The 135,036-nt window shown below is 36.6% G+C and overlaps 22 protein-coding genes, 1 long non-coding RNA gene, 1 other non-coding gene and 2 pseudogenes across 40 annotated transcripts; 14 read left to right on the top strand and 12 right to left on the bottom strand.

The window, feature by feature from the left end:
* The first annotated feature begins 305 nt into the window (after positions 1-305).
* Positions 306-1,442, top strand: LOC125205731 (uncharacterized). The gene is made up of 2 exons (XR_007173830.2): positions 306-530; positions 1,205-1,442. It is a non-coding gene; the product is annotated as an uncharacterized LOC125205731 (long non-coding RNA).
* A 2,402-nt stretch (positions 1,443-3,844) lies between these two features.
* Positions 3,845-6,288, top strand: LOC125205728 (lysine histidine transporter 1-like). Its single transcript, XM_048104817.2, has 7 exons — positions 3,845-4,155; positions 4,524-4,907; positions 4,980-5,373; positions 5,464-5,569; positions 5,646-5,737; positions 5,826-5,894; positions 5,973-6,288. The coding sequence occupies exons 1-7, from the start codon at positions 3,983-3,985 to the stop codon at positions 6,069-6,071; spliced, it is 1,317 nt and encodes a 438-aa protein (XP_047960774.1). The 5' UTR covers positions 3,845-3,982; the 3' UTR covers positions 6,072-6,288.
* Positions 6,289-6,368: 80 nt separating this feature from the next.
* LOC125205729 (3-oxoacyl-[acyl-carrier-protein] reductase 4-like) lies at positions 6,369-9,608 on the bottom strand. Of its 3 annotated transcripts, none has more exons than XM_048104819.2 (12): positions 9,262-9,608; positions 8,737-8,879; positions 8,244-8,297; positions 7,783-7,863; positions 7,654-7,699; positions 7,499-7,593; positions 7,382-7,414; positions 7,135-7,269; positions 6,959-7,052; positions 6,781-6,863; positions 6,562-6,621; positions 6,369-6,431 (listed from the first exon to the last, which is right to left on the bottom strand). In XM_048104819.2, the coding sequence occupies exons 1-11, from the start codon at positions 9,422-9,424 to the stop codon at positions 6,589-6,591; spliced, it is 960 nt and encodes a 319-aa protein (XP_047960776.1). In that variant the 5' UTR covers positions 9,425-9,608; the 3' UTR covers positions 6,369-6,431; positions 6,562-6,588. The 3 variants fall into 3 exon arrangements, with proteins under 3 accessions (XP_047960776.1, XP_047960775.1, XP_088918105.1); XM_048104818.2 differs by having other exon boundaries at positions 6,369-6,440; XM_089061979.1 differs by having other exon boundaries at positions 6,369-6,621.
* Positions 9,609-10,791: 1,183 nt separating this feature from the next.
* LOC125207351 (uncharacterized) lies at positions 10,792-16,480 on the top strand. Of its 2 annotated transcripts, XM_048106647.2 has the most exons (7): positions 10,792-11,747; positions 11,878-11,986; positions 12,248-12,368; positions 12,459-13,103; positions 13,536-14,940; positions 15,034-15,243; positions 15,786-16,480. In XM_048106647.2, exons 1-7 carry the CDS (start codon positions 11,552-11,554, stop codon positions 16,208-16,210), a joined length of 3,111 nt encoding a protein of 1,036 aa, XP_047962604.1. In that variant the 5' UTR covers positions 10,792-11,551; the 3' UTR covers positions 16,211-16,480. The 2 variants fall into 2 exon arrangements, with proteins under 2 accessions (XP_047962604.1, XP_047962603.1); XM_048106646.2 differs by having other exon boundaries at positions 13,536-15,243.
* A 2,351-nt stretch (positions 16,481-18,831) lies between these two features.
* On the top strand, positions 18,832-20,725 carry LOC125207488 (uncharacterized). The gene is made up of 5 exons (XM_048106858.2): positions 18,832-19,068; positions 19,485-19,641; positions 19,885-19,935; positions 20,028-20,120; positions 20,332-20,725. The coding sequence occupies exons 1-5, from the start codon at positions 18,917-18,919 to the stop codon at positions 20,407-20,409; spliced, it is 531 nt and encodes a 176-aa protein (XP_047962815.1). The 5' UTR covers positions 18,832-18,916; the 3' UTR covers positions 20,410-20,725.
* Positions 20,726-21,503: 778 nt separating this feature from the next.
* Positions 21,504-23,593, top strand: LOC125204844 (uncharacterized). Its single transcript, XM_048103589.2, has 3 exons — positions 21,504-23,028; positions 23,108-23,189; positions 23,292-23,593. The coding sequence occupies exons 1-3, from the start codon at positions 22,298-22,300 to the stop codon at positions 23,499-23,501; spliced, it is 1,023 nt and encodes a 340-aa protein (XP_047959546.1). The 5' UTR covers positions 21,504-22,297; the 3' UTR covers positions 23,502-23,593.
* A 626-nt stretch (positions 23,594-24,219) lies between these two features.
* On the top strand, positions 24,220-27,794 carry LOC125206002 (cyclin-dependent kinase G-2-like). 5 transcript variants are annotated; one of them, XM_048105253.2, is made up of 7 exons: positions 24,220-24,349; positions 24,830-26,515; positions 26,692-26,827; positions 26,924-27,012; positions 27,194-27,305; positions 27,390-27,496; positions 27,586-27,794. In XM_048105253.2, exons 2-7 carry the CDS (start codon positions 24,867-24,869, stop codon positions 27,686-27,688), a joined length of 2,196 nt encoding a protein of 731 aa, XP_047961210.1. In that variant the 5' UTR covers positions 24,220-24,349; positions 24,830-24,866; the 3' UTR covers positions 27,689-27,794. The 5 variants fall into 5 exon arrangements, 4 of the variants coding, with proteins under 4 accessions (XP_047961210.1, XP_088916037.1, XP_088916036.1 ...); XM_089059910.1 differs by having other exon boundaries at positions 24,238-24,563; XR_016132264.1 differs by lacking the exon at positions 27,586-27,794 and adding an exon at positions 27,099-27,121 and having other exon boundaries at positions 24,236-26,515; positions 27,390-27,422.
* Positions 27,795-27,982: 188 nt separating this feature from the next.
* LOC125206004 (calcium-binding protein CML38-like) lies at positions 27,983-29,367 on the bottom strand. The gene has a single exon (XM_048105257.2). It carries the CDS (start codon positions 28,504-28,506, stop codon positions 28,084-28,086), a length of 423 nt encoding a protein of 140 aa, XP_047961214.1. The 5' UTR covers positions 28,507-29,367; the 3' UTR covers positions 27,983-28,083.
* Positions 29,368-29,500: 133 nt separating this feature from the next.
* LOC125206003 (zinc finger CONSTANS-like protein (DUF3537)) lies at positions 29,501-33,123 on the bottom strand. The gene is made up of 5 exons (XM_048105256.2): positions 33,020-33,123; positions 31,981-32,495; positions 30,989-31,420; positions 30,478-30,787; positions 29,501-30,065 (listed from the first exon to the last, which is right to left on the bottom strand). The coding sequence occupies exons 2-5, from the start codon at positions 32,452-32,454 to the stop codon at positions 29,929-29,931; spliced, it is 1,353 nt and encodes a 450-aa protein (XP_047961213.1). The 5' UTR covers positions 32,455-32,495; positions 33,020-33,123; the 3' UTR covers positions 29,501-29,928.
* Positions 33,124-36,823: 3,700 nt separating this feature from the next.
* On the bottom strand, positions 36,824-42,523 carry LOC125203577 (RNA helicase family protein). The gene is made up of 15 exons (XM_048101957.2): positions 42,220-42,523; positions 41,910-42,002; positions 41,719-41,823; positions 41,327-41,544; positions 41,005-41,057; positions 40,808-40,924; positions 40,386-40,477; positions 39,712-39,798; positions 39,125-39,339; positions 38,937-39,029; positions 38,671-38,794; positions 38,294-38,441; positions 38,062-38,131; positions 37,436-37,769; positions 36,824-37,324 (listed from the first exon to the last, which is right to left on the bottom strand). The coding sequence occupies exons 1-15, from the start codon at positions 42,432-42,434 to the stop codon at positions 37,153-37,155; spliced, it is 2,136 nt and encodes a 711-aa protein (XP_047957914.1). The 5' UTR covers positions 42,435-42,523; the 3' UTR covers positions 36,824-37,152.
* A 409-nt stretch (positions 42,524-42,932) lies between these two features.
* LOC125204994 (uncharacterized) lies at positions 42,933-46,235 on the bottom strand. The gene is made up of 4 exons (XM_048103772.2): positions 45,786-46,235; positions 44,828-45,103; positions 44,603-44,740; positions 42,933-44,520 (listed from the first exon to the last, which is right to left on the bottom strand). Exons 1-4 carry the CDS (start codon positions 46,131-46,133, stop codon positions 43,006-43,008), a joined length of 2,277 nt encoding a protein of 758 aa, XP_047959729.1. The 5' UTR covers positions 46,134-46,235; the 3' UTR covers positions 42,933-43,005.
* Positions 46,236-48,355: 2,120 nt separating this feature from the next.
* LOC125205821 (NADH dehydrogenase [ubiquinone] flavoprotein 1, mitochondrial) lies at positions 48,356-51,978 on the top strand. 2 transcript variants are annotated; one of them, XM_089061762.1, is made up of 3 exons: positions 48,356-48,504; positions 49,588-51,059; positions 51,591-51,978. In XM_089061762.1, the coding sequence occupies exons 1-2, from the start codon at positions 48,502-48,504 to the stop codon at positions 51,046-51,048; spliced, it is 1,464 nt and encodes a 487-aa protein (XP_088917888.1). In that variant the 5' UTR covers positions 48,356-48,501; the 3' UTR covers positions 51,049-51,059; positions 51,591-51,978. The 2 variants fall into 2 exon arrangements, with proteins under 2 accessions (XP_088917888.1, XP_088917889.1); XM_089061763.1 differs by having other exon boundaries at positions 51,600-51,978.
* A 1,138-nt stretch (positions 51,979-53,116) lies between these two features.
* On the bottom strand, positions 53,117-54,757 carry LOC148923762 (uncharacterized; annotated as a pseudogene).
* Positions 54,758-54,809: 52 nt separating this feature from the next.
* LOC125205716 (uncharacterized) lies at positions 54,810-59,534 on the top strand. 2 transcript variants are annotated; one of them, XM_048104788.2, is made up of 9 exons: positions 54,810-54,979; positions 55,340-56,039; positions 56,288-57,378; positions 57,491-57,758; positions 57,860-58,084; positions 58,286-58,459; positions 58,595-58,771; positions 58,871-58,984; positions 59,065-59,534. In XM_048104788.2, exons 2-9 carry the CDS (start codon positions 55,392-55,394, stop codon positions 59,386-59,388), a joined length of 3,021 nt encoding a protein of 1,006 aa, XP_047960745.1. In that variant the 5' UTR covers positions 54,810-54,979; positions 55,340-55,391; the 3' UTR covers positions 59,389-59,534. The 2 variants fall into 2 exon arrangements, with proteins under 2 accessions (XP_047960745.1, XP_088916992.1); XM_089060866.1 differs by lacking the exon at positions 54,810-54,979 and adding an exon at positions 55,003-55,109.
* On the bottom strand, positions 59,502-61,287 carry LOC125205717 (OVARIAN TUMOR DOMAIN-containing deubiquitinating enzyme 4-like). Of its 4 annotated transcripts, none has more exons than XM_048104790.2 (6): positions 61,164-61,287; positions 60,429-60,550; positions 60,285-60,325; positions 60,113-60,211; positions 59,790-59,954; positions 59,502-59,700 (listed from the first exon to the last, which is right to left on the bottom strand). In XM_048104790.2, exons 1-6 carry the CDS (start codon positions 61,219-61,221, stop codon positions 59,685-59,687), a joined length of 501 nt encoding a protein of 166 aa, XP_047960747.1. In that variant the 5' UTR covers positions 61,222-61,287; the 3' UTR covers positions 59,502-59,684. The 4 variants fall into 4 exon arrangements, with proteins under 4 accessions (XP_047960747.1, XP_047960746.1, XP_047960748.1 ...); XM_048104789.2 differs by having other exon boundaries at positions 61,143-61,287; XM_048104791.2 differs by lacking the exon at positions 61,164-61,287 and adding an exon at positions 60,872-61,079.
* Positions 61,288-65,133: 3,846 nt separating this feature from the next.
* On the top strand, positions 65,134-68,485 carry LOC125205329 (receptor protein kinase-like protein ZAR1). The gene is made up of 2 exons (XM_048104195.2): positions 65,134-67,100; positions 67,646-68,485. The coding sequence occupies exons 1-2, from the start codon at positions 65,573-65,575 to the stop codon at positions 68,284-68,286; spliced, it is 2,169 nt and encodes a 722-aa protein (XP_047960152.1). The 5' UTR covers positions 65,134-65,572; the 3' UTR covers positions 68,287-68,485.
* Positions 68,486-71,868: 3,383 nt separating this feature from the next.
* On the top strand, positions 71,869-80,372 carry LOC125206805 (pre-mRNA-splicing factor ATP-dependent RNA helicase DEAH7-like). Of its 2 annotated transcripts, XM_089061066.1 has the most exons (18): positions 71,869-72,019; positions 72,508-72,593; positions 73,653-73,706; positions 73,797-73,932; positions 74,028-74,252; positions 74,342-74,412; positions 74,674-75,004; positions 75,664-75,837; positions 75,931-76,046; positions 76,180-76,277; positions 76,369-76,477; positions 76,805-76,982; positions 77,087-77,316; positions 77,420-77,596; positions 77,719-77,790; positions 77,887-78,063; positions 78,356-78,417; positions 78,503-80,372. In XM_089061066.1, the coding sequence occupies exons 3-18, from the start codon at positions 73,701-73,703 to the stop codon at positions 80,247-80,249; spliced, it is 3,909 nt and encodes a 1,302-aa protein (XP_088917192.1). In that variant the 5' UTR covers positions 71,869-72,019; positions 72,508-72,593; positions 73,653-73,700; the 3' UTR covers positions 80,250-80,372. The 2 variants fall into 2 exon arrangements, with proteins under 2 accessions (XP_088917192.1, XP_088917193.1); XM_089061067.1 differs by lacking the exons at positions 71,869-72,019; positions 72,508-72,593; positions 73,653-73,706; ... (2 more) ...; positions 74,342-74,412; positions 74,674-75,004 and adding an exon at positions 75,544-75,572 and having other exon boundaries at positions 75,668-75,837.
* A 1,227-nt stretch (positions 80,373-81,599) lies between these two features.
* Positions 81,600-85,309, top strand: LOC125203689 (uncharacterized). Its single transcript, XM_048102095.2, has 7 exons — positions 81,600-81,827; positions 81,917-82,123; positions 82,410-82,468; positions 82,730-84,143; positions 84,226-84,362; positions 84,436-84,562; positions 84,634-85,309. Exons 2-7 carry the CDS (start codon positions 82,003-82,005, stop codon positions 85,203-85,205), a joined length of 2,430 nt encoding a protein of 809 aa, XP_047958052.1. The 5' UTR covers positions 81,600-81,827; positions 81,917-82,002; the 3' UTR covers positions 85,206-85,309.
* Positions 85,310-89,208: 3,899 nt separating this feature from the next.
* Positions 89,209-90,889, bottom strand: LOC125204378 (Microsomal signal peptidase 12 kDa subunit (SPC12)). 3 transcript variants are annotated; one of them, XM_048103032.2, is made up of 3 exons: positions 90,756-90,772; positions 89,940-90,062; positions 89,209-89,672 (listed from the first exon to the last, which is right to left on the bottom strand). In XM_048103032.2, exon 3 carries the CDS (start codon positions 89,670-89,672, stop codon positions 89,394-89,396), a length of 279 nt encoding a protein of 92 aa, XP_047958989.1. In that variant the 5' UTR covers positions 89,940-90,062; positions 90,756-90,772; the 3' UTR covers positions 89,209-89,393. The 3 variants fall into 3 exon arrangements, with proteins under 3 accessions (XP_047958989.1, XP_047958988.1, XP_047958990.1); XM_048103031.1 differs by lacking the exon at positions 89,940-90,062 and having other exon boundaries at positions 90,756-90,889; XM_048103033.2 differs by lacking the exon at positions 90,756-90,772 and having other exon boundaries at positions 89,910-90,062.
* Positions 90,890-92,320: 1,431 nt separating this feature from the next.
* LOC125203200 (large ribosomal subunit protein uL22y) lies at positions 92,321-94,416 on the bottom strand. Its single transcript, XM_048101509.2, has 7 exons — positions 94,326-94,416; positions 94,187-94,223; positions 94,049-94,089; positions 93,035-93,265; positions 92,849-92,951; positions 92,699-92,766; positions 92,321-92,589 (listed from the first exon to the last, which is right to left on the bottom strand). Exons 1-7 carry the CDS (start codon positions 94,326-94,328, stop codon positions 92,548-92,550), a joined length of 525 nt encoding a protein of 174 aa, XP_047957466.1. The 5' UTR covers positions 94,329-94,416; the 3' UTR covers positions 92,321-92,547.
* LOC125208696 (small nucleolar RNA snoR74) lies at positions 93,648-93,780 on the bottom strand. Its single transcript, XR_007174178.1, has one exon. It is a non-coding gene; the product is annotated as a small nucleolar RNA snoR74 (small nucleolar RNA).
* A 1,844-nt stretch (positions 94,417-96,260) lies between the features above and the next one.
* Positions 96,261-97,686, top strand: LOC125206806 (putative F-box protein At3g16210; annotated as a pseudogene).
* Positions 97,687-99,716: 2,030 nt separating this feature from the next.
* Positions 99,717-102,953, top strand: LOC125207604 (ELMO/CED-12 family protein). Its single transcript, XM_048107013.2, has 9 exons — positions 99,717-99,959; positions 101,298-101,407; positions 101,496-101,564; positions 101,681-101,796; positions 101,885-101,939; positions 102,100-102,220; positions 102,297-102,344; positions 102,445-102,539; positions 102,612-102,953. Exons 1-9 carry the CDS (start codon positions 99,860-99,862, stop codon positions 102,708-102,710), a joined length of 813 nt encoding a protein of 270 aa, XP_047962970.1. The 5' UTR covers positions 99,717-99,859; the 3' UTR covers positions 102,711-102,953.
* A 730-nt stretch (positions 102,954-103,683) lies between these two features.
* On the top strand, positions 103,684-105,115 carry LOC125205050 (REF/SRPP-like protein At1g67360). The gene is made up of 3 exons (XM_048103847.2): positions 103,684-103,858; positions 103,947-104,177; positions 104,491-105,115. Exons 1-3 carry the CDS (start codon positions 103,844-103,846, stop codon positions 104,941-104,943), a joined length of 699 nt encoding a protein of 232 aa, XP_047959804.1. The 5' UTR covers positions 103,684-103,843; the 3' UTR covers positions 104,944-105,115.
* Positions 105,116-105,543: 428 nt separating this feature from the next.
* On the bottom strand, positions 105,544-107,421 carry LOC125205051 (NADH-ubiquinone oxidoreductase). Of its 2 annotated transcripts, none has more exons than XM_048103848.1 (3): positions 107,281-107,421; positions 106,635-106,904; positions 105,544-105,830 (listed from the first exon to the last, which is right to left on the bottom strand). In XM_048103848.1, exon 2 carries the CDS (start codon positions 106,902-106,904, stop codon positions 106,638-106,640), a length of 267 nt encoding a protein of 88 aa, XP_047959805.1. In that variant the 5' UTR covers positions 107,281-107,421; the 3' UTR covers positions 105,544-105,830; positions 106,635-106,637. The 2 variants fall into 2 exon arrangements, with proteins under 2 accessions (XP_047959805.1, XP_047959806.1); XM_048103849.2 differs by lacking the exon at positions 105,544-105,830 and adding an exon at positions 105,856-106,292.
* A 5,169-nt stretch (positions 107,422-112,590) lies between these two features.
* LOC125207705 (F-box protein At1g67340-like) lies at positions 112,591-114,490 on the bottom strand. Its single transcript, XM_048107162.2, has 3 exons — positions 114,197-114,490; positions 113,778-113,940; positions 112,591-113,616 (listed from the first exon to the last, which is right to left on the bottom strand). The coding sequence occupies exons 1-3, from the start codon at positions 114,430-114,432 to the stop codon at positions 112,849-112,851; spliced, it is 1,167 nt and encodes a 388-aa protein (XP_047963119.1). The 5' UTR covers positions 114,433-114,490; the 3' UTR covers positions 112,591-112,848.
* Positions 114,491-135,036: the final 20,546 nt, after the last annotated feature.

Below are 135,036 nucleotides of genomic sequence, written 5' to 3' on the forward strand. Positions count from 1 at the left end.
TGGAATAAGATATATGTACACGTATAGTGATTCAAGTAGATATAAAATATAAATAGATTTAATAAGTATTAAATATAAAAATAGTCATGATATAATTTAGTGGTATTAGAAAGAAATTAAATAAAAGAATGAGAATAGTCGATACTTTCATAAGCTATTATTTATACAAATATGTATATTAAGTTACTTTCTTTCTCACAAAGACACATGTAGGCCACGTGTATAATTTTTGAAGTGCTACTTGCGTAAGTCGGTTTATCTAATGCTAGTATGTATAAGTGTTACAATTGTTAATGAAAAAAAAAAGAGAGGAAGGGGGAGGAATATAGAAAGAAAAGAAATGAGAGGAAAGAAAATGGAATTTCTGATATAAAATAGTCTTAGTCTCCTCCTTATACATGCGCACATAAGTAGAATGGAAAAAAGAAACAAGTACTTGGGTAAGTTACAGGATCAATGTTAAACAAGATCAAGTGTTATAGATCGAAAAACAGGAATAAGTGCTCTACCAGATTATCTATTTTAATCAGGTGTGTATAAATCACACTTTTAATTTTACATGTTTTATGTGCTTCTTTGCTAGGTGTTATATAAAGTGAATAATTTGATTATATGATGTGACTCTGATATAATTATGTGTTATTTGATATAAATGGTGGAATATGGTATGGATATGTGAAATGAATTATATGATAGAAATATGTGATTAGTGCAATTGATATGTTTGCACATGATTTTGGAATTATTTGAATCATTGCATTAAAGAGGATCTGTGACAGTCATGTCCTGGGTCTGATGTTAATGGCAATGGACCTACGGGTCATATACAATGACAATGGACCTACGGGTCATATATACAATGGCAATGGACCTTCGGGTCATATATATGTATACAATGGCAATGAGACCTACGGGTCATATATACAATGGCAATGAGACCTACGGGTCATATATATGTACAATGACAATGAGACCTTCGGGTCATGATACAATGGAATTCCGGGCAGATGTCAGGCTTGACTTGTCACAGAATAATAAACTGAACAAAGTGGTATATGCATATGTACATGAAATTGATTCTAACATTTGTTGGTTATTCTTACATATATTAGTTAAAGAATATATTGATATCTGGGGTGCGGAATTAAGGGTAAGATTTATATACACTGAGATGTGGCTCATATAAACCACTAAAATTTTTCAGGAATAAGATATCAGTGAAATTATTCGTTGACATGGGTCGTAAGAACTCCACATGTTATCAAGGTCAGCGGCTGACGCATTTTGGCAACCTTTTCCTGCTCATCATTTTTTGCATGTAGATAAATGTATAATATATAGAGTGGTGAAAGGGTCCCACCATGATTTAGAATGTTTTGAAATATGTATTTGATAAATGTTGGTTTTTGAGCTTATATAATATGTGTGTTTTATTTACTTGACATGTGGATTGTTTATTTTAAATTTTAAATTTATTTTTGGTAAGTCCATAAGTCACGGGGTGTTACATTTTAATAATCTAATATTTATAATGTATGGAGTGTACAAAATATAACCTTCTAATTCATATACACGTGTGCTAGATTTTTATTGAAGTCAAAACATGTTGAATTCTAAAATGCCCTATAAAATTTGTCAAATATGTTTATATGTATTATTATTTTAAAAATCTTATAAAGATATTATTCAATTTCAACATCATGATCTGTCATGACCTATTTTTCTAAATCAATAAACAACAAAACTTATGAAAAGTTATTTTTATTCTAGGTCATATTTTCATTAATAACGTTTGAGTTTAAATTATATTCCAGAAACTCTTATGGTTACGAATTATGAATTTGACGGTTACAAATTTGACCAATTTTTTTATTGTGCATTGAATTGACCAATTAATTTTAACAACTCGATTAATCCGTTGGGCTTGCACGAAACCCGAACGTTTATGATTAGTTTGCAACTTTTGCAACCTGATAAAGTTACATGCTGATTAACCTACAACTCTAATAAGCAGGGACGGATCCAATGCATTGGCAGGTGAGGTATATGCCCCACCTCAAATTTTTCTACATACATATACATATCTATACTTTTTGCTAATTTACTTCATTTATTCAGTAAATGCCGCTTCTTAAATTTTTCAAAATTTTCTCTATATATATTTTTGCCCCTCTTGAGATTATTTTCTGGCTCCGTCCCTGCTAATAAGGTTGATCTGAAATTCGTTGGTTTGACCTTATTGAACTCTCTAAGGGCATGCGCAATAAGGGCACCAATCGATTGCGATTGGCGGCCCTATTGGCGCCTATTGCGTGTATACTGCCGATTGGCGGCCTCCTCCACCCACCCATTTCCCATCCGCGCCCAAAAGTGATCGGCGCCGATAATGCCTTTTTCATTTTTTTTTTATTTTTAATTTTAAATCTTAATTCGTCCTCTATATTAGCCCTTTTTCCCATGTTTATTTCCTACACCCACTTCTCTCTTTTCTCGCACATAATTTTTCTCTCTTCTATCAATTCTCTCTCTCAATTTTGTAATAGGTTCCAATGATAAAGACCCAATCTTGGAATATTTGGATCGAACCATGTTAGAATACGCAATGCGAGTAGAAGAACGTCGTCGGTGAGAGCGGGAGGAGAAGGAGACGGTCCCTAGGCCAATCCGGCGTCCTTGGTCAACCGTGACCATGTCGAGGCTACCCAACGGCTGTACACGGACTACTTCGATATATAAATAAATAAACTTGACTTTTGCAAAGGAAATATTTAGATATTATATAATACAAATATCTTGATATTATGTAGTAATAGAATTATCAAGAATTAGGTATGAAAACATTAGATACTTTAGTAGAATTAACTAGAAATGCTTTAGTAGAGAATTCTAGAATAATTAACGAATGACTATAAATATGGGTGAGTTGTTATTATTTTGCACATTTGAAAAATAAAGTGTTCCTTATATCTACACATATAAATCATATTGTGAGATGAGTTAGTGAAAATAGGACCCTATTACCATTTATAGTTCTTATGTTCGCGGATGGATTAAAATGAAAAATTGAGACTCCTATTCGGATGGGAGGAGTATACTTTATATTTTAACAAATACTATATTCATATGATAAGTTATTCGCACAGTGAGAAATCAAATTATACAAATCAACATTAATTAAATATTCTAATCTAATCTATCAATTTACAGATATTAGATTTACAAATTAACTTTTCATATTTTTTCTATTTTTTTTATAATTTTTTAAAGTACCAAATTTTATTTGAAGGTATCCATATCTTTCGTAGATATGTCGTCGTCTATAAATATATAAAATCTTTTATCATACAGTATATATGTAGAGTAATTAGAGCCGAGTTTGAATAATTTGTGTAGGTAACTAAACTTCTAATAAAATTTTTAAAATTGCCGAATTATGTTTGAACTTAATCTAAAAATATGGATACAATATATGTATATAGATTAATTATAGCCGAGTTTGAATAATTTGGGTAGGTAACTAAACTTCTAATAAATTTTTTAAAATTACCGAATTTTGTTTGAACTTAATCTAAAAAGATATTCACTCCCCTCTATATCTTTCATAGATATCTTTTTGTTGTCGTCTATAAATATATTAAATCAATATATATGTAGACTAATTAGAGCCCAGTTTGAATAATTTGTGTAGGTAAACTTCTAATAAATTTTTTAAAATTTGAACTTAATCTAAAAAGATATTCACTCCCCCTCCATATCTTTCATAGATATCTTTTTGTTGTCTATAAATATATTAAATTCACTCCCCCTCCATATCTTTCATAGATATCTTTTTGTTGTCTATAAATATATTAAATCTTTGATCATAACTATAATATAAATACGCAGAGGTAGCTAGTTCGAAAATCCTAGATTTCCTAGATTGTTTGTTGGTTACGTAGAAAAGAAAAAAATCCTAGATTTTGTTGGTGGTTACGTAGAAAATATGGAGGGTCCGGGAGTGGAAAGAGAGATGACGGAGGAGGAGAAGATCGATGCGTGGCTTCCGATCACCTCTAGCCGGACGGCCAAGTGGTGGTACTCCACCTTCCACAACGTCACCGCCATGGTCGGTGCCGGCGTCCTTAGCCTGCCCTATGCCATGTCCAACATGGGATGGTACTTTTTCACTTTCACATTACTTTTGTTTAATTTTTGTAACTCTTTCTTCTTAAATCTAGTTCATCGTGTTTCAATTTAACTTTGTTGTCAATTTTTGGGTGTATAATTATTTTTAACATTTAGTTTGTGAAATTTTGTTTATTGTTCCAGTTGAATGTTTCATATATCGGAATATAACGCTTTTAAGGTTCAAATTTTGATAAAAAAAATTCTAATAACAATTCATCACACTATAATAACTTTTTCATAGTTATGATTTTTACACGCACCAACTTAGTTTCGCTTCATCGTTTTTCTAAACTTGTCCGTTTTCTAGGGTTTTGTTAGTTAAGGGTCGAGTTTCACGTTCGGTTTTATTTATATAGGGGACCGGGTAGTGTGATCATGGTGCTATCGTGGATCATCACTTTGTACACGCTATGGCAAATGGTGCAGATGCACGAGATGGTTCCGGGCAAACGATTCGACCGGTACCATGAGTTAGGGCAACACGCCTTCGGCGAGAAGCTGGGGCTCTACATCGTGCTACCTCAACAAATAGTAGTGGAAGTTAGCACGTGCATCATCTACATGGTCACCGGCGGCAAGTCTCTGCAGAAATTCCACAACACCGTTTGTCCGAACTGCCACGACATCAAACTCACCTACTTCATCATGATGTTCGCCTCCGTCCAGTTTGTCCTCTCCTTTCTCCCCAACTTCAACTCCATCTCCGCAGTCTCCCTAGCTGCCGCTGTCATGTCCCTTGTGTAAGTTAACTTGTCTGCAAAACACTTTCTCCGTCTTCCATAAATTGTCTCATTTCACTTTTATCATCTCAGTTATTCCACAATCGCTTGGACCACGTCTCTGGCGAAGGGGGCGCCACAGCATGTGTCGTACGCGTTGAGGGGGAAGAACCCAATGGAGAATACTTTTAACTTCTTCAATGCGCTAGGTGACATCGCCTTCGCCTTTGCTGGCCACAACGTGGTGCTAGAGATTCAGGCGACCATCCCATCCACGCCGGAGAAACCGTCCAAGAAGCCAATGTGGAAGGGGGTGATCCTGGCCTATTTCGTGGTGTTCTTATGCTATTTCCCGGTTGCATTTTTAGGGTATTACGTATTTGGAGACACAGTCGATGACAACATTTTGATAACACTCGAGAAGCCTGCGTGGCTCATTGCATCTGCCAACATGTTTGTTTTCATCCATGTTGTCGGAGGCTACCAGGTTACATCTCCTTAAAAATTACCAACTATTGTATTTATTTATACTCCTTAATGGGACTCTTGAAATTTGATTGATGTTTTATATGTGTAGATATATGCAATGCCTGTTTTTGATATGATGGAGACTTTGTTGGTGAAGCAATTGAAGTTTAAGCCTTCGGGGGTACTACGTTTCACCACTCGTATGCTATATGTTGGTAAGGCTTCAATCTAAGAGATTTTTGTATTTGTATTTTTATTTGTTTGTATTTTAATATTGGTGAATTTTTGCAGGCATAACCATGTTCATAGGCATGACGTTCCCCTTCTTTGGTGGTTTGCTTGGATTCTTTGGTGGATTTGCTTTGGCCCCAACAACATACTTTGTGAGTATAAGACACCATACATTTTGAGAAAATAAAATTGAAATACAAGGCATTCAAGTTCACACCATACTGTTTTTTCTGTTTGCAGCTTCCTTGCATCATCTGGCTCATTTTGAAGAAGCCCACGAGGTTTAGCTTCTCTTGGTTGATCAATTGGGTAAGTTTTAAATTGAATATTATGATGATTTCTCACTTATTGATGGTTAATTGGTCTCACTTTTGTTGACTGTTTCAGATATTCATTGTGATTGGAGTTACACTGATGATTTTGGCACCAATTGGAGGGCTGAGGAACATAATTCTCTCTGCCAAAACTTACAAATTCTACCAATGATTTTTCAAGATCGAAAATAGTTTCTTGAACTTAAGAATTTTTCAGATACTTTATTTAGTTTTGCTCATAGTTAGGTTGAGCTTCCAGCCCTAGCATTTTATTGACTAGAACAGCATTTGTTAAGCTTAACTTATCATTTTTTGCATTTCTTTGGTATAGCTTTGTTGTTGATGATGAATATTTCAAATTATTCTTAATGATTTCCCAAGTTATTTTTCGTTTGAGTTGCATTATATTCGACGAATAGTATAATAAGACGTTATTTCGACTACTAACTTCAATAGCAAAAATCAAACATGACGATTCGAAACTTTGCCTATATCTTTCAAATCGGTTTAGTTCAAAAGCAGTGAGCTTCTCCTGCATAAGCTAAAAAGACGTGTTCATAATCATCATCAATTTGTTTAAAAAGGGAGGAGAATGAAGAGCGTATTAGCAACCAATAATTTATTAATAGAACTACTCAGAGCACAACAAACAGTATCCAAACCTGCTGTGGGAGAAATGAAGTTCAACATCACATGGCCACTCCTCCATTAATGGATAGTACCTGTAAGATATAATTGAAAGTTAAAAGAGAGAGTGCTCGAATTCAAATCATATGTATAAAGCTTCGTTCAATAATAAAGTTGTCAAACTCGCGGCCTGGGGCAAAGGGCTGAAAATTTGTATGTTTAATAGAGATTAGTAAGCAGACATGTTAAGTTACCTGTCCGGTGATGTAAGCTGCTGCGGGGTTAAGTGCCAAGAACTCCACTAGCCCAGCAACTTCTTCTGGTTGGCCGTAGCGTCCTAGATTCAGGAGCATGGTGAGCTTTCATTTCTGTGCCAAAATATGGCCAGAGAGATGAATGATCTCAATTATGATCAGAAGAGTGCTCGCTTACCCAATGGGATGGCCTCTTGTATCTTCTTCTCGAAATCTTCTGCAAGCTTAGAAGTCATGTCGGAGGCTATGAATCCGGGAGCAACTGCATTTACCTGAAGTGGGAAGCATCTATAAAATTTTTGAAAGTTTAGGAATTCGGAAAGTTGGCTATGTAAGTAAGTCCTGCAAACTCACAGTGATGTTTCTGCTAGAGTACTCTTTGGCGACTGTCTTTGTGAATCCAATTACTCCTGCTTTAGCCGCGCTATAATTGGCTTGCCCAACATTTCCAACAAGACCAACAACAGACGAGATATTAATAATTCTTCCCTGCAGAGTAGGAAAGTAAGGAGAAGGTCTAACGCTCCACATGTTTAGTGAACTATGGCCAGGGCTGATTAGCAAACAAAGTGAGAGGAACAAGGAGAAGAAATATGCTTACTTTTCTCTTCCTCATCATTACTTTAGCAGCAGCCTGCATAAAATTAAAATCCTAGGAATTAATTGCATGGATTTTGGAGTTAATCCTTGTGGTATACGGAGTATTTAAGAAGCCAACCTGCGTGCAGAGGAAAACTCCAGTGAGATTTAGATCAATGACCTCCTGCCACTGAGATTTCTTCATTCTCATCAATAATGTGTCTCTCGTTATACCTGAAACCTTGAAAATAAATCTAATGGTAGATTTGAAGACATAATAAGTATTTTTTCTACCTGCATTATTGATCATAACATCTATTGTTCCCCATGTATCAATTGCCTGCAAATTGCCAATATCACATAACTGAGGCAATGCTATATGCTCATAAGAAAACAACCAGCGCGACTAGACAAATCTCTCACAGTTTTAATCATAGACTCCACATCTGCTTCTTTTGAAACATCTCCACCAAAAGTAAGAGCCTGCCCACCAGATGCTTCTATCTGCAAGAAATAAACTAATATAAAATTCTAGTATTACGCAGACCAAAGGATATCAGCAGGTTTCAAAGCATGTGAACAAAAGGGGTGGAAATAAAGTTCTTATGGTATATCAACAACCCAAACTCGATCTAAAAAGTTGAGATGATAGTAAAAAGCAATAAATATATCATACATGGAAATAGTTTTAAATCATGGTAATGTCTTAGTTCTTTCCAGCAATAGCTCAAACAAAATACAGAGTCCAAATAAGCTAATATCAATTTCTCGGAGATTTAAGGGTTTCAGGAAGGAGATAATCATAATCCTGACAGTTTACATCTGAACATTGTTCACAGGTTTTCATCATTTAAATATACAGAATGCCTTATTTTTACCATTACCTCTTTGCAAACTTCTTCTGCCTCCTTGGATGACCTCGCATAATTAACCAGAACCTGCAGCAATTAATCGACAGTCAATTTGAGGGCACCGGTGACTCAACAGTCAACACACATGACTTTGTTTTGTTCTAGTTACCATCAACAATTAGTGTTTTAGCATTGGTTAAGCAGGTTTGATCCTCTAGTCATTACAACGTGTGATTAATACTACAAGCATCATTCCAGCAACCATTTGATGGACATTAAAAACAGATATCAATCACACCCCACGTCTTTCAACCAAAGTTTAAGCTAGCATACAGCATTGTCATTTGAAAGATGACATCCCAACTTTCGTGCTTGATAATCAATATCATTTATCATTATGATTAAGTTTGCCTTAATTCCAGTTTATTTAATTTCACTTGCAACATACAGTTTGCGAATTCATTAACCATTAATCCAATAATAAAAACAGCCAACCTAAACCAAAAAATAACTCAAAGAAAGCAACCTTGCAACCAGATTTCCCCAAAGCCAGAGCAATTGCCTTGCCAATGCCTCTGGATGCTCCCGTGACAACTACAACAGGAGATTCCACATTCTGTGCTGCTTCAGTTCCAATATTTTCAATTGTTGAAGCTGCTGCCCTTATGCCTGCAACACGCAGTCCATTAAAATGATACCTCCTCTTTACGCTGTTGTCTAGTGATGCATTAAATTACATACTGTGAAGTCGCTATCCGTAAACACATAGGTTTGAAAATCCAATTAGTCTGTCTACAACAAAATGAATAGTGCTCCCTGAACGATACAACATACAAACAAAATCCATGGTTACGAACTTACATACATACACAGAAGAAACAGAGTTCTGTCAATGTTACTACGAGTTAAGTTAAGTCTACATCTCCGAAATCGAGAGCATATTATAATAGTAACACGTCGATATATGTGCAATAGACATCGGATCATGTGCCTCGTAAGATTGATTAGCATAACAAAGCCTGAAAAAAAGCTATTCGACATTTCATAATACCCGACGAGAAGGATCTAGCGGATCGGTGCTGAAATTTGAGAGAATCGGGGAACTTCACTGGAGACGGCGACGATACATCCCGGAAATTGGCTAGTTTCTTCAGTGAAACTCCGGCGGACTTGAAAACGGCGACGGCCGATCCAGCCACGGCAGCAGCATCCATCTCCGGAGAGCTCCGAGGAAGCTGGAAATGGAGAAGACGGAGAGATATTCGCCACCGGCGAAATGAGACGTCGGAGTGATTTTGCGGTGGCAGTGTCAGTTTCAGAGACTCAGAGTCGAGTGGCCGCTGAATTCAACGCTTCTTTGTTAGGTGGAATAATTGTTCCGGTTTGGATAATTGTGAATTTGTGATTTATTAGTAAAATAATTATCCTTTCCTCCTGAACCTGTCCTTGAACATTAATATTCTAAATAAAGTTAAAAATAATTCTGATTATTTACCAAAAAATGAAAGTTGCGTAACTTTTTTAACACCTTTTATTAATTTTAATAATATTTTTAATACTATAATTCTAAATTTACGTCACACTTCACACAGATTTAACGAGTTCATCATTTGAGCATGAATGACAAACATGAGCTTAGTTGATGATTTTAAATTTTTTGGAGTTTGGTATTAAGACAACTTGATTAAATAATTTATAGAGAAAACTGAAATATAAAACCTATATTGATTTCATTAAGCAAATCAAACTGAAATATAAAACCTATATTCGAGATAGTTTATTTCTGAACAAGTAATTTATTTAATTATTTCATGTGTGGTGTGTCAAATACTACTATCTCCATAAACTAATGAATTGTGGAGGTAGTTATTCTTCAATTAATAGTGATCATCAATCTTTTAGTTTGTTCATTTATCACCAAATTAAACTTGAGTGGAACACTTAGCTAATTAAACTTTATTTTGCTGATAGCAAAATCCCATCAAAAAGCAATAATTACCATTTACCACTTATGAAGGAGAAAGTCTACTGGTTTATCCATTACGATCGGATATTAATTTACATTTATGCATCTCATTACCTACCAATTATGACATGGCTATGCATCTCCTGTAATTATTTTATGATGTGTTAAATCACTATTACATCCATTTTTTTTTAATTTTTAACAAACTCAATTAAAACTTTATGATTAAAATTGAGTGTTTAGAAGCAAAATGGAAAGAAAAAAAGAGAGGAGAAAATAGAAGAAAGTAAGGATAGCAAAAGAATAAAATACGAGTAGTAAATTTTTTACTAAAAATGAAATACTACTAGTAATTACTACTTAATTAATTATGATGGGACGAAGAATTAAAATTTTCATTTTAAACGTGCAATTGGTGCACTATGTGTTCTATTAAAATATTACTAGTACAATCTAAAATTTATAGGTATATCAACATAATTTCTTGAGTAGGACAAGAGATAAGAAAAACAAAACAAAGTAAAGAAGAGTGAAAAAATAAGAAAATGAGTTTTTACAGTAAGAAAGAAACAAAAAGAAGAGAAGCTAGCACAGTGGTGCAGTAAACGAAGCTAAAGAGCATCGCCATTGTAATCTATAAATGTGGTTTCCAGTTAATAATAACGGAAAGTAAAATAATTTCGTCTTCCTTCTTCGCATTCTACTCTTCCACCTTGCTGCTGCGGTGAAGTTGGCGGCGGCGGCGGCGGTGTTGCTGCTCCATATTTCACTTTTCTCTTCACGTGAAAATTAGTTGCACCTATTTTTTCCCTTAGTTTTAACTTTTAGCTGAAGGTTCTAGGGTTCTGCTTTTGGGTTGCACTTTAATCGCAACTGATTTTGGAAGTATTTTGATCCAGACAGTTCTCCGCAGATCTAGTTCATTTTGCTGAGCGTAATTTTGAGAGGTTCGAGGGTTTTGGGGGTTTTGAGGTAGATAATTGTGAATGACATTTGTTTACGTGTAAATGAGTTTGTTTACACTTAGGAGTTGCTCGAATTTTGTGCAGGAGTTGAAGGTTACGTAATTGTTTTAGGTGCTGTTTGAGAGCTGTGGATATTTGAGTACATTGTTTTGAACTAAGGTGATAGTTCGGAGTTAGGGATTTAGCATTGTCACAGAATTTTGGGTGGTTTGTGTGAAGAGTGAATTTGATTCATTTCCTTGGCTGCAATGCAAAAGTGGAGAGGTTTTCGGTTGTTTATTGAGTAAGGGAGGGAGATTGTGTAATATGCATAAGAAATCAGGATCATCTGGTGTAATTTTTTCATGATTTTCAGCTCGGGTGGTTTAGTGGAGGTGTTTGATTGAATTTATTGGTTGAGGTTTTAAAAAATGCCTCCTTCTCCGGTGATGAGAGTTTCACCTGGGAGGGGGCTGAAGGCTGAGAATCACAGGAGAGGGCGTAGCCTCGAGAGTGGGATTGTTTATCGACACAAGGAAGATGATCTTGCTCTGTTCAATGATGTGCGGAACAAAGAAAGAGACTGTTTCTTGCTTCAGTCGAATGACAACTTTGACGACTTCTTTAGTAAATTCTTGACACCCCCATTATGTGCTAGTAGATTTACTTGAGATACATTAGTTATGCTTTTGGCATGTCTCCTTTAAGTTTTTATGCTGTTTCACTTACAGTTTGCGTTTGTTTATGGAATTGGCAGCAACAAAGTTGAGAGACATATCAGTTCATAAGCTTGAAGGATCCACTCCTGCTCGAGGAGAGAGTAGTGACCTGCTCAGTGCAGAGCGAGATAAAAATGACTATGATTGGTCAGTCGTTTTGCTATCCTTAGGAAGTAGTCCTTTATGACTTATGTTCAGTTTCTTTAATGTATTTTTGGAACTGGTTATAGTTTTGGTGATATCAGGAATGAATAGATGTGCAACCATAGCTATATTTTCTCATTAATCCAGCATCTGAAACAAAACTTTTTCTTCCTGTGTGACTGTGGAGGTTGATTGTGATTTAATAACTTGCTGGATTTAGTATATTGGACTTATTTGTTCTTAATATGCTGTCATTGATAATAGGTTGATAACCCCTCCAGAAACACCTCTCTTTCGTTCTCTGAATGATGAGGTGCAACCAGTTAAACCTGCACCTAGGGGCAGGCCAAGGAGTCAACCTGTTTCAGTCTCACGATCACCTACGGTAACTTTACAACCAGTCTCATGATTCATGTTCTCCTAGTCCTAATCTGTATTTGTCTTAAAATGATTTTAAATTGTCTTTGATGTTTAGATGGAAAAAGATTACAGAAGTGGTAGAGGCAAAGCAAGTCCTCATCGCCTCAGCCCATCACCACGGTCTGGAAATAGTACATTGCAATCTCGAGGCAGGCCATTTTCTGCCTCTTGTTCAAGCCCACCTCCTACCATGCAGCATCCTTCACCAGCTAGGAGATCATCTCCTTCACCAACTAAACAAACATCTGGTCCAAGGTCTAGTTCGCCAACACCTAGGAGAATAAGTACTGGTTCTACTGGTGCTTCTTCCCCATCAAGAGTGAGAGGTTCCTCCCCAATCAAGACGAGTCAGGGGAACTCTGTTTCACCAAAAATAAAGGCGTGGCAGGCTAACATTCCTGGATTTTCCTCAGAGGTGCCTCCTAATCTTTGTACCTCACTGGCAGATAGGCCAGCTTCTCATGTCAGAAGTTCCTCGCCAGCATCTAGAAATAGCTCCAGGTATGGCAGGCAATCAATGTCTCCGGTTGCCTCCAGGAGTGTTGCTTCATCGCACAGCCATGACCAGGATCAATTTAGTCGCTACAGCAAAGATTCAGTTGCATCGTCTGGTGACAATGCCACCAACTTTTCCAGAAAACCGTCACAAAATTTAGCAAGTTCTGCTCCTAAAAGATCCTTTGATTTGGTCAGCCAACTGGTAGGCACCTTTCTCATTTTAGTTCTATTAAGTTATTTCTTTATATGTGGAAACTATTTCTGCACTTCTATCATTGGTCTTGCATGTGTTCATGCTTTGATTATTTTTTAAATGGTTTATCTTGAGCATCTATTATTTTCTACAAGTTGGTATTTGATTTCCCACTTTCTATGTGACGCCACTCAAATTTTTAGTAACCCTGTCACTTTTAGTTGAACCAATAAAATCTCGACTTAGCTTTTGATAATACTCTGGAGTAGATATATGAGAAAACAGTGTGCCTTTGAGTTTGATAATTGGGGTTAAGCAAATGGAAGAATAACTAGTTCTGTTCTGGCCACTGCAGTATTATCTGTTAGGTTCCAGAAAGTGCTGCTGAAACTGCATTAGTAGTGTTTTGATGTATCCTTGCTTATCCATTACCATGTGCAGGATCGCAAGGGCCCTCACAATATGTTCAGGCCTCTGTTGTCCAGTGTTCCCAGTTCGACATTCCATGCAGGAAAAGTAATTGCACATCAACGTTGTCTGATGTCCAGAAATTCTTCCATGACAACTAGCAGCAGTGCTAGTTATGATCAAGCTGCAAGTGGTGCCCATGACCCTGAAGGTATTGAGCTAAATCGGGACGATGTAACGAGTGACTGTGTGAGGGGAAACCACCCAGTTATGGATGATGAATTATTTGTCATGGAGCATGCTGATGATATAAATGAAGATATTGAGAATAGAATCATGGATGACTCACCTAGAAGTCAGCATCGTGAAAATGATGCCCCACCTTTAGGCGTTTCTACATTGAATGTTGGAAGCAGCAATGAATTTGATTGTTTGGATGCTAACAGCGCCCCAGATACTGTAAGATGCTCAAAGTGTGGTCACGTGTTCCGCTCAGCTGAAGTGAAGGAAGAAGATCGGCAACTTTGTCTGGAGTGCAAATGTTTGGAAGTGCGTTCAACTATTATGGATCTGGATCCATCAAACATGGTGATGGTTGGTCAGAACAATACTTGGGAAGATGTTCAAATTATAGAACATGGATCACAAGAGGTTTTAGACCAACTTATGTGCAATGGTCTGACAAAGAAATATAATCTTGACACTCAAATTTCGTACAGTGGCTCAAGTCAGAGTTTTTGTGTAGAGCTGTTTGAGGAAGGGGAGCCTACTTTAGCTAGCGAGAAAGTGATAGAGCAGCTGATAAGTGGCCACAAGGGTTATGAGGTTAACTCAAGCTCAAGGCTTAATGTTTCAGATGGTGCAGGAATATCTTTGTTGCTGAAGAGATCAAGCAGTGCTGAAAGGCATGTTGTCCAAAGCAGGAGCTTCACTGCAAGTACCATCAGCTGCGATGATTTCTCCTATGTACCAGAGAGTTTAAATAGCATGAGGAGCTCCACTGGGGTCACCAGTGTTTCAGTATCATCGTCAATTGATCTGGGGTCCTCTAGGCAGGCAGAATTTCGTAATTCTTGGCAATCAAGTGGTCATAAATCAGATACTGAAAATTTTCGATATGAGTTGCCTTCCAAGTTCAAAAGGTCTGTCTCATCCGCATCAAGTGCTTCGGGCCATATATCTCAGGTCCGAAGTTCAACACCAGGTTGTCATCAAGATAATTTTGAGGAAACACGCTTAGATCCCCGTGAACAGTCAGTGGCTTCTGAATTCACAGAAGCAGAAAGCACTTGCAGTAATATTGAAAGCAACATTGTCTTAGAAGCCGCCACAGAACTGCCAAGCTGTTTGATGGATGACCATTCAGGAGAAACTTCAGTCAATTCAGCATTAACTTCTCAAGAGCCAAGGCCACATGAGAACAGGGACAACTCTATGGGTAATTCCCATTACCTGTCAATTACGGAAACTTCATCCGCACAGTTGCGGACCTCTAATCAAGTGGATGATGCCTCACCAATTTCATGTGCAGATATGGTGGGTGCTGCAGAATTTCTCAATCCAAATTCTTTTAACGCAATATCGGAAAATGAAATAGGGAACGGTGATTCTGCATATTACGGTTCACATTCCAATGTTGATTCCCCTAAATCAAAAGGCTGCACTGGTGTCCAAGATGCTAGTGCTGTAAAAGTATCTTCCAAGGAATTTGAAATTTCACATCAAGCACACATTGCTCTGGGTACGTACTTACCAGCTGGTTCCTTTATTTTTTATGTGTTCGTTCCTCTTTATTCAATCACTGTGGCGAACGTAGAACCGTAATGTGCAAATTTTATTGATTCTCAGCTGCTTTCCTGATAAAATTGAGCAGGTGGAATTTTTCCATGTGGATATGTCTGCTTTCTTACATGTTTGTGCATCCAAAGTGAAAAACATGCAGTTGATGCATTATGTATTCAAATTTATAATTTTATGTGGTTAGGTGGTAAATATTTTGTTTCGGTCGATCCATCCCTAATTATCTAGGATCGACTGATTCCTCTCAAGCATTTAATAGAGATTTCTTGGAAATGAACAAATAATCAGATTCATATTCCTCAATGCTTCTTATTATTCGTTTAATCAGGAACACTTTATGATCTTAGCTTCACATGTATCTCGCTTTCTTCATTTCCTCATCCCATTAGAACGTTGTCAAGTCGTTCTTAAGTAGTATGAATCGACCTGACTTCTTTCTGTACACTCATGGTTTTGACCTATAAACTTCGTTTGTAATCGCAGAAGAATCACATTCTATCTTGGAAGACACAAGTCAGGCAAAGGCTAAAACCCTGACTCTGGAAGAAGCAGCAGACGCTATCCTCTTTTGCAGTTCCATAATCCACAATCTGGCTTACGAAGCTGCAAATATCGCAATAGATAGAGAGGCTTTATCTGGGGAAGCTCCGCGACCAGCAGTAATGCTGCTTGGAAAATCCAACTTTGAAAGAAGGGATGCACGTCCTATAAAACGTGGTTTCAGGTCTCAGAAAGCTCGAAAACAGAGCCTGGAGGCGGAAACGGCACCTTCATCCTGCAACGCTGAATCTGACGAGAAGTCTAGTCCATGCACCGTTGGCGTTTCTGACGATGGAGCTCCTTATAATGGCGACAGCATGAAGCCTCCTCCGAAGCTAGAATCCAAGTGCAATTGCTTGATCATGTAAGTTTTCTCGGGCACTTACGATGATCGACTTGCGTGGGTAGTTCTGTGTAGCAATTTGAGTTCTCGCAGGAAAATATATGATTGTGCTTGCATAGTATTTTGTTGGTAACCATTTGTTTTGTAGTACAGTAAGAAATACATGATGTTATAGAATCCTTGTAAAGTTGTAATTCTTCTTTGAGTTAATTGCTGTTGAAGCAATTTGTGCTCATTGACTGTTAATACTGCTGCCATTACCATAGTTTTGTAAGGTCTATTGGTTTCTTTGCTATTTCTTTGATTTGAAAGCAAGTACTTAAATTGTATGAATCTCCCAGTTTCTGTTAGAAATAAATTGCCATTGTTACAGTCTCATATTTTTTAAGACGGTTTTCATATGATGAAATTGTAGGAGTATAGTTTATTGTCAAAATTTTGAAGCATTTTCTTAAAACTCGATGGTCGTTCTATAGTTTTCAAAAACTTCAATCTTTGCAGCAAGTTTCAATTGTCACATAATTCAGAATTCGGCATTGGAATGGAAAGTTACAGTTATTTAAATAACACTAGATTCGATTTATAAAATTTTAAAAAATTAAAAAAAAAAAAAAATAGTAGCATTTCCTTGGAAAAATTGGACCATAAAATATGTTTTTTTTACCTGAGATTTAAGAAAATAATATTTAAAAAGTTAAATGGACAAAAAATAAAATAGAGAAATAAGAAAAGATAAATATATTATTTTTGTTTTGGAAAATAGCTCAATTCAGGTGCGATGTCCTAAAACGAAAAGGATCACTTATAAAGGATCATAGGAAAGATTTGCTTTTTGATCCTTCGATGTCGGCTCTTCCTATCATTGTGAAGCAGAATTCACCAAGTGTTGGATTGTTCACCCACCAATAGGGAACGTGAGCTGAGTTTAGACTGTCAAACTTATTCAATAATAGGAAGTACTATAACTCATTCGAATAGCATACTATTTCTTTTTTAAAAAAAAAATACTCCCCCGTCCCACAATAATTGTCACACTTTTTCATTTCAATCTTCATTCTCATTTTATTAAAAGATCAATATAAAAAAATAGGTCTCACGTTTTTTTAACTTTTCCAACTTTTTTACATTTTTTTAAATTCATATTCACGATAAGATAAGAGTGACGGTAGGACAGAGAAGTAAAAATTTACTCTCTTGTTTTTTAAAAATGCATCTCTTTTATAGGACTAGTAAAAATGTAAAATAGTACTCCTACATCGGTCATGAAAAATAATCATAGTTTTCTATTTTAGTGTATCTACATAAATTAGTCTATGGAGTATCTAATTATTGCAAGTTCATCTCTATAAGAAAAGTATGGAAAAGAAATTGTTTAGTTGACCGTTTCACATGTTAGCACTCCCAATGGAGTTCCCTTATTTCTCCCTTATTTCTCCCTAACTCCTGCCACATCAGCGCCACATCAGCATCACATTTTATCCCCAGTTTTTAGCCAACCCCTACAATGGTTTCTCCCTTATTTCTCCCTTATTTCTCCCTAACTCAACATTTCATTTTTACATCATCACTAATTTAATTGTTTTATTTTTATATATAATAAAGCTAGCTTATTTAATTTATAAAGATAAATCAAATAAATAGTAATAAAGTTCGTTGTATTAAACACGGGTACACATTACAACGAAGAAAATTAAAAAAAAAAAAAGTACACGAATGGAAATAAAAAATCAAAAAAAAAATTCAAAGAAAAAAAAATTCAAGGGCGGTGGGCGCGGTTTCTATTTGCCCACAATTCTTCGATGATATCGTGTTGTAGTGCTTGATGGGCCTCCTTCTGGTGTATGTCCATGAACGCCTGGAACCGTTCATGTTCGTTGTGCGGTACACCCTGGCGGGCGGACTCGGTTGAGACACCGTGACTCGATGATGCAACACTTGGGTCGTTGGTGACGTCGAGGACGCCTTCGTGTTCATCTTCGATGATCATGTTATGCATGATGATGCACGCATACATGATATCGGCAATATCCCCCTGGTAGAAAAAGCGCGTCGGACCCTTTACCAGTGCAAATCGCGATTGGAGCACCCCAAATGCCCTCTCCACATCCTTGCGCGCAGACTCTTGCGCTCGGGCAAAATACCTTCTTCTATCTCCGAGTGGGCATCTGATCGTCTTCAGAAACACGGGCCATTGGCGAAACCCGCTACATCCCATCCGGTGGGAGCGGGAGGTACCTCTTCTTCGGAAGAAGAATGTGATATTTCCTCGTCGGACTGAGCACGAGACGATGAATCAGAACTCATTTAATAAAGATGGAGAGAAAAAAGATTGAAAATTTGTGTGAATGAAGTTTGTGGGTGATGAATGGAGGAAGAGGATGAAATATTTATAGGGGTGGGATAAAATAGCCGTTCGGCCAAAAAAAAAAAAAAAAATTTTAAAAATCGCCGATTATCGCCGAGCGTCGCCCACAGTGGCCGGCGATCGCTCGGCGATAATCCGGCGATAAATCGCCACTCGGCGAAGCAACGGTAACATTATCGCCGAATTATCGCCGACTTCGCCACAATGGCCGGCGATAATTCGGCGATAATCGGCGATTTATCGCCGAGAATTCGCCACCTCCATTGGGAGTGCTCTTAGCGACATAACGCTGACGCTCCGACCTTTTCTTCACTTAGTGAGCTTCCCTCTCCAAACATCGAAAGCAGAAGAAACGGAGATTTTAGTATGGACGAAGGAGGGGGATCAGTTAATTCAACTGCGACGCCCACAGGAACGGAGCCGTCGTATCCTTCGAATTCCATTTTTTCCAACTATCCATTGTTATCAGCTCTTTTCGCCTTCGCGATTGCGCAGTCATTGAAGCTTTTCTCCACATGGTATACTAACTTCCCCATTCCCCAATTTTACTGCTGTTCTTACCGTTTTCCGATCAAACCTCCGATTCTATTTTTCATAAATTGTTGAATTTATGTTAAATGAAATGATTAGGAATTTGGTGCTAATGGAAATGATATGGGGGAAAATGTTAATTCAAATAAAAATTGACAGAATTCGTTGAAATTGTTTGTTTAATTACCAGAATTTAGGGGGGAATACATACTAGTGCTCAACTGTTAGAGCATTCAGTGATCATATTTGCTGAATAAGATTGTGCCCTAATTTCACTTGTATTATTGGGTGATTATATGCATGAATGTGTATGAATAAGATGCTAGAACTAGGAAGGATCGGGCACATAGCCTACGAGACACGTTCTAGCTATAATAGTCTTACGACCGTAGTAGTCCTCCAGGTACAAGGAAAACAATTGGGATCTCAAGCAACTTGTTGGCTCTGGGGGCATGCCCTCGTCTCATTCAGCCACCGTTGCTGCTCTTGCAGTGGCCGTCGGTTTTCAACAGGGTTATGGAGGATCACAATTTGGCCTTGCACTTATCTTGGCACTTGTGGTATGAGTTTGATCCCTACTTTTCTTTAATCTCATAAACACCATTATCCTGTTCTGTTAATCAGTACAAAAGATGCTGTATGATTTAGGATCCATTATTGTGCTTTTGTCATCTTTTTTCCTTCTACAAATATATATTCAGCATAAATTAAGATCACGAATCTTAGTACTTGTCATACCTTACACTTTGCATCAATTTACTTATTGTTTTATACGTATTCTCACGTGGTGAGGCCTGTGGTAGGTGATGTACGACGCCACTGGAGTAAGATTGCACGCTGGGCGCCAAGCAGAGGTTTGTTCCTAGCTTCGTCTCCACTGTCTTCGCATCTTTCCTAAAATTAAACGTATATGATTTAATGCCTTTGTATTTTTGGGAAACATTAGGTTTTGAATCAAATTATATACGAGCTTCCATCTGAACACCCTCTTGCTGAGAGCAGGCCCTTACGCGAGCTTCTTGGCCACACTCCTCCTCAAGTTCGACTCTACTCCTTCCTCATTAATTTTGAGCAATGCAAGACACCACATTGTTCCTATCCATTCATCATAGTTACATTTCACAAACTACCATGAAAAAAAATTCCAACCTTTGCTGGCAAATGTGCATAGTTGATACTTAGTTACTACAAAACATTAAATACAAATATTCCATCCAATAATCGCTTTAGTTTTTATTTTTTTGCTGCAGGTTGTTGCTGGTGCGGCGCTGGGATTGGTGACAGCAGCTACAGGCCATTTCCTCTTCAACTATGGCACCCGAGCTTGATGATTCTTGAATGCAATCTCATCTGGTCAAGCCCTAGGGGCTAGGAACCCTTTCAAGACGACGACACTGCCTCAACCAACGAAGGCGTGGTGCATCAGACTCATCTGCTATTTCTCTGAACGACGATTATAGTACTATTAGGTTTTAAAAGTGCATTTTCTTGATTTCCAATTTATGAAGAAATGTGAATATCAGAGTTGGCTGTAGGGAGAAAGCTACCATTGTTACAGAACATGCCATAATCCAGTGATTGAAAATAGCACATTGTGGATCATATTTTTTATACTAAAAAACAGGTCATTCTTGAGTACTATCATTTTCCCTCTCTCTCAAATAAAACAACACAACCTATCATGTTTTGTATCCTCAACTTTCAACATTTTTCTAAACAAAATTTGAGCTTTTTTCTTTGAAAACATGACTTTGCAAAACTCCAATTCATGTTCCCGTTGACATAATCCGGCGACATGTGAACATCTAGGTGGTCGATCACTTTAGCTTAGCCCATTATCCAACTAAGAATCCTACCATTTTTTGAAAAACATTGATAATTAGGTAGACACAATAATAGGATTAACCAAAAACAAAACAAACACAAAATTCTTGCAAGATTTGGAGGCATTCACAGAATGCACATGGTCCCCCCATAAGTCACAAGTTTCTTGAAGATTTTTAGCCAAAAAGATGCGTCCAACCTTTTGCTACACATGATTTTCTTTTTTTCCCACTGCATTAATCACAATAATAATACATTTCATTATTGGACTGCAATTTGGGGCGACAAGTCAGATTTTAGTGAACATTCATTTGTTGGTCGATTTTGGCTGCCATTTCTAGCATATCTAAAGGGCCCCTTTTTCATGTTTGATGCTAAGACTCAAATTCGACAAAAAAAAATTAAACTTTTCTGATTGGTTCATTATTGGGAAAATAAGATAATTATTCCTATCATATGCCAGATCATGGATTGGGCTGCAAAAATTAGTAGCCAGACGATGCCATTTTAACTTTTAAGTATGCATTTGATGTAGACATTGTAATTTTTTGCAAAGATGAAACATTATTTATCTAGGAGGTTAATATTACAGTAGAAGGAACATCACAGTTTCTTGCCCATCCATGCCATGTGCAAAAAACAGTAAAATAACATCACTTTCAACCAAATTTTGATTATAATTTATACATAAATTTAGTTTTCCATATTCCTCTCACATGTCTCTCCATTGGATGCTCTGTTTAGTGGTAATTTAGTGTAATTTTTCAATAAAATAATCTTGCTCTTTTGACTTATTACACCATATAATATGTACACAGATTGGTATGTGTTCGAAACAGATTAATCTCTGAATTATTTAGTCGATAATTTGAGCCCTTTATATCACTCTTTTAGTAGCAAAGGTTGGAAAATTGTTTTTTCACATTTTTGCTTGTTGACAAAGATAATCTATTTTTTTCAATACAAGGTTTGATGGCTTTTGGCTCTAATCACAGAGTAATTTTTTTCTGTTTTAGGTGACAAAATGCTGCAGTGTCTATATGTTTAGACACTATTTTATAGGCTGCAATTATTTGTATTTTACTGCAGCTGTGAGCTGCCCATATTCTTATGCTGCTTCTGCACACACACACATACACTAATTTTTATGGCATGCATGTTATAAGTAGTGCACTTCTTTGTAGATCTGAATTTCACTCACTCTGACACTGCCATTTTCAAGAGTTTGTTGGTTTTAAGGTCTCTCTCTCTCACACACACACTTGGTCTTGATTGGCTTTTTTCTTGGTTTTATGTTTGTGAGATTTTGTTGAGTTGATTGATGTGAAATAGCTTAATTGGTGCTTACATTCTCAAATCTGAAGTTGTGTTTGTCAAGAATTGAGAAAAAAAATGAGATCCATAGAGGAAAAAGGGTGTGTGAACAGCTGCCCCATAGAAGATAATGCAGGTGGCAGCAGTTGTATGATCTTTGATTTCAAGAAGGGCGGCGGCGCGGTGAGCCGGCCATCGCCGCACCACCGCTCTTCATTGGGGAAGCCGACGCCTTCGAAATGGGACGATGCTCAAAAATGGCTTGTCAATCTGTCTAGAGGTGAGAGGAATCAAGCCAAGGCCTCGCCCCGCGACTCGAATGCCGATGACCGGCATTTGATCGCCTCCGCGTCTCGGAAGGAGTGGGCGGCCGAGGCCGAAGACGGGGCCGGGGATGGAGGGGATAAGTATAAGAATGTTGAGTGTGATGAGTCAGTGTGGAGAGAAGGGGGTAAGGGAGAGAGTAGCCCTAAATCAGTGGTGAGAGCTATATGTTTGAGGGATATGGGGACTGAGATGACCCCAATTGGGAGTAAAGAGCCCTCTCGGGCGGCTACTCCTATTAGGGCTAGTAGTCCAACTGTGTCGGGCTCATCTAGCCCTGTGATTCGTAACACTGGTCGAGATACTGGTCCCAGCCCGGCTCCGAGGATAGAGGAACCGGTCAGGGACAGTGGCTCGACCGGTCATTTGAGTAATGGTGTGAAGGTAGATGAGATTAAGGTCGATGACAATTCTAGGGCGTTGAATCCCTTGGAAGCTCGGGCTGCGGCTTGGGAGGAGGCCGAACGGGCCAAGTACACGGCAAGGTGATTGATTACTCTACCTTTACTTCAATTGATTACTGATAATCATTTTTAATAGTTATAGAAGATGAGACATGTATAGGTACAAACGTGAAGAGATGAGGATTGAAGCATGGGAAAATCATCAGAAAAAGAAGGCTGAGGTGGAGAATCGGAAAGCAGAGGTAGTACTAGAATTGTGTTGATAATTTTAATACACAAAATTGAAAGTTATTAGTTATTACTGTAAATTAGTTAGTACACTAACGCAACTCTTAATTACATAGGTTAAAGCGGAGCAGCTGAAAAGCCGTGCAAAAGAAAAGTTGAATCAGAAAATAGCAAGTACGCGAAGAGTAGCCGAGGAGAGACGCGCAGCCGCAGAAGCTAAACTCAATGAGAATGCGATGAAGACTTCGGAGAGAGGAGATTATATAAGAAGAAATGGCCATCTTCCCTCTTCTTTCTCATTTTACTTCTCCTCTTGTGGTTGGTAGCAACCAATTTTCACTTGTAATTATACTTGTTTATATATTTAATATCAGTAATGCACTCAATTCGATTTATTCAAAGTATGATCATTGTCACACTTTTGATTTTACAATTGTTCATTTTTTTCACTAATTGTTAGTTGATATTGCAACTGAACTAAGAAAAAAGAAAAAGTTGATTAAATTATGAAATAATACAGCTAAAAAACCTTTTAAATTAGAATTCATTAATATAAGAATTAAGCGAAACAAAACGCATTAGTATACGAATTTAATGAAACAATAATTTGTATAAGGACCTGATGTAAAAGCATGATCATTGTCACACTTTTGTCAAAGTATATACTAAATTCATGCAATGTACCATATTTTTTCTATTTTAACAAAATGAACTTGATTATCCCTAGTCCCTACATTAGTATTTACCCAATCTCTCTCTCTCTCTCTGTGTATGTTGGGATTTATAAATATGCAATCTTAAAATTGCCATAACAAATTAAATTTTTGTAAGGAGGCAAAGATACACTTTCATGTCTTTATTAGTAAAAATACTAGTAGTAGTAGTAGTAAAATTTAAATATGGTAATTAGAGTATAATTTAGGTTTTTAACACAAGAAATTGCGCGGGCTGTATGAACGGTGTAGATTTGAAAGCGAAAGCCGAAGCCCAGTCGATCCACCGCTCACAAAAAAACATTAATTAATTACCAAAATAAAAGCAATAATTAGAACTATTTCACTCTTTCCTTCTACATTGGCTGTTTCCCTGCCGCCCCCAGAGCTCATCGCAAGAGAATTCACCGACCGCCGCCCTGACCTTCGCCTTGCTGTTCTTCTCTCCGATTATTTGATCGGTAAGTCTCTGATTTTGGACGTGGAGAGTGGACGGACTGACGAGGATTCTTAGCGTTTCTATTTCTAGGGCTTTCTGTTTCGTTCGGCAATTCTCGCTACACGCCTGGGGTTTTTATCTTTATTTTTATTTTATTTGGTTTGGTTTGGTTAAGGAAAGAAATAAAAGAGGGGAAATTTGAAGATTATTGATTCGTCAGACGCTGGGTGTATGTGGTATGGTTTTTCATGTTTTTTCAGATCTGTGTTGAGTTTTGGGTTTATAAAAGGAGATATAGTTGCTTTGCTTGATTTTGTTTTTCAATTTTCTGTATTTGTTTGCTGGTGTATTGAATATGGGGATTTAGGTCTTGTTCTTGTTGTTGAGAAAACTATAATATTGGGGGAGTTTGTTTGGGTGGTTAGGGTTTGGGTACTTGCTATTTGTCCACGAATTCAAATAATTATACATTTATGGCTGCTGGAAAACGTGGTGGTTACAGAGAAAATGAATATAGGGGCCGCGAGAGTGAAGTTGAGATGTCGAAGATGGAAAATGGGTATAGAAGAGGGGATTTTGAACGGGTTAGGAATGGAGCTCGGGACTATGAAAGAGGTCAGCTACGGGCTCGGGGTCGAGCTGGCTGGGAAGCCAGGGGCAAGCTCAGACAAAAGGATGCCAAAGAAATGAATGGTGGATGCCACTCCACTTCCAGTCGAAGTGATTCTGGAAATAGTGGTGGTGAACCAAGGAAATGTGAGGCTGCAGTATTAGCTGTGGATCGAGAGCCTGGGGAGCTTTATAGCGATGGGTCTGATGAGGCAGTTGATTCAGGAGCTCAAGCTAGTAGAGAAACTGATTCTAAAACTATGGAGACTTCTAGCCATTTATCTACTCTCCAGACCAGGAAGCGGAAGTTCTCGCCTATTATTTGGGATAGAGATGATAGGGAGACAAGTAGAGCTATCAAAAGTAGGAGTACTTTGGATACTGATCCTATCAATGAATCGCCAGAATTGGTTAAGTCTAATCACGACTCGCCTCAGCTTAAACCTAGTGCAAATGAGAAGGCTTCAGCCACAGATGATGATGAGATTAATGATGGTGGGGTTAATTTAGAAGAATCACCTTCTATTGTTGACTTGAGATCTGGAACAGCTGAAGTCCCTTCGGAAACATATTCACAGCAATCTGAAGGAGATCAGCGGGTTAATAGCGTGGAAACGGGGACAGTTGATGAAGATGATTATCCACCCACACGAACCATAGTATCTTCTCGTTGGGCTAGTGATGCTGAGTCTCCAGCTGATGAAGGTGAGATTTCTGACTATGAAAAGATGCCTAAACTGAGGAGCAAGTCCAGTTCAGAGTTAGGTGATACAAGGGAACATAGTAAATCAATAAGTCCAGAAATCAGGCAGGTCAGAAGAGAAGGTTCTGAAACGACTAGAGGGAGGTCCTCAGGGTCGGTGGAACACATTAGGTCTTCCAGTAGAGATAGTTACCAAGAAAACGATGACATCAATGACTACATGGAGACTGATGATAATCACAATCATGATGGTGCTAGCATCAATGAGTCTGAAACTGAGTCTGAGGACTATCCTGATTCTCCTATTACACCGGATCCAGCACAACCCCCGCAAAGGAGTGTGAATATGCTTCAAGGATGCAGAAGTGTTGATGAGTTTGAGAGACTCAACAAGATAGACGAAGGTACTTATGGGGTCGTGTTTAGGGCCAGGGATAAGAAGACTGGAGAAATTGTTGCTTTGAAGAAGGTGAAGATGGAGAAAGAGAGAGAAGGGTTTCCCTTAACGTCACTCCGGGAAATAAACATTCTTCTATCTTTTGATTACCCCTCGATTGTGGATGTGAAAGAAGTGGTTGTGGGCAGCAACCTTGACAGCATATTTATGGTAATGGAGTACATGGAACATGATCTTAAGGCATTGATGGAGACTATGAAGCAACCTTTTAGTCAAAGTGAAGTTAAATGTCTGATGATTCAGCTTTTAGAAGGTGTCAAGTATCTCCACGATAACTGGGTGCTTCACCGGGATCTAAAGACATCCAATTTGCTCTTAAACAATCGTGGTGAGTTGAAGATTTGTGACTTTGGTCTAGCTCGTCAGTATGGCAGTCCATTGAAACCATATACCCATTTGGTAGTCACCCTTTGGTACAGGTTAGACTCATCTCATGCAATTGATTTATGTCACATTTGAACATGGAGGTGGGGGGGTGGGGAGGAGGGGCTGTTTACCCTACTATGTTTTGTTGCTCTGTTTTTTGTTAGCATTCCATGTCTCTATCTTGTAGGTCTGATTCGATAAGAAAACTAAATCATATCTTCATTTTCAGGGCGCCAGAACTTCTTTTGGGAGCCAAACTATATTCCACGGCAATAGATATGTGGTCTCTGGGGTGTATTATGGCTGAGCTATTATCAAAGGAACCACTATTCAATGGGAAGACAGAGGTTGAGCAACTGGACAAGGTAATCTATCTTCATGTTTCATGGTTGCCTTTTCTTAACTGCTGGATAATCAATCCAATCAGGTCTAACTGTATTGTTTTTGGGGTGAAACTGCAGATATTCAGGATCCTTGGCACTCCAAATGAGACAATCTGGCCTGGGTTTTCAAAACTTCCGGGAGTCAAGGTGAACTTCGTCAAGCATCAGTAAGTGTCAATATCTTGTTTATTCAATTCTTACGTAGTTGATCTCAAAAATTTATGTGTTTTTTTCTTTTGCCACTGTTTCCCAGGCTTCCAGCTTTGGGTGATTCTGGTTTGGCCTTCATACCTCCATCGTTCTTGATTTAGATTTGCTGTTGCTTCTAACCACTAACATTTATTTCAGGTATAACCTATTAAGGAGGAAGTTCCCAGCAACTTCTTTCACCGGGTCACCTGTTCTCTCTGATGCTGGATTCGACCTCTTGAACAGGCTTCTGACATACGATCCTGATAAGGTATTTCCTATATTATATTAATTTTTGGATTTGTTCCCCAGAAGATTGAATAGGTATATTAACATGAATTTGAAAACTGTGCAGCGTATCAGTGCTGAAGAAGCTCTCAATCATGAATGGTTCCGCGAAGTTCCTCTTCCAAAGTCAAAGGAGTTTATGCCTACTTTTCCTGCTCACCATGCACAAGACAGGTATTTGCATCCTCATCATGTAAGTACTTGCTTGGAAGTTTGAATTTTTTGCATTTTACTCAGTTCCATGTTTTGGAATGTGATTTTAGGCGTATGCGAAGAGTAATGAAGAGCCCCGACCCATTGGAAGAGCAACGGAGAAAAGAGTTGCAACAAGGAGAACTGGGCACTGCTGGTCTCTTTGGTCAATAGGCATCATTTTCATGTTGTATTAATACACAGTTGTGAAGTTCAAATTCCCAGCCTGAAATTGGAATTTAGATTCTTAATTTAACCTTTCTCTCATATTAAAAGTCCATCTCATATCTCAATCTCAATCTCAATCTCAATCTCAATCTATAGAGCATGTTCTGTTTCTCTATACTTGTATTCGTTCAAAATTTAGTCATTAGTTAATCTGTTTATATAACCATTTTTATGGGTTTGTTTTCGGATTTGATGTTGTTACCTTATAAAGACCTATACACAATCAAATAAACTACTCAATTATAAATCACTCGAATTCATATATATAAGAAAAAAAGTAAAACTCAGTTGGTAATAAGTTTCCCTAGTAATTAAAAGAATAAGTTAAAATTTACAAATTGCTAGTTGATCATCATCATCAATTGAAATTCTTGGAAACAAAGCACCCCATCTCCATTAACATCAAATTTGTTGATCATCACAACACACTCATCTACACTCCAATCTCCCAATCTCCCCAACATATTTTTCAAGCTTCTTGGGGTGATGCATTCTTCCCCTTCATTCTTATACATCTCAAACGCCTTTCTCAAGTCTTCCCTCTTCTCCTCTTCGTCGTCGGCCTCCACTAAGCTGGCAAACTCGGCCAGCCCTACCAGCCCGGCCGAGAGGAGAGGCTGAGCTACCATCTCTGCTTCCTCGGCCGACAGCCCGCCGCCCATCATCGCTAGGCAGCTCTGCAGCTGCAAGGGAGTTATCTTGCCATCCTTGTCCTCGTCGAATGAGTTGAAAACTCTCTTGCAATATGTTGTGCATGTTTTCATCGTAATGAAATAGAAACAAATGTGATTATTATGTAGATCAAAGAATTTTGAGATTTTTTATGTTATAGTATGGTGTTTGTGAGGTGGTTTTTATAGGTATTTGTTGAATGATTTATTTGACGCGGGATGGATTATTTAATTATTTAAACCAGAATTTTGGGAATAAATCAATAATTTGTCCGAAAATAGTAGTGTGGGAAATTTCCAAGAATTTAGCAAGAATGGCACGAGAAGCGACTATATTGTCTAGATTTAAAATGAAAAAAAAAAAAAAAATTAAAGAGAGGGGAAGTGAAATTTCGTGGTCATTTCTGAGCTTGCCTATTTCGCAACATTTTCAATGTCTTTTTTCCTTATTTCATTAAATATTTCAAACTTTTTGGGAATATTTCAACCTATACAAAGTCTTGCTGATCGTGTAGTTTGGTGGACATTTTGATACGTCTAAGTTTCAATGTTTGGAAATTCTAATTTGGATTATTGTCGACGCTATTAACAAATGCAATTCAACGAGGGAGCAAATTGCAAATAAAAAACAGCTTGTTGTAATATAAGAAAGATTATTATACACATCATAAAAAATTCAAAGCAATATAATATTTGGTATGTGGCTAAAACACCCAACTTAGAGGTAGCTTGCAGCTTGAGCTTTAAATAGTTAAAAAAAGCTTAAGCAACAAAAGAAAACCATAAAAATGATTGATCAGCTCATCCTACTTCACTTGTCTTCGTCAATATTATTTACTTAATTGATTATTAAAGAAATTCAAGTGCTATTTTAAAAATTAGTCACATAGTGCCAAATTGAACGGTAACAAGTGGGTTTTAACCAGTTAATTTATAGTGCTAGTTGCATTTTCTACTCTGTCTAAAATAAGACATCAATCAATTACTACTGTATTATATATGTATCAAAAATTCCAAACTTTAAATCCGTATACTGTGATATAAAATACGAGGAATATGAAGCCTGTCATCCATATTGAAAAAAAAATGAAAAAATAGAAAGATTATATAGACCTTTTAGTAATGACAATGAGCAATCTAAATGAGTGGAGATGTAAGCAAACCTTTTTCTGTAATTCTTCTCTGCAAAAATGAAACAATTTGTACAAACAAGGAATAGCTTCTGATGAATTTCAGGTCTCTTTTGGCCTCAATTTCTCCCAGCTGCAAAGGAGTGCACAAACTGGCCAAAAAACTCGAAGAAAATCGAGGGCGAGAAGCGCATGAGACTCACCAGGGCTATATATAGGAATTTTTCTGTAATGTTGGAAAAAGAAGCAAGTCTGGAAACGAACGCTTGGTCGTTGCTTGCCTGCTCACAGCCTAAAATAGGCTGGAGATGAGGTGAGAACTGCAAACTGTGGAATCGGGCGACACTGCTGCTGCAAAAAGACAATTACCGTGCCCTAGCTACTCTCATGTGATGACTATGGTCTTGCCTAACACAAATGTGACTAGTGATAGCTCGATGAAGAAGATCGTGTTGATCATGCCACGATCAACTGTCCATCCGAAAATTGTGATTCCTCCGGGGTTGGACTGCAAATACATCACTGCATAGAAAGATTTTTCTTCAAAATGCTTAGTTTTTGCATAAATCGGGAAATGTATACAGAGATAGACAAAGTGGAAAAATGAAAGCTTTTCCACATAAAAGAGACTGCTAGTTGCTTTTTCACATAAAGAGATTTTCTTCTTCATTATCTTGTGTTAGCTTACTTCCTTTACTTTCTGGCAATCATTCGGTATTCTTATACTTTATTTCGATTCTCAGCAAGCTAGAAACTTGGAATATTTAACTGTTGCCAAGACACAAGAAGAAAACCATACAAGGACAAAAATTCCACCATCAGAAATAAAAAAAGAGTTCAAATTAAGCAGGTGATTATGACAGCATTTTGTGAAAAAGTATGTTTAAGTCTGCTTATATGAAAAACGCCACACTGATGAAGATGGTAACTGTACCTAGTGCCAGTCGCTTGTGGTAAGAAGACATATACGAAGCCAGCTGTATATTAGTTGGTGTTGACATAAAATCCAGTGATTCCAAATCACTTTCTGAGTAGTCTACATGGAGTGAAACCAACTTCTCTGCAGTAGCCTCATAATTTCCCGAGTAATTTGAATTACGGAACTGAGATGAATCATCAACACTGCAAGTTACTAAAGCATGCCATCTACTTGCGAGTCCCCCGATGCCTTGGGCTCTGTGGGATATTTTTGCAGCAGCATTCAAGCAAAGAATTATCACAGCCACCTGAACGATTGATGTCACCTAGATGATTCAAGAAACGAGAAAGATTAATATGAAATGGAATGGAATATGGAAGAATATGAGGCACAAAATTAAGACGAGAAACGAGAAACAAAGACGTGAGTGAGAAATTTAGCCATTCTAAACTATCCAAAAAATAATTTCTGCAGAAAATATGAAATGGAATATGGAAGAATATGTGGCACAAAATTAAGAACTTACTGCAAAATCACCCCCATTGATGAAAGTGATTATCCCACTGTATCCAGTGGTCTGGAATAGAAACATAAAGTGGCTTGCAGTTACAATCACAAATTGCAGGAGAAGATATATTCTAAATCTATGGCTTATTTTGGATAGATAATAGCGTAGGCGAGCATGCTCTTGCAGTAAGGCTACTACGTCAGATTCTCTTTCCAAAAGTTTCCCATAATCTTCAAAATGTATAATTTGCAAGTTGCACACCAGGTGGAACAAGACACAGGCTGAAAGAATGATAATGGTCACGTATGTCCATGACAATACGAAAGCAATTAAAATCGCAACAGACTGCCACTGCGACTCATGATGAACATACATAATTCTGATGATTTCACGTGCAGTTTTCAAGAGGCAACACGGGATCACCCATACTACTAGCAAGCGTAGAGAACCCTGCACAGAATAATAATATCTATCAAGCTTCCCCCAAACAACCAACAACTGTATATTACTCATCCACCAAATAATCAACGCTCAACAACATTTAGGGGCTGTTTTCATGTGATTGAGTATTCGAAGAATTAGATGATCTATCTATCATATCACGCACTGTAAGCACACACTTAGGGAAGAAAGATGCAAAATAATGTTATAACACATAATGGAGAACCCGGGCATCACATGAATTCCTTCATTAGAGCACCTCCATGTACTCCTAAATTCATCTTTAAACTCAAGAAAAGGAAAAGAGTAACTAACAATACCAACAATACACAGATCTCAAATCAATGAGATAAAACCATGGCTACTTCAAACTTGAAAACACAGAGATAATTTCTGCAACTACGGGCGGATATTCCACAAATCATTCATCATTCTTCGAAGCAACAAACTAATTCAAAGAAGAATAGAAACAATCATAAAAAGAATCATTACTCTCTCAGTTCTCCTTCACATGAAAATTAAAAAACACATGTATTCAATAAGAACAAGTCAGTTGAAGCATTACTCACTGAGATCTTCTGCACATACTGCGCACTGAACCTCTCCACATACCCGCTGTATCGATCAACAAACAGAAATTTCCTAACACCATATTTCCGCAAATTATGCGAAAAGCACAACATAGATGAAGCAGCCAAAGAAGCCTGAGAAACCACTATACCAATCTCAAAGCTCTTGATCTGACCCTTCTCACACCCGGGGCAATTCGAGAGCTCAAGCATCACCACCGGAAGCACAACCCCAAATACCAAGAATACCCCCCATGAAACCAGAAACCTCCCCACAGAAGACTGATTATACCCCAAAAGAGTGATAAAAAGATCCAATCTTTGAAGGGTCTTGTCCAGAAGAGTCTCTTTGTCATTTTCTCGAACACCTGACGGCTCTGATTGCTGGTTTTCATCAGAATTTTTCAGCAAAGGGGCGTTTTCATGTGAAATTCTCGAATCTTCCACTTCTATTTGAATATGAGCCTCAGCCATCGACGGAGAAAATTTAAAAAAGGGGGGACAATTCAGATAATCTGGGAAAGGAAAAGGGAGAAAAAGAGGCTCAGCTTTGTAGAAGTTTAAAAAGGGGGGAAATGAAGATCCAACACAAATGACAGATCACAATCATTGATCAGCTCGTCTTCGCACGCACGTTTCACAACAATAAACTTATAAACAAGCAAGATTTGCATGTGGGAACTGAACAAACGAATTTAATATTGAAGACCGCTGTTTGATTCTCCAAATCAAATAAAATGTGGACAATCGCAACTACGAATTAGCCGCCGAGATTCTTTCCCAGCGGAGCTGAGGGCTTTTGAGTTAGGATTTGGGAGTTTATGTCAGCTGTAACTACTGCTAATCAATTTATAGAAAGTAAATATATTAATTTTTTTTAGTGAATTAGGTTAGGTTTGAAAGAGGGGTTTTTTCCCAGTGGCGGTGGTCCACGATTCCACATCATAACATAAGCTTCACGGAATTAATGAAGCAGCCATGGAAAGTTGGAAAAGCAGATAATTAAGAAATGAAAACGAGAGAGGTGAGGCTGCTCAACTGCGTCCATGTGTTGGATTTCCATGGATGCCTAGTGTTGTTTGCGCTTTGAATCATACACGTGATGCCAATCTTCCCGCGAGGCTTTGGGATTCCTATATTTTGCCTCGGAAAATCAAATTATTATTGTCCTAAATTTAGATGCCAATCTTCATTTTATTGTCCTAAAAGACTCAAAGTCTTGTGTATTAGTAGAAAACTATGTCATTGTAGTTTTTTCGATAAAATCATGATGCTTATAATATTATGACTTACATTATTGTGTCACATTTCTTTTATTATTGAGATTCATCGTTCAAAGTTCATTAAATTTTAATCTTTTACTTTTGTTCATTAAATTTTAATCTTTTACTTATGTGACCTTGGACGCTTTGATTTGCCATTGCAATCTCTGATGAGGCTCCATGCCTTTATTACGTAGGTTGAAAGATGGATTGATCTTTTAAGGTCTAATTCATTCATTATGCACACATTACACTTTCTCGATCTTTCTTTCTCTCGAATAGGATTTTCTTATTTTTCCTTGAGCTTTTTCTATGTAAGGACATCCAAAATAGGGCGGACTATAGTCCGCCCTATGCACCGCCACATCAGCATTTTATCCTCTGTCCCTTCCACCTGCAATGGAGCGGACTATAGCCTGCTCTAAGCCCCACCCTAAGCATTTTTTTTTAATATTTAAATACTTCAAAAATTGGAGAAAACAACTTCGTTCTATTGAATATTCAAAATTTTCATTACGAAATTAAAAAACTACAAATTCTCAATGGTCGTGGCGCGACCAAACTTCTTCAATCATGTCGTTCATCAGCGCCGCATGGTCTTGTTGGCTGCGCATTAAGGTCTGTCTCTTTATAACCTCACTGAAGCCCATCGGTAATCCTCGAGCGACAGACGGGGTCGCCGTGCTAGAGCTAGATCCACCTTCATCATCGACCCAATCGAATATATGTCCAGCTTTTTGTTCGACTATCATGTTATGCATGATGATGCACACATACATGACATCGGCGATGACCTCCTTGAACCAGAAACGCGTCGGACCTTTCACTATTGTCCACCGCGATTGGAGCCACCAAAAGCCCGCTCCACATCCTTCCACGCAGACTCCTGCTTTGCCGCAAACAAGACTCTCTTGTCACCCATTGGGCAGCTGATCGTCTTCACAAAAACAGACCACCTTAGGTATATGTCATCGGCCAAGTAGTACCCCATATGATATCTACGGCCGTTGGCAGTGAACTCGATGGTCGGGCCGCGACCCCTGCATTGATCAGCGAAGAAGGTGGACAAGTTGAGGACGTTGATGTCGTTGTTCGACCCGGCTACACCGAAGTATGCATGCCAAATCCAGAGGCGGTGGTCACGTCGCTTCGAGGATCATCGCCGGGTGGCTGCCCTTGTAGCCATTAGTAAATTGGCCTCTCCACGCCGTCGGGCAATTCTTCCACTGTCAGTGCATACGGTCGATGCTTCCTAACATTCCAGGGAAGTCGTGCACCGTCTCGTGCATCCACATCACGCTCTGATAATCATCAGCAGTCGGGCGTCGCAAATATATGTCGCCAAAAGCCTCCACAACTCCCCTTCAAAAATTCTTCAGACAATCGCGGCCAATTGTCTCCCCGACGTGAAGGTACTCGTCGAATATATCCGCTATGGTGCCGTAGGCCAATTGCCGGATCGCAACCGTGCAATTCTGTAACGGCGTAAGTCCGGGTCTACCGATGCCGTCTACCCGATACTGGAAGTATTCATCACGTCCCTCCAACATCCGGACAATGCGGAGAAAAAGATCTCGCCTCATTCTAAAACGGCGGTGAAAAACCGTCGGACCCCACCGTGGTTGCTCGGCAAAATAATCGTTGAACAGGCGGTGAGCTACGTCGTGCTCACGGGGGACGAACATCCGACGTCGAATCGGCCGAGGGACCCGCGTCGCCGCTTGCTCCGCCGCTGCACGCTCGCGCTCCATTTGGAAGACTGGAAAATTGGACAAGGCCCGAGTCAAGGCCCGTCTGCTGCCATCCGATGTACTCCAATCGTAGCCGTCAGGATTTATTTTTATAGTGAGAAAACTGGAAAGTGAGGGATCAGAGAGATGAGAGAGAAAAATTAGAAGATGGGAAATTGGAAGATGGGAAATGGTAGAGAATTGAGGTGTTTAAATAGGAAAAAAAATTAAAAAAAAAAAGAAGACACGTTCTATCGCTGTTGCATCGTTCGCGTCGCCCACAATGGCGGACGATGCGACGAACGAAGGGGCGGAGGAGGCGCATCGTCCGCGGATGATGGAGAAGCCATCGTCTGCGATGCCACAGTAGCGGACGATGCATCGTCCGTCGCATCATCTGCCCCATTGTGGATGGCCTAAGTCTTCTCTGATCATCTTTGATCAGAATTTTCGTGTTTCGTTGCCGTTTGTGTGAGTGAGGAGAGCGACACTTTTAGCAGTGGTATCTTACGATTGTCTTTTCTGTGCATATCGGTTGTATTTCTTACTATTAGATTGAGCTTTATTGTTCTTGCATTTCTTACTGTTAGATTGAGCTTTGTTGTTCTTGCATTTCTTACTCCTAGCTATTTGCGTTTTTTTTGTTTGCAAATCTTGAGTGTTTTGGTTTAAATCTATTTAGATCTGTAACTTCAATTGTATTCTTGTTGTATCATTATTCATTTGTAATCAATTGGTTAGTTGTGAGATTGACAATAACATTTAGTAGCAGGCAATAGAAATCTCGATTAACAAATGAACTTTGTAGATTTGATCCTTACCGTGACTAAATCGAATTGTTCGCTAATGGAATTGTGTACCACTATAACCATATTTGAAATTTGATACGAATAGTGAATTGTTAAGATTTATATATATGTTTTAGGTAAATTGGAGATTTTGTTTAAGGAACTATTTCGAAAAGATTAGTAATTCGTGTAGCAATTATCCATAATTACAGGAGTAAAAGGTAAAATATGATCTTGAATATATGCTCATTGTATGATTTTGGTCATATACATCTTTTGAATTTTTGCATCCTGAATATTTTAACTCGGATCACAATTGGTCCTACACTAACAATTCCGTCAATTTTCAAACGGTTTTCATCCGATTTTGACCGATTTTAAACGAATTTTACCCGAATGGGACTGTTAAAACCATCAAAATTGGTCAAAATTGGGTTAAAACGTTTAAAATTTGACGGAATTATTAGTTTATGACCAATTGTGATCCGAGTTGAAATGTTCAGAATGCAAAAATTTAAAAAATAAAGTGTATGACCAAAATCATAAAATGAGTATATATTCAGGACCATTTTTGACCTTACTCTAATTAGAGAAATGAACCAATGCATAGAAGCTGAGCCAATCAAATGAATGGGATTTTTATTTTTCTTTGACAAAACAGGAATATTAATTCAAGATTTTATATTAGATTAAAGGTAGATAATGACATTAATTTCATGTCATTTATTGTTGTCTGCTTCTTTCCCTGCTTTTACTCAATAAATAAATGCAACCCATTTTTATCACAAATACGTCTCACCTTTTAATAACGATGATTGAAAAGTACTCACTCCGTCCCATTGAATATGACTCACTTTTCTTTTTGATTTGCCCCAATCAAGATGATCCATTACTTAAAATGGAAACACATTTATTTCTACTTTATTCTCTCTCTCCTACTTTTACTCTCTCCTTTTACCAAACAAAATATAACTGCATAAATTCTCGTGCCGGCCAAGGAAGGGGTCATCTTCCTTGGGACGGAGGGAGTAGTTCAAATTTCAAACCGTAAATAAACAACTCATAATAAACTCTAATGCAATTATACAATCTTAATGACCTTTGTCCTCAAATTTGAAAGCTTAGAAGTACATGGGATAAGCATTCTATTTCCTCAATTTGACAGACTGCCTAAATTAGATCCATCAGTTTCTAGGTATTCATGAATTTATCTGTTCCATACCAAAAAAAGAAGAAAATGATAAGCATTTTTGTATGTGCAAATGGCTATATTCATCAACGTCAAATTCACATAAGATTTAACTTGATCATGTGGTTACTCGAGAGCTTTTTGTCAAGGAGTATTTCACTGTTTGATGTGTTATACTGCTGCATCCTGGTATTTATGTCCTGCTATTTATTGGCTTGACCTCTACGAGCAAGATAACGTTCACGGGCCGCAAGAATCTTACTGTCGCGGTCCTCAGCAGGTTGAGCCGGAGCAGCATTGCCACCACCATCATCCTTCTGCACGTCTGCGTTTTCTGGTTGAACCTCCTCTTCATGAGACTGGTTGGCTCCTCCACTGCTCCGCAAACAAGAACAAGACACGTTACACAGAGGAATGTGATGTGTCAAGAGTGAGGTTAGAGTTCTAAAATGAAACGCATTTAAGAAAGGCAAAGAGTTGGCACACCTGAGTTTGCTGACATTCAGATTCTGGAGTTTAGCAAAGACTGGTCTGACCCAAGGCATCTCAACAGCACAGACATTTCGCATGTAGGGTCGTGTGGTAGCAATGAGTTCATGATAGATGACATAATTGGGGAACATGCCTTCTTCATCTGTCCTCAGCACTGATGATGGGTGTACCTGTACTAATTGTGACTTGAAGCCAAGGGTCTTATAGCCATTATGACGAAGCATTCGCTCGGCTAGTTGATTTCCATATCCTGAACATAAAGCTTTCCTCAAGGATCTGTAATCTTGATCTTCCCTTCGCCTTTTACTTGTTTTCACATCCATGGGACCTGTTGTGCGAGAAATTTATAAAGGCAAGTAGAGAGGAGAGAGAGAGTTAATAACTTTTGCAAGATCACAAGACAGACATACAAGCATACTAAGGGCAAAATGATTAGTTGTGATTTAGATGCAGATACAGCAAAAGGACTATTTGTTTACTAGTTTAATCATGTATTCTGCGCATGCTTCAGTCTTAACCTCAGACGAGAAACAGATGATGCATGCACAACAATTTGAAGAGGTTCGATAAATCAATAACTTCATAGAAATTGCAAGGAGATGATATATGTGTGACCTGACCTTTGGCAATCTTCTGAATTATTTGGCATAACTGTTTCCGGACGTCCTTGACAAACTTCATCCCCCTCACCTAAGTGAGTTAAAATAATTATGAAACAATTTATTCAGCATCTCCTGTATACTTTTCTTGTTTATCTCTCCTAATATTTCTAGACTGCAAACTTGAAACAGTGGATATTAAAATAATTGATTAAGCAAAATAAATAAAGAGAAGAAAAGCAAATGCTAGTACCTGTAAGTTATTCTCTTTGCACCAGCCAGTATTATAGTCAGTTTCATGCCAAAGCTCAAAAATTTGCAGGAACTGGATGTGGTCGCCCAAGCCAGAACCATCTGGAAGATTTGAAGGAGTATGTTTCCGCTTCCTATCTGCACTTTTACTGCATGAAAAAACACAATTAGTGGGGGGGAGTGTAAAAAAGAATTTGATCTCACTAGTAATATAAGAATTTTGACTGAACAAATAATGACGGGTATCAGGTGGTGGATCTCATTATCTCTACGGACGTACCATACTGCAATCTCTAGGAGAAACAGTTCTAACACTCACAATCACAGACATACAAGTATACACATGTAGAAACACAAATGAAAGAGTTCAAGATTCACCTTTGGCTTATGAGCAATGTAGTCTCTGCAGATAACATTGCAGCGACTGTTAAAGCCTGAGATAGACAGCCACACTCGTTTGCCTCTAACAAGGTCCTCGACAGTGAGGGTTCCAGTGGAAGTTCTGCAATGGATGGTAATTTTCAAACTCACTAACTCCACAATCATAGGTAGAAAATACTTCGAATATGAAATTCAAGAAAACGGTTGGAATGAGCGAGCTAATCACCCTGAGACGGGATTCTAATCCAGAAGAAAATTTTTACCAGCCATAGTTCGTCCAAGACTTGTGATTGAACCCTCGTCATCTATGGCATCAATAAGGTATAACTGCTTTAAGGCATCTTCCAGAGCTTCAACTGCAGCAAAGGCGAGATAAGTCTTCACTATTAAGAAAAATTCCTAAACACCTCACTGCTGAATAAAACACAGGTAAAAGAGAAAAACTTCTTACAAGAAGGTGGGTCAAGGAAGTCAAATTTGAGAATATTGATGTCTGATAGGTCCAATGATTTCAAATACAGGATACTTCCTGCAAGGGAAGATCTCTGTATTTCTGGGATTGTAGCATCCAGTAAGTCATCCTTATAGGCCACAGAAGAGTACAAACGATAGCACTTCCCAGGACGTGTTCTTCCAGCTCTTCCTGCACGCTGATTAGCCTGCACTCTAATATGTTTGCAGTCTGAGAATGAATACATAAACAGAAATGCATTGCATTATTTTTTTTTTCACAAACCACTACTGTTTTTGGGCAATAAAACTTGATAGTAAGTGAGCAAAAAAAGAGTACAGTACATTATTAAATACTTTATCTACTCATGTGCAGAAACTGGAAACAAAATGATGTACTGTACTATATTATTTTTATATAAGCCATAACCAGTTCATTTTGTGTTGGAGGAAATATTGTGTTTCTAAAATGTAATAAAGATAAAAAAGATCATGCATACAACATATACATGTTAACAAGTAGCAGGGGAAATAGACCATGAAGACCAGCTCAAGCTAGCATCTAAAATACTAATCCGAAAACCATACTTGCTGATTTGGACAACATCAAGAGAATACATGCCAGTTGATGGATTGTACTGCCGTTGTTTCACGAAGCCAGGATCAATTACATACCTGCAGTCAGAGTCGGTTTTTTAAAAACTTATATACAGAAAAGGTTTCTAATACGACAACAAGACATAAACTGGTATGGTTCATAATCTAAAACTCCTATGTGTTGCCCAAGTGAACCATTTGGAAAGTTTTTCCCTCTAACCAATGACCAAAGTAGTACTCCCTCCGTCCCAAGGTATTAGACCAACTTTCCTTTTTGGGATGTCCCAACATATTAGACTCGTTTCCTTTTTTAGCAAAAAGCATCTATCTTATTTTATTCTCCACCTACTTTTTTCTCTCTTCTCTCCTCTACTTTTTCCCTCTCTCATACTTTACTCTCTCCACTTTAACTATTTAAATATTAATTCCTTAAATCATGTGCCCAAAAGAAGTGAGTCTAATACTCCGGGATGGAGGGAGTATCAATTACTGAATTACTAAGAGTACAGATACTAACACTTCACTCTATCCTCTAGTTCAATGGATTAGATGTTTGATAACTTGGATGTATATTCGAAGTCTCAGCAATTTAAGTAGTAATGGGTTCGTCATGAAGCGTCCGTACAATATAGAAAATGATTCAAATTTACAATAGCGTATCTTACACAACACCATCAACAGTCAAAGACGTCTCTGCTATGTTGGTAGAAATAATGAATCGACGGCAATTGGGAGGTGGAGGACTAAATACACGGATCTGCACAAATAATAAAAATACAAGACAAAAGACTTAGAAAGAAAAGCAACCAATTATTAGTCTTTTTTTCTAAGGAGGTAAATATATTAAATAATCATAGACAAACAGACTTTAGAACACATCAATTAAAACGAGGGGAAAGTGAGTCCACGGGCTGAGCAGTGCAGCTCTAAGTCTCGAAGATAATCAAATGAACAAAAGATTTATAGCAGACAATGAACACAAGTGGTGTCATATCAAACAAAATGATGTACTGTACTATATTATGTTAAAAATTTGTGTACATGAAAAAAAAATTATAGTAGCTAATTAAGAAGTGAAAACACTAACTTGCAATTCAGGAGGCAGAGATCCATGAAGTGGGTAAATTACAGCATCCATACAAGACCCTTCCTCCAATCTTTGGATTCTTTCTTCCAGTCTTGAGACCAACTTCTCAATGTCATCCTACAATGCCAGTTCACAAATATATTATACAGTAACAGAATTACAACACAACATTATAACCAAAACAATATGGTACTAACCTGTCCTGTCATAAATATTAAGACGTCGCCTTCAGGTTCTTGAGTGTGTATATCTGCAAAGGAAGCATGAGTTCTCGAAGTGAAGAATCAAGAGAAGAAGAAAATACGTCAAGCAATGATGGGAGGAAGCATGAGTTCTCGAAGTGAAGAATCAAGAGAAGAAGAAAATACGGCAAGCAATGATGAGAGGAAGCATGAGTTCTCGAAGTGAAGAATCAAGAGAAGAAGAAAATACGGCAAGCAATGATGGGGAACTATATTTTTCACTGACAGATAAATGTAACAAAGTAAAATAACCAAAAACAATAATAAGATACTGTACCAAGAGCTTTGTTCAAACAAGCGTCAATATAGCTTTTTGGTTTTTCAGAGCTATGATGGATCTCAACAGGGAATAACTTCCCCGGAACATTGAGGATTGGGCAATCCGAGAAGAATCTCGATACTTTTTCACCATCAAGTGTAGCCGAAGTGATCAAAACTTTCAAATTGGACGCGCGCAACTTTATTAACCTTTTCATCAATCCAAGCAGCACATCCCTGACCAAATAGTACATTGACACACATGAAACAAAAAATACTTTACCAAGAGAAAATAGTAAAACAGCTTAGAAAAAAAGAGGTCCCAGTTACAAAGTTTCAGAGTAAAATGCAAACAAATAATTACTGATGCATTGCATTAATGACAAGTTATGTAACTTAATAGAGATTTACGTATTCAAGCTCCTCTCGTGAGCTTCATCTAATATGATGACTGAATATTGACTCAGCTCTGGGTTGGAAAGACTTTCGCGCAGGAGAACTCCGTCGGTTAGGTATCTGCACGTGTACAGAATAAATGAATAAGAATGCTTTGTTCTTTCGGTAAACATAGCTCTGAATGTTTTCTCGAAAAGAGAGCTTACTTTATAATCGTCTTCTCTGAAGTTCTATCTTCAAAGCGGATCGCGTAACCTACCTCATCACCCAGCGGCACATTCAATTCTTCTGAGACACGCCTATTAGACACAAAACGTAATTTGAAAGAAAATGAAGACAAATTAGCTGTAATTCTGTTAAATTATTCAGCTATTATGAGTTAGCTTCTCGGATTTAGTTCTAACAGTAATAAAAAAAAACTGCTAAATAATAAATCTAAGCAAGGGAATGCATTTCTTCTAAAGAACAGAAATGTCAAATTATCTCAGCATCATATAACCTAACCGAAAAATTCACCTTGATACTGTAACAGCGGCAACTCGACGCGGCTGAGTTACAGCGATGCAACCCGATTTGGTGTAACCTCGTCTGTGAAGAATTTGAGAGAGCTGAGTACTTTTCCCTGATCCAGTTTCACCGATTACAACTACTACCGGATTCTTATCCACAGTTTCCACGATTTTGTCTTCAAATTGAAGAATCGGCAGTTCCGCCATTGAAATTATCGACATTTCAAATTGAACAGGTTTAACACTAGGGTTTTGTATAATTTTGCCGCGTTTACCAATCTTAAACTGAAATCTGCTTAGCTACGATTCCTCTGAACTGATGCACCTTTTTAGTTAAGACGCCAATTTTAATTTATTTTTTTAATTAGTTAAAACGGATTATTTTACAGTTTGTGAGGGAAGTTTCAGTTACTAGTGTTTAAATTCTTTATGTAAGTCAAATTATTCTCTTAATTCGATTGAATAAATTGTATATCAAGTAGCAGTATCAAGAAAACTCCTAGTATTTTATTTGAAACGTATAAACTGTATACAAGAATTAAAATACAATCCCAAAGTAAACTAAGGCGGCGTTCGGTTGTCATGACTAATTTTATAAGACTATCCATTTAAGATTAAGTTGTGGGAATATTTTAATTGGAGGGGAAGGCTATGACTAATTATCATGATACTATATATCTAGGTTTAAGTTGTAGAGTTCAATCTTATGAATCAAACATAAAAACATATTTAATCATGAGACTTAATCTTAGTAACCGAAACTCCTAAGTAGTTAGCTAAATACGTTGTATCTCTATTGTTTCCTCCCAAAAATAGCTTCACGAGTAACAAGCCTTATTCCCCTCACCCACAGCTCCGCCTCTTCACTTCCACCACAGCAAGAAAAATGAAATTCTTTATTCTTCGTAGTCACCACCCTAAACAGCCCTTGATCATCCCCATCACTCTTCCACCGCCGGTTCCACCGGAACGTCGAGCTCATGCCCACCTCGGCCCCTCGACAGATCACATTCCTCCGGCTCGACTTCCCCCAGCTCAACACCCCTCTGGCCTCCACCATCCTCAACGTCTTCGCGTGCGGGGTCCCCTTCCCCGCCTTGGTATGCTTCTTCACACGAGCCCCTCTCGTCACTAGCTCGCGAGCAAGCTTGTCTAGTATCGCCCTCTTGGCCTCGTCCCCACGTGCTAGAGATAGCGCGGTCTCGTGCCTTGCGTTCTTTAGACCGCAATTCGCCCCCAACGAGATCAGAAGCTCACACATAGTTCCATCGCCTGATTTTGCTGCAAACATCAATGGAGTGTATCCATCACAATCTAGAAGATTCACATCAAAGCCTTTCTTCACTAGCTCTTGAACCATATCTTGGTTTCCGAAGCGAGCCGCACGATGCAGATCAGACTTGCTCATATCACCCTTTGTAGAAATTAGTATCTCTGCAAATGCATCTCTTTTCTGGCTGGCTTTTGCTAATGTGACCGCTGTCTCACCGTAGTTATTCTGCAGCTCCACGTCAGCTCCAGCGTTCACGAGCAGCCTAAAGATCTCGACGTGACCACCTGCAGCAGCAACCATCACTGCAGAGAATCCAGCATCATCTGTCTCATCAATGTCCAAATCTTGACGCTGGATCAGTTTCATCATGGCATCAGCATCATTTGCTCGAGCCACAAACAGCAATGAGGAAAACACCTCGGGGTTGCTTGATGGCGCTATTGTCCCAGCTCGAATCACCTCCAAAACAGCCTGCTGGAAGACGAGGCTCCACCGTGCTAGTCCAGCAATCGACATTGCAGACTGACCGGTAACACTACACAAGCCAAAATCAGACCCTGCTGAGGCCAAAATCTTGAGGCACTCCTCCTGCTTGTGTCGTGCACAGATCATCAGCGCGGTCTCTCCACACCCCGTTCTGGAGTTGACATCACAGCCGGCGTTGATCAGGAGGCGGAGAATTGTGGCCAACCCGAGACGTGCAGCCAAGTGTATGCCCCTAGTGTATGCACCCTGAGATGTCTGGATTGGGGATTCTGTATCAGCAGTGCCGCTGCTCAAGATCACCTCGAGAGCTCTCGCGTTGCCACATAGGATCGCGTGGTGGACGATCGTCCTCCCAAGATGGGGGAGGTTTGGAGAGGAATGCTGGAGGAGCATGCGCAGGATAGCACCACTTGCTTCGAAATACTCCACTGCGCACCATGTGATGTGATATGGCTCGGCCAAACCAGCTCCCACTCGGAACTCTTCACCCGTGGCTAAGTCCCACAACCAAGCTCCCAACCTAACCTTAGCATCTCTTCTGCATCCCATCTTTCACCACAAGCATACTTTTCAGACAACAAATCTAAATAGACATATCCTGAAATAGAAAGCGAGATAGAGTGTGATTTACATTTAACAGCAGCTGAACAACTGATGTTTGTCTGCCAACAACAGCTGCAACAAGAGCATTGCAGCCTACATTGGCATGGAGAGAAGGCTTGGAGGACTGCAGCAATATCCTTGTATTTGCATTAGCATCAACTCCATTCTGCAGCATCAACCATCTTCACCAATAAATCAAACAAAAAATTTACAATTTAACAGTATTTTACATGATGCATTACTCATAATGCACCTTAACAAGTGCTGCAACAGAATCCACGAATCCCCTGCTCGAAGCAACGACAAGGGCGTGTACAGCAATGTGAGGGCGGATCATGTCCGAAGCCATTAGCAGCTCCGCAGCTCTGGCCCTACCCACGCTGCACGCCTCCAGCAACGCCTCCTCGCATGCCGCCTGAGCCGCTCCACCGTTCAATAGTATCTCCAACACCTCGAGGTGACCCTCCCTGACTGCTGCAGTGGTTGCATACCCTCGGAATAGCTTTTGGTTCACATTCGCTCCATCGTTCTGTTTGATTTTGATAATTAATCATGTGTTGCTTTCTAGCTAGTCTAAATCAAGAGACAGGATGAAACAAGTGGAGCCTGTTGTGACGAGAAATATTGCATAAAACAATTTCATTACCACGCTCCAAAGCAACTTACACTTTGAGGCCTACTACTTACTGTGCATAAGAAAGACAATTAACAAATTATTTTTTTAATTAAGCTCACCAATAATTGAGACATATTATGATTTTGGCTTCGAGACAATTTATAACGGTAAATTTCAAATTAGTCCTAAATCTACACTAATCACAATAAGAACACACTAGAATGCAGTTAAAGAGTTTTGGATATAATTTGGTGCCGACAAATATCATATGACTACTGTTTGACATGGTAAAATTGAAGGTATTATTTATTAAATCTAAGTAGAGCTCTGTGGATTCATCCCAAAAAGGCTTAATGATGTGATGATTGATAATAAAACAACAAACATCCTCACAGAGCGTCAGATAAACGCTTTCATTTGAGATATCACTCAATAATTCATTTCAGACTAATATGTTTAAAAATAATTAAACTTATTTTCAGCTTTAATTAGCGTAAATTTTTTAAATGATAAATTCAAACTAATCAGCAAATAATTAATGCTGCAAATGAATCAATTAATCAGAAGGAAACAACATAAATTGACACATAATTACCAGTAATTTTCTGACGAGGGCAAGGTTTCCGTTATGAGCGGCGAGGAAGAGAGCGGTGACGTCAGTCCTGAACTCTTCGAACTCGACGCGAACTTGGCTCGCCGATTCTCCGTTCAAAACGACCTCTGTTTTTCTGAATTTCAGGGAGACTGTTCCGATGAAATTAACGTCGACGTACGGGTGAGAAACGAGCTCGGAAGCTAGGCGCAGATCGTCTGCTTGAGCCGCGACGATTAGCCGCTGAGAAATAGGCTCGTCGTCGCGAAGCCTCGTCACCGGAAAAACCTGTCGTTTTTTTCCGATCACGTGCTGGCCTCCGCCGCCGGCGGTGGTGAACACTTCCGTCATCGCTCGTCTTTGATTTGTAGTTCCAAATTTCGTGATTCTGAGTGAAAAATGCGTTGATTGTGGAGAGAGAAGCTCTTGTAGTAGAAGAACAGAAGTTGATGAAACAAGCCTTTGGATTATTAATATTTAGGCGTTAATCAGTATCTAATTCCAATTCTAAATACAGTATTGTATAATGATTTAGTCATAATGACACTATTTATTGTATTGTGATTTATCGTTGTTTGACAAAATCAAACTTCCTAATTGAGTTCGCATAAGAAAGTCAGTACGTAATACTCACGCACAGATCTTGTATAATTGTATTTATATCTCACATATCATTAGCAAAACACAAATGTTATTTGGGTTTATTGAACTCGTAAATTTAAAGTTCGATTTTTCTTTTTTTTTCAATTAAATTACTTATCATCCATATGTTACTTTGTTGTAGTAAGAAATTGAAACAAAATATAGTAGTAATAATATTTTGAAGATTTATTAATATTCATATGTTTTCTATAGAATTATTCTTATTTTATTTTAATTTTCGATTGCCGTATTTGATCACGTGGAAATATTGACCTAAATAATGTCCTCGTTAGTAGCCCTTAGGTTTTGAGTCTGGTACTTTTGAATTATTAAATTATAGAATATTAACGAAATGTGATCTCTCTCCGCGACAATGCTATAAAATATTAATAAGATTTCTTAATATTATGAAATATCTAGTTGTCTATTATTAAATTAGTTCATGTTATTGTTTTAAAATTTTCGTAATTAAATATTTCATTTTATTATTAATAATTTTAATAAAAAATCTCACATTCTATTTTATTTCATTCATATTTTATTATAAATTTAATATATAAAAATATTATTTATTATACTTATGTGTCGGGAAAGACGTCTGTGAAATTGGAAACTAAATCAATTCATTCGTATTCTATTACATTATTATCGAAAATTTAGCATAGTTAAGGAAAAGAATGAGAAATTTTGTATCTAACAAGTGTGTTGGGACTTGGGGGCATAAAAATCATTAGCATCTTTGGTGTATTAATTAAGGATAATTAACCGGCTAAGCAAAGATACGATGATGAAAGAGTTCTCCACTACTATAGTCACTTCCAAATTAACTAATCTTTTTTCTTAATCACACTTATCCGGATTTCTTTTTTCCTTCGGCAACGACATTTATCCGGATTTGGCCTGCATTATTCCTCACATGCCACGAATCCATATAATAATATCGAGTAAAAAAAAGTTAATTAACTTTGTCTTGACGTAAAATTTTTAAGCAGAGAGCCACTAGTGTACAAGCATCAATCTTAATTTATATTTATAGCAGTTATATTATTTACAACAAGTCGATATAAATCACGGCAAATGAGAATGAGTCATGAATCTCTAATTTCAAACTCTGATTTTCTAATCTTCAAGAGTCCAAGACTTCATTAATCATCAACGTAGGATAAATTCTAAATATTATAGAGTTAGTAATAGTGATAAAATAAAATGAAACGAAGTTTACAATCATTTTCTAGTCCAATAACTACAAGAAACGAGGTTTATCGACTTTTTTTTTTTTGCCGCTAAGCGCTAAACCATGTAATATTCTACTGATAATCAAGATTATTGACGTATAACTGTATAAGCACTAGTGTCTACAAATAAAAAGCTTAGTTTGACTTATAAGTTTTCAGAAATATAATAGTAGTAAAAAGTAGAATGAAAAAAGGAATTTGAAATATTGCATCCTATTTTTATATATTAAATTTATAATAAAATGCAAATGGGATAAAAATAGTGAAATATCAATATGGGCCCTTTACTAAAAGGAAGAGTAAAAGACAAATGAGATATTTATTCGTAGATGAACGAAAATACCAAAATAGAATGATTATTAGAGAAACTAAAAACTTTCAGGATACCACCCGCCCCTTAGATCATGCCTAAAGTTTATAACGTATGGTCCATAAATGAAATATCCCTATTTAATCCCAATTCAAGCAGAAGCCCATTGACAAAAATAAAGCTCAGTCCAATTTATATTTAAGGCCCAACATGAATTTTACCCCAAATTAGTTTTTATGCATTTTGTTGACATAGATATTACCACGTGTCCATTTCGACAATCGCAGAGTGATCCTCGCTTCTGAACCGTTGGATTGTCATATTAGTCAAATAGAAAAAGAAAATCACATCTAGACCGTCGTATGGTCAGCCTCACCAGAACTATCGTAGACTTGACCACATAAGGACTGCTCAGCTCGCTTTCTATTTTGTGTTTCTCCCTCCTCCTCCCCCACTCTCTTCATCTTCCCGCATCTGTCTATCGCGGTCTCTGTTCAATTGCAGCAGCTCAGCTCGTAAATTTTGATGCCATATGGTATGCGTTGTTTCCGACTCCAACTGTTACTTCATATTTTTCTTTTTTCTTTGCATAAATTATTTCAACTATTTCGGAATTGCTCTCTGGTTTTATGTGAAATTTGGATCTAGTTCATTGGATTGTTTAAAAATGAAAAAATATCAATTTATTCGTTGAGGAGCTCAGAAACGAAGCTCTAACCTTTTTTTAATTGGAATCAGATGACGAGTGAATTTGGGATGATAAAATTTATCTATCACTGCAAATAGATCGAACCCTAGTTTTTTTATTTATATTGAGACAACGTACTTGCGCACGGTTCTAGGTTGGGCGCGCGTTGATGCCATTTAAATTAAAAACGAATTATAGTCTATTTAGGACAAAATGAAGTTTTTGTAAGTATTCGAATTCATGTCTTAAAAATGAGGTACATTGCAGTTTGTAGCTTGCTCCTTAATTTCTAGGGTGCTGTGGAGTTTCATTCAGTTGATTGATAGAGGGTGTGACTTGTGAGGGGTTCCTCTTGGTGTTGGAAAACAGATTGAGTGACTCTACTTGTACATGAAGTAGATGTTCTGAGGTGATTTCAAAATCTGTATGAGCTTAGTTAGTTGCACTTCTCGATTGCAATAAAGGCAACTCATTGCGCTTGCATCTGGGACCATGGAGTCTGATTACAGAGCTCTTGGTCTTATCAACTTTGAGTTTAAAAATATTAAAAAAAATTGGGTAACAAGATGTCCTTGCATACGTGTATTACATTTACAATACGAGAGTTTATATTCACATAGCCTTTGCCTTAAGCCTTCTATCCCCTTACATGTCTTGTTTGTTGAGACAACAAAAATTTGATTATCCAGATCTTGAATTAAGTATAGATGATAGCAGATATCCTTGAAGTCTTTGAGTGCCTGTATTCTTGTGTGTATGATACTGTTTGGTTCACTTTTCTCATTGTGTATCTGGTTTTGCTTGTGTTATTGTAAATGTTTTTAAAGTAGCATGTGTTGTTTGTAGGAGGAGGAATTTCCATATGCTTACAACATTACAACCTGAAAACTAACCTTTTATTTTTCCATTACTATTTTAATGTTTCATCAGGCTCCTATGAAGGGCATCCTGTCTCTACAAAAGACTGCTTTGTTTCAGCGCTCCAGTGAGAATTTTGGCCTCGTGCGTAGATTACTTAGCACACAGGCTGCTACACCTTCTGCCACCCCACAGCCTCCGCCCCCTCCACCACCTCCAGAGAAAACCCACTTTGGCGGCCTGAAAGATGAGGATCGTATCTTCACTAACGTATATGGTTTGCATGATCCTTTCCTGAAAGGTGCTATGAAACGTGGAGACTGGTACAGGACTAAAGATTTAGTTACTAAAGGAGCTGATTGGATTGTCGGTGAAATGAAGAAATCCGGACTAAGAGGCCGTGGTGGTGCTGGTTTTCCCTCTGGGCTTAAATGGTCCTTTATGCCAAAGGCATCTGATGGCCGCCCTTCCTATCTTGTTGTTAATGCTGATGAAAGTGAACCTGGAACGTGTAAAGATAGAGAAATTATGCGACATGATCCTCATAAACTGCTAGAAGGTTGTCTGATAGCGGGAGTTGGGATGAGGGCTAGAGCTGCATATATTTATATTCGTGGTGAGTATGTGAATGAAAGACTGAATCTCGAGAAGGCCAGGAAAGAAGCTTATGCAGCTGGATTGTTGGGAAAGAATGCATGTGGATCAGGTTATGATTTTGATGTCCATATCCACTTTGGTGCTGGAGCTTACATATGTGGTGAAGAGACTGCTCTTTTAGAGAGCCTTGAGGGTAAGCAAGGAAAGCCCAGGTTGAAGCCTCCTTTTCCAGCCAATGCTGGGCTATATGGTTGCCCCACAACTGTTACGAACGTTGAAACAGTGGCTGTTTCACCCACCATTTTGAGGCGGGGCCCGGAATGGTTTGCTAGTTTTGGCAGGAAAAACAATTCTGGAACAAAACTTTTCTGCATATCAGGGCATGTAAATAAACCTTGTACTGTTGAAGAGGAGATGAGTATTCCATTGAAAGAGCTTATAGAGAGACACTGTGGTGGTGTTCGTGGTGGATGGGATAATTTACTTGCTGTTATTCCAGGCGGTTCATCTGTTCCACTGATTCCCAAGCACTTATGTGAGGATGTGCTCATGGATTTCGATGCACTTAAAGCCGTCCAGTCAGGGTTGGGAACTGCTGCTGTCATTGTGATGGATAAGTCCACTGATGTTGTTGATGCTATTGCTAGACTCTCTTACTTCTACAAGCATGAGAGTTGCGGCCAATGTACACCCTGCAGAGAAGGTACTGGATGGCTCTGGATGATTATGGAGAGAATGAAGGTAGGAAATGCTAAGCTGGAGGAGATTGACATGCTCCAGGAAGTGACCAAACAGATTGAAGGGCACACCATTTGTGCGTTGGGAGATGCTGCTGCTTGGCCAGTTCAGGGACTTATTAGGCACTTTAGGCCAGAAATGGAGAGGAGGATCAGGGAGAGGGCGGACAGAGAGTTACGACAGGCTGCTGCTGCTTGATCACTATGAAGGTTGGTGCCAAGCCCTATTATGCCTATTTATATAGTCTATATAGACTATAGCCATCCTAGCTTTGCCTAAAGGGCACCCTATCTGTTTCTTGAAAAAAATCACGATCCACCCAATCTGATGTCTAGATGAGATTCTCACCGTCCCTGAACCACTAAAACCTGATCCTACTACTTTAGTTTGAGTAAGTTAATCTGCTTAATTTAACTGATGCCATTTTAGGCTGGACAGAAGAATTCATCGTATGAAGAACATTAGGATAGTTTATGTCATGCTGCAATTGTATTACCATGATATGTTGTCAAATGACATTCCTTAACTCTATTTTGAATCTGAAGGCTGATGCTTGTGATCTTCATGATTTTGCAAATAAGTTATTGTGCACTACTCTGGATTGAGATCTATCCTTCTTAGAAACTCTACTCTCTTGATTTGAAGCCTAGGGAGGAATAAGCCTGAACTTGATTCTGGTCTCTGATTGGTTTCCTGTTATATTGAAACAAACTCAAAGCTTCTGCATAACATATTTTCAGGTTTTGCAGGGATCACATTTACTGTTAGATTACATCGAATAAGCTCTTAGAAGTGGAGAGATTTCAGAATTTGATCCGTTCTTCCAGCCACATGTGCAACTTTGATTTGCATTAAAATTATACTTTTATATGTTCCAAGTTCTTCATTCAGCTAAGCATGTGAGCTGAAGTTTCATTCTATCTGGATTTTTATTGCTTGAAGAACCTTTCAAACAGTTTGTCCGTGTGTAATTCTGGCAATAATTTTTGAAGGATGTTCATGTCTTTATACCGAAAACTATTGATTGCTCATATCTCACGGACATAATGTTTAATTTGATTCCTGTTGATGACTATGTCAGATTATTATTTTAGATATTTGTAGAAAATATGCCAACTTTTTTATGTTTATGATTGTCTTATTCGAAATCGCTTGATCTGTCTCATGATGGGTTGTTTTGTGGATGTGAATTTATGCGGGCCGAAATGATCAATAATCAATTTATGATGTATGTATTGATGTTTTATTATACTAGTAGTATTACTTTGAAAAAACAACCCATGCTGACATGCACTATCCAAAGAAAAAAAAAATACTAGTACACTACCATAGTGTTCCCATCATAATCCAAATTGAAAATTTATCATGTTTCTGGCTCAGCTTTTATTTAATTGAATTATAATTAGATTATTTGCATATTAATTCTTTTTCCCTTTGGAATATATAACTCAAACTTATTCCAAAAAAAGAATAGTAATAAAGAAAATGGTAGTTGAGTTTTCCTATGGTTGTGAATAATAAATTGGCGCGGACTCGTGCATTTAGGATGGATCTATTCCAATCTTAACCGCGTTAACTAATCAATAATTTTCAAATATTCGGCATCTCAATTGCAAATGTATAATACTCCTACTCTTCAACGAAATATTTATAATTTTCTATACTTTTCTAGAAAAACATGGTGCAATAATTTTTGAAAGTCAAGGATTTGATAATTACCACTATTAACAAATTCAAAATATCTGACGTGTATTATCGTCAGCATTTATGAACTTTTAGCCGACAATTGCGGCGATCATTACCTGCTTTCATTATAATTATAGCTATATTAGTAGCACTTCCATTCCAATGGTTATTTATTTTGGATACAGACATTGAGAAATTATTTTGACTTTTGAATGTATTAAATGATAAAATAGACTAGGAAAATTAAGAAAGAGTAAAATAGGTGATGGAGTGAAAAATGTGTTAAATGAGTTAAATGATAATAAAATAAAGACTAAAGGCCAAAATTGGTCCTGAACATATGGTCATTTTATATTTTTAGTCATAAACTATCTTTTGAATTTTTTGGTCCTGCACATATAGAAATTTGATCATTTTGGTCCTCCGTCAATATTCGGTTAGAAACTAACGGTCAACGAGTTTAATCCCAATTTTAACCAAAATTAACATTTTAATTCTAATTTTTTACTCCTCAATTAATTCACTTACTATTATTATAAATATTCTTTTAAAATTAGAAAATTAGAATTTAAAATATTTTTTACTCCGCCGCCGCGAAGATCTGTTCCACTGCCGCCGCCGCCGCCGGCTGATCGAGGCTAGGGTTTGCGATTGGATTCACGTTGGAGAAGCTCACGTCGGCGAAATTGTACATCACGGCGGAATCCGGCGTGGTGTGGATCGGTTCCGCGGCGGAGGATGTAGGAGGAGCGGTTGCGGTTGCGACTGCGGCGGCGGAGGTGGTGAGGCTGGAGCTCTGCGCGGTGGATTTTTCCTCTGCGCGGTGGTTTTAGGCTTGGAGCGCTTTGTTTTGTGGGAGCAACCGCCGTCGGGGACATTGCGGAGGACGCCGCCTTTGGACCAATAGCGGCGGCAGCTCTTGCAGAAGTGGCGCGGCTGCGAGAGGTTGTAGTTGTTGTAGTAGCAGAATTTGGTGTTGAGCGAGTCGCAGCGAGGGCACTTGACGACCTGGTGATTGTGCGGCCGCATCCGCCTATCTCCGACGCCGATAAACCTCCCTCCGCCTCCGATTTCTTCTCCGATGCGAGCTTCACCAACGTGAATCCAATAATAGGATTTCCCATTCCCAGATTTTCTTTTTTACTTTTCGAATACCCACTTAAAAATCCTATCTTTAGTTTTTTACAATTCTTGATACTATCCAGATTCTCTGCTCACAATTTAACAGTGCTTGCGAGTAAATAATCTCAAGAATAATTATTTGTTTATTGGGTTTGGCTGTGCCATTACAATTCCCAGGTTTGAATTTGATTTCTTTCTTTCTCGATTTTTCCCTAGCATGCACGAATTTCGGATTTTGTTTCTTGAAGCTTGATGATGAAGATATTTCATAATTTATATATCTATTTCACTGCCGAGTTGGTTGATCAGCAGCCGCCGCCGCTGTCGGCGGCGGAACAGATCTGCGCGGCAGAGTAAAAAAATACTATTTTAAATTCTAATTTTCTAATTTTAAAAGAATATTTATAATAATACTTAGTGAATTAATTAAGGAGTAAAAAATCAAAATTAAAATGTTAATTTTGGTCAAAATCGGGATTAAACCCGTTGACCGTTAGTTTCTAACGGAAATATTGACGGAGGACCAAAATGATCAAATTTCCATATGTGCAGGACTAAAAAATCCAAAAGATAATGTTTAGGACCAAAAACGTAAAATGACCATAATGTTCAGGACCAATTTTGGCCTTTACTCTAAAATAAAATAGGAGAAAGAGAAAAAGTTGAAAAGATAATAGACATTAAAGAAGGTGATGAATTAATATAAAAGTGATTTATTTTTAAAAAAAATGAAATGATACAACTTCTCGGATTTAACTTAATTGGGACGGAGGGAGTAGCTGATGTTCATAATATTTTTTTATCAGCAAAGAGAATTGATTAAATTGAGTGACTTATTATGTTCGTTTTCATTTATTAAACTAAATTCAAATTAGGTTTAAGTTCCATTTGTTGCATTTTATGCAGGACTACGTTTTAACTAATACTAAACCGGATCAACACCAAATAAATATTAAGTAAAATAGAAAAACCAAACAAATAGGATCTTAATTTTTAATTTTGATTCACAGAGCGTCGACGCAAAACTCCAAATTAATAAGTAACTTAGCTTACAATAAACGAATATCAGTCAAATCCAAATCTAACAATAACTATTCATTGATTAATCAGTAATTGTAAACACCATTTACATTTTACAGTGAAGAAAGCTCAAATCAGTGGACTCTCTCTCTCTTGATTAGTCATTTTCTCGCTCTTACTTTCTCTGCAATCAAAAGAAATGCCGCTGCCAGACAATGAGATGAAGAAATACTGATAAAAGGATTGGAGAAAGCGGAGTTCTGTTTACCATTTACTACTCCATCATTGCACTCGAATCTAGGTACATCACTTTAATTCGCCTCGGTTTTCGCTTTTCGTGGATGGAATGATTTGTTGTTGGTTTCAACCATCTTTTTATGCTTTGTGATGAGTGAATTTTGCTTTATGTGATGCGAATTAATCACTAATCGGTAATTCCTTAGCTCATTTTGGTGATGTGAATAATCATAATCTCATAGCATGCTGATATTGATACTCTGCTTGTTTCTGATTAGAATTAGGAAGCTAGATTGAAAGAATGTGTGATCAATGATTTGCTGTCTATGTTCTAGATTGCATTTATCTGCAAAATACTGTGTATTTCTGTTCATAGTGCATTAGTGTTGTTGTTGTTAATGGAATATATCAAATTTTGATGCAGTTGTTGGGGTTTGCTTGATCAAGAGGCAGTCTATTGATAGCTCTCTTAAGCTATGGTTCTCGGGCTTAGATCGAAGCACCGGAGAGGGGCTTCGGTAAAGGTGGAGTACATTGTTCATGTACAGGAGATAAGGCCTTGGCCTCCTTCAGAATCCCTAAGATCTGTCCAAAAAGTGTTGCTTCAATGGGAAAATGGCAGTCAGTATTCGGGGTCGTTTCTTTCTGCTGCTCAGAATTCGAAAGTCGTCTTCACAGAGTCTTTCAAGCTTCCATTGATTCTTTTTGCTGATAAGAAGTCTCAAGATAAGTTTCAGAAGAACAATTTGGAGTTTAGCTTGTTTGTGCCGCGTAAGGATAGGGCTAAAGGGCAGCTTCTTGGGACGGCTGTGCTAAACCTTGCAGATTATGGAGTGATAGAGAGTTTATTAAGCATTAATGTTCCGTTGAACTTGAAGAGGAGCTCCAATGGCTCGGTGCAACCGGCTCTGGTGATTGGTTTGGAGCCGGTTGAGAAGGAGAGCTCTAACTCATCTCCTAGCGTTGGCCTATCGAAGCAAACATCTTTGGATAATGATAATGATGACCTGGAAATTGCTTCGATTACGGATGATGACGATGATGATGTTTCTTCCCGATCATCAAGGACTACGGGGTCATCTGCCTTTGAGGTTGGAACATCTTCACCATCTCAGAGTGAGAAGGTAAGAAACATACTCATTAATGGATATTTCACTTTGGCTTTTGTTATTTTGCCGTTCTTCCTTTGGTTTTCTTTCTTATCTTACTTCATTTAGAAATCCATTCTAACAAAGTTCTTTGCTTCTTCTGATTATGTATGTAAAGAAAGAAAATAGATAAAGGTTATGAATATACCATCAGTTTGAGGTTTCCTTTTTCTGGCATGTTGTGCATTTACTTTGTAGTACTAATAATTTGTAGCTAAATGCAGAATGGATATGGACATGCTGCAAATGACTCAGAGAAGAAGAGGAATGGGAGACTACCACCCACTGATACATCATCAGAGACTCAGAAGCAAGAAAGTGATAATAATTTTCCTTCGAAGTTTCGTGAGCGAAGCATGACATCTGTCAAGAAGAACTCTGAGACCACCCTCCTTAGAACTTTTCCCTCATCCGTAAGTCGACAAGATGCAAATGCAAAAGCCAACTCTGTAGTTGCATCTTTTTTGCAGGAAAGTGCTTCCTCTAGTTCTCATGAAGTGATTTCTAAGTACGAGCATAAACGTATTGGGAAAAAGCACGTGTCCGACCCTGCCAACTCTCTGGGCTACCATGCTACTCAAGCAACTGAGTTACTTGAGGATAGTAATCAAACACACGATCCACTTGTTAGCATGGTGAGTGCTGAGGAGAAAAAGAAAACAGATGACCATATCATAGAAGAGATGGCACATTCTACGGATAATATATTAGTTCAGCACATGTCAGAAGATGCTGTCAGAGGACAGGCAACAGGGATGAGTGAGAAAACACCAGAGGTTCCACTATCAAGCAGTATGAAAGCTCAGAATGTGAAATCTGTCCGTAAACATAGTTTGGTTGAAGGAACCGAAGACATTTATGCCGGGGAAAATGAGCTTAACCCAGACATAGCATATGCCTCTCAAAAGAAAGGTGGACTTGGTGTAGTAATAGAGCCAAAGACGGAACTACCAGACTTCATAGATGAATCAAAAACAAGAATTGAATTACCATATGCCTCTAAAAAGAAAAGTGAACATGGTGTAGCAATAGAGCCAACGACCGGACCCCCAGAATGCAGAGATGAATGGAAAACGACAATTCAGATGCTTCGGGAGGAATTAAGGGAAGCAGCAGCTACTGAGGTTGGATTGTATTCCATAGTAGCCGAACATGCAAGTTCAGTAAATAAGGTCCACACCCCAGCTCGACGTCTGTCCAGATTTTATATTGATGCTTGCAAAGCAGGCTCTCAAGCTAAAAGGGCAAGTGCAGCAAGAGCGGCGGTCTCTGGATTAGTTTTGGTTTCTAAATCATGTGGGCATGATGTTCCAAGGTGTTTTTTCCTTTTATTGTGTCTATAATATGAAAACTGTTTGAATTCAATTTCATTATTTTTCTTCTTAGTCATGCCTACCATCTCACCAAGTGGAAGATTTTCTTGACAGGTTGACGTTCTGGTTATCGAACTCGATAATGTTGAGGGCCATTGTCAGCCAAACCGCTGCAGAGTTATCGAATTGCAGTAGATCAGAAAGCAAAAGTACTGGCTCTTGGTCTGGATTAACATCGAAGGATTCCTCCCATTTGGAGCGAGAGCAATCTACTTCAACTAATGAATCTGATGATAAGGAAGATGTCTCAACATTTATTATTGCATTAGAAAAAGTCGAATCTTGGCTTTTCTCTCGAATAATAGAATCTTTATGGTGGCAGGTTGATTTTTTGGCTCTCTTTTCTCCTTGCTTTGTTAATTATGTATAACTTCTCTGATCTGCACAATTTTGAGATAATTTGTGGTCACCTCTGAACTGCAGACTTTTACACCGCATATGCAACCCACAGTTGCAAAAGTTAGTGATATCAGCCCACGCTCAGGGACAAAGAAGACATGTGGAAGAAGAAACAGTTTGGGTAACCCTGAACAGCAGAATTTCTCTATTGAGTTATGGGAGAAAGCATTCAAAGAAGCCCGTGAAAGGCTTTGTCCACTGCGAGCAGGAGGACATGAGTGCGGCTGCTTGTCTGTGCTGGTTAGACTGGTATGTTACAAGCTAAGCATGTTCAAAAATTCAAGCATCTCATCATTTAGTGAACATACAAGACTTTTGATTTAGATTTAATATATTTCAGTTTCTGAGATTTTGGGAAAAAACCTCATCACTGGACCCTCCCCAGTTAGTTGTGTGGTAATATCAGGGATCATTAAGTAGTTTTGGAATGTTTTTGGTTGTGTTGTTCAGGTAATGGAGCAATTGATTGATAGGCTGGATATGGCAATGTTCAATGCTATTCTACGCGAATCTGCTGAAGAAATGCCTACCGATCCCATCTCAGATCCGATCAGTGAATCTAAAGTGCTGCCAATACCACATGGGCAGTCAAGCTTTGGTGCTGGCGTGGAACTAAAAAACTCTGTAAGTAACATGGTTCATTGTGTAGTCTATTTTGCTAAACTTGTTTTCTTAACGACATATTTGGACAATGAAACCAAGAACTAATGTCGTGGAAATGCTGCTAGCTAATTGTTTATTCCTTGTGAACTTTTGCAGATTGGGAACTGGTCAAGATGGCTTACTGATCTCTTTGGCCTAGAAGATGACTCAACTGAGCATGGGGGGGTTTGTGGGGATGGGAAATCATTCAAGGCGTTTCGTCTTCTCCACTCTTTGAGTGATCTAATGATGCTACCTTTCGGAATGCTTGCTGACCCTTCTACCAGAAAAGAAGTACGCCAACATCAACTTATAATCGTCTACTCAAAACAACAATTTTTCTACATTAGCACTAAGCATTTTTTGTTCATACTCATTCCTTTTTATCTGAAGGTCTGCCCATTATTTGGTCCTACAATAATTAAGCGGGTGCTGAATAGCTTCGTACCAGACGAATTCTGTCCAGATCCCATTCCACAGAGCATCATCGATGCCCTCGAAACTGAGGTTGGTGGGTGATACATGGTTTATTCGTCATTGTAACAACAATTGTTTATGTTATTTAGCTGGTATTTCTTGATTTTTAGGAGGAATCAGATGCTTCAGAAGACATACTCACAAGCTTTCCTTGCACTGCAAATCCTATAAAATATACACCTCCTTCAGCAGCTTTACTAACTTGTGTGGGAGAAGTTGGTAGCCAAGTGATCCAGAGCAGCAGACTATCATCACTCAAGAAATCCTACAATAGTGATGATGAACTAGACGAGCTCGACTCATCTTTCACATCTATCGTCCCAGATAGCTTCCAGAGTTCTGCTCTGGCAAAGCTCGCCTCGATGGCAACGGAGAAAGGAGGCAGAAGTGTTGTCAGGTATCAGCTATTGAGGGAGATATGGAAAGATGAATAGGGTCTCATAACACTATATGTTTGTACACCTATCTGTATAAATTTTGAGGACTCGGACAGTTTTAAATTGTCTGAATTCATCTGTCAAACTGTCACACATAATCTTATGTATGATTAAATGTCAAATCATGCTACCTTCATTTGTCAGAGTTGGAATAGAGTTATAAGTGCATAAACTTTTCCTAAATAATGAGGCAGATAATTTCATTGGAGTAACAAAGGGAAGTTATATCTTCCCTTTTTCGTATACATGTTTCTGCCATTCTTGAATGTGATGCTGATCAGTTGTTACATATGTCACCATCTCTTGCTCCTGCAAAGTCGAAAAGAAAAAGCATTTTCATCTCTTAGGGTCATGGCAAATGCCACACCTTGACACGAGAGAGAGCAACGGAGACTTACAGCTTCGTCTGCAGACCATCGGAAGGGCTCTGCAACGCATCATAGTGCCCGTAGCCATGGTACAATACACAAATCGGATTCTCCTTCCCATATTCTTGACCGTATTCAGCTATAATCTTGAGGGAATTCTTCTTCTTATCCCACATGTGAACTGTTATTGGCAACCTGAAAACATATTCCTCGACATATTTTTTTACAAAACTCTTCATCAAAATAACTTAGACGAAGAAACACAGGGTGATGACAATTTCTCCATGGATAAAGAGGGGTCTTTCAAGAGTGCAAAAGATAAGATCCATGAAACAAAACAGAAGAACACCTACTGTAGAACATACGACGACATTAGCAGCTCTGGTTCCCCTCCCCACACGTGTGGCTGTCGCATCTTCGCAACATAAGAGTCGAAATCACCTTCAATGAACCTGATAATACCCGAAAAAGCTCCATTTACTGATTGATGAATGAATCCAAACTTATTATAACGAACAGCCATACCATTCAGAATCAGCTCGTCTTTTTATAAATTCATCAGCAACCTGCAAAAAAACACGAGGGATCCCATCTTTCTAAGCAAGATGCAAAACAAGCACATGAATTCCCTCAGTGACAGACAAAACATCAAAAGGAAGAGATTTCTACAGCTGCACGAAGCTCGTCTGCAAGTTCCTTCTCGTGGCTTTCATTTGGAGAGGGCTTTCCGGCCCTTAGACAAGCACCATGAACTACAGACCGGAACAGACACCTACCATCGCCCGGTATCCCTGCATCACATTTTTATCAATTGTCTCACCCAACCTAACTATCCAATAAACTAATCAAAACTTGAGCCAAATCTTAGTGTGGAACAACACCATTACCATGATCACAAAAAACAACAAAATGGAGCATCAAAGTTTATCAGTTGTCAGCTAGCTATTCAAGAAACCAATACAGCAGCAATTATGGAACAATACCATTTTCACAGTCACAAAAATCCACAAAACAGTGATAAAATTTTGCTAAAATTGAGTCATAAAAATCAAACAATTTTTTATTTAAGAGAGTGCTTAGTTCTCCTCTCTCTAGAATTTATGTTTACGTACCTGAACTTAAATCCATGTTCAAAAATCAAACCAATGAATTTCCCAAAATGTTGGGGAAAAAAACTTTTGAAGCTGACTTCCAAAAATACGAGCTGCTAATAATCATAAACACGCTATAGATAGTGTGAATCCGACGAAAGGAATAAGCTAAAACGTGGCCGAGATGATCTCAGCTTCAAACAAGCAACCTAACTATGGCGTCACCAATCACTCATTATCAATTCTCATGAAACAATCAATAAATTATTTATAAAAAAAGTCGATAACATACAAATAGACTGGAGATCGTTACCGAGCGAAATGTCAGATCTACGCATGGAAAATTGAGATTTCAAGCAACGAAATGGCATACTAGTAAAATAGAATTGGTTTATCTCTTTCGTGTTTTTTTCCAGAATCAAAATTCTACGGCATTTTTGCAAATTCTTACCCGATATTTGATGGCGATGAAAGCTACAGGACGTCGTCAAAAGTGAGCATAATGTCTCTGCTGTAAAGCGGATGATTCAACCTTTTACACCACAGTCGGTATCAAATTCGATTCAGGCGTTATGCAGAGGAGATGTGACTCGGTCGCCTCGAGTTGACTCACCGGGTTCCCCACGAGATAATGAGTTCGGAAACTGAGATTCGTTATTTGACCACTTTATCCACTTCATAAAGTTTGCTTAATTTTTTAGCAGAGTTTATTCGTCATTTGACTCTTCTAATTTAGCCAGATCACAAGATTTTGGCTTTTTCCCCCTCAAAAAGAGTTTTTTAGTCTTGAAAAAAAGAACTAACATTGTGCTTCTTCAAATAAATCTTTAGACTCAAAAGATAACACATATTTGAATATCTACTACCCAAGGGTAAAATTTGACTACAGTTGATATTACTACTAATAAATACTCTCTCCGTTGTCTTCATAGTTAAGACAAAAAAATTTGGCACAAAGTTTTAGAAATAAATGTTGAGTGTGTTAAATAAATAGATAAAAAAAATAAGAAAAAGGAAAATGTAAGAGAATAAATTATAAAGTGGATAAAGTACAGATATTAAAGTAATAGAGAGTAAAGTAAGAAAGGAAAAAAAGTTACTCCCTCCATTTCTTCATAGTCGAGACAGAACTTTTCGGCACGGATTTTTAGAAATGAATGTTGGGTGTGTTAAATAAATAGATAAAAAGTAAGAGAGAGAAAAAAGGTAGAGAGAATAAAGTATAAAGTGAATAAAGTAGTGAGAATAAAGTAAGAGATAGTAAAGTCAGGAAGAGGAAAAAGTTATCATATAAGGAAACGACTCAACTATGAAGAAACTTTCCGAAATGGTAAAATGACTCAACTATGAAGAAACTTCCCGAAATGGTAAAATGACTCAACTATGAAGAAACGGAGGGAGTACCATATATGCAAATGACTCAATTATGAAGAAACTTTCTGAAATGAAAAAATGACTCAACTAAGAAGGAACGGATGGAGCAGTACTCCAAAAAAATCCCAATTTACCTGGTTAAAATCGGAATGGGCTATTCGGATCAGATTGGATCCGATTCCCTCCAAACGTGTGAAGGAGGCTTTATATTGGGCCTTATTCTAAAAACCCAATCAAGACTGCTTTCAAGCCAGCCCAACTTCTCTATGTACCGACAACTTCATATATATGTGTCACAGCCAAACAAATATTCCAATTGCCTTTTTTAGGGAAAACTATTTTATTTTATTTTATGACAAACATGAAACGAGCTGCTTTGCGTTTGGACACTTGTGTTGGTGTATTGTTCTCTCTCCTATTTTGGAGTATACATGATGTGATGATAGCCCTAATAATAATGGGAGTAGAATAATGCAAAATGGAGCTTTGCTTGTCACCTAATTCAAGCCCAAGCCAAATCAATACCCCTATATGAAGAAATGGGGCCCTCCATTTTATTCATTTACATATATCAATATGAAAGAGAATTGATTATCTTTGCTATCAAGCTAAAGATTGTTTGTTGCTTCTACATTTTATAACTCATCTTCTACACTACGCAAATCATTATCACTAATCACACAGCCCTCTCTTAATTCGATGATGACACTATTATTTTCACCATTCAATATTATTAAATCTAAAAATACCATGTTAAGTAAATACATTGAAAAAGTTGAATTGTAATCAGTTTTCACTTAGATTGAGATATTTTTAAGAATGAGATGTAAGAACATTAAATGCGGTGTGAGTTGAGCGGTGTGAAATGATAGTAGTTTATAGTACTTTATTATCATATAGTAATAGTGGATAATAATTAATAACTAAATGAGGGTGACATTTTCACTAGTATTATTTAATAATAGTTCATATTAAAACAGTATGTAAATGAACTAGGCACATGCAATTGCTGCGTACATTCGATTAATCAATTGTGAATTAACAACATATGTACTATTCCCAATATCCAACTGCTCCCTCCTCTCAGAAATAAAGGAACATATGTAAATTTATGCAGATATATAGAAGTTATTAAAAGAGATTACCTAATAAATAATTTTAGGTGTTTTGATGTTTTCAGCATTAAAACACAAGAATACTTCCATAAATTTAATTTTTCACAAATGGTATTGCCTATGAATAATATTTTTGTTATAATGATAACTATGATCATCATCATATATACAAATCTTAATGAAGAAAGTGTATTGGATCATTTATGTGGTCAATTAAGTAAATAATTAATTCAAATACTTTAATAATGTCATGTTCATCAATTGCTACAGATTTCTCTAAATTATTTCTTCACTGTGATTTTAAATACAAATTTTAGACTATTTATTGTATTGGAATAGGAAATATTTACACCTTACCCAAATACCCACTAGACAAAACTACATAATAAAATACTCCTACTTACTACTCCATAAAACTAGAATAAAATACACACACGCACTCTTTTGTTAGCTTCTAAGCATGTTTTTCATGATTAAAATTTAGATGTAATGATCCATTCTCCACTAAAACATACTAAGTGGATCATTGTATTATTGTTTTTATAATGGGCAGTGAAAAGGTCAAAACTGGGGTGAAAAACAAATGTATAATCATTAATTGGCATTTTAATTTGTGTCACTGATAAAAATGATTGTGAATTATAAGTGGTGTGGGGCGACTGTTTATGTATACTACCCCAATCAAGATTCCACAATTTTACAATCATATGTTTCGAATCAAAGTGGGATAAGGGGAAAATATTCATCTTTTTTTTTTTTGCTATTACATATTTGAAGAAAAGCGTCGCACATGATTTTTTATAAAAAAATATCCTATTTGATCTACTAAAATTATTTATAAATCGAACACAGATATTTCTCATAAATTTCAAAATTCTTGTTTTCTACAAATTGTAAAATGGAATGAGTAACGTGATTGCGTGATTTAGTAAAAATGGAAGTCAAAGGCATGAATGTTTGGCAAGTAGAAAATTTAATTTTGATGCTAAATTTTAGACAACGTAACTACCTAAATAATCATCCTATTCTGACGCATACTACAGCATGAGTTTAGTTGTTGTGTTATCTATCTGCATGAGAAATAGGTAAGCAAAATCATATCACCAAACAATTCATAAATGATCAATAAATACATTTACTAAGCTACCAAACATAATCAGCAATCACATATGGCATGCCCCATGAAAAAAAGACAAACCCTGAAATTAAAAATGTACTGTATTTCTATAAAATTATTCCAACTCAATGGATGGGGCGACGAATATTTATAGTTATAAACTGTAACTATTAACCTTTTTAAAAATATTGCAGCTGCTTTAAAGGAAAAAAGAAAGCTGGACACAAAATTTGCAACTACAAAATTTGTTTATTTTTGAGTGTTAATGATTTGATTCCATGTGATTGCATACATATTTTGTTGGACAGAAAGCGATTGAATATCCAAACAATGTACTTTTTGTGAATTTTTAATTTGAGTTTTGAAATTTTAATTTTCCACTCCTATTAAATGCACTTCAAAACTCAAAAGTATAAATTAAATAGCAGATGATATTGATATCAACTCGGTATAATTCCTCAAACTATTTTCATTATATTTATGAAATTAACACCAAGAGCATGAAGCGAAAATTAGTGAATTTACATTGTAGAAATAAAAAATAAAAAAAACTTGAGACAGAAACGGTACAAATAAACAGAAAATCCAAAAAGAGACAAAAAAAAAACTAGAATCAATTATGCAAGAACATTTTATTTTGCACTAAAAAGCCCATCTTGCTTTTCTTCTACTTCTTCACCTTCTTCATTTTGTCATCTCCATCCTCTTGATGATGAGAGAGAAAAAGAAGCCCTCCCTGCGTGGGCCCAGGCAACAGCCACCCGACTCCTACTCATGTCTTTATCTCATAAATTCCTCAACTCCCACGTCGCCAATTCCATTTCAATTCCAGTTTTTTTTACACCGTTGCAAAGGGCCGCAGCAGCTAAAGCTGCGCTTTCGCTTCAAAATAGTTTCTTGAAAGTTGCAATTCTCAGAATTGAGTGCCGAGTGATAAAAGGGCTCTGCTTTTCCCCCCATAAAAATCGATTCTTGAACCCTCCCATTTAGTTCGCGGCAGAGATAAAAGGAAAAAATTGTTTCTTTTCTGATTTTGAAAAGGGCCGCTTTTTGTTCGTGTTTGTGAGTGAAGAAAAAGCGTTGCTTTTTCAATCCCTCTCTCTCTTGGATTGAAGAATGTTGTTGAAGAAGCTGCATTTGTCGGCATTCTTGCTGCTAAATCTCTGCCTTCACATTTCCTCCTTAAACCCCGATGGCTTATCTCTCCTCTCTCTAAAATCCGCCGCGGACGCCGCCGCCGCCGCCTTATTCGCCGATTGGAACGAGAACGACGCCACGCCCTGCCGCTGGTCGGGAATCTCGTGTATGAACGTCTCCGGCTCCGACGATCCGCGCGTGGTCGGATTATCCTTCGCCGGAAAGAATCTCCGCGCCTACATTCCGTCGGAGCTCGGCAGCTTGATCTATCTCCGGCGCCTCAATTTGCACGACAACAATTTCTACGGCGCAATTCCTGATCAATTGTTCAATGCCTCTTCTCTCCACAGCATTTTCCTCTACGGAAACAATCTCTCCGGCTCGTTGCCTCCCTCTCTGTGCAGCCTCCCTCGCTTGCAGAATCTTGATTTCTCGAACAATTCGCTTTCCGGGCAGCTGCCGAAGTTCTTGCAGAATTGCCGGCAGCTGCAGCGGCTGATTCTGGCTAGAAACAAGTTTTCCGGCCAGATTCCGGAGGGGATTTTTCCGGAGCTGGCTAATCTCGAGCAGCTCGATTTGTCTGCGAACGAGTTCAATGGCTCGATCCCGGATGATATGGGGGAGTTGAAGTCATTGTCAGGGACATTGAACTTGTCTTACAATCATTTTGGAGGGAGTATTCCAAAGAGTTTGGGTGATTTGCCACTAACTGTGAGTTTTGATCTGAGAGGGAATGATTTGAGTGGTGAGATTCCTCAAACGGGGTCGTTTTCGAACCAAGGGCCTACTGCATTCTTGGATAATCCTAGTTTGTGTGGCTTCCCTTTGCAGAGGTCTTGCAAGAACACTAGCTCAGATAGTTCACCAGGGGTTGAGTATGGTTCGGATGGGAATGACGGGGTTGGGGGGCGAAAGGGGCTGAGGCCGGGAATGATCATACTAATATCCGTGGCTGATGCAGTGGGAGTAGCGGTTGTAGGGTTGGTTATCGTGTATGTGTATTGGAAGAGGAAGGATTCTCATGGTTGTAGTTGCACCGGGAAGGGGAAGCTCGGGGGGAATGAGAGGGCGGGTTGTTGTGCTTTTCCTTGCCTCGGGTTTGGGGGTTTCCCTAGTAATGACTCGGAGGTGGGGTCAGAAAAGGGGGCGAGTGGCGTTGGTAATGGTAGTGGTGGGGTGAGTGGTGGAGAGGGTGATCTTGTAGCCATCGACAAGGGGTTTAACTTTGAGCTAGACGAGCTTTTGAGGGCTTCAGCTTATGTGTTGGGGAAGAGTGGTTTAGGGATAGTGTATAAGGTTGTGCTCGGGAATGGGGTTCCAGTGGCGGTTAGGAGGTTGGGGGAAGGAGGGGAGCAACGGTATAAAGAGTTTGTCTCGGAAGTGCAGGCGATTGGGAGGGTGAAGCATCCGAATGTGGTGAAGTTGAGGGCGTACTATTGGGCGCCGGATGAGAAGCTTCTCATCAGCGATTTCATCTCTAATGGTAGCTTGGCCTCTGCTCTTCGTGGTAATGTCTACGATTCTTCGTTTTCGTGTACACTGCGTTGCGTTTACATGATCTTGCTGTTAGGTAGAAATTGTGGCCTTACTTGATAGTATATGCTTTTGTTCATTTTATGTGTGAATAATTGCTTGGTGGCTAGGACAGAGGAATGTGAATGACAAGTAACAAAAACAAGTAATGATTTTGTGTTTTTGGGATTATTTGATCTAACTTATCTAATGATGTTGTTGTTGTACCTTGTTAGCTATTTGACAATGATTCTTGTGGAACCATGTTTTGTATCCTTATATAATTTTGATTAGGATTTAGGTAAAAAGTTATTTGTCTCTCTCTATTGTTGGAGATCATTGCATACCAACATATCCTAGATTGCTTAGGTAGACTGATAGTGACTATGATCCAATTTATTAGATAACCATGACATCACATATTGAAGCTTTCTAGTTGGTTGAACGACGTCGTTTTGATGTCAGACATCCTATAATATGCTTTAGTACTCATAAAATGTTTCCAATCAAATAATTTGTCTTGTGATTTTATTACCACAGGGAAGGCCGGGCAGCAATCGTCCTCGTTATCGTGGACGATCCGGCTGAAAATCGCTAAGGGGGCAGCACGCGGCCTTGCCTACCTCCACGAATGCAGCCCGAGGAAATTCGTGCACGCAGATGTGAAGCCATCGAACATCCTCCTAGACAACGACTACCAGCCCTACGTATCCGATTTTGGCCTCAACCGACTCATCACCATCACCGGGAACAACCCCTCCTCCTCCGGTGGCTTCATCGGAGGCGCCCTCCCATATATCAAAGCGCCTCAACAGGAAAAGGTCAACAACTACCGGGCACCAGAGGCGAGGATCCCCGGTGGCCGGCCTACACAAAAATGGGATGTGTACTCGTTTGGAGTAGTGCTACTCGAGCTGCTTACCGGGAAGTCTCCGGAGATCTCCTCCCCCACAAGCTCGACCTCCACGGAGATTCTAGACCTGGTGAGGTGGGTGAGGAAGGGGTTCGAAGAGGAGAGCCCGTTGTCGGAAATGGTGGATCCCGTGTTGCTCCAAGAGGTACATGCCAAAAAGGAAGTGCTCGGAGCGTTCCATGTAGCCCTAGCGTGCACGGAGAGCGACCCGGATGCCCGGCCGCGGATGAAAACCGTGTTGGAGAATCTCGAGAAGGTCGGAGGATGAGAGGCTAAGGATTTGTGTTTCAAGAAGAGTTTTTTCCCCTCTGTTTCCATATAATTCTTTTTATGATTTTATCTACAATTTCATTTTGCATCTTCCAAGTAGGAAACTAGCTATGGTGTAATTTATCCTGTTTTAACGTATTTTCTTGTAATAAACCGAGCCTATATATAGTTATTTCAATTTTGTATTTTCATTTCAATGTTGCAGCAGTGTTATGGCTTGTGTTACGTAAAAACAGACTAGATATATGGTTTCTTTTTTATACACTAGTCTCACACTGTGTAATGCACAATCCGTTTTATGTCCTCTGCACAAATTTCAAACTTTGAAATAATATTATGAAATGAGAAACAATATCATTATATGGGGTCTACAATCACAAATGTATAAATAACAATTTATTACCTATAAAAGAGTATAGATTAAATAAGTTTTGAAATCTAAAAATGCACACAAATATGTTGATTATAATGTTTTTGGATATCTACAAAAAGACCATTATATTTTACTTTAACAACATTCATATTAGTGTTTTTGGCAATAAATCCAAATCATATACGTATATTTATGTTAATATTACTACCATTAAATCCAAATTATTTATAGTTACAAAGATAACTAGATAAGTAATAAATTTATTGAATCCTATAGGTGTACATATATAGTAATTTAAGTATAGGACAGAAATTTTGAATTATAAAATAAAAAAATCTTTAATGTATATAATCATTTATTATAATATTGTCTAATAATTAAAAATTGCAAATAACCTAAATTTATTTAAATAAGAAGAAGTCTATTATAGTGATCTCATTTTCCCAAAAATAAAAATAAAAATTGATATACTCTCTTCGTCCAATAAAAATATATGCACTTTTCATTTCATTTTGTCCCATAAAATATAGGCATTTTCATTTATAGAAATTTGTCTCCAACTCATTATCCATATACTTTATCATCTACTCCTATACCTTATACCACCATTGACCCATTAGAGCATCAGCACCGGCGGACGTCCGCCGGGCGTCGGACCGGCGTGCCCGACGTCCGCGGCGGACGTCTGCCATTGGGAGAGGAAGGTAGGCGGACGGACGTCCCGTGCGGACACGGGAGTTCCGCAGCATTGGCGCGACGTCCGTCGCGAAGGCTACGGGACGTCCGTCGCTGTGGCATGCGGACAGACGTCCGCGGCGGACGTCGGATATATATTTAATTTTTTTTTCCAAACTCAATATATACGACTCGTTAAGCTTCATTTCATTCGCACCACTTGTGTTAACAAATTTCTATCTCTCTCTGTATTCATCTCTTCTGACGAAATATGGCGCATTACGATAGTGATTCCCCCGTCACGAGCGAGTCACAAACTTAGAATATTCCCTCGCCGTGTATTCCAGCTCGAGTTGGGGGAAATGCCAGCGGAAGTGCACCGATGTCCGGGATGATGCCCGGAATGTCGACGATGATGCAGCAACCCCAAATTGGGGGGATGATGCCTGGATACTAAAATATGCCCGGGATGATGCCCGGGTACTACAATATGGCCGGGATGATGACACCCCAGATGCAACAGATGTCGGGGATGATGCCCCAAATGCAACAAACGCCGAGGATGATGCCCCAAATGCAACCGAGGGGATGATGCCCCAGCTGCAACAGGGATCCACTGCCGTTGCGGGAGGGAGCAGGTAGGGTGTCCCTCAACAACCAGCTGGGGACAATGTCTATCGTCCCTATATGGATTTATTGTGCAGTGATTCTCTCGTCCGTACTTCGCTAGAGACTCGTACTGCCCTGGAGACTCAGTTCCCGGACTCCGAGTTGTTCTCTTTTGATGATTTGGGGATATCTCCGCGGACGTCTCCAGCCACACAGCCAGCAGCACCACCGGCGAGGACACGAAAGGAGGGGAAGAGCAAGGCCACTATCTCGCATGCAGCGACCGATAGTGGGACGGGGGTGGAGGAAGGCGGCGGCAGGAAAAAAAGGACCGTCTGGAGCATTCAGGAGTGCATCGCGCTAGCAAAGGCATGGATCAGTGTAGTCGAGGATCCATACGTCTCATCCAACCAAGTCATCGACAGAATGTGGTACCGCATTAGCCAAAGCTACCTCGAATGGAAACCAGCCGACGGGAAGGCTCACGGTGCAGAGCAGTGCCGGAAACAGTGGGAGCAGCTGAAGAAGCAACTCAGCCGATTTGTCGGCCTCTACCAAAAGAACCTCCGGTTGGCAACCATCGGCATGACCTCCGAAGATGTGAAGCTTCTGTCTCACCAGCAGTAACCCGACCATGAGAAGAGGTTCAGGGAGTTCAAATATTGGGAGGTTTATCTTGAGGTGGAGAATTCCCCCAAGTTTATGGTGGGTGTTGAAGCTGGGTGGCCGAAGCGGACGAAGATCAACACCTCTGGCGAGTACAATAGCAATGCCGGTTCCCACGAACTCCCCGAAGCCGAGGCAGAGTTCCCGACACCTCAATCGTCTTCCCGCCGCCGTCGCCCGATTGGGCAAAAGGCCGCGATGCGGATGGCTAGGGGAAGTTCCAGCGCCTTGCAAGAGGTCCACTCGGAAGCTCCTTTGCAGATCACTCCCCAGCTGACCAATCTCGCCGAACTGCAGATGACGCAGTTCATGATCGAAACAACGGAGAAGAGGCATGCAGCGACGGATCCCATGTACAAGCGGATGTTGAAGGATGGGATCGACACTATGAAGAGAAATCTGAGGCTGCCACCCCTGCCCGATGTTGACAGGACCACCAGCGACGGGGAGGACGAGTCTGATGATGGGGAATGAGACGGGGGGCCAATTTGTCGAAGCTTGGGGTAGGTTTTTTTTTCGTTTGTTAAGTTTTTTTTTGTAATAATTATGTATTTTTTTAAAAAAATAAAGTAGTTGCATTTTCTCCGTATTTGTGTCGAAATTTTAATACCGTACATTGTTTATTAATTCCGTAAATTGTTTTAATTTGGTGAATTTGTGATTTTTTTTATTGCGGGAAGTCCGTGCGGGAAGGCTATGGAATGCCCGCCACTGTGCAGGGAAGGTTATGGGAAGTCCTTATGATGTGGCAGTGCTGGAAAGACTATGAGAAGTCTGTCCCCACTGGGGATGCTCTTAATACAACTCATAAACATTAATAATAATGTAGGTTCCACTATCTATTAACAAAACTACCATTTTCTGTCTTTCTCTCTTATTTTACTAATTGTGCATTAATTTCGTGTCATTTCAAATGCATAGATTTTTATGGGACGGAAGAAGTAATTAAAACTTATAATTAATTTGTGGATAAAATTTGAAGAATAGTTAAATAAAATAATTCCAATTTTGGTGTAATGAGATAATGAATGGTGTAACATCCTGTAAACGCACATGCAAGAAATTTATTCTATTTATATAATAATTATTATTATATCATGAAACTTTAATTGTTAGTAAGAATGACTAATTATTTATACGTGGATTTATTAGAAGTGTCAAATAATCATGCAAATTTAGAAAATAAGTCGCGGGCTACATATATTCACTTTGGGCCTAATTGAAATAGTAGGAATAAAATAGAAAAGCCCAAGCCCTAGAAAATTCTCCTTCCCTTCATCGCTCTTTCCTTTCCATCAATCTTGAAATAAGGAATGCTAAGCTCGCTGTTTCTACTTCTCTCTCAAGCTCTTGTAATCATATTCGTGGTTTCGGTTCAATCGCAGCTGCTCTGCTTGATGCCAAACTGGTATGCGGTGTTTCTTACTCGAACTCGTACTTATTTATTTTATTGTTTAAATTATTTCAGTTATTTTGGAGCTCCCGTGGTTTTTTTTTTGAAGTTTGGATCTTGCACATTCGATTGATTCAAAACGATTTTTTTTCAAGCCATCAGTTTATTCGTTGAGGAGCTGAAGATATGATGCTGTAACTTGTTTTAATTGCAAATAGTTTACGAGTCAATTTGGGATGATGTAAATTACAGCTTAGAAAGCGCCGACCTTTGGGTTCAAAACTTCAAATTGATAACTTAGTTTTCAATAGACGAAAATATCAATCATTTCTAAATCTATTAATAGCTATATTCATTATTCTGTGATTGTTAAACTCCATTTACAGTGAAAGAAAGTTCAAATCAGTGGACTTCTGCTCTCTGCCCCTCTCTCTCTCTCTCTCTCTTGCTCCTCTTGATTAGTCATTATCTCGCTCTCATCTTCTCTGCAAATGCTACTGCAGACAATGAGATGACAAACTGGTAAAAGGATTGGAGAAACCGGAGCTCTGTTTACTATTTACTACTCCATCATTACACTTGAATCTAGGTAAATAACTTTAATTTGTCTCGAATTTAACCTTTTGTGGATGGAATGATTTGGTGTTGGTTTCAATTTCAATCACCTTTTATGCTTTGTGGCGAGTGAATTTGCTCTGTGTGATGTGAACTAATCAATAATCTCTTAGCTCTATTTGGTGCTGTGTATAATCTGCTGCCTCTTTGTGTTTTTTGCCTGTTCTAGATTGCGTTTATCTAAAAAATAGTGTGTATTTCTGTTCATAGTGTTGTTGTTGATGGGATATATCAAATGTTGATTCGGTTGTTGGGGGTTTGCTCTGTCAAAAGGCAGTTTATGAGCATGGCATGATAGCTCTGATATGGTTCTTAGGCTTAGGTCGAATGCACTGTAGAGGGGCTTCAGTTAAGGCAGAATACATTTTCCATGTACAGGTGATAAGCTTTGGCCTCCATCAGAATCCTTAAGATCTGTCAAAAATTTGATGCTTCAATGAGAAATGGTAGTCAGTATTCGGGGGGTGTATCTTCCTGCTGCTCAGAATTCCAAGGTGGTCTTCACTGAGTCTTTCAAAATCCATTGATCTTTAGGCTCATAATAAGTTTCAGAAGAACAATTTGGAGTTTAGCTTGTTTGTGCCGCGTAAAGTAAGAATATGTCTAAACACAGCTTCTTTGTACAGCTGTGCTAAACCTTGCAGATTATGGCGTGATAGATAGTTTGTTAAGCATTAAAGTTTCATTGAACCCTAAGGGAGCTCCAACAGCTCGGTGCAACCAGCTCTGGTGTAGTGCAAGATGAGTTAGTTGTTTGGTATGCTGATGGTGGGACCATAAGTAGAAGTTTCAGTTAGGGCTGTGCATTCTGTCAAATAGGTTTTAATAGAATTGAACTGTGAAAATAGGATGCTGAATTCTGAACCGGATTGGTTGATTTGGTTTGGATTTTTAACTGAGCTTATGGAATTTACATGACTATGAAATTTTAGTATTTTTTTTTATTTACTTTATTTGATATAGTTTTGAAATAACTAGATGCCCATCAGTGTTATCTCTGGGATTTATTTGATAAATGTTTGCTTGAATGCAGATAAGGTTAAAAAGAGAGCTGTGGTAGGAAAAGGCCACCCAAGTAGAAATGGAGGTTTGTGTTGTGTAATGGTTAAGCATGATCTTTAGCTAATGAAACCTGTTTATTTGTGCAACAAAATTTGAGTTGTTTCTTTTGATTTAGGGAAACGGAAAGGACAAGGAATATGATTTGGATAAGATCACCGATACTCTAGCTCCAGAAGACTCTACTGTTGGAGGCCTGCTTGTTCCAGGGAAGGATAGAGTGGTTTTTAGACCACTTAAAAAATCAGTTTTAGGTATGATTTTAACATTTATTGGCTCAAAGCAGAAATTTAAATTGGAAGGTAGACAATTGTTATCTTTTCTCATATTATTGTTTATTATTTTACAGGACTAGACATGCTTGCCAATGCAAAGCGAATGGAGTCAAAGGTTGATGGTTCATTTAAAAAACCAAAAGAAAGAGTTGCTTCCATTGCTTCATCACTAGACGAAGGTGAGGATTTGCCTGCTTCTTCAGGAATAACTGATGTGGAGAATGTCACCTCTAGTAATTTACGGAGTTACAGCAATAGGAAATACCGTGAATCAGCTTCAAACGAGACTTCTAATTTAGGTAAGTGATGCTTATTATTGGTGTATTTTTTTATATAAAAAATCTCCCTTTGTTTCTGTGTTCTTTAGCTTTTCTTCCTACATTTTCAGGAAGTGTTGTTACTGGAGAAGCAAATGCAGTTGAAGCATCCCCCCGGCATCATTCAGATAGACATATGAATGTACATTTTTTTCCTTATGGTTCTTTTGGATACTAACAAGCGTATAAGAATTCATGTTCTGCATGCTACTTCCAATTATTGATTCTACCTTTCTATCTGAAAGTTTTTAACAACAGTTATTGTAGTAGTTAAGTGCACTATGCACTCTAGAACTGAAAAGCACATGCTTTTCTTCCCGGTTGCTAGCATAATGAATAATGGTGATGGGTCAATGCTGATTGCTAATTGATGTATATTTAATTTTCTTTTTGTGATTTTTAGGTGCGAACTGAATCTGTTGAAAGTTCAAGGAGTAGGAGTCCTAGTTCTGATTATGCCAGAAGTGATAGAGATCGAAGTAAATATGATGGGCACTACAGAAGCTCTGACAGGGAAGGGAGGACCCCTAGAGATAGATATGGCTCTGACCGGGAAGGGAGGACCCCTAGAGATAGATATGGCTCTGACCGGGAAGGGAGGACCCCTAGGGATAGATATGGCTATGACAGGGAAGGGATGACCCCAAGAGAGTCCTCTCGTGGTCAAGAAAAAGAACATGGTGGAGACTATGGGAGAAAAAGAGGTAGATACGACAGGTCCATGAGAACACCTGGTATGCCTTATTCTCTATATTCACCGTATAATGCTTTTATGTAAATAAGAACTACTATCTGATAAGTTGTTTGAGATAAAATATACTCCCTCCGTTCCATAGTTTTTTCCATTTCGGGACGTTCCATTATAGTAGAGTCATTTCCCTACTTAGCAAAAAGTAACACTTTTTCCCTCACTTACTTTATTCCCTCTCTTACTTTACTATCTCTACTTTTCTCCCTTTCCAACTTTATTATCTCTTCACTTAATATACTACCTCCGTCCCCCAAATTTTGACATACTTTGACCCGGCACGGGTTTTAAGAAATGTAATAAAAAGTGAGTTGAAAAAGTTGGTGGGATGTGGGTCCTACTTTTAAGGTATTAGTTTTATAATAAAATGTGAGTAGGAATGAGTTGTTGGAATATGGGGTCCACTACCAAAAATGGTAAAAGTGAAGTGTGTCAAATTTTCAGGGACGGACCGAAATTGAAACTCTGTCAAAATTTGGGGGACGGAGGTAGTATCTAATATCTCTTTCTTAATCTGCGTGCCAAAAAGACTCTACTACTATGGAACGGCGGGAGTAGTTCACATCTTCTAATTCTTGTATCGAATGTATGATGAACTTTTTTAAGGTTAGGTTTTTCAACGTAATGTGATGCATATCATTGTAGGCAGGTCTGACTGGGATGATGGAAGATGGGAGTGGGAAGAATCCCCGCGTCGTGATGGTCACAATTCTAGCAGCAGACATTATCGGCCTTCTCCATCCCCCATGCTTGTTGGGGCCTCACCTGATGCTCGGCTTGTTTCTCCATGGTTGGGAGGGCGTACTCCTAATTCTTCAGGTAAGTCTCACAAATCTGTCTTAACTCATAGGCTGAAATTTGAAATTATCTTGTTCAGTAACTTGAAAGGACTTTTCTGCATGTGGGCAACAGCTGCATCTCCTTGGGATAGCTATGCTCCTTCCCCTACTCCAATTCGGGCATCTGGGGTATCTCTTAGGTCTGCAAGTTCCCGATATGGTGGGAGATCCAATCAGGCTGACCCTAAGGTATAAAGGCTCTTTCTTTTCCAACTCTTTCTCTCTTTTGATTCTCCTGAACCCCCTCCTATGATCTATTGTTTGCCGTAACATCTTATTATTCTAACGCATTTCCATTTTTATGTATGTTTTCTTGTTTTAGGATGGCGAAACTGAACCAGAAAGTACATCTGAAGACCAGAATCATGAGATAACAGAAAGTATGCGTTTAGAGATGGAATACAACTCTGATCGTGCATGGTAATATAATCTGGATATTATTGCTGATTGTTGTCAGGTTGCTTCTTATATAATCTGAATATTTCTCATTACAAATGAATCATGTCTGCAGGTACGATCGAGAAGAAGGCGGCACTGTTTATGACGCTGATAGCTCCTCTGCTTTTCTCGGTGACGAGGCGTCTTTCCAGAAAAAAGAAGCAGAGTTGGCTAAGAGGCTGGTATAGTTCCTAATGGCTTTAGTTTGGTGATGTATATTCCCTTGTGCCCAACTGATCCTTTATATTCTAAGTTCTTACTATCAGTGGGTATTAACTTTTGTTCTAGTTGATGGTGAAGGTGGTTAATTCTAGAATCTCAGCAATGGCCTTTGATCCTAAACATGTGAACAGTTTTTTGGCTTTTGTTGGGTGCATGTGTGTATAATGTAATTCAGTTCTTATGTAATGTGGTTTAGACGTTAGTTCAGAACTAGTATAAGTATTCATATAGCTTGTTTTTATTTCTCATGCACTCTATTATCCAACCAATTCTGTTTTGGATTGTAGGTGAGAAGAGATGGGACTAAGATGACTCTTGCACAGAGCAAAAAACTTTCGCAGCTAACTGCTGATAATGCTCAGTGGGAGGATAGACAACTTATGAGATCAGGTGCTGTCAGAGGAACTGAAGTGCAGACAGAGTTTGATGATGAGGAAGAACGAAAGGTTATTCTTCTTGTGCATGGTATGCCCAACTCTTACGCTTGGATGTTCTATGATGTCCTGATTTTCACTTTAAAGCAAAACTGTTATATTTTTTATTCAGACTCTAAATATCTCGTTTAACAGATACAAAACCCCCTTTTCTCGATGGGAGAATTGTTTTCACAAAGCAAGCTGAGCCTGTTATGCCATTGAAAGACCCCACGTCCGATATGGCTATAATATCACGGAAGGGCTCCAATCTGGTCAGGGAAATTCGTGAAAAACAAAGCATGAATAAGTCCAGACAACGGTTTTGGGAGCTTGCTGGTTCTAATCTTGGCAATATTCTTGGTGTTGAGAAAACTGCCGAACAGGTATGCAGCATTCAGAATTTAAATGATGCATTTTTAGGTGTTCTGCCATTATTTTTGGCATTTGTCACTGAAGATCTGAACTTTTTTTTGCATTGCTTACTAGGTTGACGCAGATACTGCTGAAGTTGGCGAACAAGGTGAAATTGATTTCAAACAGGATGCAAAATTTGCACAACATTTAAAAAAAGGAGAGGGAGTCAGTGATTTCGCTAAGTCAAAAACGTTAGCGCAACAGCGACAATATTTGCCCATCTTTTCTATACGAGAAGAGTTACTGCAGGTATGAGTTGTTTGTTGAGCTCTTCTGCTATGCTTAATTGATTAAAGTAGAGACATTATAGTATTCCGCATATTGATAGTTTATGTGGGTATTTGTTTTTTAATGTCATCTTTTAACTACAGGTAATCCGCGAAAACCAAGTGATCGTAGTGGTTGGTGAAACTGGTTCAGGAAAGACAACACAACTAACACAGGTATGTTTAAAGACATATTTATAAAAATGTTTGTCTGAATTTGTGTTTGTATATAAAGACATTTGTTTCAATCATGACATTACTTTCCCTGCACAGTATCTTCACGAAGATGGATACACAAACAATGGCATTGTTGGTTGCACACAACCAAGGCGTGTGGCCGCCATGAGTGTTGCAAAAAGAGTCAGTGAAGAGATGGAAACTGAACTTGGTGATAAAGTTGGATATGCCATACGTTTTGAGGATGTCACCGGGCCTAACACTGTTATTAAGGTATTGACTTCTTATCCCTTGTCATTTGTACTCGATTTTACGCTTTTATTGCTTGTCCTGGCTAGTATCTGTTTGATACAAGAGTATACTCTACAAGTACTTCCATTTCACATTCGATTATGAACATCAGCTACACTATGTACAATCTGCTGCAACTGGTCGTGCATATGAGTGGATTCGTCCATTTATTGGCTTGATCTGCGAGTACATTTGTCTAGAAACTGGAATACTCAGTTGAAGTCTCTAATTCTCAATTAACAGTTCTTAAAACAAGTGATCTATTGTCTTGCAGTACATGACTGACGGTGTGTTGCTGAGGGAGACACTAAAAGATTCAGACCTGGAAAAGTATCGGTATGCATTTCTTGAATTGAAGGTTGTTTTGAGCAATGCCTGTTGTGTGAATAGTTGTGTTAACCCTTTTATCTTTGTCATGTAGCGTCATTGTGATGGATGAAGCGCACGAGCGGTCTCTAAGCACGGATGTACTTTTCGGTATCCTCAAGAAAGTCGTGGCCAGGCGTCGTGATTTCAAGCTTATTGTGACTTCTGCTACTCTAAATGCTCAAAAGTTTTCGGATTTTTTTGGGAGCGTACCTATATTTCACATTCCTGGGAGGACATTTCCGGTTCAGACATTGTACAGTAAGTCACCTTGTGAAGATTACGTTGAAGGTGCAGTAAAGCAGGCGATGACGATTCACATCACAAGTGCTCCTGGCGACATCCTAATCTTCATGACTGGTCAAGATGAGATTGAGGCGACATGTTATGCTCTTCAAGAACGTATGGAACAACTCGCTTCCAAAAAGGAAGCTCCAAAGCTGCTAATCCTTCCCATATACTCCCAGCTTCCTGCTGACTTGCAAGCAAAGATTTTTGAGAATGCTGAAGATGGAGCTCGCAAGTGTATTGTTGCTACAAATATTGCTGAGACGTCGTTGACTGTCGATGGGATCTTCTACGTCATTGACTCGGGTTATGGTAAGATAAAAGTCTATAACCCCCGTATGGGTATGGATGCTCTCCAAGTCTTTCCTGTTAGTCGCGCTGCTGCTGATCAGCGTGCTGGACGAGCTGGAAGAACTGGGCCGGGGACTTGCTACCGTCTTTATACAGAGAGCGCTTATCTGAACGAAATGCTACCAAGTCCAGTCCCAGAAATCCAGAGAACCAACCTGGGAAATGTGGTTTTGCTGCTCAAGAGTTTGAAAATCGACAACCTTTTAGATTTCGACTTCATGGATCCTCCTCCACAAGAAAACATCCTCAACTCCATGTACCAGCTGTGGGTGTTGGGTGCTCTCAACAACGTTGGAGATCTGACAGATATAGGTTGGAAGATGGTGGAGTTTCCGTTGGATCCCCCCTTGGCCAAGATGCTTCTAATGGGCGAGCAGCTCCAGTGCATCGACGAGGTTCTAACAATCGTGTCAATGCTTTCAGTGCCCTCTGTTTTCTTCCGACCCAAGGACCGCGTGGAAGAGAGCGACGCCGCAAGGGAAAAATTCTTTGTCCCGGAATCCGACCACCTCACGCTCCTAAATGTGTACAAGCAATGGAAGGCGAACAACTACCGGGGGGACTGGTGCAACGACCATTTCCTGCACGTGAAAGGCTTACGCAAGGCTAGAGAGGTAAGATCCCAGCTCCTCGACATTCTCAAGACACTCAAGATCCCACTTACGTCGTGTGGGCTCGACTGGGATGTAGTGAGAATGGCCATATGCTCGGCGTACTTCCACAACTCGGCTCGCCTCAAGGGTGTAGGGGAGTATGTCAACTGCAGAAACGGGATGCCCTGTCACCTCCATCCGAGCAGCGCCTTGTACGGCTTGGGGTACACTCCCGACTACGTCGTCTACCATGAGCTGGTCCTCACAGCGAAAGAATACATGCAGTGTGCTACAGCTGTTGAGCCGCAGTGGCTGGCTGAGCTCGGACCCATGTTTTTCTCGGTGAAGGACTCGGATACGTCGATGATCGAGCACAAGAAGAAGCAGAAGCAGGAGAAGAGTGCGATGGAGGAGGAGATGGAGAGTTTGAGGAAGGTACAAGAGGATAAGGAGAGAGAGAGGAAAGAGGAAGAGAAGAAGAAGAGGCAGAAGGAGCAACAGCAAGTTTCCTTGCCTGGGTTGAAGAGAGGGGCTTCAACATATCTCAGGCCCAAAAGGCTTGGGCTGTAACTTCTTTTTCGAGAGTATATATTATACATTGAATTTGTGGCCCAATTTTATATAGAGCTAACGATGTACTTATATGAAATCAAATTTGGAATAGCAATCTAATTCAATCCTTTACTCTCCAAATATACCGTTAGTTAACTTTATATTATGTGAAAATAATTTTTTGTTAGAAGATAATTCACTAAATTTTAGTGGGAGGCAGTGAAATATAACTAATTAATTTGACCATCATTTACATATTGTTTTTCTTTACCCTCAATTAAATACTAGTAGTAACGTTTCTATATAAATCTATTTAACACATTTGAGTGCTATTTTTCATTTTGTACATAAGTAAAACAACCTATTTTCCATTTCTAATCATGAAATTAATCCTGCACCCTTCGGTGATGATTGTGGTATTATTATTTATTTTAGATAATGAATTAAAGTTTTTAAAATAATGAATTAAAGTTTGTGGGTCTACTCGTCGGTCATGAACACCCAAAAACCACCGACTCTAATAGAACTATACAAACAAAATAAATTGTACTCCTTATATTTCCACATATTCTAGTACATCCACATTTATAAAATAAGTAAAACAAAATTGCACCGTTGAGTAATAATCTAATAGTAGTTCAGTCTATTCTATTGTGTACTTGAAGACTTTTTTAATGACGAGGTCAAAATAGATTTGTAAAACATTTTTCCTCCAATTAATAAGTTCGAGATTCAAACTTCAAACGATCTCAATTATAAGTGTATCTCTGAAAAAAAAACCTTTTAATATAAAAGTAACATAAAAAAATAGTTTAATTACTCCTATAATATATACATACCGGTATCCACAGACAACAAATTAATTACGCGCGGAATACTCAACCAACAAAAAAAAGAAAAAAATGGATTCAATAGTCTTTATTCGCCTAATTTGCAAGAGTCCAAGACCACCAACTCGCAATAATGTACCTAATCAAATTTAATATGAATTCACATCTCAATCTCCCATCACTGTGAATGGGTATATATCGATTAGGTAATGCCACGTAAACTACAAATGCAACATTTCATTAATAAAAATATACTAAACTGTGTCAGCTAATTTCACTGAAAGACTAACCAAAATTAATACTGAAGTGCAGACTGTAAGGTTGGTGAGTTTTAACTTTTAAAGAAGATGGAATCAAAATTAATCAAATTGTGACAAATTAATTAAAAAACTGATTTCTTTTAAATAATCTAGAAGGATATGACAGCACCTAGCTTGTCACCATCTCCATGCGTGTTGATTAAAAAATAAGGCCGTTTCTTGTCTAAACAAACTACAAATGAGTTGAAATTTTTGGAGGAAATAAATGCTGTTTTGGCCTTAAACTAATAATGCCTATTTGAATCAGCACAAATTATGCCCTTTTAGTGGCTTCAAATGATGCCTTGTATTCCCACCCCAACACCCCTGAAATATATGCATGATTTGCATTGTTGTTAGGGAACTGTGAAAATTGTACTTTTTTAATAGTGATTAGGTCTTTTGTCCAAGCTCCATGACATGGTTTCATGAAAATGGGGAAGATGCTTAGAAATTGGCAGTTTTGAGTGAGTTGTTACATATTTATATCTTGCACCACATGTATTTGAGGAATGTCTCCACTCATAATACTATTGTTCTCTGTTTTTGTGTGCAGTTTTCTGATTCTCATGTACTAGTACAACTTATTTGGACTGAATCAGTTCTTGACCATAGAATTCAATACAGTTTAGACACATAATCATGGCAAGAAGATCATCGCGAATTCATGAAGCAAGTGAGGGAAGTGAATTCAGCTGTATGTGGGGATTGTTCAGCATCCTCGAATCATGCCAAGGTCGTCCAGCGAGTAGAAACATCATCGGTATACATCCTATATTCGTATCATGTTAAGTTTTATGTATTCTGGTTAGGCAAAGTTGGAGTGTGATTGGTGATGGTAGGTTTATGAGTCAAATAATTAGGTGGTGGTATTTATGAATATGGAGATAAAAGTGTAGCAATGGGATTTTATGCCATAAATGCATATATCTTGTATGGTCCTTGTTGAAATGCAACTAGCTATATGTCTAAAGATGGGGCAATCTTAAAACATCATGCCCCTTTGTACTATCAATGATTTGTTACAGACTTTCTGTGGTTTTCGACAGATTATACGAGACCACTTAACGCCGTTGCTAGTTTTGATGAAGAATGTCAAATGATTCTTGTAAGCTTTCAGTTCATTCTCAGTCTAGTATTCTTCTTTCATTGTGATTTGGAGTTTTAAATTTTTTTTTCTTTCAAATATGTAATTAGAAGTGAAAAGAAACAGATAGATCTACTCCACTGAGCTGTTGTAATCTTTCTTTTTGAGGAATCAAATATATATAAGTTTATCCATATTGAAAGATTTTTGTATCCAAAATGTATGAATCTTGATTAGTATTTCATGAAAAGGATACTGAATTAGTGTATTGTTTGGCTTCAGAAGGGGGCAGGTCAGAGAAGTGGTGGCGTTCGAATTGATGGTGAAGGAAGAAGCGTGAGGCGCTGCATTGGAGACGAGATGCCTGTTAAGCAGCAGAAGAGCAAACGAGACACAGTCAAGAGACAGCAATTTGGTAAAACAGACGGTGAACTTGTTGATCATCGGCTGTCAAACACTCATAAGACAACTAGGAAAAGCAGCCAAAGCATCTATCTGCCATCTTCTTCCTGTTGCTTGAACAATGAAGTTAGGTTGATCAACGAGCTACCTTCGACTTCAGCTGAAACAAAATCCCTTGATAAGATAACTCTTGCTGCAATTTTAGGCGCCTGTGCTCAGAATCACCGGAAAGAGATTCAGCTTTCAGAATGTCTACAAAGAAATAGCTATCTTGGAAAGTATGATGATAATAGGGTTGATGATATTAGCATCAAGCAAGTTCGGGCAAGGGCGAAGGCTATTGTTAATCAAATGTATGTCGACAGAAGGTTCGTTTTTGGAGAAGGGAGGGATGCTGAGTCCAAATTATTCTCTAACGCATTGGAAGTGTTGAACTCGAAGAATATGGCTGAGAAAGATACAATCAAGTCAGTACTAAGTAAGGATAGTCCTCCTGATAAGTCTGGAAGCATGTTGGCGATGGATGGAGCGAGCATGAACGATTACTTATGGAAGAAGATCAATTATCAGCTCAAGTACTCCTCGAAAGCAAATTTCATAGCCCAGCCACCTGATAAAATAGTAATACTGAAGCCAGCTCCCCGAAATGGGAAGCATTCGGGGAACTTGACCAGCAGCTGCTCGTCGTTGCAGCTTCCTTACAAATCGAGTAGAAGAGTATCCGAAGAGAGAACTGCTTCCTTCTCTTTCAGAGAGATCAAGAAAAAACTGAAACATTCATTTGGAGTCACCAAAAAGGAAAACAGGAACTGCTGCAATTCCTCTACCAATGCTGAGAAGGAAGAAAAGGCGTCGATGAAACAAGTGGTCAAATCCAGCAGGGGATCCGACATAGCTCGTGTGGCTGATACCACTCGTAGAAAATTATACATTTCGAGTGATAAATCTTCTGACAAAAAGGAATGTGATGTGATCTTGGAGGCGAAGAGGCACCTCTCCACAAGATTGAATAATCTGAACTCTGTGGAGGCAGACACCAGTAGAAAAAACCCGAGAACCCTGGAGCGGATCCTCTCCTCACCTGAGCACGACTCCTGGCCCTTCAACCCGAGAAGAGACAGCCTATACTGTCCCGGTTCTGCAGAGATGAGATTTTGTCCGTACAACACCTCACCTAGAGCCAGTGAAAGCAGTTTCCATGAACGAAATGAAATAAGATCGAAAACAGAGGTTGCATCGTTGCAGACAGCTGAAGATACCAATGTTTCTACTGCAAACAAAATTAGAAGTGATTGTAGGAAACTGTCCTGTTTCTGATATGATCATTAGCTTTTCTATCAATATGCTTATATACCATATTTTTGCATATTTCCTAGGTGAATCAAAGACTGCAGAAATGGGCAGCTGCCTTCAACCTGCATCACATGTTTCGGTAGAAGTCCTCAGCGAAACAACCCATTCAGACACAGTCGACGAACAGAAATGTGATGGCACTGCAATTCATTCAGTGATGGTAAGTGCTTCATCCCTCTCCCAACATAACATTTTTCTTTTTACTTACCTTCTAAAATGTTGCAACTTTGCAGGCTTCTTCGAACGACCACCACATAGATTTGGCTGAAAACATCAAATTTCACGAAGAGCACCAAAGCCCAGTCTCTGTCCTTGAGCCATTCTTCGTAGACAGTCCACCAACAATCTCACTTCAAACCGGTAAGCTCGCCATTGTCAAGACTCAAGACCCCATTTGCATCTTACTAACTAGACACAAATCAATTTTTCAGGCAGAAAGCAACTGCAGCCACATCGCCTTGACTTCGAAGAGTGCTCATTCATATCATCCCCTCAGCACACACCGGCCAGTGCTCATCCCTGCAGCGACAAACACCTCTGCCAATACGTGCAGTTGGTGATGGAGGCCTCCTCCTTAGATTGGGATCACCTATCAGAGATCATATCCCAACCAGAACATATGCTGCTTCATGAATCCTTATTCGATGAAGTCGAGCTTCCACCCCTCGGCTGCTACTACGACCCTAAGCTTCTGTTTGATCGGATAAACGAAGTGCTATTGGAGATTTACAAATGCCATCTTTGCTCTCCACCTTTTGCCCCGCCCAAGACGAGGTCCGTACCACTGGCTGAAGCAGTTCTTGATGAGATATTGGCAGAAGCTGATTACTTTCTACTTCCCACGACGGACAGAAGAAGCTTGGATGAAATTGTCTTACAAGATGCGAAATGTGGGCCATGGCTTGATGATATTCGATTCGATAAAGAGCGTGTTGTGGTTGATATTTCAGAAGCTCTGATGGAGGGTTTTTTGCTTGATACACTTCTTCAGTTTCATAGATGACAAGTTTGTTTTCTTTATAGTGTAAATCTTTCCTTTTTTTTTCTTTTTGGTTTTGAGTTGAATGTGAACCAGCATGTGTTGCAGTGAATTGTTTGTTTTTTTCATCTCCATCAGTTAATAGGAATAGGGCTGGGTAAATATACCGAAAAAATGGTATATCGATCGTATCGTATTGAAAAATATCGAATTTTCGGTATACCAAAACTTTCGGTACGATACAATACCGTATCGAAAGTTTTCGGTATGATAACGATATGAATTTTCGATATGATAACGATATGAATTTTCTTATACCGCGGTATACCGTTTTATATCGAATATACGATATATATCGATATTATCGGTATACCGAAATATATCGAAAATCAATACTTATCGAATTATCGATACATATCGTTTATACCGATGATAATGATGATGATGATGAAGATGATGATGATGATAATAATAATAATAATAATAATAATAATAATAATAATAATAATAATAATAATAATAATAATAATAATAATAATAATAATAATATAATTTATTTTTTTAAGATTAAAAGTTTAAATCATAAATATATCCATATAACTTAATTATATATTTTTTGATTATGAAGATGTGGACGATGTTTATTTTATTATGTTAAAATTATATTAATTTTGGTTTTATTTTTCGGTTTTGAAATTATATTTTTTGGTCTACAGGTATTCGAAATGGTATAAAATTTCGGTATATCGTACGAAATATCAATATACCGTTCAAAACGGTAAACCGAAGTTCGGTACGATATACCGAAATTTTGAAACGGTAAGAGCACTCCCAATGCAGGCGGCGTTAAAAACCGGCGTTTTATCGCCGGGTATCGCCGAAAATTCGCCGGCAATGGGGAGAAATCGGCTTTTTTTCCGGCGTTAGTTCTACCGAATTAACGCCGGTTCCCGAAAAAACGCCGATTTATCGCCGAGTGAACGCCGGCCACTGTAGGCGCGTTCGGCGTATTTTCGGCGTTTTTTTTTTTTTTAAATACCCAACGGCTATTTTTACTCCCCTATATATAATTCCTCCTCCTCCTCCATTCATCACACACAATCTTCATTTTCTCAATCTTCTATATTCAATCTTCAAAATTATGAGTTCAAATAGGAAAAATTCCCGAAAAGGTAAAGGCAAAGAGTCGAGTTCGCAAAATCCCTACCCCACTGATGAAGAAAATCAGCAGTGGATGGCCACGTTGTTGTCGCTGAGTTCTCCTCCAGGCCAATATCCATATGCGGGTCCGTCCCCATTGCAGACTCCTCCGGTGCGCAGACTTTCTCCGTAGTTCCAGTCTCCCCTCAGCATGCCCTCTCCAGCCGAAGATGTGTATCGCCCCCAGATGGTCACATCGTTGTTCGACACCCCTGGATCAACCCGGGCGACGATGGATCTCAGGCCGCGACGTTCACAACGGAGCCGACACTCAGCACGGACGACTACGAGGTGGAAGCAACGCCCGCAGAGCCGCCTTCCAGGAGCAGTAAGGGGAAGGCGTTGACCGCTGCGACTGATACGGCTTCCGATGAGAAGCCGAAGCGGGCAAGGACTACTTACACTCTGGAAGAGTCCGAGCTTATAGCCAACTGTTGGGCGGACACGACGCAAGACTCGGAGCGCAGCAACTACCAGACTGAGCTCATGTTCTGGGAGCGGGTTGCGGAGAAGTACACGAGCAACAAGATTGCCTCGATGAAGGACCATGGCAGCCAGGCGATCCGCCGACATTGGGAGCGCCTCATGAGGGACTGCGGCCACTTCAACGGTATATACTTTAACTTGATGACGAACATGGCGAGTGGCCAGAACGAGCACATGGTCAGAGATGAGGCCATGCAGAGGTATAATGGCCAGTTCTTGTCGAAGGGCTTCAAGTATTGGACCATCTATGATAGGCTGAAGGATCTCCCCAAATTCCGGACGGGGATGCACAGCGCGCTGCACGGGAAATCGGTGCGCTCGCGACCTAGCGGTGCGGAGAGTGAGGGAAGCGCGACCCCCATCGACCTGACTGGGGATGGTCCGCACGAGCGCCCTGTGGGAGCGAAGAAGGCGAAGGGGAGGCGGAAGGGGAAGGGCGCATCGTCGGATGCCCAGTCGGAACCCCAGTTCATACAACAAGCCACGCTCTCTAACAATGTCGCCAATCTGACACAGCTGTACACGATGTACTTCACCGGCGGCGGAACCCCAGAAGAGAAGCAGTCCCTCTGGTCGACCATCCAAAATATGAAGATCCTGCTGGGTCTCCCGCCGGACGCCCCTCCCTCTTAGTTTTTTAAATCTTTGTTTTTTATGGTTTTTATTTGTAGTTTTTTTTTTCTCGTTGTATTATATTTTCCAATGATTAATACAACGATGAATTGTTCATTATAAATCTATTTATTAAACACATTTGTAGGGAAAATTAAACGATATTAAAAATGATGATGTAAAAATGAAATGTTGAGTTAGGGAGAAATAAAGGAGAAACCATTGGAGCAGTTGGCTAAAAGTTGGCTAAAAACTGGGGATAAATTTTGGTGCTGATGTGGCGCTGATGTGGCAGGAGTTAGGGAGAAATAAGGGAGAGCATTGGGAGTGCTCTAACGGTATAGTTTTTTTCCATACCGAAATTTCGGTATATACCGAAACTTTTGAAACAATAACGATATGAAATTCTTTCATATCGATATTTTCGATATGATAACGAAACAAATTTTTTGATACGATATATCGTATCGACCCAGCCGTAAATAGGAATGCGTTGTGTATATTTGTAGGGATATCAATTCAGCTTATAATTAATGATGGAATTACGTAAGAAACTAGTAGTACTATTATGCCACAAACCTCTGTAAAATAAAACTATGACCTTGATTCTCTGTGGTTATTTATGGTAGTGAATGTGAATCCCAATGTATCGAAAAGACAAATGTAATAGACTAAAAGATAGTGTAATTTTGACGGATGCGCTTCAAATAAGTTTGATGTGGAGATTGAAAATTGAAATGATACTTGACGATTGTATTGCTCGACCAACAACTTTGATTTTATTCATCAATGATTTTTGTCTTTGCTTTAGAAAGCCTTTTGAGGTATTATACTATTTTTTGATTGGGCTGATTTTGGTAATATTTTAAAGTTGGTTTTGGATTAAAAATGGTACTACTTTTTGATGATTTAGTCACCTTTAAACACGAGCCAAATAAATGGTACTACTATCACAAAAATAAATATATAAATAAATATGTCGCATGTAGTATCTATTTATCTACGTATAGCATGAAACCATGATTATATTTATATAGTGTGTAATATCCTTAACGCTAATACGAAATTAAAACGTGTGGACAAATATTGAGAGCAGACATGTTGAGTGTTTTCAAGGAAAGTGATTGGAATGGGAGTATTGGAAGCTGAAGCAGAAGAATTCAGCATACTGAATCTGAATATATGGTTGCAGAATATGAATGATGATAACTTAAATGACATTTCTACCCTCGCCTCGTCCATTGCTACTATGCTTCGTCTCTATGACGACGTGAGGCAGGCTATGGTAATTTTGCCTACTCTGCTAGTTACCATTCTCATGAAAAATATAAGTTCATATCAAATTTCAGAGGTGATTTCATACAATAACCTAATTCGATTTATTTACATATAAAACAGAACGAGCACCAAGATGGTTCAGATGGTCCACACATGAAATATTGCATGAATGGAGAAGCGGACTTGTCTGAGAAGGAAACACGAAATGTGTACAGGGCATGGTGTCAAACCAATGGAAATGCCTAAATAAAGAATTTTTTTATGTTTCAGAAGGGGTTGTCTGAATTTGGCTATAATGTACACCTAAGATGAATTAAAGGTATCGGTCCCTGAAGAACATATAAATCCTTGCTAGGCTGTTCAACTAAGAGCAAGACCCAAGTGACTGAAATATTCATTGAAGAATACATCATCACTACTAAGATATTCAAATTGAGAGCACATGTATCAGTAACCTCAAGAGTACTAATGTATTAACCATATGATCAAATTAGTCATACAACTTATGAACCAAACATGTCCTTGGAACATTCGACTTATAACCGTATGATTCTACCAGCAAGGCAAATATTCATTTGAACCAATCGTACGACAAAATGTATGTAGTCATTTTCAACATAGGACAAACTGAAAAGCCTACTTTTTTGATGTCTTCTTCTTCGGGCCAGAAACAGCAGGCTGCGGCTTCGGGTGCTTCTCAGCCTCACTTGGGTCTAACCATTTGAGGGCTTGGCGATTGAAGAATGGCCAATTGGGAACTGTAAGCAGAGATGTCAACACCACACCAGCTGCATAGATCAACATCATCATCTGGAACGACCCCAACACATAGCCTGTGATAAATGCCACAACTGCAAAACACACTAACAAGAGCTGCATAAGGTGCTCTGCTAGCTTCTGCCCTTGCCAATCCATCTGCAGGCCAATCATTAAAACACAAGTTAATTACCTTAAACACGTTGATATCCATCAAAGGGACAATTATAAGAGTCTAATACATATATCAACACAAAAGGCACATGTGACAAACATGGCATGATTTTTAACGAATTAGGGCTAGCCGTCTATCTAAAAGGGCAAAACAACTACTCCAACAGAAGCAAACGAAAAAGAATTATCGGCATTATCCTAGAAAAGTTGAACCATACATACTTTTTCTTAATTTAGTCCAGACAAAAAAACCTTATTTGCAGATTTTTATCCTCCCTTTGTTGAGGAGATGAGGGGAGTTTATGTCACCGGTCTCTCTCTAATAAGCCAAGGGGCAACAAAGAACAAGGGAGGCTACTTTAAATGCTTGTTCCCCTGCTCAGAAGAAAAGGGAAAACTACAAAACAATCAAATCCTAAAACCAAGTGGCAAGACGAAAAGCATAAGGACGACAAAAGACAATTGATAAACAAAGGCAATTTTATCCTACGACTGAAACCTTGGCAGTCCTCTTCTTCCTCCTATGAAGGAAAGGGTTTGTAGCAAAAGGAAGATGATTTACAATTCCAAGACTAAGTTATGAAGCATATGTACACATTTTAGGCAGTGTTTCAATCCCCATCTCCATGATTCATAGCTTATGAGAAATTTAAAAAATAGATAAGACAAGTAAATGAATACTACTACACATTTCAGTTTCAGCGAAATCAAGGCAGTTTCCACCAAAATCATAACAACAAACCAGACAAATGTCATTAATTTTCGCCACATTCCATCAAACACGCACTATCACGTTTAAAAAACAGATCTATTTCCACAGCATCAAATCGGTTCTGGCGTAACCAATTCCGCACAGAGGCTATTTTTTTAACTCGATTTTTGACCAATCGAATTTGTAAAACTCGCAATTATACCAATCAGAAATGAAAACCTAAAAGTAATCAGTATTAAAATGGATATAGAACAGCTCAATCACAATCTCATTCGGATTCGATCATATACACGATCGAAACTCGAACACATAGTGTGTGTGTGTGTGTGTGTATGTGTATGTGAAGGATTACTCACCGGAGAAATAGGAGTGTTACAGTGTAGAGGAAAGACACGATTTTGACTGAAGAGACGACCCAGCTGCAGTTATATTTATTTACCGTTATTCAAACACCTTTATGAAGAATTTTTGGGCCTTAACTGGGCTTTATATTTTCATGTTTTTCATCAAATTGATCATATTATTATTGATATGGGTGGGAATATGGATATGGGTATCAAGTTTACCTGTACCCGACCCGATATCTACTGGGTATTAGATACCCAATATTCAATTTTATAGGATTGGGTATGAGACTGGATATTGAAATTTAAGATAAATCGGGTATTGGATATTACCCGAATATCCAATTTATTATTTAAAGCATTTTTTAAATTGGGTTTAGCCATTTTAGGCTTCTAAGAGCTGGGCTAATTTATTTAAGTACAATTTACTAGGTTAACTTTCTTTACACCTATATAAATAAGTCGATCTCTCTTACTCTAGGTCACGGCTTCTCCAAACTCTCAAGTTTTACGTATTGCATAACCAACTCATGTGGTTTTTATATTTTAGTTAATTATTTTGACTTTTAAATTATATTATTGATTGCTTCCACCGTTTAATTAAATGCATAACTTTTATTATTTTACTTACATATTGCATAACCAATCCCCATAAATATAATCATATACTTTAAAATAAAAGTAACTCATTTTTTATAGTTTTATACTACAAAATAAATGCAACATTAAAGATATTAGTCAATTAAAATATTTCTATATTTATGTTAATATAATAAATTTGAATTTTTTTTGTTAAGTTATTAACACATGTAAAGAGTTGGGTATTTGGGTACCCGATACGTCGGGTATGGATACCCGGGCGGGTATTGAAATACTGAAATACACGAAAATATATTGGATCGGGTTTTGGATAGACATTTAGATTTTAGGGTTTGGGTACCCGATTTTTTCAGATCGGGTATCCATCCCTACCCTTATTGAGACAAGTTTTGTAAATGAGAATCTGAGATTTATTGAATACAAATTGCCGGTATAATTTATCAATGCGTTGAATATAGACTGATTGATTAAAAATTGGTACATTATAATTAATTATTATTTCCTAAATTGGATCTCGAATTAATTACAGGACTACATTTTTTGTTTAAAAGATTAGAAATTAAAATGCGCATCATATTAAAGAGACTTTTAATAGAAATCAAATCCCTCAAATCAAATCAAATCACTTTAAGAGACGACCCCAGCAGCAGTTACATTTGATTCAGTGATACTCAACAGTAGTTTTCATTCTTGTTAGTTAACGATGGCTCTATGGATAATTCACGCTAAAAAAAGTAATAATGAGATTACTGATTTAATAAATGAAGCAGAAAAAGAGCGTGATATTAAAAAGCATGAAAGAGTTAAGATTGTCAGTGCAGTTTTATAAGAAGTTGGTACGTGAAAATAATAAAAATAATTTCCACACGCTATTTTGATTGGATACACTCTACGAGAACAAATTTTGATAAAAACACAATTTCAAAAAATCTAATACTATATCAAAAGAGAGAGAACTCAAAGCAGTGGGAAAAATGTTGAAACAAAGAAACAGATCGATTAAGAAGTTCAAGTAGAATTCTAGTACTACTATTTTGTAATTTAGGATCCAAAATACATAACTGAACAATGACAAATATTTAGATTAATCTCCAAAATCCAAAATGCAGGTCAAATAACATAACTTTGGTTTAAAACAAAATAGAAAACGCAAACTTTCATAACCCGAACTACTTAATGATCCAACAAAAGGTCAAAATATAGCTCAGGCCTTCCTGGGCTTGCTAGTTGCCAACTGAGACTCAGCCTGCAATGAAACAAGAAAACAACATACGCGGTTAATCAACCATTGGAAATACAGAATTAGCATCACTAATAGAGATGGATTTCTAAACATGCAAAGGACAAATTGTTACCTCTTTTTTCACCGATTCTTCTTTCTCTGACAAAATCAATTCGATGTGGCAAGGAGAAGACATGTAAGCTGAAAATAATAAGATAGTATTAGTTCAACCCAAGATTTAAGAGTTAGTGAAAGGAAGAGAATAGAAGATGTGCAAACATACGGTTAATCCTTCCATGAGCACGGTATGTGCGACGCCTTTGCTTCTGGGCCTGGTTAACCTGAATGTGGGAAATGAATAGAGCATCCACATCCAAACCTTTCACCTGTTCAAAAATAAATCATTAGATATATGCACCATAAAAGGTAAAATATTAGAGACATGAGCAACTAAGAGAAGCATATATACCTCAGCATTGCTTTCTGCATTCTTGAGTAAATCCAAGATGAACTTGGCAGATTTCACTGGCCAGCGACCCTGACCATTAGAATGCCTGTTCTTGGCCTGAGCAGTTCGCCCAACACCACCACAGAAACGAGTGAAAGGAATGGCTTGTTTGTGGGCAAGCACATCCTCCAAGTACCTCTTGGCCTTGACTAGAGGGAGCTTCCTGATGGCGTGCGCTGTTTCCCTCGTGTTCTGAAAAACAAACCACCATACTTTGTTACTCCATCATAGTGAATAGAAACATCAGCAATACACCATTCAGTTTTGCAACAGAGAAAGACAACACTGTAAGCAATTAGGAAAAGTAAATGAAATCACATACAAGCAGCACACAAAAATGTCACATAACATTCAGCAACAGCTAGCCCAACACTGAATTACTTTACACAACTTCTATCCCTGATGCTCAAAATGCTAAACCTCCACACTACTCCGCACAAACATGTAAATACAAAGAGTACTCCGTATTGGATACATGGCCTTTAAAAAATCCGTTTATGTAGACATCAATATGTATAACCTAGAACAAGATTAAAGATAAACAACACCAACAAGACAGATAAGTTTGGTCCAAGCATGTAGCATTGTTTACTGAACCATCAATCATAAGAAAAGAGAAGGTGGTTCACCCAATAACATTGCACAACTATTATCCCTGACGTTTACGAGAGACCAATTCACAAATGGCAATAGATCCCTGCTTTTATCATCAGGTTGAAGGTATAAGGTCATAACAAGGCTAAAAACCAACGCTAGGTTAAAATTGGCCTCTACTGAATACTAAAACTATCAACGAACCCTAAAAAGCTATCCATGAACCCTAAAACTATATCTAAATTGACGCTTTCACACTCGGTAGATTTCATTTCGGGAAATAGAATTCAAGCCTTACATCCACACACCGATTAATTTACTGAATAAAGCAAATAAGGCTATATATCAATCATAGACACGAACATGATAGAGAAATTTTACCTTAAAGTGAACTCTGAGGTCGGATCCTCGAGCTTTGCAGGCTGCAACAAAATTATACAGACGTAACAAAATCAGCAAACAATTACAAACAAAAAAAAAAAGGGCTGAACAAATCATGATAAAACAACAGAAATTTACATTTGGTGATATTATCAGGCTCCCTCGAGTACTTCACCTGTAGCATTCGAGAAGAAACTAAAGGTCAGCAATCTGTAAACAATAGTATAAACGAAATGCAATTGGACGAAAATCGATGAGTAGTTTGTAAGAACGGTACCATTGTTGCTGCGGCTGCTTGTTCTAGGTATGGAAGTCGATTGGCCTTCTTCAAAGGAGAAAGTAAAGGCTGCACAAGACTTTTATAGATAAACCCTAACCCCCAATCAGGTTAATGGGCTGGGCTTTATTATATTGGGCCTCAATCTGTTTTAACTCTCATCAATAAAGAAACCAGGAGTAGTAAATTATTTATTGGGCCACGGTACTTGTTTATGCTGTTCTATGGCATCGGCATTTGCGGCACAGGGCATCATCATACACTAGGAATGTCAATGGGTCGGCCCGTCAGGTTTTGGACCAACTCTAGTCGGGTTGCGAATCAATCGGGTGTGGATTAATGGGGTTGTGCTTTTCGGGTTATGGAAGTTCAAGTGTTCAACCCTTACCCTAAAAGCTCGGGTTTTGGGCTAGCCCATCGGATTAATCGATTTGCTACCGATAAGATTAACATGCGATAAATCCATTAAATAATGATGAAAATTAGTTATGTTCATAAAATGTAAAATATTTAATTATGATAAATCTGAGATATATATGTTTAAAGTCAATCATAAACATGATCAAATACTAATATTTGATATATTTAGTGAAATTTTAATACATGTTTTAAAAATTTAAATATTTTTTTTAGTGAATTTGAAGTTTATAAGTTATTTATCAATTATTATATTAATAAAATTCAATATATAATTTGTATATTTAATATACATTGAAAGTTATTATTTTAGTTATCTATATTATAAAATTAATCAATGAAGTGTCGAATTAGGAGTAAAAAAAATAGAATAATAGAAATTTTATCGAGTTTTCGGGCCTTGTCCTAACATGTTGTAGGTTAATCGGGTGCGTGCTAATTGGATTTTAATTTTATCGGATATGAAATATTTCCTCTAAACGGAATATTATTTTATATTCCAAAAAAACTTTAATACTACTATATAATTGTAATGTGGTACGGAGTACTATATTTTAAACATAAATGAAATGAATTTTGTAGTATGGACCTAATAAAATATTTAATACATATGGATATATAGACATAATATGTTGCGTGAATTGATGTGATTATGTTATCTGAGGTGTGTAGTAGTTTATGCATATTTATTTATTTCCTATTTAGTAGAATTTGCAGATAGAAAAATATACTAATTGTTTTAATTTTTACCAAATTATAGTTTCCTTTGTAATTTATTTCCTTTTATTTTAATTTTTTTTATAAATTTAGGATTCCATATATAAAGGCATCATTGTTAGACAATAAATACACATCTTTTGAATTAGTTTTAGTACTTATTATCCTACAAAGAAGAGTTAAATTTGGTGGAAAGAAAGAGCGGTGGTGTAAAGTTTAATCACGGTAAACCTTGATTTACTTTCTTTTATATGTAGTGTTATAAATTTGAATTTTAGTTTGAACATATCTCTTAGTCATATATCTGAATCACATAAATTATTGAAATTATATTAATAAACTAAATTAAATTGGACTAAGCTAAACAGATTAGATCGCATTATACGTCCTAACCCTACTTATTATAGGAAACAGATTAAATCTTACAAATATGCCATATTATCTTCCAGAGAAGAGTCGAAATTTGGTGGATAGAAAGAGAGTAGTGGTGTGCAAGTTTAATCACGGTAAGCTTTCATATAAATTTTATATGTAGTGTTATAAATTTGAATTTTAATGTGAACATATCACGTCCTTGATTAAGATTAAATCCTCATAGTTCATACAACACATGTGGTTTGTTTTTTAGGTGTGTAAAGTGTAATCTATGGCATACGCATAGATTTGGTTGAAATTAATTTTTTTGAATATTTTGTTGGTGTTTGTAATTTCTGCTTATGTAAATATATTGTTTATTCTTTACAGAAAAAGAAAAAGTAGAAAGTGGTCTTTATAGAGAGACCAAATTTATCCATCCGAAAAATGAAGCCATACCTACCTTTAGACATCATCACAAATATCCTCTTGAGACTCTCTCCTCAAAGCATTGCAACTTGCAAATGCATTTGTAAACCATGGCTTAATCTCATTGAGAGCGATGCTTTTGTCGAGTCCCATCTTTCTAAATCAGCTCCCGTCCTTGCTGTTTCCATTACCAAGTGGGATTCAAATTGGTTTAGTGTTTTCGAATTGGAAGACGAGCTCGACCCGTTCTCAAATAGGTTCGATGTTTGTGCCAAGCATGGTCCAATCACCAAGTTTGATTTTCGTCGAGAATCAACAATACTATGTGCTGCCAAATGTCTGCTTCTTTTAAAAAATGCATTCATGGATGATCATCTCTACGTATGTAATCCCATCACCCGTGAATTTGTTGAGCTCTGTGGGCCTGTTATTCGGAAGGGAGATCGTTTTGGATTTGGAGTGAGCAAAATAAGTGGACAACATAAAGTTGTCTATCATAGCCCTGAATCTGGATTTCATGTGTACACTCTTAAAGCGGGATCTTTGTGGAGAGCCGTCGAAGCTGGGCCCCTTTTTCTAACTACTGCGACTCCTCCATTTGTGGTGCATTTCTTAATGGCAATCTCCATTGGTTAGTTAAAAGTAAGACGGGGGATGTTCATTTTGTTGCTTTGAGCTTGAAACTGAACGTTTTAGCACATTTCTTGCGCCTCCCGCTAATGCCACATTTACAAGGGGGAAGTTGTATGGTTTGGGGGATTGCCTGTGTATTCATAATGATACACTAGGTAATAATGTGATATGGTTGTTGAAGGAATATGAACAACTTGAGAACTTTTGGACGACTATACAACTCATCGAGGAAGAGCCTTATAATAGTTATGCTTACAGAAAGGGTAGTCAACCTATCAAAATTTACAAAAATGGCGGCATGTTGATGTTATCACATGATAGACACTTTTTTTACTATTCCAAGGAGAAGAGAACTGCCATAGGAATTGATTTGATTGGGAAAATAGATGGTAATTGTTTATATTTCAGCTCTATTCTTTTTATTCCAAGTTTTCTTTCTGGGTATGGAGAATGCAAAATCACTCCAAAAAAAGATTGGGTATAAGAATATAATCTCATTTTTATTTAGCTTCTACTATATTTCTTTTTTCTTACTTTCTTATCATTAATTTACGTATTGTTGATCCATAAATATACCCTTAATTTTATATGCATGGATATAACTCTAATTAGATACTTGAGCACTCGCCATCATCAAGCTGCAATATATCATTGTTTTCCTTTTTTTACATGCCTATACCTAATATCTCAACTAATAAAAAGCAGCTAATATAAACAATCAATATATAATCTGAACAAACATTTACATCTGAACTTAGTATTGTCTAACAGTTCAAATAATATTATCATTCTCCAAACTGTTATTCTGTGAGTTATGAGCTAAGCGCCTTAGCCGGGGTGATTGTTTGGTAAGAGAAACTCCGGGTTCTACAACTCAAGAAGTGTAGAACTGCCTTGCATCATTTGTTTCGGCTTTGACTTGATTGTTTATGTGATCTAGGCCAAGCAATCAATTTTGGATACTGATATTAATGTAGAATCATGATATCTTCACTTTGTTGTTGGTTAGAGCTGAGTTTAAAGAAAGTTACACATGATGCCTAAAATTTGGATTCATATAAAACCATGAAGGATAAGCAGGCAAACCTGGAGTAACATTTAGATACAGCATCAAAACATAAAAATTTCTACCTTGAAAAATATAATGTCTAATTGCACATCACACTACCTTGGTTAATTGTATGTGAGGTTCTTCGCAGCACTTACAGAATCCTCCAATTTGTAATTAAGGCCAAACAAATATCTATCATGGAAAGCTACAAAACTAATGCCAATGAATGATGCACTACTTAAATAAAATCTATACCAAAACGAACTACTTACCAGCTGCTACTAATTCTCTTGCAACTAATTAGAAACAACTTCTTGTTTTTCTGCAACTAATTCTTCCATCTCAGATCTATGATCAATATAACAATGTATTTCTATTACCACCTGAATGGTGACTTAGGTGGCACCTAACCAAGTTCCAAATTTATTATGAAGTTCTCTCACTAACAATTACACATATAAAACTATGGAATTAACAAGTGACAGGTCTACTCCATACATCAAAAGAAATGTATAATATTGTATGGATATACATTTCTAACATTCACTCATGAGCTGATTTTGAAAGCTTTTAAGAATATAGATTATCAGCTACCTTCTGAAATAAAAAAAATAAAATATAGATTTGGAAAGCTAGTATAAAAAACATTTGTGCACTATCTACTATCTAGAGTCATAGATTAATTTTTTACTCAAATGTCATCGCGTCAACATTCATGTGGTTGTAGAGCATAACTGTTATTGACATCTTCAATTGTTGGGAAATTGATCACTATCATGTAAAAGTATTTGTGCACTATCTGAAACCATTAATTGATTACATTATCTTCTGGAATTAATTATTGAAATGTTCTCATGTCACTCATGACTATATTTGTGGTTACAAAGCATTAATGTGGTGATAAAGCAAGACTTATATCTATATTTATCCAATTACTCCATTACATATCTCCATCACCACAAAGCAAGACTCGTATCTGTTTTTATCCAATTACTCCATTACATATCTCCATTCTTACATAAGCCAAGTCCTAACTACTGAGATTTGAATATAGTGTGTTAGGTGGGCTAGTTGGCTTACAAATCGAGAAGCATTCGGATCGGGCCGGGCCGGGCCATGTGGGAGGACTGATGAGTGAAGCTGGAGTGTTTTGTCTCCTTCCAAACACACTTTCTTTAACTTAATAATTTGTGTTTGTAAATTCCCGGACAACAACAATTGACATGTTTTTTTCACTCAATTGAAGATTTACAAAACTAAAATGCATATCTTGTTCCCTTTAATTTTAATAAATTATTTATAATTCAATATTCAGCATGGCATCACATGGAGACTGAAAATTTTTAAAAAGAGATAAAAATGCATCATTTATTATGTATTGGACTTTTAAAAATTCTAATCAATGAATTCATAAATTTAGAATTTTAAGTGGCCCATTTTAAATATGATAATACTTTTTTTTATTTATTAGTACTTTTGAAGTATTGCAATAAGACAATTAACTACAACTATCGACAAATCAAGTGGAATCAGATGTATGCTTACTATTCAAAAATGTATGAGAATTTATTCAAAATGACTCGATTATATGTAATTTATTTTGATGAGAATATGCATATCAAACCGGTTTTCATAATTAGGTAATCAATTAAAGAAAGCAAATCAAAAACCTCGAATGAATGTCATCAAAATCAGGATTCAGGATACATGAGTCAATTGCAATAATGGTGGAGGGTAATTTCGTCCTTAAATAATCCGACAAAAAGGAAAAATAAGGAATAAAAAATGATTTTATCCCCTTGGAGTTCGACAGAGCAGAGTGACGCCACCGGCATAGTTATAATCGGGCTGAGACTACAAAGAGCAAAAATGACAACCAAAACGACACCGCATTCTCTCTCTTAACTCATTGGATTAGCTGCAGGAGCTGAAGATGAGCGACGACAGGATATCCGGCGGCTGCGTTGCGGTTCGCAGCTTCACGCATTCATCGTCTTTCTCTAAGTGCACGCTTTCACACTCGTCGATTCCTGGTAATTCGCTTTTTTTACAATGTTTTTGATGAATCAATCTGATTTTCTGACCAATTTAATACTACTAGCAATCAGTTGGCCTTATAATTTCGCCTCAATTGTTCATAAACTTTTTCCAAAAACTAATTTTAAAAAAAATCATTTTTGACATTAATCACGATTTTGGTCACAATAAAGAGTTTCGAGTTTGCAGAGTTTTGAATATGGTCAAGCATATATATTTTCTAGTTATTTTGTTTTGTTTTATTTCGAAAAAACTCCTTCTGGAGCTATATACAGATGATTTATCGTCGTTTTTGGTAATTAGGAGATGTTTTTTATTGAAAGATTTAGTAAAATCGTATGCTATTGTTCTTGTTTTTACGTTCTTTTAATACTGATATTAGAAAATTTAGATTGGTTTATACATGTATCGATTTCAAGTTTTATGGAGCGAATGTTGGCAAATGTATGTCTTAAAAAAGCCCAAGTTCTAAACAGCCCAAGTTATTGATGTCTTTTTAAATACCTAACATGTTTCAACTTTTGAGGAATGAATACGAAATTTGAAAATAATTTATTAACATAAATTGTATACACATAATACCTATGGAGTAATATTTAGTTCTATTCCTAGGATATAATTTCATGACTAATTTATTCTTAGTATATAATTTTGGAAATTTTTTTAACACTATTATTTTAGGAAACAAAGTTTGAATTAACATTATTACTAGTATTAATTAACACACTACATAATTAAATTACTAAATTTAATTATGAAAGAATTTTATGACTGATATAGTACTAGTATATATTTTTATTTGATAATTTTTTAGTTTAATGTATACTCCATCTAGTTTGTTCTTTCTCTTTCATTTTATTCTTCAATAGTTTTGTAAATAAAATTTTGTAAACTTATCATTACCCTCTATTTTTACCCTTGAAAATATTCGGAGTCACAATTGAAGAAAAAGCTTGAACTACTAATTATGTCTTAAATAGTTTTCTATACGCTATTAGATTGCTTTATAGAATCAATAATCAAATGGATATTGTTGACAGTATGATATAAGTGAAGAATCAACTACAGAAAATTCTTTTCATTTAGTACTTGATTTGGTTTTTTCTTCCCTTTGCTAATATGCTAGTACAGTAGTACATTTTATAGTGCATATTGAGAACTTAATGGGATTTGCAAAATGAAGTTTAGCCATCACCTATCAGATTCTATTATAAATCACAAGTAACATAAAATTGTGAGAAATACATGTTCCTATTATAAGGACAGGAAGAAGAAGGCAATGCACTTGTTAGTCAAAAGCTGATTAAGGATAACAATGCATTGCACTGGTGCAGATTATGCAGCTTGTGGCACACCAGCATGGAGAGGGAAAAACCTCACTTGTGTTTGCTTCAAGCGAAGGGGAAGCCAGACGCGGATTTGCCTAAATTTGACACCCTTACAGGTAAGGCCATTGCTCCATACGCGAAACCTGCGTGCTGTACCTTATGTTTTCGCGTTACTTTATCTCTTTGCTGCCTTAAAATGGACAGGAAGAGAGGCTAAAACGGTTGAGACACCGAACTAAAGTTCAGTTTGATGCCTTGAGATTTGAACATCAGGTGTGAAAGCATTCTGAAAAGTGCCTACTCATTCTACTGGCACTTTTCACTTTTTGCAACTGGATTCAAAATGTAGAAACTAGCTTATTCTAGGAAGCTTTGTACTCGAACTTCAGGAAGCACTGAGGGCGTTATGGTCCGCTACGTACCCTGGCGTGGAGCTGCAGAGTTTGAAATCTGACCAGTGGAAGGAAATGGGATGGCAGGGAAATGATCCATCTACAGATTTCAGGTTTTGCTATCATCGCTGTTGATGTATCTTTCTTCGCAACTCACTCACTCAACGCTTTCGTACATACTCATTTCTGGTTCTGTTTCAGAGGGGCAGGTTTCATTTCATTGGAGAACTTGCTGTTTTTTGCCAAGACTTTTTCGGTAACATACTATTCGTTCTCTTTCTTGTTCTTGTCCACGTCGAGCCTGTTGATAGAAATGCCTTGATCCACTACAACCATTCCCTCCAATTTCTTGAAAAACTTCATAAATGCAAAAAAAAAAAATTTACTAGTAACAACTTGTTTTTTTTATGTTTCAGCTTTCATTTCAGAGTCTATTGAGGAAGCAAACAGGCAAAAGGGCAATGTGGGAGTATCCATTTGCTGTTGCTGGTGTCAACATTACATTCATGATCTTGCAAATGCTCGACCTCGATGCTAGTAAGTCGACTATTTTGAGTTTAGTACACCTATCCTCACTCTTTAGGCCAGCTAATGTAACCTCAATATTATGCAGCAAAACCACGAACTTCTATCAGAGCCGTTTTTCTTCAAATGTTGTCCGGTGAGCCTACCTCTTCATCATCATCGTCTTCTTCTCGTCCGCACTACTTTTCATGTCCCTTTTTCAATGGACTTTGGCTAACAACTTGGGTGTTTTGCAGAGAATGAGTGGGCTTTCGACCTCCTATACTGCGTAGCATTCATGGTTATGGACAAGCTGTGGCTGGACAAACACGCGACATACATGGAATTCAACGTAAGCAAAACCTCCTAACTCGCCTCGTTGACATCTCCTTTCGGACAGTGCCCTCACAATTGCCTTAAACAGGATATTCTAAGATCGACGAGGTCTCAGCTAGAAAGAGAATTTCTAATGGATGATGTGTTGCTGATAGAAGACATGCCATCCTACAACCTCTTGCGTTGATCACAGCACACTACTTCCTCTAACCTTTCATAATTCTGACCATCTTAATGTAAATGATATACCAGTTTTTTCCCATAAGTTTTTGAACCAATTTGATACTCCTACTAACTAGCTATACTTGTTCAATGCTCGAGGCCCTCTGCCTGTAAATAGTGTTTGGCTTTACACTTATCGAATCATGTGTTTGAGACTTGAGTTATCTTTGGCTATGGTCCAAATGGATCAGTGAAATTCTCTTCTTAATTTGCATATTTTTTATATTAGCAACTTAGCAACTTGAATGATTTAAGCGAAGAAAGTATGTTAATAGTTAAGGAGTACTGTTCTATAAAAACTCTGATATTGTTTGGAAAAACGTAAGCAAGCGTAGGCTCCTTAGTCATAAATAGAAAGTTTCACCCCATCCCTTCGTCAGCCAATAGAAAATTCCGAATTTTATATAAAATAATAGTAAGTAAATTAAATTTCTTTGTAAAAAATAATTCTTACTTTTATATAATAATTTAATTAAAAAATATAAATAAAATGTACATTATCAAAATAGTAAAAAGACAATAAATTGGAGCACTTTCATCATCCGCGAATAAGAGCCCGTGTTTTCATTTTAGTCTGTCAGCAAATAAGAGTTATGGTTCTCTTTTACCATTAACAGTAACAAATAACCGGGGCTCATATTCCACTAATTCAATCCACCTCCTTTTCATTTAAAACTATATAAGTGAGACTAACATTTTTCCATTTATCTTTCTTAACATTTTTAAAACCGTGCGGTACTGAGTATAAATATAAATATTTGGTAGTACAAATATTAAATGGGCCAATAAATGGGAGATGGGGAAGTCGGTAAGTTCGAGAAAGTTCGTAGAAGTTAGAGCAACGAGATGATTCCCAAAGCATCTGATTAATAAATTGTAACGACAGCCGACTTGCTACATATCAACTCCCACGTGTCGACACATGCACCATCAATTCCACCCAATTGTCGATTCCACACCCTCCTTCTCCCTCCTTCTTAAACCCCCTTTCACTCCCTAGATTCTAACGTCAATTCCATAACCTATCAATTTCTTCTGCAAACATTAACCTACTAACTATCAATTTCTCCTTAATTTCAGATTCCCCGCCGACGAGAAATGGCTACGGCTCAGGTAATTCGACCTGATCTGCTATTCAATTCATCATGTTTCCGAATTTTTTTCATTTTTATGTTTTGATCTACTTTCCCCCCTTTTTTAGGTTGAGGTTGAGAGGAGTGACGTGCAGCTGAAGCGTCTCGGATTCGTTAGGTATCTCGCGATCAACGCCGCTGTTGTGGTGACGAATCTCTACGGATACGCCAAGGAGAACTCCGGTCCCCTCAAATCCACCCTCGGGAAGGTCGAGACCACCGTCACCGCCGTCGTTGGACCCGTTTGCGACAGATTCAAAGGCGTTCCTGCTCATATCCTCGTTTTTCTCGACAATAAGGTAAAAATCTTCGGTGTGTTACAATTAGGGTTTTTCAACTTCGGATCCATGTTTATGCTTTGCTTTAGAGGTAAATTAGTCATTAATTTCAACTCATCATTGTATAATTGGTAGAGATTTGTTCTGTTTTGAGAGATCTATTGGCTTTTCTTAGTATAGCTCCTTGAGCAGCAGCTTGGTCAGTTCTGTTGGAGTATTACTTTCACTTCTCAATACTCTCTCTGTTTTCTTCATTGGATTGTTGGCTTAACTTAGTTACTTATACAGATGATTTCTGCTGTCTAAGTTGGGCTAGTTTTTGATGTTGGTGTAGGTTGATGAAGCAAGCTTGAAATTTGGAGAATGTGCTCCGGCTGCAGCTAAGGCAGCGGCCATAAAGGCTCAGTCGATAGCGAAGGAAGCATCTCGGATTGTGCACGAGCTCGTTGAGGAAGCTAAAGTAGAGGGTCCAGTTGCAGCCATTTCCCATGCTGGCAAGATCTCAAAGGATGTTGCAGTGAGCGGATTGGCCGTGGCGTGGTACAAGGCCAACCAGTTCCCGGCCCTGCACGGAGTCTTGGAGATAGCTGTCCCGACAGCCGCACATTGGTCGGAGAAGTACAACAGCGTTGTCAAAGACTTGGCCTCCAAAGGGTACACTGTTTTCAGCTACGTCCCGCTGGTCCCCGTCGAGGAAATGGAGAAGGCGTATAAGCAGGTTGAGGCGGCGGCCAATAAGAAGACGGATTCTGGCAGCAGCTCGAGTGACTCGGACAAGGAGGAGTAGATGTAGGGTTGTTCAAGTGTGTGATGAGTAGGTTTTCGGACTTTGTTTGCCTCTGTAAATAACTCCTGGACCAACTTGTTAGCTTGATTATCATCCTTCTCTATCTTGTACATTTGGCTGATGCTAATGCTGTACTAGAATCCCTCTATTTGAAGATGATGTTGTTGGTTAATTAACTTGTGTTGTCTATTCTATTGCGTTGGCTTGGGCACTTGGGCTTGCTACTTGCACAAACCACTACTACATGCTTTTCTTTTCCCCCACACAACAAAATCGTTTCTTTTAAGCGTTGCTACAGTTTTGCAATCTAATTGATTTTGTCCGCGTCTATGGAGAAATTGTCCCTCGGTGTTTCGATAGAAGAGAAATGGACAAAACAACTCTAAAGTAAATCGTTTTTATATTGAAAGAGTGATCAATCTTGAACTCAAACCATCAAAGCTCGAAATACTGATATATAAGTTTTCACAATTTGTCGAAGATTTTGAAACACTTCTATATTTACCTGTTTTTGGACTGTCTTTGAACACTATTTCTACACAATGCATACGACCAAGAGAAGAGCGACTGCTTCTCTTTGTCACTCAAAGATGGAAAAGGTTGTATTAAAACATATACTTAATCCACTCATGTCTGAATACAATTGTGAGCAAATAAGAAGAGATCAGAGAGAATTCTGCTGAATGTGGCATGAACTTGGAATCAAAACCAAATGCAGAAGTCCAGGCAACTGAGGTTCAACTTTTGTATCTGCAATTTATTACAACCAACAAACTGAAGAAAACAAGTTCGAATCTTACAGCACACTGCCAGTGAACACCAAAAATACAAGAATTGTCTTCGGCAGAGGTCACCCCGCATCTATAACTGAAGGCACTTCTTATCCCCTGCATGAAGGGAAATATAATTATCTGATCTAGCAAATCTAACAATACAGAGTTCACAGTTAAGCATGATTAACTAGCAATCTATAGTAGGCAAACTGATGCAGAGGTGGGGCAGTGAGTTCTACTTAGTATAACATTTTGGTGCCAGTTATGGACATGCATATAACCATCAAACAGTTTAAACAGTTACAGAGAAAGAGAGAGACTTGGCCTAAACTGAATAAAAGGCACATATTGTGGCAGCAATGCTATCTTGTGCATTCCTTGAACACATTCAAGGGAGAACCGATAAACAACACATTTCTCATCAAAATCTAAAATCTGAGTATGGGATATTGGACTTATGAGTATTCAGAATATAACAGTTCTGGTCAGCAGTGGCTCACTTTTGAAATTAAATGGTTCCAGAAGATGATCCAGAAATGGTGCTTAATGGCATTCATTAGAAGTGAGCAATAGTGGCTGTACCAGAAAAAAATGTATGAACACAAGAACCCTTGTAGCTAACAAGACTGAGACAAAAGGCATTAAATGGGGAGTGTAAAGATACCGCAATTTGCACCCTCACACACACACACCATTTTAAGTGTTAATCTTGAACAATCATAAATCCTCTGTGTGAGCAGATAATCATCTATAACTTGGGAAACGTATCTCACCCGTGAATGTCTCATTGAGTGCATAAACTCAAAAATTATCATTTTACTCCTAAAGTGCAACCAATACAAACTATATGAACACACAAACAATATCAAAGTGTTCAATTTTGGAATCAAGTAACAATGGAAAGTTCGAGGAGCTCACCAATTATTTGGAGTATTCCTCAATGACTTCGTCGTATGGATCACGACGGCCTTGGACATTGCTAATCTGCTCATCCCAGAAGATCTGAGCATTGTGGCGCTCAAACGTCCAGAAGCCATAGGGGCGGAGGGGCAAGCGATGCATCTCTATAGTCTTCTTGCACTGCTCCTTCCGTTCGTACAATCTCTCCCTGGCCTTCCTGTCTCTCTCGTTTGGATCCTCCATCAATCGCAACACCAAATTCTCCGCGAATTCCATTATGAATCCCATCTGCAACCATCACCAATTGATCAAATTTCTCCGCAATCGATCGATTTTAGCTTCATCAAAATCAATAGCTATTAAAGGAGGGGGGCGACTTCGCTCAACACAAACACATTTTGACATTCTCAATCAGGTGAAGCATTACAAACAAATAAACAAAAAGAAGCCTTATTGATTTCCATCTAACTCTTTCGTTTAGACAAAAATTGAGCACGAGCTGCAATCACAACACAAAACCCTAGAATTTGAATCATAAATCACGCTAACTGAGGAAATTAAGAGAGGCAGATTAAATTATGCTCAATAACGTGAGAAAACTTGAAATCTGCAAAAACAAAAACATAAAACAAAAAAAACCCAAGAATTTTGCGATTGATATTACCTTAAGCTTGAACAGTTGAGAGGAGATTGATCTACAAGAGCAAAAACGAAAATGGGGAAAAAATGTCTACAAATTTATGGTCAGACTAATGGGCTTTTCTCTAACGCTCAGTAAAAGCCCATACAAATATTTAAAACCCAACCCCACATTTCAAAGACCCATGAACATTTTTTGGTTGAAAATAACACTCCTAATTAAAATCTTCAATCTTGAATTTGAAGATATGATTAATGATTTTGTTTCATTTATATTTATTGTGTTCCAAATTTTTTATTTCAATAAATACTCACATAAGGATTATTATCATCATGGAGACACAGTATTTTCATATTAGATAAAATGTACATTTCCGCGTACATACCTAAGTCAAAATAAAGTCAAGGGAATTTAATAACTCAATGACGAGAAGAAGAGTTTTATAACATGGTTTTAATGATAATGATGGGAATGGAGAATCAAAGAGAAGAAAAAATAAATTAAAGAGCTAAGCATCAACTATTTGGGCCAGGGAAACATAACATGGCCCACTATTTTGAAAATATTAGGCCTGTACTCTATATTAGCTTTTTAGTTAGTCTTGTTCTAATATTTCTAGAGAGAGGGAGAGAGGTTGGTATACCAAAGCTTACTATTTGTTGTTTTTTTTCTTTATATGCATAAAGATGCACCGACGATAGCTAATCACAAATTAAGATCAATTATAAATAGGAATTAGACCGCCGAACCAATTAGTGGGTATAAGCATGCATAATTAAATAAATTATAAAAATTATAGAAATTGAAATGCAAACATGCATCCAAAGATATGATATGAGTGCATTTTTCATGAAAGCTACTTAATTAATAAAGAATCATCCGACCAACGGGTTGTAGCGCAGTTGGCAGCGCAGAGCTGTGGTGACCTTGAGATCACGGGTTCCAACCCCATCATCCGCTGAGAGACTTTCGGCCTTAATCCGCAAGCCCGGTCGAGCAGGATTTCTCCGATTTCGCCGAAGACGGGTTCGGAACACCTGTGGTAAAAGAAAAAAAAAATCATCCGAAATAAAACGGATGAATTATTTAACCAAGTGAAAAAAAATTAGAAGCAAATAACTTATGATGAGTGTGTGAGAGAAAGAGGGAGAGAGAGATTTGTAGAATAGGAACTTTGGAAGAATATATGAATTGATAGAGGTTGCCAAACTAACTTGAAAGGTCCATAGATGATGGATGGGATCTTGATTTAATGTGTGTAAATAGACTTTAGTATAGAGGTGCATTATAATGTAGATGGAATAAAAGTTGGAGTCAAATTTTCATTTCAAATACTACTGCTATAATTAATAATGTCATGACAAATAAAATAATACCAACCATATTGTAGAACTAATATTAATATTTATCAACATTAATACTGCCATATCAGAAGTTTCTGTTAGTTGCTAATTAAACTAATTATAGTATTATTAATTTATAATTAAAGCATAAAATATGAATATGGTATATATTTGATTATTGATTTGTTTGCTATAATAATTAGTAGTAATATATTTTAAATATAGTATGAACAAAATTAAAAGTCCTCATAAATTAAGAAGAAGAAAATCAGCCAAACCTAAATTCTATGAGCATCTAGTTCCTACAATTAATGTACTCCTTAATCTTTTTTTTCTTCACCTCTATCACACTTAATAATGCAGTAATTTGCGGCCATTGAACCTAATTCGAACTAATCTGTCAATTCAACATAACTAAATTCATGAAAATATTAGGGGAGTACAGAAAATAATAATTACTAATAAAATTAAGTAGCCCGTGACATATTGAAAAATCATGTGGAGAAATGTAGAAAAGGTTGATTTTTTAATGCCATCAGGTTAAGGCAATTGAATATAGACTTTCTTTGTTTCCATATGGTACTAGAATAAATATACTACGATGAATTTTAACCATATAGATCAATTATATTCAAAATCACTATTCCTGATTTGGACTTCCATTTTTCGTTTATTAGGTGTAATATTTTGCGTTTATTATGGCCTTGAACTATTATCAATAGCTACTTGAATTCGTAACTATCAATTATTGAATCATATTATGTTTAGTAATTATTTATTATTGTATATATGTATATATTAATTGGATGCATTACTTACCAGTAATTTTAACTTAAATTGCCTAGCCAAATAAATTTCGTGGAGTTTACAAAAATAATAAAAATGATACCATCTACTTGCAAAATTATTTAGGATAAAAAATCAATCATCCTAAATTCATAATATTTGGAATATAAATAAGTAATACTACTAAAGATTCAATGTGTATATCAATTTTATTTTTTGTTTTGCAAGAGAACAAATAATATCACGAACATTATTTTACGAAAACGGCCAACGAAAAATATTTTTGGTTTGTTCCATGCAAGAAAATTTCCTACGAATTATTTTTGTGTCCAAAATTAGCGGAAAATTAAAATTTGTGGAACAACGAACACTGAAATTTTAATTTCTATTAAAATAAACACAAAATTACTAACCGAAGTAGTATATTGTTTATAAAAGAATATCAAATGCGATCGAAAATATTAAAAAAAAAATTATTAATCTTAACTCTTCAAATAAAATAAAGAGAAAAAAGGATCACCTAATTTTCTCTATTTTCTTGGTGAGATGTCAATTTACAATTAATATCACAACTATTCCTGCTATAAAGTATTAATGCACTGTGTTGCTGCTCTTTTTCAGGAAACCATACATTTTTATACTGTCAAAGAACTTGCTCAAATAAGAGATGGAGTAATAATTATATCAGTTATCAAGACATCAATATTTAACAATGTTCTTTTTTTTGTTTCCTCGAAGCTTCTCTTCCTTATCTCTCTTCTGCTCACTATTCATCCAAATCTAGTTAGTTGCAAAAAAATCCAAAGTTATAATTAGTAGCACGTAACAAAATGGCGTTTAACTAACTGATTATAGAACTGCTTCAAAGTTAGGGAACATATATAAATTAACTCATGAAACTTACAAATTGGGAATTTTTACCAACAAATAATTGTACATCCAACTAACAAAATTAAACATGGGATGTTGTTGTGATTGAAAATTAAGGAACGCAACTACTTTTTTTGCCTAGGTTTGAATTTGTGGGATTTGATACTACTACACTAGTAATCAAAGTGATGAAATAGTGCCCTCCTTCATTGGTTCCACTATCAGATATCTTGATATTTCAAAAATCTATATGGTAAATTGGTAGTGTCAATTTTATAATTAAGAGTGTACATAAGGATTTTCAGTTCATACCAAATTCACGTTAAGTATAATATTGTTCATACCTAAGTTCACAGTTTTATTTTTGGAACAATACATCATACTAATGGACTTGAAATTAACTGTATATATTACTTGCAACTTTACTTATTCCCGACGTACTAGGCGTAGAATATAGTTTGCACCCCCAACAAACCTCTTCTCAAATCAAAACCACACATGTCACCATAGATATTGATCGAGCCCACATAACAATATTTGGAAACATGCAAAACAATCGACCAAACCACAAGTCATATACGTCTGGCCTGAATCATGACTCTAATACCAACTGTGAGTCTTCCCAAAGTGTCTCATACAGTGCTAATAAAACTGAAATAACTATAGTATAAAATATTTGGGAGTACAATTTTACTTATTTCTCGGTGTAAGACAGTGGTTTGTTTGTCAATTAATGTCTAAACTAAACTTTAAAAAAACAGATCCTAATCGCAATAAGTGATGATTTTTGTAAGTTCCTAATCATAATTAGTATCATGGCGTCATCGTCATGCCTATGGGAGCATAGCTTGAATAATTATAAATTTCCATCTTTTTCTTGAATTTTCATCCTTTCTTTTAGCAAATGGGGGGCATAAAGCTTTCAAAACACTAAGACAGACACATTCTCTACCTGCAATTGCACTTGTCTGCTCTCTTCTCATAGTTAGCTTTACCTTTACCTTCCTTTTAATCAATTATTTGATCATTTTCTTTTATTTATATATACTACTACTACTATAAAGAGGAAAATAATATATTTATCTTTTGTGGTTCGGTCAACTCTTACTACCTGACATTTTTTGACCAAGCATAAAAGTGTGCATCAGAAAAAGAAACAGTATATTTGCTGGATTTGTCACTAGAATTACATGCTACCTAGGATCCTCTCTGGCAGCAATACTAATGACTTTTATAGAATCTCTAGTTGCAACATTTATTTATTTCTGTAAAAAGAAATTAAGTAGATAATTGGACCGAACTGAACCAATATACCAGGAGACAGTGAACCGAGTAACCGGTCAGTTATAATTGATAAATTTTTCAATTAATCAAAAAACAATCAAAACTCTAGAAGATGAAGATAATGGAGGAAGACATGTTGCGGGTACTTGCTTCGAAGCAGGGAGGATGCGTATCGCTGCTATCTGGAAGGTTTGGTTTAAGATGTGAATCGCAACTACTCAGAGTCAAAATGATACGTGTACGTTTTTAAAAATTAATTCTCGTATTAAATGCAAAAAAACAATGAAAAAAGAAACTTAAAGCGCGCGAAGTAGGTGTCGAACATACTAGTTTGTGCTTATGAAGCACGTTATATCCACCAAGTTACATTCATTTTAAACAAAAATTGCTAAAATTAATGTATATTTAGCAAATGTTTATATCAATTTTCTGACTATGTGGTTATAACCGACCAGTTATCAATTATAATCGGTTAACCAGACTTTTACTTGAACACTAATCAGAACCGAATGAATAAACCTACAACCCAAAACTGTGTATTACTATTAGTCCTCTTTGCCGCAAAATAGAACCTTAAATGTAAAAATAAAAGGGCTTTGAGTGTAATTATATCATACAAAACTTTGCTAGTTTAATTATCCAAATTTCATTCACATTGTAGATTCAAATGAGCTTTCTCAAACTTCAGTCTTTACCCTAAAGTTAAGGCAGAATTCAAGCATATTAATGTGGTTGGCTATTTAGAAAATTTCACCTAATAATTTTCACTTAGAATCAATGTCACACTTTGTTTTGAAGAAATTTATCAAGAACTCCTAGCTAGCTGCCCATCATGTCCCACATCTCATGTGATAATGTTGTCAATTGAAGAAGTGTGAAAAAAGCCCAGCAACATCACCCTTTCCCTTATCATTTGGTCCCCATTTCTGCAATAAATCTCACCATTTATAATCTACAATTATGATTCACATCATCAATGTTTGCTTCTATCACCTTATTCATATAATCATATTAAACATGACTAGCAAATCACCAAAACTAAGAAGAGAACTTGAATTGAATATTGTACTGCTATAGGTTTCAATATTTGTTTTTATCGAATTTAAATCTCTATATCTAATGAGATTAATTAAAGGGGGGAGAGAGAGAGAGACAGCACTTTACATTCCTATACAAAAAAAACTTTGACCACAATTGTAACATTTTTACTCCATCAAAAAATGACCCCAAATCTTTCTCTTCTCTACAATTTGAGCCCCACATTCTCCATTATCTCCCTCGACTCCTTCAACCGTTACCGTCAGTTTCCTCATCTTTCATCCATCGCCTCCTCGCCAATGCCAATGCCGTTGCCGTCAAAAGCCTCATCTCCGTTACCGTCGTTTTCTCCGTCTTCGTCGGCGTCGGCCCACCGCTCCACGGGGGTGCACTCCGCCTTATGGCGGAGCTTCCAATCCAGCGCTTGACAAGCGCGGGAGCAGTAATTCACTGCTCCGCACACAGAGCACCGACGGAACTCATGCCTCCTAGTCTCGGGCCGCCCGCAGCCCGAGTGAGAGCAAAGCCTTAGACCCGGTCCGGGTACCCCTTCGGCCTGGGCCGAGAACCAGTCCGATAAAAACCGGTTCGCAGCGTGTGCCTCGGGGGCGGGCACGTTGCAGCCGAAATCGCTGAGCAAGGGGCACCCGCCGCCCCCGCCCCCGGCCACGTGGCGCTGGTGGTTACACGTCAGCCAGGAGCGCGGCACGACGGCCGAGGGATTCGAGGCGAGGACGACGGCGAGCTCGCGCGCGTTGGCCTGGACGAGGAAGCGGCGCCCCTCCGCGATGTTCTGCTTCACGCCGTAGCCGTCCTGCAGGCAGTGGCCGAGCTCGCGGAGCGCGTCGACGTGGCCGAGGAAGGCGGCGCGTGCGCACAGGGCGACCCCGGCGCGGAGGTCCTTGTCGTTCTTCGAGCCGCCGCTGCCGTTGAATTGGATCACGGCGAGCGAGTAGAGCGCCGCGGCGTGCGAGCCGATCGCCGCCTTCGCCATCAGCGACGCGCCGCTGCTTCGGTTTTGCAAGCAATAGAAACGTATCTGTTTACGGAAAATTAAATCATTATTACTGTTGAGAAATCGAAATCTCAGTCGATTTTTTTGAATTTATGTGATGAGATTTGCATGTATTGCCTAATTCGCAGATGAATTTTTAATTACTTTTTTTAGAAATAAAAGGAAAATTAATGGAAAATACTAACCATGCCGAGAGTGTGGCAAGCTTCGATGTTTCCGCTATCGGCGCAGAGTTTGAGGAATCGGTGAGCCGACTCGGACCAGCTGCTAGCTTTAACGGCCAACATTTTATGAGAGGCTTTGGATAAGACCAGAGAATGAAGGCCTAATCCGTTCAGTCTTCTGCATCTGTTCATCGCAAAATTTATAACCGTTAGATTCAGATGTAGAATCAATTGAAAAGCAATAACAGTTTCGATTAATGCGACAATCCGCCATTCAGTTTTTTTTTTTTTTCCTTCGGATTAATCTCTCCTAACCGCCTTCCTAATTAGAGGATAATAAGCAACAGGAAGAAACGCAAAGGCTTTGAGAGATCTAAAATCATGAAATCTGTGAATTTCATCGAATTTAATTCAACAAGTAAAAAGGCAGAAATACATACGTCGTCAAAACGTTTACGAAATCGGCTGGACAGGCGGCGGTGGAGCTGAGCTTGCCGAGAACAGAAAGGACGAGATCGTCGGGCAAAGCATCGAAGAAATCGCATCCTTGGGCAACCTCCGGCGAGGTTTCAGAAATCTTCCGGCAGTCTCCGGCGAGGTCGACTTTCCTCCTCTTGGCCACTCCGCCGCTGCTATTCATCACTCTCGGATAACACAGCCCTCTCCTGGTTCTCATATCACTACGCGTTGGTTGTGTGTGTGTGATTCTTCTCTTCCCGTTTGGAGATAATGGCAGAAGAAATGAAACAACCCCTTTTATATATAATCACACAAATACGAGCCTACACAGAAATTTTAAAAAAAAAGAAATCAAAAAACATAAATTCCGGTGCTACTTTTACCAAATTGGCCCCGTCGTTTCAGATTTGTCAGTATTTACCTAAAACAACGTGGTCAAACTCCGTTGACCGGATCCCCACTTTTAACAATCGGTAAATAAAATATTTACCGTTTCCCGCTAACTCTCTCTTAAGTATTGCAGGGTTTGTTTTAGAATCAGTTAATTTTGTTGTAAGAAACTAACTTCAGTTAATCTCGAACAGATTAATGGGTAATTTTTAGATAGCGATAAAAGATAGGGGTTGGGATGCACGCGCGATGTCGCGCGTAAGGGAAAGGGGGCGGTAAATAACAAATTCAGGTATAGCAAATTCTGGGCTTCTCTTGAATGACCTAACCACTGAAGGTCAAACGAGTGATTCAGCACTCGCAGAGGTCAGTTACTCGCCTTTGTTTTTACTTGCCATTTTATGCATGATTTCGATTCTCTTCTCCCTTTTTTGCATTTGGAATTTTCTGGAAATTTAAATTTTATTATTCTTTTCCTTTTTATCATTTCAGAAAGAAACAATTTCGTAGCTGTAATTTGATGGTGGAGATAAACATGAGTTGATTTTATTGTTTTTGATTTGCATGAATTTCTTGTTGAAATCATATTTAATTCACTCCTTTGTTGTGAGATCTGTATTTATTTATTTTTGTGGGAAAGTTGTGAGTGGGGTAGTGCTCATCTACTCATTCATTCTCATTTTAATGAGTTAGCAGTATTTATTGTTATGTTATGAAAATAAAAATAGCAAATTAAACAACTCCAGTCTTTTTAATAAATGTAAAATTCAATTTACAGCACATAAATTTGCCGAGGCATTTTTTTAGAAGGAAAATAAATTAGAAAATATGAGGCTCGATATTTCTTCCTAGTAGCAGTTATTCATAAATATGGAATATTATATTTTGGAATTTAATTTTTTTTAGAAAGATGAAATTTAAATTAAAAGGATGCACCATTCCACTTAATTTTGCCAAAGTCAATCATTTTTGTGGTTCTACTTTCTGAAAGAATATTATCTATTTCAATTTTTTTTTATTAATAACTACTATACGATTAGGAAAAGCATTCCGAGTAATAAAGAATATATACACACAAAATGTCAACCCTTAAAGGAAAAAATGTTTATCTCATCTCAAGTATTAGAAAAAGTTTGATATCTCAACTAAATTCGAGAATCAGAATAATTTTTCATAATATGCTATGAAGAGATTACCCTCTCTTTTTAAAATTCTATTGCAAACTCATTTGAATTATCTTACTACTATTAGTTTTTGCTGATTTAGAAAGAAAAGATATTAAGATAGTGAGAAAGAAGTTACACTAAGGCTCACCTATGTAAGAATGCAAATATTTGAATTTATTGTGTCATTTAATCAGCATTATTATAAATACAAACGTGTGTGTGCTTACAAATAAACTTCAAAACGTCAAAAGTTTCGCTTTCTAGATTTATTTTTGTTATATATATATGTATTTTGATCTTCAGATGGAATATGTAATTAATATATTGATTTGTGTTTCGTATCTTGGGCGAGTTGTCATATAAAATTATTATTAAAATGCTATAGTATATGCTAGTAATTCGTGGTCACATAAGATACCTGAAAATAACATTTCAATATCATGTCGCCGTAAAATTAATTATTTCAATCACATCGATTAAAGACACTCTAATAATAAGAGATTTAGCTAATTGCATTCCACTCTCTTATTTTGCAAATATTATTTGCATAGTTTTTTGAAAGTACAACTGAATGAATTATCTATGAAATATTTTTAAAATAGTTATATATGGTATTATGATTATAAAATTTATTTTGAAATTGTTTACTCCAAGTAGTGCTGCAACACAATAAACATGGAGGATCATGCATGTTTGCAATATATAAAATAAGTCGTATGCATAATTTATATAATATAATCAAATTCCAATAATACCTTGTTATAAAACTAAGGTCAAATATTAGTCTGATAATTTAATATCAGAAGTATGTAAATTACACTAACTGATATAGGCAATTTGGTCATTGATAAGTTTTGAAAAATAATTCACATGACCTAAATGTTATCTTGCAATGTACGTATATATTTTCGAATTTATAATGACTTCTTTATATTTATTATCTCAAAACTTTAATAAGTTTTGATAACTCTCTTTATATGAATTATTTTTAACTATATATCAAAATAAATACTCCTATTTGATAAGGATTATAAAACGATATACGTATAGTTCTATAACTATAAAAGTAAATGTTTATGTAATGGATTAAACTATACTCATTGACTGCAAAGTTTGACTTTTGAAAAATTAAAATTATTCATGAGACATATAGTAGTATAAAATTAAACAATTTGCAAGCACGTTATAAGAGTCATTCATCAATGAAACATAAATTGTTTGTGCTCTAAATGATTCTGTGTGTTTACTACTCTTTAATAATCAAGCAATTAGACAAGAAGGCGTTCAAAACATGTAGCAAGGTGTTCCTCACCACTAATTAGTGAAACTCTAAACAAAATTAAGTTTACAACTCAGTTTGGACTTTTGAGAACAAAGAAAACAATTATAAAATGAAGTAACGAAGCTCAATTTCGATTTTGCTAACAGTACATACTTTTTACTTTTTTAGTAAATACTACTCCCTCCATTACGGCTAGAAACCATCAAATTCAAACTAAATTAATGCATAATTAATTAAATCCAATTCAAACTATCAAATTCCATTACGGGCTTACGGCTATTTGATTTTAGAGGCGGAATCGGTGTTAAATACAATTTCTGAGTCAAAAATAATTTAAATAATTTCAACAAAATTCGAGAAATAGAATCGCAAAACAGTATTTTTGACCGATATAAGCGGTAATAAAGATAAGTTGCTGTAGGCCCTACAAAATACTCCACTTTTAAACATGGAAACATGAATTTACTAAAAAACCCCAAATCTTTATCCGAGGAATAGATTGAAAAGCAATCGGAAATCACAAATTAGGATAAGTCGGGAGATGACGTGGATTTCAAGATGATGTCGACCACTCATGTCAAACCACGAGGGACCCACGTGTCCTACACAGAAACGTGGGCACTCCGCCTATTTCAGATATTATAATCCTGCTTACAAATATTTAACTTAAATCTTAGTAATACAAATACCAACAAAAAAATTAAAAAAATTCAATTAGAGCTCTACATTTATTTTATTTTATTATTCTTCGGTTTCACATATTTTTAAATCGTAATACTTCTAAAACTAAAATAATTGATTACAAATTATAAATTTTGATAAGCAAATCTTCAAAAATGACTACGAATAGGCGTGACACTACTTCCGTTTTCCTCCAATATATTGTAAGTACTTTTTTGTTATTGATGGTTGGATCGGATCCTTAAAATGACTACGAATAGGCGTGACACTACTTCCGTTTTCCTCCAATATATAGTAAGTATTTTTTTGTTATTGATGGTTGGATCAGATCCTTACATTATATCGTTATCAACGTTGAATCATGAGAAGCATAATGGAATTGATTTTGAGCTACGAATTATCGAAGCCGGAATAGGTCAAAACTGAAAGACTGAACTAAAGCAAAAACTTGCGATTGCTATCTAGGGATGAGCATTCGGGTTTCGATTCAGTTTTTTGCCCAAACTTGACCAAAATTGAAAAATTAAATTTAGTTCAAACCTCAAACCGAACCGAAGCCGAAAAACCAAAAAGATGCAATAAAACACTATGGCGGAGGTGACAACCCAATCTTCATATACACAATATTTTTCAAGTTTGCACTGAAGAAGAGATTGCAAGATTTGCTCAATAGATTGTGCATCCAATCTTCACAGACTATCATTCAGCTTCACACTGAAGATGGAGATGAGATAAATGAAATAAATATTATGGTGGAGGTGGCGACCTAAAAATGTTTGCACGAATTTAACAACCTATATTATACTATTATTTATTATCTATATTGTACAAATAATAATAATTCATTTAGTTTTCTAAATTTCTTACTTTAAAAATAAGACATGAAATTTTTTTTATGTATTTCCTTTCAATTCAATTGCTTGAATAATTGATATAAGTAGTAGGAAAATGAAAAAAAAATATGCAGAAGAATGGACGAATTGAGATGATATGAGAGATGTGAGAAGAAAGGAGTAATTTATAAAAGAAGGAAATGAAAAATATAACAAATTCTAATTAAATATTATTAAAAAGTGAAAAAAGAAAATAAAAATATGCCAATGTCGGTGCTTTTAAAAAAGAAATTGGCTGGACACTTTCATAAAATGTACTAGTAAATAAAATTATTAAGTTATGTGCACGTATTGGACAGGTGCGTGTACCGTGCAAGCACCTATGTACCCACCCGTGCACGCGCCTGCACATGCGCGTGCGTGTCACATGCAATCAGTTGTGTATTTGTATATTAATTTGAGTTGCTTTTACTGTATTAACAAAGATAAGTTGATGTAATAGTTTAAATTAGCCATGGTTCAATACGCTGTGAAACAAACAATTTTACTCGTTGGTATTAGTTTAAATTATTAAATCATGAAGGAATATTCTGAGGTTAAAAATAAAAATAGGTAAAACTATTAGCCATGTCGATAGAATATACTGAAAAATTAAATCAAAATATTCAATAATCAATCAATCAAGACAAAGTGGTCGGCATTAAAAATTATTGTCTTTGGAAATTTACTAGATGATAATGACGTTAAGATTTTGCTTCAAGGATTTAGAAATTACATTAGCGATGTTGACCACGTTTTTATGGTGATTATCATGTTAATTATCGATTACTTTACTTAAAAGAGGGTGAATTCGGCTGCGTTTTCTCAACCTTACCCAGTCAAATGAAATAGGCCCTTTTTCCCTTTATGAACGTCTTTTATTCCTTGTAGTGGTATTTATCAACCATCATCAATTATGCTAGAAGATTTGAAAAAGTAATTTCATTTCTATCTTTAAATCCATACATTTATTTAAATTTTGTATTAATTATGAAAATATAAAAGTGGAATTCCCTATTATACAAACTATAATAATAATAATAATAGTAATAATAATAATAATAATAATAATAATAATCATCATTATAGCTATTATTATTAATTAATACACTAGATTTCTAAATTTTAATATGATTTTTTAAATTATGAATTGAGGTCAGCTATATAACGACAATATTACGATAGTAGTAAGACTATATTCACAATTAATAATTTACCAAGCGGATCGTAATGTCATTTCAAAAATTGTGCATTAGACTTTAACTTACAGTATTTTATTATTATCTCCATTAACAATTTAATTGTAAAATCTTACTTTAATTATTAGGTAATTGAAATGATATAATTTATATAAACTCAAGTTCTAAAAGTTTTTTATTTTTCCAAACACACGATAAGTAATCTCTCACACTCAGGTACACCGATGCACCAATTTTAGACATCGCTTGAATAAATTGGCTAGGTCATCTTCGATTCTAATTATTTAAGAGTTATTAACTGTCACATTGTGATATATATTTAAATTCTAAAAATATCAAGTGCAATTTAGGGTCTTGGTTTAATTTTGTTTGTCTACATGGATATTCGTCTTCTTAACTAGTATTATTGATTTTATATTTTTTTTAAAGTATGTGATTGTAGAGACTGTTTTTATATTTGGATAGACTACGTTTAATACATTTGTAATTCACTTTAAATGCTTAGGCAGACGGCACCACAATAACATTTATTTTGAGTTTATTATTGTAGTAACCTATTATCATATTTAAAGCCACAGGGAAACTATTAGATGTAAACTAACGGATAAAGCTCTTATGTGCCAAGACGTACGCTTGTTTGGTTGTTTTTTTTTTTTTTTTTTTTTTTTTTGTAATGTGTATCTTAATAAAATGCTTGCTTGATTAAGTTTTTGTTATATTATATTCTGAGCTACTTCTATAGCTTATTTGTAATATTTTTGGTTTAAGTATTGTACTAGTATATAAAAAAAATATGAGTAAGCTACTAAATTTTAGTAGCACTATATTTTTTAGAAATTATTTTCCACAAATATATACTACAGATGATATTTCATTCCCAAAGTCGTCTGCTCGTTTAATTCCAAACTATGACGTTGAATACTTATAAAATTTGCCGTTGTCTATTCAATTATCACTAAGCTACGCAACAAGGCCGACTAGTTTAGATTCCATTAACGTTCGAGAAAAATGCTACCCATATTACTTGTGCAATATATTTAATCCAATTTATTTGTCTATTCCATTGGACGGCTGCTGTTCTAAGACTCATTATTTGTTCAAACCATTTCCCGATTAAATTCTGTTTTAGCATAAATTTAAAAGGAAAATAACCTAATGAGAAGTGTAAAGGTTTGAAAATGTGATGTTGGATGATACATGCAAGAAAACTTCATTTATATTTTAGAGTTTACTTTAAAAAGCACATAAAATTATTGAATAAGTTACCAAATCGCATAAGTAAATTCAATCAATTATTTTTTAGAGAAAAATTGACTATTTCATTATATATTCACGCTACAAGTTGAGCCATCGCTACTAGCTAGAAATAGGCGGTTTTTGCAAATGGCCATTCACGTAAATGTCAAATTAAAGCGGTAAATCTTGATTAAAAGCATGACAATAATTGTAGCAAATTGCAATAGATGACATATCTCAATAGTATGTTTAAAAACTTTCGGTGCTATCATGGATCACCGTGGATCATTTGACTATATATACATATTTAGATGATTCTTCAGACAATAAAATAATGAGATAACAATACACAATAAGTGAAAATAAGATTTATTTAAGATAAATTACCCATAGGATAAAAAGGGAGTATAATCTTAGCGTTATGGAAACTGATCAAGATACATACTACGAGCTGAGTTTTTTTATAAAATGACAAAAAATGAACGGATAAAATTAGACATGATATTTAATCACATGTCAATCGAACGACCCAATTATATGTGCGTTATTTTTCACACTATCACAATAATAGAATTAGTTTTTATTTTGTTGCAAGTTAAACATGACATAAACTTCTCACTTAATGGAGTATTTCTCTAAGAAATAAAAATTTCGAGTGTGGCATGATCTACACTAACTCTTTTAGGTAAAAGCTATAATCAGCATTAATAATATGATTAGACGGGGGGTTGACTAGTAACATAATGTTATAAACTAAAGATATATGCATGCAGGCGTGACTCTAGTGGTTGAGATTTTCCAACCTCATTGAATACGACCTTACCATTTCTAAGATACATATATTTCCTTCTTGCTTTTCTATCTTTTATTTAATGTTGATAATTGTTTGTCAATAGGTACACTCAAATCCAGACGCATGCAGACGCACCAAGCCTTCATCGTATGTGTGTATACAGCAATTTTCTATCAACTTGTCCAAATATCTTTGTATATATACTATTTAATAATTGTGATGTTTCTTGCCACAATTATTGTGATTTTCGGACTTTCGAGTGTAACTAGTGAGTTAATTTAATTGAATTCTTTGCCAAGGTAGCCTGTGCCTTTTTCGAAAAGCCATTCCTGTCAAGCGACAACTGACTATTTTTCAATTAGTGTTATATATTTATATATAGGAGATAGTAGTTCTTACGTGAATTAATCATTAGCGATGGATAGTCATTTTCAACTTTTTGATTTGGGTAGTTAACTTAAAATTTTACAAGAGGTGATAAACAATTTATCAGTATATATAATTGATTTATACTAGTAAATACAATAAGTTTATACGTTTATTTTAATAATTTAATTTGTTGCAGAATATAATTTAAGTTTATATGTTATGTATACACATTAACAATTGAAAGTGAAAAAATGTCAAAATTGGAAGGAGGAGAAAGTGAAAATGGAATTGGATTGGGTTAATGATAGTCTTTGAAAGGTGAAGGAAAAGAATGTGATGCTTGGAGGGTGAAATGGAAATGGTTAGCGTAAGAGGTTTCGTTTCGTTAGGATTGATTGGACCCCACATTTTTGTGGGCGCTTTGGGAACACCTAAACTTCCCATCCTCCACCTGTCGCCACGTGGCGTCGACTCCCTCTCCATGCGACACGTCACACCAACCGCTCTACTCTAATTCCATCTCTTCCAAAACCCATGTGTCTTGCTTCTCAATTGAATCAAGTCCAATTCACACAATTCTTGTATACAATCCAAAAAATAGATCAATTGTATTCCACCACTCTCACTTTACTTGGTCTGTTTCTAAAAACTATATGTATTTAGCTTGTTAATTGAATAAAGTCCAATTCAAACATTTCTTGTCTAGAATCCAAAAATATATAACTCATACTACATCAGTTTTAGTTACAATCCAAAAGTTAAATAAATTACTATATTACATCAGTTTTAGTGTAACATAGTTATTAATAATGTCATGTTTTAGTTTACAATCCAAAAATAAATTACTATATTATAATATCAGTTTTAGTGTAACAAAGTTATTATAATATAGTGTGATAATGTCATGGAGGGAGAAAATACTATATGATTATAGTTTAATTTTAATTATTAGTTGAGCTGTTAATTGTAATATGGGTTGGTTTTGGTGAAATCAAGGCAAGAAATTGAGAAAGATGAAGCGGGAAGTAATGAATATAATTAATATCTATATTGGCTCTCTCGATAAATTACTTGTGACTAATGCTATTTACTTTCTTTAACTGCAGATCAAGTGATTTTCAAGTCTATGTTTACTCTTATTTCTACTTTGATTATTTCGATGCGTTTTTGTACTTGTTCCTTTTCGTTTAATCTTTCATCAACTGGCCGCCCTAATCAATAATTAATGACCATATACACATATATTAATTTATATTTACGTATATGAAATTATTACTAAGCATAATTCATGTTATGTTATGTTATGTACTAAGTTGATCAATTGATTTTCTGGAATTGAAAACAATAGTTTAGATAAATTTTGATGTTTATAATTTATTTGAAATTAAATACTCCACCTGTCCGCCTGTCCGCCATTAGAGTCTCATTTTTGGTAGAACGGGTTTTAAACTTTTAATAAATGTTAAGAAAAATGGAAGGAAAAAAGTAATTAGTGGAATATGAGTCATACTTGTATATATATTAGTTTTAAATGAAATGTGAGTGAAATGAGTTAGTTAAATATGAGACTCTATTACCATTTATAGTAAAAATGAATCGGGACTTCTATTCGTGGGCAGACTAAAATGGAAAAAACGGAACTCCTGTTTGCGGACAAATTTCGAAAAAAAAAAGTAAAGAACAAATTAAAAAAAATTGAAAGTGTAGGAGAAATATGGTAATTAATTATGAAAAAATTAGACAGGTATCCGTAGCAGCCCAAGTATTGATTTCCATAAGAAAAGCACGCAAATATATAAAAATATGAGTCAAAGTATAATTGAAGTGATTTTTTTGGGTCAAATTGATCACAATTAACACAAAATCTAATGCAAAGAGACATGATTACGCCAAGCGAGTGGGTGACGTGAGAATTAATCAATTACAACATATATCTAGTAAATTCGACTGATCACAGCATAATAGTGGTTTGTAAGATTTAATTATTATAATTAAATAAAAAATTGACAACTGAAATTTCTGAACAAACCCTGAGAAGGCAGAGGATGTTGCTTAACGCATTTGTTAGATTTAAGTTCCTCGTAAATAGAGTCGGATACGCCTGCGCACGTGATGGTTATGCCTTCATTTTTAAGCCAAAAACTTACTAATAAAATTAACGTGACAAATCTATTTATTCTTTGCTTAATTTAATTGCAAGCGTGCCTGTTTGAACATGCACTTAGCTTTTCAGTTGAGTAGTTTGCATTGCACTTGTAGTGTACTGTAGATAGATGTGTACGTTTTTTGTTTTGAGATATCAACTTTTTAGTTAAGTTTGCAGCACATGCTACATCGTGAGGACTAAAACAAATATAATTAATTAATTAACATCTTCTTCATGTAGTCTACTTTTGTGTCAAATGATATGCTAAAGGGTATATTCAATATATGCATTCTTGAGTTATCCTGAAAATTACTTTTTTATGGAGTTCTCTGAATGTATATCGAACGTGTATATTCATTGTATTCACAATACAATTATTTACATAAAAAAAAAAAAAAAATTATTGCCTCATATAAAATTCCAATTCAAGTGTTGCATTTATTCTTGATCTATTCATTGTATATATTCAAGGAATACTCCATAGCTAATCAATAGATAGACTCATAGAAGTATAGAAACATAGTGAATTGAAATTCAGTCAATGTCAAAAATCAACGCACACATTATTTGAATTTATACAATTTCTTTTAAGAAAAACACGTTTTTTTAAAAAAATAATCTTTTTTATCTTATTTAAGATGACCGATTTCAAATGACGTGAGATTTTTTTTGAAGTTAAACGTGTTTTAAAATAGTATAGGCGAAAATGGTTTGATGTTTTAACTAGGAGAGAGGAAAAATATTTTTTTTCTTCCAAATATTGAAATGAGATCACAATTCGGTTGAGATAAATTAAAAATAAAAGGTGATAGTATATTGAATGAAACGAAGTCCAATATATTTATGTACTTATTGGAATTTGACGATTTTATTAATGTGGAAAGGCTGTTAATTATATGAAAACGGTATTCATCTTCCACCGCTTGATTTGCGACAAATTTAAATGTAGCGAAAAAGGCGTCACATTCTAATCTTAACTCGAATTTTCCATATAAAAATATAATGTGATCGGAATTTTAAATAGAACTTCTAACTAAAATCATCATAACATTGAAGTATCAAATGTTTTTCTATTCTCAAATGCGAATAGAATTTCAGTAACAATGTGATGCAATTTTTTAAATAAAAATACTGGTATGTGTAGTATGCTTAAAGCACAAAAGTCTTGTGTGAGGTCAACCACATGATTTTTGGTCAGCTCACATATGAAAACTTACTATATTAGGAAAATCCAGTGTCCAATTTCGTGTGTAAATATAAGAGCATGCACGTGGCAGTGCACCTAATGAAATTTCATCAGTTTTTCGTTTATTTTGCAAATTAATTTAATTATAAATTTTATTTAAATATATAGGAAAGGTGAAATTATAAAATGTAGGTGAGTAGTGTAGTATTGAAAGAACTAGCTAGTTTCAATAATTGTGAATAGTGTGAAAGAACATGTTACTTATTTAATAGTATAATGTTCAAAGAACTTATATATATATATATATATATATAGTCCCATTATCCACAAATCCACTCTTAAAGATCGAACCATCGAACCATACCAAATTAGGGCTTTTAGATCTAGTTTTTTATGGATGAGATTCACAAATTTATAAATTATTTTCTCCTTCATCACCAGTCTATTTTAGTTCATCCGAAGGTAAATAAGTCATACTAACACGTTACGAAGATTTAACTTCATTCCAGAATATATTACTTCATTCCAGTAGGTTTTTACTTCATTCTAATAGGATTATTACTTCATTCTAGTACGTAAATGCAGTTTCGCCGTCGCGTGCCGTTCTTTCTCTCTACAATATCTATCACCACCGCTACGGCGCTGATATGGTGTAATAAACACATGGAATAATATAATAAATTATTTGAATGAAGTATGTGTAGAAGGATTTGAAGTCCTACTGGAATGAAGTAAAAACCTTATCCAATGAAGTAATAACATTTCTGAATGAAGTAATAAACTCACTTGAATAAATTGCATTTTTTAATGTGAATAAAGTAAAAACTCATTCAATGAATTCGAATGTAGCATATGCTAAATCATTTCAAAACCTACTTGAAGCAAGTAAAAACATGTTGTAGTTTCAATGTATTACGTACGTAATGAAGTAATAAACCTATACAATGAAGTAAAATTGGCTTGTAATGAAGAGCGGAAAAAATTTACACAGCAGCATATCTCATCAAAAAACTAAATCTAATGGCCCAATTTTGGTCTCTAGTTCGGTCTTTAAGAATGGTTCGACATTGATCACAACTCTATATATATATATATATATATATATATATATATTATCCATATTTTTTTCATTAGACAATCGAGTAAATTCTTTTAATGCGTATATTTCTTCATTTTATGTCTCAATAGCTTGGGAACACATGGAAAGTTAAGTAGTACTACTACCAATTGATTGTTATGGAGTACCATTTTCGGAGTAATATACAAATTACAAATAAGTTAGTTTGGACTACACATTGTAATTTGTTGGATTGCATTAAATTAATGAGGGTGATGTTAGATTGAAGCTACCAAACCTAAAAATTCGTATACATGCATGAATTCATATATACTACTCCACATGAATAATCATAATTTTTTAGAATAGTTTTCCATTAACGTATAAAATCTTGAGTGTGACATAAAAATGAGCAACTAAAAATTGGAGATGGTGTTAGATTTCGTCTAAGTAACCCAGAATTCTAAGATGCATGCATGCATATGTAAGTACTAGTAAAACTAACAATAATAATATTGATTTTATTGAAAACATCGATATATATTCATGAGATGGTAATAATCGGCCGTGTAAGCAAGAGCGACGTTGCTTTTTGCCTGCCTATCCAGGGACAATTCTCAATTTGCCTTTACGTGAATGGTAAGTGACCAGCTTCAAGATTAACTACCTAAGGTTATTTTTGTCATTTCACTTTTTTACCATTGGTTATTTGTAAATTTTCAAAATCACACTTTTTAAAATTTGAAAAATAAATCATGAAATATGAAATATTTTCAATTATCTCATCATTTCTTTTCCCGACAAAATACGTACAAATGTGATAGTTGGCTTAAAATACATGGGCAATACATCGTTTTGAACTTAATTAGATTATTTTGTTTTACTCAACGCTTTGTGTCCAAGTGTTTTAAGCTGGTTGCCACCACCATGTAATTCGCAAAAAAAAGGAAAAATTGAGATAACTGCAAAATTTTAACTACCTTTTATGATATTTTTTATTTTAATTTTATGAAACATACTAGAATTAGACTATCTTTTTTAGTTTCATACTCAATTTATTGGGATTTTTTTTAAAATATGAGTATAAACGCTTGATGGTATGGATTTGGCCCAAAATTAGGTGCAAGGAGATAATTTTTTTTTATAAAGAGAATCAGTTACGGTAACCATCTATTTCATGATGACTCAAATATCTGATAGGGTAGAGATGAAATGTCTTACCAACTAAGTTGTGCTTCGTTGTCCTCAAGGAGATAAGGTTGATGACTTGGAGTTGGTGAAAATGTATTCACTAATATTATAATGTCCTTACATGTTTCGCTTTCCCTACATGCAATTTGTGGCCCAATATTTTTAATTTAAGTATTGAAAACGTTACATTATTTACACATAGTATAATTTTGTGCTGTTATTTTTCACAAAATATTGTTCCCAAACAATCACTAATGAGTTCATCATTTTGTTAAATGAATTCACAGTATTAGCTCGAATTTCATTGATACGAGAATTTATTTTTTTCACATCAAATTCATCATATTTTATAAAAAAAAGTCTTTATATTCACAGTTGATAATACATTCCTATTTTGAACATAAAGCCAAATTCTCCCCATACTTCCTCTTATTGAACGAAAAGATAAAAGCAATATTAGAAAATTATTATTCTAAGAGCAAAAAATTTTAGCCAAGGAACTCTCATCATTGATATCACAAAGCAGTCGTGAAAAGCGTCCGGTTTCAATATTGTGCGGTAAAGTTAATTAAACCTATATTTATTGAGCTAAACATTATGATATTAAATTATTAATCACATCATCGGAGCTAAAGATATGTTTAATTTATGTTTAATTTGATCTGTATATGTATGCACGAGTAGGGAAAATAATAGAATATAGTTTAAGGTTTAATAAAATGTTAAAATTTGTAGCATGCGTGACATGGTAGATTAGAGTTGGCGCCGTCTAACTCTTTTTTAATCTACTCATTTCCCATCTTGATTGATACAGGAAAATACCTAGTTTTCAACATAATTTGTTAATTTTATGTGGGAGAGAGAGACAGATCGGACGAATGAGAATAAACAAACAAAAAAGGAGGATTAATTAATAGTAGTATTAGAGATGAAATGTATGCACTAATTAATTTATTAGTAGCTAGGGCTAGCTTAGCTCCACAAAATATTCCAAATCAATTACTACTATACCTTAAAAAAACTAAAATCTTGTGGATTCGATAATAAAATGGCTCAAGTCTTCCTTAAGAAAATAAAGCAAAACAAAAAAAATTTAGTGACAAATGATACTACTACTAGGCCTGTCAAATGGATATCGGGTATTGGATACCCGATATCCAAACTCGAAAAAGTCGGATAATTGGATACCCGAAACCCGATTTTTTGGGTATCGGATCGGGATTGGATAGTGAAAATTTTGGATTATCGGGTATCGGGTTACCCGATATCCGATCGGGTATACCCGAATTATCCGATTTATTTTCTAAAATTAATAAATTATATTTTTATTATAATTAAATGTAATTTAATTTATTAACTATAATTTAATTAATACTTAATAGTTAGCATATAAGATATGTAATTCAATTTTTAAAATTACATTTTAATTTCATTGACTTGTGATATTTATAATTTTGAATTTTTTGATGATATTATTGTTAGATCTTGATTCTTATGAATTATTCAATTGTGATATTTATAAAGGATGAATATTTGAACTTATGAATTTAAGAATTGTTTGAACTTATGAATTTAGATGGTTATTGACTTATTGTGGCAGGATGAAAGATGTTAATATATAACTTATGATTTTTTTAATTTTTCAAAGTTTGTAGTTATTTTCTTTTAAATTCGAACTACTACAAGAATTTTGTATTCCTAAAAGTTTGTAGTTATTTTCTCTTAAATTCGAGCTACTATAATAATTTTGTATTTCTAAAAGTTCGTAGTTATTTTTATTTGAATATTAGAACTTCAACTTTGTATTAAATTTGAATTAAATAATAGTAAATAAATCCTAAAAGTTTATAGCTAATTTTCAAAAAAAAAAAATCAAAATCACAATTGGGACTGGATACCCGATTTTTCGGGACTGGATACCCGAAATAAAATTCGGGTCGGATATCGGGTATTGGATTTTGTGAATTTCGGGATCGGGTACCCGAAAATTTCGGATCGGGTATCCGCGAGTACCTAATTTGACAGGCCTAACTACTACTATACAAACGAATTAACATACACTCTTGGTGCTAATTCGAACTCTCAACCTATTAGAGGTTAAAAAACATCTTATCAATTAGAAAGCTCTTCACTGTCGCATCAGTACCTCACATTTTTCATAAGAAAGATCATTAGTTATGGTTATCGACCTATTGAATGAGTGAAAACGTCTTACTGTTACCTGCTAAGTTGTTTATCATCATAGTGCCACAACTTATTGATTAAGATTTAATGTATAACAAATTTAGAATAAAATAGAGTATATGTTGAGTAGCATGATTAGTTAGTTCTACATGATTCCAAATTATATGCATTAATTCCTAGGTTACGTTAAAATGTCTCATTCTCATTCCCTGAATTTCTGCATAGTATTACTGCCAATAATCATCCATGGAGTGGTTACACTTCAACTAATTAAAAATTTTTAGTTAATTGGGATTTGTGAGGATTTAGCGTAACGAACCATAAATTGGATTAGGCAGAAGGATGAAAGATGATTGTTGCTTAACGTATTTATCAACCCCTTTTTTGGGGCTTATTACTTTTAATTATCATTTAAATTTAATCAAACTTTAATTTTCATGATATATTTTATTAATATTTATTCCACTGCCTAGGGAGTCATGCAGAATCTGAGTGAGTGCAAACTCGTGCTGTCCAAAAAAGCTTTGAGTCATTCTCAAGCCATCTTAACATTCTCTTTTGTTCCTTAAAAATACTTTTCTTATCATCATATTTAATTTAATTATATAAGCTAAATACTTTTCTTACTACCAATACTTTAAAGTAAAACATGATTTTAATTTTTAGCTGTAGACGCTACAGTGATATAATTATATTTAATCTCTGTGATTTGAAAATTGATTTAATTTAATAACTTTTTGAATAAACAATCTCGATGGCTCATGAATCATGATAACAAAATAAATACTTTCACGGACTTTTTGTTGGTACGTAACATCTTTTAACTATTTTATTTTTCCTCATATATATCATTTGTTTAATCAGATTAATTTATACTACAAAATTCAAATTTGAAACTGGTCACAATTCTATGCATCAGCAAATGGTTCCGTTAAGGCAAAATCAACACATATTTATAACGGAGTATTTAACTAATTGATAAGTACATGTAATATATCTTTGTTAAGATTTAATTTGGCCATTTTCATTTGTATATTGCTTAATTAAACATTTTATTGGTATGGGAAATATAGTAAGAATTTTGTGGATGAACTAGAGTGCAATTATTTTCGACAGTTGTAATTCATTTCAATAATTAAATTAGATGATTAGGTCGACTAATTAAACAGAACAAAAATCAAACATGACAATTGAAATGGCCGTCCAAAACCCGACATGTTTAAAGGTAAAAGAAATGCTTCATAATTGAATTATTTTTTCCTGTAGTTCCTAATTTTCTTATATAAAGTAAAAACAAATTTTGATGATGTTAGGCCGGTATCTAACCCTAATTACAAATTGTTTTTGTTATCTTTCCTAAAGTTTGTACTTTTTCATAAACCACTATGCTAAAATCCACCTGAATAATTTTCTAGATGTCACACTTGATGATTTATCGAGACTCATCTTTATGATACATGTATATAAAAAATTGTAGGCTACATATATAAAAGGGAGGTCTTATTCAAAAATACTACTACTACTATATCTTATTCCAAAATTAATCAGGACATCATTTTGGTATCTTTAAAAGTTGTCTTGTTATATTGTCAACTATATATTATCGTTAATTGTCAACTATATATTATCTCAACTCTGAATAGACACATTGCAACTGAATTTTTATTCCTCTTGATAGTATTCATACGTGCTAAGTGGCAACGTAACCGGACCATTGAATTTTTACTCAAGAGAGAGAGACCTTTATAACACAAGATTAATTAAGATACTAACTAAAATATTAGTTTTGTACGTATAAACATACTAAAATAGTTAAATAGGAGAGTATATATCGACATATATAGGATGTTTAAATAGGCAGAATTATGAAGTAAGTAATTAATTATGTTTGAAAAGAGATGAATGATATGCATCAAATTTTGCCAGAAATGGACGCAACAGCAACGTATACACTATACATTGATTATCAACCTCATTTGATGTTGTGTTTTGACTTATTAATTTATAAAGTCTTTACATGACATTAGATTATCATAATTGATGTCGACGTTTATGGCTAGTACTAGTATGTTTATTAATACTCCAATTAAAAGCTATATATATTCCAAATATAAATAACCACTCCTTCTTAATCTATCCATTGCAGAAGGCCCAATTACTTGTTTTCAGTAGCCATAGTCAGGCCCAAATTTCTGGACATTTTGGGTAATAGTACTATATAGAGAATTAATTTATCCATTAGCAACAAATTACCATCTTTAAATATTTAATTCAAAATTACACAAATATTTTTTTATCATTAAGTTGTAATCACCAGCTTTAGATAAACACAAGCAGAAGAACAAAATGATGATTCTGGGACCAAGCAGTTTTGGCAAACAATAATCATTGAAATGCATAATCATGTATATAATCTAGTAATTTCAGAAGTGAAAACCCATCAATTGTTTTTACCATTTTCTAACAACATAAAAGCCAATTATGTCGACATATAAACTTTGTTGTATGGCTTGTTGACTCAGCAACACCCCCTAACACATTTTTTTGAAAAAATATCATCAACCATGTTAAATTGAAAACAGCCAAACTATTAGTGGGTTTAAGGTGGAAGTTATTGACTTTCATTTATGTCCCAAAAAGAGGGGAAAAGAGTTTATGTCAAATAGTCATTTGCTAACACTATTAAGCAATGTTTTAAAAATCGGACCGGCCGGTAAATCGGAGTCGTTATTGGTTCACTGATTCAACCGGTTTACTGGTCGAACCACTGGTCGAACCGGAATATTATTATAAACATATATAATTAAATATATAATATATAAAATATATATTAAATAATGAATGATAAATATAAATTGTTACACATTTAACATTATGTATACTTATATAAAAATATATTACACAAAGAATAGTAGTAAAATATATTGAATATTAAATTTATACGAATATTTTTTATAATAAAATATATTTTAAATATACTAAATTTTTGTTGATATTTTATGATAAAAACAAACAAAGTTCATTTTTTTTAAATATGTTTTATTCGAAGTAATAATATAACATATATATATAAAATGTAAATGCATACTATATACATTAAGATTCAATAAATAACAAAATGCAATTAATAATATATAAAAATATTAAACCTTATGTATAACTGATTATATATAAATAATAATAAAACCTTATAGATAATATAATTAATAATTATTTATTAAATTTGAATTATAAGTTGGTGTAAATAAAAAGTTATCATGTTTAATATATAAATTTAATTAATGTTCATGTCATATCACTCAAAGCATTGTGGTGGAGTGGTAAACGTGTTACTGTGTGGCTAATTTGACAACAAAGTTTTAAGCATTTTTTGTGAAAATCGGTTTCCGGTTTGCGGTTAATCTGGTCCAACCGACCGGTTTCACTGGTTCAAGGCGGCTCAATGTAGAGGCAGTTTATATGAGCAAACCGGACCGGACTACTTACCGGTTCACGGTCCAACCGATCGAATTGGCCGGTTCGGTCCGATTTTTAAAACACTGCTATTAAGTCTTAACTAATTATTACTTATTTTGAACTTTATTGGGGAAAAATAGTTTCATTTTCTTATAAATTAGTCCTCAAGCATTAAATGTATAAAGTCATTGTATTCGTCGTGAAATTAATCTACCAACAACAAAATACGCCTATCATGTAATTTGAACTCATGTATTGCATTCATTCACTATGGTGATGTTTTAAATCGTGCATTTTTGCGTTCGAATGAACCTATTATATCGATTGAAGAGAATTTTCCTTAGTGAAAATATAAACTTTTCTCACATTGTTATTCTATGCACAAATTAATGCAATTAGGGAATTCCAATCAATAAGTAATTTTACATCTTGCAAAGAAGGACAATAAATATCACCTATAACAAAATAAGGATTAATATAGTAAAATGGGTATGTAAGAGATGAAGAAAAGGGGGGAATGATTGTGTTGCAGTAATTTAGGTGAAACATTAGTTCTTGATTATTACGTCATGTTTAAGGTGGAGCACATGATTATGATTCAATTATGTATCACATGCCTGTTGCAAAGTAAGTAGAGAATCATTAGGCAAATTATGACATGGAGTATTGTATTGTGTTAATAAATAATGATAATGGTGGAATGGTCAAATGTTAAAATGCTATAACATGTATCATAGATATACCACTAATTAAGCATTTGTGGTTAGAGTTAATTGTGTGTTGAATCCTTAATTACAATGTTTTATGTTGTGGAATATATATGTGAACATGCTTAAATGACATTGTTATCATGATTAGAGACAACATACATGAGAAATTTTTGATGATGATGATAAATTGAAGCAAATAATGTTGATAGGTAGATATTTTGTTTGGGGTGATGTGGTCGGAAAATCAAGTGGCTATTCCATGTGATTAAATTTGTCCTTTGGAAAGAAACCATGAAATGATTGTTGTACTTGTGTACAAGGATAACATTATAGTTGCGGTTGTGGGTGGGTTATCACTTATCCCCCTTGTCATATTGATTTGTGTTTGTTTATTCGCAATTTGATATATTGAATGACAAGATCAATATTGCCTTACATTAAAAATACTTATATAATAAAAATAAATAGTACTCACGTATGACACATATATTGTTATATTTAATGAGCCACTAATTAATCAACAATTATTTTTTGGATGAAAGGAATTTGGTTGGTATTCACATATGACATGTATTGTTATATTTTGAAAATGTGAAATAATAAAATTAGATTTACTGGCCTAACATAGAAATCCTTTGTTAATAAACATGGTTGGCGTAGTGGTCTAACACCTCGTCCTTTAAGCATGAGATTAGGGGTTCGATCCTTGTCCCTTACTGCTTAGTGTGGTGAATGAAACAAACTATTTGGTTAGTCTCTTACCGCTTAGTGTACTGATGTTGGAATGAGAGTTAGTCCTCTAGCTCTCAGCAAGAGGGACACTTTGGAAAAAAAAAAAAAAATCCCTCATTGTTGAAAGGCCAAATTTGCATCAGTTGAATTGGCCATTGTTAGGCACTTTTT

Source organism: Salvia hispanica, chromosome 6, assembly GCF_029641045.1.
Source record: "Salvia hispanica isolate PSC_SH4W2 chromosome 6, Shi_PSC_v1, whole genome shotgun sequence".
In the NCBI taxonomy this organism is placed as follows: domain Eukaryota; kingdom Viridiplantae; phylum Streptophyta; class Magnoliopsida; order Lamiales; family Lamiaceae; genus Salvia; species Salvia hispanica.

Excerpts from the sequence above, each read along its gene's own strand:
- LOC125204994 (XM_048103772.2), bottom strand. The coding sequence starts at position 46,133 with ATGACGGAAGTGTTCACCACCGCCGGCGGCGGAGGCCAGCACGTGATC. Across the intron at positions 44,741-44,827 it reads CTGTTGCAGCACTTGTTAAG|AATGGAGTTGATGCTAATGC; the intron begins GTGCATTATGAG and ends TTGATGCTGCAG. Across the intron at positions 44,521-44,602 it reads TTGTTCAGCTGCTGTTAAAT|ATGGGATGCAGAAGAGATGC; the intron begins GTAAATCACACT and ends TTGTGGTGAAAG.
- LOC125207604 (XM_048107013.2), top strand. The coding sequence starts at position 99,860 with ATGAGCGACGACAGGATATCCGGCGGCTGCGTTGCGGTTCGCAGCTTC. Across the intron at positions 101,797-101,884 it reads GATCCATCTACAGATTTCAG|AGGGGCAGGTTTCATTTCAT; the intron begins GTTTTGCTATCA and ends GTTCTGTTTCAG. Across the intron at positions 102,540-102,611 it reads CGACATACATGGAATTCAAC|GATATTCTAAGATCGACGAG; the intron begins GTAAGCAAAACC and ends TGCCTTAAACAG.
- LOC125205051 (XM_048103848.1), bottom strand. The coding sequence starts at position 106,904 with ATGGGATTCATAATGGAATTCGCGGAGAATTTGGTGTTGCGATTGATG.
- LOC125207488 (XM_048106858.2), top strand. The coding sequence starts at position 18,917 with ATGGACGAAGGAGGGGGATCAGTTAATTCAACTGCGACGCCCACAGGA. Across the intron at positions 19,936-20,027 it reads ACGCTGGGCGCCAAGCAGAG|GTTTTGAATCAAATTATATA; the intron begins GTTTGTTCCTAG and ends GGGAAACATTAG. Across the intron at positions 20,121-20,331 it reads TTGGCCACACTCCTCCTCAA|GTTGTTGCTGGTGCGGCGCT; the intron begins GTTCGACTCTAC and ends TTTTTGCTGCAG.
- LOC125203577 (XM_048101957.2), bottom strand. The coding sequence starts at position 42,434 with ATGTCGATAATTTCAATGGCGGAACTGCCGATTCTTCAATTTGAAGAC. Across the intron at positions 41,545-41,718 it reads CACGAGAGGAGCTTGAATAC|GGATGTGCTGCTTGGATTGA; the intron begins GTAAATCTCTAT and ends CTATTTGGTCAG. Across the intron at positions 38,442-38,670 it reads ACATTGCTCATAAGCCAAAG|TAAAAGTGCAGATAGGAAGC; the intron begins GTGAATCTTGAA and ends TTTTTCATGCAG.
- LOC125205716 (XM_048104788.2), top strand. The coding sequence starts at position 55,392 with ATGGTTCTCGGGCTTAGATCGAAGCACCGGAGAGGGGCTTCGGTAAAG. Across the intron at positions 57,759-57,859 it reads TAGAATCTTTATGGTGGCAG|ACTTTTACACCGCATATGCA; the intron begins GTTGATTTTTTG and ends TCTGAACTGCAG. Across the intron at positions 58,460-58,594 it reads GCGTGGAACTAAAAAACTCT|ATTGGGAACTGGTCAAGATG; the intron begins GTAAGTAACATG and ends GAACTTTTGCAG.
- LOC125205728 (XM_048104817.2), top strand. The coding sequence starts at position 3,983 with ATGGAGGGTCCGGGAGTGGAAAGAGAGATGACGGAGGAGGAGAAGATC. Across the intron at positions 4,908-4,979 it reads GCCGCTGTCATGTCCCTTGT|TTATTCCACAATCGCTTGGA; the intron begins GTAAGTTAACTT and ends TTATCATCTCAG. Across the intron at positions 5,570-5,645 it reads CACTCGTATGCTATATGTTG|GCATAACCATGTTCATAGGC; the intron begins GTAAGGCTTCAA and ends GAATTTTTGCAG.
- LOC125207705 (XM_048107162.2), bottom strand. The coding sequence starts at position 114,432 with ATGAGAACCAGGAGAGGGCTGTGTTATCCGAGAGTGATGAATAGCAGC. Across the intron at positions 113,941-114,196 it reads TTCGTAAACGTTTTGACGAC|ATGCAGAAGACTGAACGGAT; the intron begins GTATGTATTTCT and ends TGCGATGAACAG. Across the intron at positions 113,617-113,777 it reads CTTGCCACACTCTCGGCATG|ATACGTTTCTATTGCTTGCA; the intron begins GTTAGTATTTTC and ends TTCCGTAAACAG.
- LOC125207351 (XM_048106646.2), top strand. The coding sequence starts at position 11,552 with ATGCCTCCTTCTCCGGTGATGAGAGTTTCACCTGGGAGGGGGCTGAAG. Across the intron at positions 11,748-11,877 it reads CAACTTTGACGACTTCTTTA|CAACAAAGTTGAGAGACATA; the intron begins GTAAATTCTTGA and ends TGGAATTGGCAG. Across the intron at positions 15,244-15,785 it reads TCAAGCACACATTGCTCTGG|AAGAATCACATTCTATCTTG; the intron begins GTACGTACTTAC and ends TTGTAATCGCAG.
- LOC125205729 (XM_048104819.2), bottom strand. The coding sequence starts at position 9,424 with ATGGATGCTGCTGCCGTGGCTGGATCGGCCGTCGCCGTTTTCAAGTCC. Across the intron at positions 8,880-9,261 it reads CGCTAGATCCTTCTCGTCGG|GCATAAGGGCAGCAGCTTCA; the intron begins GTATTATGAAAT and ends TGCGTGTTGCAG. Across the intron at positions 6,864-6,958 it reads ACAAGAGGCCATCCCATTGG|GACGCTACGGCCAACCAGAA; the intron begins GTAAGCGAGCAC and ends TCCTGAATCTAG.
- LOC125205329 (XM_048104195.2), top strand. The coding sequence starts at position 65,573 with ATGTTGTTGAAGAAGCTGCATTTGTCGGCATTCTTGCTGCTAAATCTC. Across the intron at positions 67,101-67,645 it reads CTTGGCCTCTGCTCTTCGTG|GGAAGGCCGGGCAGCAATCG; the intron begins GTAATGTCTACG and ends TTATTACCACAG.
- LOC125204844 (XM_048103589.2), top strand. The coding sequence starts at position 22,298 with ATGAGATCCATAGAGGAAAAAGGGTGTGTGAACAGCTGCCCCATAGAA. Across the intron at positions 23,029-23,107 it reads CGGGCCAAGTACACGGCAAG|GTACAAACGTGAAGAGATGA; the intron begins GTGATTGATTAC and ends AGACATGTATAG. Across the intron at positions 23,190-23,291 it reads TGGAGAATCGGAAAGCAGAG|GTTAAAGCGGAGCAGCTGAA; the intron begins GTAGTACTAGAA and ends TTAATTACATAG.
- LOC125206002 (XM_089059911.1), top strand. The coding sequence starts at position 24,801 with ATGGCTGCTGGAAAACGTGGTGGTTACAGAGAAAATGAATATAGGGGC. Across the intron at positions 26,516-26,691 it reads GTAGTCACCCTTTGGTACAG|GGCGCCAGAACTTCTTTTGG; the intron begins GTTAGACTCATC and ends CTTCATTTTCAG. Across the intron at positions 27,516-27,585 it reads GGTATTTGCATCCTCATCAT|GCGTATGCGAAGAGTAATGA; the intron begins GTAAGTACTTGC and ends ATGTGATTTTAG.
- LOC125205050 (XM_048103847.2), top strand. Across the intron at positions 104,178-104,490 it reads TCGTTTTTCTCGACAATAAG|GTTGATGAAGCAAGCTTGAA; the intron begins GTAAAAATCTTC and ends ATGTTGGTGTAG.
- LOC125205717 (XM_048104789.2), bottom strand. The coding sequence starts at position 61,221 with ATGCCATTTCGTTGCTTGAAATCTCAATTTTCCATGCGTAGATCTGAC. Across the intron at positions 60,212-60,284 it reads AGACGAGCTGATTCTGAATG|GTTCATTGAAGGTGATTTCG; the intron begins GTATGGCTGTTC and ends GGGTATTATCAG. Across the intron at positions 59,955-60,112 it reads ATGTCGTCGTATGTTCTACA|GTTGCCAATAACAGTTCACA; the intron begins GTAGGTGTTCTT and ends ATATGTTTTCAG.
- LOC125206004 (XM_048105257.2), bottom strand. The coding sequence starts at position 28,506 with ATGAAAACATGCACAACATATTGCAAGAGAGTTTTCAACTCATTCGAC.
- LOC125204378 (XM_048103031.1), bottom strand. The coding sequence starts at position 89,672 with ATGGATTGGCAAGGGCAGAAGCTAGCAGAGCACCTTATGCAGCTCTTG.
- LOC125206003 (XM_048105256.2), bottom strand. The coding sequence starts at position 32,454 with ATGGCTGAGGCTCATATTCAAATAGAAGTGGAAGATTCGAGAATTTCA. Across the intron at positions 30,788-30,988 it reads TCAATGGGGGTGATTTTGCA|GTGACATCAATCGTTCAGGT; the intron begins GTAAGTTCTTAA and ends TGAATCATCTAG. Across the intron at positions 30,066-30,477 it reads CCACAAGCGACTGGCACTAG|TGATGTATTTGCAGTCCAAC; the intron begins GTACAGTTACCA and ends CTTTCTATGCAG.
- LOC125203200 (XM_048101509.2), bottom strand. Across the intron at positions 94,090-94,186 it reads GCCTGATAATATCACCAAAT|CCTGCAAAGCTCGAGGATCC; the intron begins GTAAATTTCTGT and ends ATTTTGTTGCAG. Across the intron at positions 92,767-92,848 it reads TGCTCATGGAAGGATTAACC|CTTACATGTCTTCTCCTTGC; the intron begins GTATGTTTGCAC and ends TATTATTTTCAG.
- LOC125206805 (XM_089061066.1), top strand. Across the intron at positions 73,933-74,027 it reads ACTTAAAAAATCAGTTTTAG|GACTAGACATGCTTGCCAAT; the intron begins GTATGATTTTAA and ends ATTATTTTACAG. Across the intron at positions 77,317-77,419 it reads TTGAGAAAACTGCCGAACAG|GTTGACGCAGATACTGCTGA; the intron begins GTATGCAGCATT and ends ATTGCTTACTAG.
- LOC125203689 (XM_048102095.2), top strand. The coding sequence starts at position 82,003 with ATGGCAAGAAGATCATCGCGAATTCATGAAGCAAGTGAGGGAAGTGAA. Across the intron at positions 84,363-84,435 it reads CTGCAATTCATTCAGTGATG|GCTTCTTCGAACGACCACCA; the intron begins GTAAGTGCTTCA and ends GCAACTTTGCAG. Across the intron at positions 84,563-84,633 it reads AACAATCTCACTTCAAACCG|GCAGAAAGCAACTGCAGCCA; the intron begins GTAAGCTCGCCA and ends TCAATTTTTCAG.